Below are 144,179 nucleotides of genomic sequence, written 5' to 3'. Positions count from 1 at the left end.
GGCAAACATGTTGTTTCTGGGGTCCATGAGTGAAACACAAGCCCTTCCTGGAGTGACCAGACTGCGACCCCGCACTGGGTCGCATTACTCAGCAGCGGACATGTTTAGATTTTTCACTCCAGAAGGAAAACATCATTAGAGGCCGAGAGTGGATTTCACTTCTCCCTCGTGTCCACATCTAGGGGGTAATAGGCATGGCTAGCCCAGCCCCCCCCCCCAGCCAGGACCACGGCCTTAGACCTGACCTTCAACCTAGCGGCCCTCCACAGTAAACACACGCCACACACACGTATACACTCACACGTATATACACACACACACACACACACACACACACACACACACACAAGTGAATAAAAATACTTACATATAAACACATACACACATGCAGGCAGGCACACCACATGCAGGCATGCAAGCAAACACACACACACACACAAACATAACACAACGCATGCACAGACCGACATGTATAAACAAGCAAACACACACACAACCATAGGAACGTTCATAACACACACACACAAACACACACACACACACACACACACACACACACACACACACACACACATACAGAGACATGCAACAGCACAGACTTTCGGACAAGCACGCAAGCACAAACACATACACGCACGAGCACACATGCAATAATGCACACACCCACTAACACACATAAACAGTGTATAATGTTAACGATTCATTGTTAATTCCCAGTCGTCCTACAAGTGCAAACTGTCTTCGTGTAGTCCGCTGTGCTCCCTCTACATCTGGAGCGTCTCTGCATCGGCAGTTGTCTGATCTGACACTCAGGCTGATAATAGGGTCGGGCCCAAGTGAAACCAGAAACAATTTGTTTTGGTCCAGCTATCATTCCATTTCCCATAAGCCCATGCCTCTCCCTTCTCCCCTCTCATCCCCTCTTTGTATGTCTTGCCAAGTATTAAAAGGCATGACTTTAGACACAGTTACACAAAGCAGCTGGCCGGTTCCTTCTTGCCTCTTAGAAAACACACTAAAGGCCCCATTCCAGATTTACATATCGTCTTCCAGATACACAGCCTTGCATGCCTTTCAGAGGGCCCCAAGGCCTGAGTGCAGGGATCCACACTTCACAGCCGTCCTCTGGACCGAATAAGGGGTAACGCAGGAAGTGGTCAGGCTGCACTTGCACCCCCGGGCAGGAAGTGACATACACTCCATGACTAGGCTGGGCAGCAGTTGTTTCGAATCTAGGTGGATGAAAAAAACAGGGTCCTTAAGAAGAAAGACATATAAAGAAAGAGAGCAAAACAGAGAGAGAGAGAGAGAGAGAGAGAGAGAGAGAGAGGAAGGGGGAAAGAGTAATTTGATTAAAGCCATTGCCTTCAGCCCGGCATTTTCAATTCTAAACATGCCTGTCCTAAACCTACTGATGTAAACACAGTGTACCCTCTGACCTCTGTGGTAAACATCTGCTCAGGGCTAAGCTCTCGCCCTCATTCAAGCACAGCCTGACATGACATTGATGAACACGCTTTTAATCACCAAAAGCAACACATAAAATGAATCTTCATTATGTACTTAAGCAAAAACATAAACAGTGTTCTGTGAGTCCCGCAAGTTACTTCTGAAGTTTTCACAAGAAAGTTGTATTGGCCCCACATGAATGGCAGCTTCAATTTTGGGGGAGTTTTTGTCTCTTTGTTCAGAGACTCTTACAGGCATAATGTAGAGAAACACATCCACAAGTCGTAAAGCACAGCTTATATTTTAGCGATGTCTGAGCAATTCGTCTAAACATGTGGCTTAAAAAAGGGACACATGAATTTCAGATGCTACGTGTTTTTGTCCTGACTCATTTCCATCACAGATTCTTATACCTTTCCTGTCTCACCACATCAAGGCCCTCACGCTAACCCCCCTGTCTGGGGCGGGAGGTCCAGACAAGAACTGCATGGTGTCTACCACGTGCGTCCACCTCCGCCACCACTACTACCAGCACACCCCATAGTTACGTATCCTCCAGCAGCACAGTGCCAGATGAGGTTGGTCATCAGGAACCAGACATAGAACGGTCATCAGGAACCAACCAGAGGCAGCTGAGGACAGGGGCGCAGGTCTCTGTGCACAGCCATAGTAGAAGAAGAAGAAGAAGAAGAAGAAGAAGAAGAAGAAGAAGAAGAAGAAGAAGAAGAAGAAGAAGAAGATCCATAACATTAAGGAGAAGGAGACCAAGAAGGACTCCACAGTACAGGCCAGGAGCAAACAGCAAGTCTGGGGTCTTAAGTCCTAATGAAAGCAGGCCTCTGCCTTGCTGCCCCATGGAGGAGAGGAAGGAGACGATTAAGTGAGCCACTAGCGGTCCTATCAAGGTCTCTCTCTTCCAATCCCTCTCTCTCTCTCTCTCTCTCTCTCTCTCTCTCTCTCTCTCTCTGTCTCTCTCTCTCTCTCTCTCTGTCTCTCTCTCTCTCTCTCTCTCTCTCTCTCTCTCTCTCTCCCTCTCAATTGAGTCAAAGGAGATAAAAAGATCACAACGCAAGAGAGAAAATACAGAATCTCATCTGAAAAGATTTGGCTTCAGTTTGTTTTACGAAGTCATGGATCTATGGGTAGCTAGCCGTAGCCTTCCGAATATAGAAGAATGCTATGAGAGGAGTATAATTTCCACAATCTGAAAACCTCAAAACTGTACTCTTCAGACGTCCATCCCTGTGGAAGGCCAGAAGGCATCTGATAAGGGCTACAGTACAGACAGGACACTGAGCAGCTCCTTGGGGTCCATCCTCAGATCCATCAGGGTCAGCGGTGCACGCACACCTGTGGAACACATGCAAGCCAACCAAGTATGCATGCACACTCTCTCTCCTTCACTGTCCAACACTGAATATACACACAAAGACACAATAGCATTGACTATATTATAAAACCACAGTTACACCCATTAATGTGGTAATGAAAATGCTGGAAGAGGTCCTAAAATCCTCACACAGGGGGCGATCTCTTAATGAAATGCGGACGGATTGGTGGCTGTACTATTTGAATGAACTCACACTCTGAACTGCCGAGACAGATCAAGCATTAGAAAACCATTTGGTTCGGACCCGGATAGAGGTCTTTGTGCCCCACAAAGGGGCTCACTTCGGGGCGTTTAGCTCAAAGTGGGTGACAAGAGGTTGAAAAAAGCTTGCTTGAGGAATGCATGTGAAAGAAAACGAGACTAGGAGAGAGAGAGACAACCAGGAGAAGAGAAAGAAGAGTCATATAAGCTGTTGAGTCACAGAAGAATGAACATAGAATTATCCCTTTTTTGTCTTCCAAGCAAGATTGAGAGAGAGACAGCGAGAGAGGGAGAGAGAGAGAGAGAGAGCGAGAGAGAGAGAGAGAGAGAGAGAGAGAAAAGGCATAGTAACACAAAGCCTGATTCGGATCTCATGCGCTCAATAAGAAAGTTCCCATCCTGCAAATCACTTTGGTATTTGAATCCAGACCAATGTGACAACACCCCGATGAGAAGGGGATATTAGCAGCAAAAAATAGTATCCGACTCACAAATAGCAGCTTAAGAGTTTTTTCTTTTTACTTTGGCGAAAACCCAGGAGCACCTTAGAGCGAGAAATGTGGCTGTGTGTGTGTGTGTGTGTGTGTGTTCAAGTGTGTGTGTGTGTTCAAGTGTGTGTGTGTGTGTGTGTGTGTCCGTCCTCCCAGCACGCTGTAGGAGGCTTATTGGCAGGCAGGAGGAGGGGAGGCAGGAGAGGGGATGCTGAGCAGAGAATGCCAGGAATGTCCAGCCCTGTTTACAGCCTGGGCCGGTTCACACCTGCAGGTCAGGGTGCTATCACTCGCCCCGGCCCCTCCTCTCTCTCTCTCTCTCTCTCTCTCTCTCTCTCTGTCTCTCTCTCTCCCTTGCAGTTACTCTCCCCCCCCCACACACACACACAGTCCCCCCCTCATTACAAGAGGGTCAAGCTCGGAGGTGACCTAATTAGAAGTTCATTACATCACAGACAATCTCCATTAGCATGCCAAGCCGGCCAGTTAATCCATTAGCACCAGAGGCCCCCAGTGCAGCCTTTGCATTCCAGCCCCTGTGGCCCTCATCCGGGGGCCCCGCCACACACACATCACACATCAGACGTACCTTCGCCGCTTTGTGTTTACTTTGTTCAGCGACCTTCTCAGTGGTAGCTAAGAGCTACCAGTAGTGGTAGCAAGAACAGCAGCTTTTTTTTTTTATTTCTTTTTTTTACAAGGAAGGTCAACAACTATTTCACTCTAGGCGAAAATAAGTTTTCGACCAACTGAAGCAAAATGTCGGGCAGCTTAACAGTTAGCTTTGTGTTCGTATCTAGTCATTCTTCATAATGGATAAAACGTGCTTTGAGTGGCGATGCAAGGCGAGGAGCCTCAAACCTTCACTCATCTATTATACGTTGCATCCTGTGGGCCGTCCCCAGGTCCTTGATGTGCCTTATGTGGATATGAGCTTGAGAACATAGTGTATTTTAATGAAAAGAATGAGTCACATTTGAGGTTAACCAGAACCAGGTAATAGACATTAGGTTGAAGTTTATGTTCCGATGCTATCTATAAATCTCTGCAGTAATATTGCTTGTAGAGACGTGAACATTAATAACCAAATGGGTTTGTAGTCTGGCGGCGATGGTGGTGTTGGGGGCCCGGGCCAAATGAGCTGATCTGCCATGTTAAACAGACAGTGATTGGACTCTTTAGGGTCTTTATGCACACAGTGAGACAGAGGGAGGTGTGTGGGTGGGGGGGATGTCAGCTACTTCTGGGGCCCATACTCCATCGACTCCCGGCCGGCTTCACCTGGGACATTTGTCTTGGCAGGAGGACAACATTGTGGAGCAATGTGTACACCTGCATAGTAGCGATTCTGGGTCCAAAACAAATCCTGTCCTTCCTCTTAGATTATGAGACGGATATGAAAAAAATGCGAAGTTATATTTCTTCAAGCTGTGTTTTGAATACAATATTATAAAAAAAGAATAACCTTTTCACCTCGAGCGCTTTTCCCAGTTTGTCGTTTCCGAACGATCCCGAGTTTTTCTTTGCAACAGAAAGTCCCCCCATGGTCTCCCAGGAGATGATCTACTAGGAGAACTCTAGTATCTGTTGATTGAGTCTCTCCACTTGGTTCTGCTCCATCCCCCTTCCTAAATGAATGTACCTCCACCTGCCCCCACGACTCTCCCCTCCCTTTGTACTGGCTTGGCCTTTAAAGTGCAGGGGTGCAGCCGCCGGGGTTGTGGCCGCGTCACCGGGGGGTGGGGGGGGGGGGGGGGGGGGGGGGACTCAAAGAGAGTCAGTATCCATCGTCTCACTGGGGACCTGGAAGCCACAGAAACCCCCCCTGCCCCCTGCCTTCCCCTTTGAAACCTCTCCCCTCTGGTGACTGGCAGCCCATACAGCGCTCCATTGCTTTGTAAGTGACTCCATTGTCAGGGGCAGATTGGAGAGGAAAAAAAAGAGAACTGGAGGCTAGCCCCAGGGAGAGAAAAGGCAAGGTGAAGCAAAAAGGTCTGGCTCTGTGGTCTGAAGAGGGCAGGAGTGGATCAAAGGGCCGGGCGCTGACCTGCGCCCTTTGTCCCTCAGACAGCCCGGGCTTCATTTAACCTTTCTCCAGAGGCCGGCCGAGCCCGCTGGGATATCGAGCTACACGGACCCCATCGCCTGTGGGGACATCTCTGCGCTGGTGCAAAACGCTGCTCCACCCCTCCCTCCTCTTCCTCCTCCTCCTGCTCTTCCCTGTCCACCTGGGGACTAGACAATATCGCAGGTGAAAGTGGATGGGAGGGGCTGGCTTTTTTCTCCCCCTGCATCGCCCCATCCTGTGTGGGATCCACCACAATAGGGAGCTGAGCCCTCCCTCTGGATGCCCGGCGGCCAAGTCTTAGCTTACTTCATAGCATTCACAGGGCCCCAGCTGCCCTCCGTGCTCAGGCCCCGCTGGGAGATCCACAGCATGGGGAGAGACGCAGAACAGAGGCGAGCTCTCACTCACTCACCTGGGGATGGTAAACCTCAACTATGCGGTAAACAAAGGTGAACTTAGTGGATCTCTGTTGCATTGTTGCATTGTGGAAACTTAAATCTTCCAGCTTTAATGAGCCATTGAATGGGGAGGATTTTCTATGGTTCAAGGGGCCATGTGTGCCTTTTTAAACCTGTCCATCATCCCTCCTATAAAGGGTTGGCAAACAGGTAGTGCACAATACCGTCAAGGCCCCTCTGTGTCGCCCAAAATAAAGTCTGTTAAATGTGGTCTTCCCCATCAAGCTAGTGACAGGGCTGATAAATACAGACAATCTGTGTACTAATCACTTAACCGATCCAACACTGGATTGAAAATAAATACAAGCCATCGTGTGATAGTTGTAACATCCTTAATGGCCAGCGTTGTGTGTGCCACCAAACAAAGCGTTGGACGCAGCGCTGTGTCCAGCTTGAGGGAACCTTGGGAAGCGCTGCACAAAATGGGAATTATGTGAAGTTCGACAAGATTAACTTTTTGCGCGGCACTCTGACTTTGCGGGTTTTAATGCAAAAACGTGACACACAATGGCGGATCTATATTTACACAAGACTCCTCTAGACAAGTTTTTTGCAAGAACAATACAAAATCCATCAATACAAGAAACTAACGCTAGTCTTGTCGCCCAGCAACCAATGTGTATGTTTGCCGATGTTTGCCAATCTTGCTGTTCCTTTGCTTGTGTTAAGCAGTGCACACCATGTCCTATGTGGACGGGCCATGAAGCCGCTTCCCAAAGCTCCTCTGAACAAAGAACATTTTGGGGGGATCACTTGGAGGCTCTTGGGGCCCTCCTGTGCGGGAGGGAGGGAGGGAGCACTCAAGGTGGGGAGCCTTTCAAGGGGAGAAGTCAAGGGGAAAGGGCTTGGAGACTGGAAACAGAGGTACCTCCACGGAGGGATGGGGATGGGAGGTCTAAGTATGTTGGGAACGAAAGCGGCCAAATTGTCCTGCTTTCATTAGAGCGCTGAGTGAAGCCTCTGCCGAGGCCTCGATTCCCAAGACTCTCAGATAACAAGTGGCTTCCCACACTGAGGCTTTCTGTTTCCTCCCCAATAAAACGACATGGAGACACAGAGAGACGTAGCGAGAGAGAGACCAGGAGAGACAGACATAGAGAGGGACCTAGGATGAGAGACAGAGAGAGAGACCCAGAATGAGAGACATAGAGAGAGAGACCCAGAGAGAGACATAGAGAGACACTCACAGAGAGACATAGAGAGAGTCAAAGAATGAGAGACAAGGAGAGAGATAGAGATAGAGAGACCCAGAGAGAGAACAAGAGAGAGACCCACAAAGAGACATAGAGAGAGTCAAAGAATGAGAGACAAGGAGAGAGATAGAGATAGAGACACCCAGAGAGAGACAAAGAGAGAGACCCAGAATGGGAGACATAGGGAAAGAGACCAGGAGTGAGACATAGAGAGAGCGACCAGGAGAGAGATAGGGAGAGATAGAGAGTGACGGAGCAGGAGACCCAGGTAGGGAGACATAGGGAGAGAAATAGAGAGAGACCCAGAATGGGAGACATAGAGAGAGAGACCAGGAGAGAGATAGAGAGAGATGGAGAAGGTGACGGGAGAACCAGGTAGGGAGACATAGAGAGAGAGAGAGCGAAAGAGAAGGAGAGCGACATAGAGAGGTCCCGAGGCAGACACCCAGAGAGAGAGAGGTGACAGAGAGGTAGAGAGAGACAAGAAGAGATACCACGAGAGACCTCGGGAGACCAAAATGGAGGGAGTCCTAAATGGAAGGAGAAGGATAGAAATAAAGAAATGAGAACATAAGAATAGAAAGAAAGCAAGACATGGGGTTCTGCAGATGGATGGAGGTGCAGGGGGGGGGGGGGGGAGTGATAGACGAGTGGAGAAAGGGGTTAGGGGGGGGGGGGTGAGATCCCAGTGGCCTACAGTTATCTGCCCACCACTCAGTCATTGTGGGTGGGGGTTAGGTGGAAGTGGTGCTGGTGGGTGGGGGGGGCTGGTTTATTTTCACCCAGGCCGATGAATGGCTGCTGACAAGGCATTTCTGATGGCCATGATAACAATTCGCCCCCCCCCCCCTCCCCCCTTGTATCTCTAACCTCTCTATCCTCACCAAGACCTCAATCACCCCCCTCCCCCTCAAGCCTCCCTTTTAAGCAACCAGTTTAACCTTTCGTCTCCCAGAGAGCCAGCACTGAAAGACAAAGTAAATGGGTCCGCACACTCAGCAGGCCAGAGAGAAGGGCGGAAGGCCCAGAGACCGACAGACAGACAGACAGGAGGTCTGGTGGGTGTGTGGGTGGGTGAGGTGGGTGGTGGTAGAACGGTATGACCTCCCGTCCAAAGCGCAGTAATTCAGGCACTGTGAAGAGCGTGCATTCCCAGACCAACCGTGCCGGTAATGATAGGCTCTGGATCCTCCTAGAGTCCATGTAAAACCTCTCCTTAATGCAGCTGGCCCGGGCTGCGTCCAGACTGGGTTGTGTTCCAACACAAGCGAGCGTTTGGTATCTTAGCTGGACAGGGGCCATCCATGCAGACTTGTTTGACCAGCTGGCATCAAACTGTACAACCAGTGGAATACGCATGTGCTACAAAGATGCGAGGTAATGCAGAAATGGTACTGTGGATTTTAGTTCTTGGTATGCAAGATGTTGGCATTCATTTAACCTTATGGTACTCATGTAATAAGTAATTTATTCCATTTGTCCACGACAAAGAGCGGAAAATATTTTGAAAAGATTAACCGATGTTCAACGATCATAACCGACAGAGTTAATGTTATGCACCATCGCTTTTGTGAAGATGCCAGTTGAATTAGCTGCAAATCCGGGTATACATACGCGCCCTAGATCTTCCCAGAACCACTCCATAGGCTTCCGTTCACCCTCTTTACGTTTAAAGTCAATAAGGAGGTCGAGGATGTAAAAAAAAGTTAAAAGAGTAGCTTCCAAACATCTCAGGTTCGGTTAGCTGTAGGTCCAATCATTCGCCACAACATAGGAACATAGGAGCACAGCATCAACATGTGTACTGACGAAAACTGGAACGCATACTTGCTTGTGTGTGTGTGTGTGTGTGTGTGTGTGTTCGTGTGCAAATTTCGAGATACTGTGCACGTGTGTGTTCACTCTCAGACCATCTCGGACACACAATACCTATACCACAATGCCTACACACAAAAGCACATAAACAAACACACACACCGACACCACCACACACATACACACACTAAGACACAGACTCACATGCTATTTCGACTTAGGTATATGGTGAAGGGGAGGTATGACAGCATTAAACAGCTATGGAAGAGAGCATATGGGCTTAAGGTGAGAATTAGAGACAGTGGGATGAGAGACAACGCGTAGTCAAGGGCATTAGACCCCTGTGCACGCACACACACACACACACACACACAGACACACACTGACATGAGCACACACACATGCACGCATGCACGCACACACACCCACACCCACACACACACACACACACACACACACACACACACACAAACACAAATGCTTAAAACCAGCTCCAAAGCCACAGAAAGTAAACCTGAGTCAAGCTGTTTCTCATTTAAAGGTTCCATTACCAAGCGCTCACACACGCACACCACCAAATGGTCCTAATAGAGCTACCCTGCTCTGCCCTGGCTGCCCAACCCCCCCCCCCCCCCCCCCCCCCACCCCCCCCCCCCCCCCCCCCCACCTCCTTCCCTCCAAATCCCTCTCCCTCTCTGTCAGCTAGCTCCCACCAAGAGCAGCATGGAGGACTGCTGTTGGCAGTGTGCGTGTGTTTTTTTGCACGTGCATATGTGTGTGTGTGTGTGTGTGTGTGTGTGTGTGTGTGTGTGTGTGTGTTTGTGTATGTATGTATGTATGTATTTATACGAAGGCATGTGCGTGTGTCTGGGGTGTGCAGTGTGTGTGTGTGTGTGTGCGTGCGATGTGTGTGTGTTTGCGTACGTCTGTGCGTGTGTATCTCTGTGTGCGTGCTGGTGCGTGTGTGTGTGTGTGTTTTGGGGGCATGCACAGAGTGGTCGAGGGTGGATGGAGGTAGGGTGCATCGGGAGTGTGTGCGTGTGTGTTGGAGAGGTAGGGCGGTGGGGAGTGATAAACTGTGACCCTTTCTCCCTCTGCTGCGACGGGACTAATGGGTGCTCTGAGTGCCTGGGCACAAGGTGTCTGAGCCTCCAAATGGGCCGAGTATTTTTATCCGCAGATACACACAAACGCACAAGCATATACACACACACACACACACACACACACACACACACACACACACAAAGAGTTGGTGGACAGCCCTGCCTGGGGTCGCAGGTCTGCAGCTCATGTCCGGGAGCACGGCAAGGGAGAATGAGGGGCTTTGGGAGGGCTGGCACGCAGCACTGGCACTGCTCAAGTTCCTGATAGCTTTCAGGGTCCTTTGATCCCCCCCCCCCCGCCTCCCCCACACACACTCCCCTCCCGTGCCCCCTCCTTCGTAGGAAATTGCATTCTGTCCACCGCTGCCGCAGCAGATAAATGAGGCAGGAGAGGGGCTGCTCACTGTCACTGGTGGACCTGCTCTGTCTCACTGGGTACCTGCAGCGCGCTAGCCTTGTGCGGTGTAAGCTGTGCGGCGGGTTAGCCTCGCAGTGTGCCAGCCCATGCGGCATTCTAGCCCTGGATATGCTAGCCCTGCAGTGTGTGCTAGTCTATGTGGCTTGCTAGGCCTGCGGTGTGCTAGCCCAACACATACACACGAACATGCACACACTCACGCACGTTTTCGTACGGTATATCCACGCATACATGAGAACATGCACATGCACCCACCAGCACATTTGGAAAGACAGCCACATTCACATGTATTTGCGGAAACACACTCATGCAAAATGACATTACCACATACAGTTACAGGCATTATGAAACAAGCACTGTGCAAAATACAAAAAGAAAGAAGAAAAAGGCAAGCAAAAAGAATTAACCCTAATACTGTATGCTAGGATGGTAAAAACTCTGAAAACCAACATTTCTATTCTCTTCTTCCACTTGAAAGTCATAAACACAAATTCCATTTTACAGTATTCGGGGTGTAGAAGACGGATTGTTACAGCCAACATCTCACACATTAAATAATTACATCATAGCGGGATTCCTAACATCTGTCCACGGAGACTGTCTGGGAATTCTGGGAAGCAGCACATATACACAGACCTGCACACGCGATGGGGACCCCAGTGGCACTCACAGATCCACAGACAAATGGAAGGGACCAGAGTGTACCGGGAAGCGGTTCCAAATATGCACACAACATGTGTTGTAAGGGGGTTGCGTGTCTGTGTGCAATCATACCTTTGCAGTGTGATCATATTTTTATATGAGGTTACCGTTTTATATGAGGTTAATTTCAAGTGTGAAATTGTACATGTGTGTTATGAGGGTTTTGAAGTGGGTTGTGTGTGTGTGCGTGTGTGTGTGTGTGTGTGCGCGTGTGTGAGTGTGTGTTTGTGTGTGGGTGTTTGTGTATGTGTGTATATTGGTTTGTAGGTTTGTGTGTGTGTTTGTGTGTGTGCGTGAGCGTGCGTGTGTGTGTGTGTATATAAAAGTGTGTGACTATGTCTCAGCCTGAGACTTGTTTTGCACACATATGTGCTCATATGCATGTCTGAGATCATGTCTGATGATCAACACACACCCAATCTCAACATGTTTGATTAGTGCTATGCTACACGCAATAAGAGGCATGAGTTACGGAACTGAATTACAGCGAAAAAGGTGACATCAGCCTTATCAGAACCCAATGGACCAGCCCCACCCGTTCTAAGCTATGGACCTGGAAGCCCTGAGTTTGGGAACTAGAGTGTCACTGCCCTAAACAAAGCCAAACACAGTGTTCCCCAAATCCTGTAGATGTGGGAGGAATTCACTCATTTGAAATCCAGAGTATTAGTTATGATAATACTCTGAAAATACGTTGGACTGGTATATTATGAATATCAAGAACACACCACATTATTTAGGAATTTCCTATTCCTACCCGATTACGCTAATCGGGTAGGAAAACCACATTGGAACCCAATGAACCTGAAAAGTTAGCGTTAGGATTTCCTCTTTGTCTTTGTTTCCTCTGCCTCTCTCCTTCTGTTGCTAACGCTCAGTCCTGCATGTGGTGAGTGAGGAGAGCAAGGACACTGTGTTTCTGAACACCCCCCCTCCCCTTTCCCAGCATTACTACACACATAAACACACACACGTGCACATACATACACACACACACACATCCATGGACACACACATGGACACACACGCAGACACACACACACACGCAGGCACACACAGACACACACACGGACACACACGCAGACACACACACACACACACACACACACACGCAGACACACACACTCGTAAACATAAAAACAGCTCAACACACACAGCCACACATGCACATGCACTTGTACACACACAAACACACACACACACACACACACAGACACACACACACACACAGGCACATGCACTTGTACATACACACACACACACACACACACACATCTTGCCCATTAACACTCCTCAACACACACACACACACACACACCGGTGGCCCGCATGACCCCTCATCCCCTCTCCTCTGTGGAGCTGCGGCGGGGGTCTCCCTCCAGATCAGCCGGCCCTCTGATTGACAGCCCGTGAAGATAGGGCCAACGTGGTCTCCATTTAGCTCAAGTACCGCTCGCCATCACCCTCACAGCCTCCCCCCCCCCCTCGCCCCCCCCCCCCCCCCCCCCCCCATCCCCCCTCACATCCCAGGAGAAAACACACTTGAGCCAAAGTGTTTCAGAGCAGGATGTCTCCTGGGGAGGAAGAGCTTCGTCTCGGGTCACTGTGCAGCGCTGTGCCACGGAGGCTGGAGGAGGGGGGAGCCCAGGGTCAGCCCATGGTGAGAAGATGGAAAAAAGAGGGGGTGGGGGAAACTACTGGTATTATTGGTTTTTTTTGCGGAAAGGTTTGGATGGGTTTGGAGGACGAGTGTCCCATGCACTGAGCTGCAGTGGGGCACCGGGGTAGGGGGGTTGTTGGGGTTCTGGAGGTGGTGAGGGGGGGGGACAGGGCGTGTTCGGGATGAGAGGGACTTTGGAGGTAGGGGGTGGCGGTGGTAGGGGTGAGGGAGGGGAACGGTGGGTGGGGTGTGTGTGGGGTGTGGGCGCCAAGGGTGTTTAGTCCTAAGAGGAAACATTAGCAAAGCGAGGAGGAAAACCTGCCAAATTACCTTCTCACCCTTTCAATCACACCCCAGAGAGTTCCTGGCCCACTTTACTTCTGCCCATCTGGCTCCTCGCCGCAGACGAACGAAGGGGCTGCCTTTTCTTCCTCCTCATATTCCTCTTCCTATTTTATTTCAATCTTTCTTTCAGGGTTGTTGTTTTTTTTTTTCCTGTTTCTTTTTTTTCTTCCTTTTCATCTGAGGCTGTGGAGAGACATCACACCCTCAGACCAGACCAGGGCGGGGAACCCTGAACCCGCTGCCGGCCCAACACCCACACTGCCTCCGCCCCGCTCAATCCGCTCGGCTGTAACACACTACAAACGGCGGGCTCCGCAGCCAATGGGCTCTCAGGAATCGGGTCACATGCCTCCGACTCCCCTCGAGTTCCACAGCGGGTGGAGCTTCAGCCATGCCTGAATAAGGCAAAACCACGCGTAAACACTAACTAACAGAAAGAGTATAGGGCCCCCGGAGAACGGAAAGAAACACTCACGTGGACATTAAAGCGAAGCGACCATTTGTGCTTCCTTTAAGAGAACACCAGTGAAGTAGAGCAGATGGTTTGTTCAAGAGTTATTTTTGAGAAGCCACCTTTATACATTCTCCCCCAACATGGTTTAGCTTGTGCAGGGTTCAACCCGGTATGGAGTACAGTCAGATATCATAGAGCTCTCTCTCTCCTCTCTTGACTCTCTCCATCCTTCCCTCCCTCCCCTCCATGCTTACACACAACCTTATCAGACTAAACAGTTTGCTGTCACGCGTGCACGGTATGCGTGCATGCATGTCTGCGTGTTTCTGTGTTTGTGCATGCGTGCATGCGGGCGAGTGCGTGTTGTACATGTTGTACACGTTGTACGTGTTGTGCGTTGTATCATCCAAATTGTTATTTTTTCTCTCACTGTCTCTCTCGCTCTCTGTCTCTCTCTCACTCTCTCCAGAAATAGATGATTAGAGTCATTCTGCAAGACAAATGTAACTTCTCTGGACGCTCTAAATCTGTTTAGGCACATTTAATAGTGTCAATTATTGTGGGGCCAGACGAAAGGGGCTCGGGCCTTTCTCTGCTGTAGTCAAGGCCCTTAATAACATCGGCTGCAATGAGAAGCAGATGCTGACCCGCGTGGTCCCTTTGAAAAAATACATTTGAGTAGCTCTGCTTCTAATTTATGAGCCCCCCCGCCCCCCTCTGCTCCACATCTGGAATTCTTTATAATTAAAACGTAAACCCCAAAGTTGGACTTCCACCTGTCAAACGTTGAGAAGATGAACATAGTAATGGACATTGCCTGTATCTCGCTTGAGAGATGGAATCATTGTGTATTTGCCTTTGTGTTTATATGTTGAATGGGGGGGTGGGGGGGGGGGGGGGGGGGGGGGGGGGGGTGGGAGGGGCTAAAGTAAGGCAGAATCTCTTCTGCTTTATTTTCTGTCATCCTTGCAGCGTATAGGGTGTCTGTGCAGGTACCTTGGTTGGTGACGGGCACATGGTGTTTTTAGTGTGTGTAATTGTTGCATGTGTGCGTGTTACCAGAAGTATATTACACACATAAATTGCAAAATAAATGAAGCATTCATGTGTGTGTGTGTTTGTATGTGTGTGTGTGTGTGTGTGTGTATATGTGTGCATATATGTGTGTGTGTGTGTGTGCGTTATCAAAGTACATGATTTTAATCTTTGCACTAATGCCACTGTGGGGTCATTTGTAGGTAAGCGAGAGCAGAGCAGAACAACCGTGTTGACTTTTCTTTTGAAGTCGTTTTAAAATCAGAGCTTGGTTGAAAGACTTTGGCAGCATTACTGTCGAGTTTCCGATTCCAATCTCACACTCAGAGTGAACCGGAAACATCATGTTCCAGATTAACAGATCGCCTTTTCGCTGTATTAGGTAGTAATGAAAGCAAATGAATGGATTTGGAAAGGCTGGTGAATGGCATACTTGTCCTCCATCTCTCTTTTCTCTTCTCTTTTCATTCCTTTCAAGTGCAGATTGGAGACAAATAGCACCTGTGAGTGGGAAGGACGATGGAGTACGTGGGGGAGGTGGTGTGTGGCACGTGCACTTATTCCCGCTGCGACCGTGGCCATGTGCACGGAATACCAGTCTTTTTCTCCCGCTTAGATACCAGATCCTCATAATTAAGTGTTCTGTGTTAATGGTTCAAGCCAGGATCAAACAGGGGGGGGGGCATGAGGGGTGCTGATGTACAGCAGCTTTCTGGGGCTAGCCACAAAGGGGGTAACGGGATTGCAGGGCATTCAGATGCACGTTGACATTTGGTCGGTGATCTGCTCTCCAAAGATCTTTCACACAATCTCAGGACATCTTGCGTTTCAGATACCCTGCAGCTGTAATGGGGAGAGAAAACAATGCGTGCAGGTGTGAGGCAGTTAAAACCAGACCAAAGCAGTTCCCAGCAACAGCATAAAATACTGCTATGCTATGGTAAAGGAATTGGATATAATAGTACCAATAAACAAAAGTATTAGAGAGAGAGAGAGAGAGAGAGAGAGAGAGAGAGAGAGAGAGAGAGAGAGGGAGAGAGAGGAGAGAGGGAGAGAGAGAGAGAGTCAGAGAGAGAGAGAGTTTGGAAGAGAGACTGACAGATCTTCTTTACAGCGAGAGCAAGAGGGGAGCGTGGAGGAGGAGCTGGTCCTCTTTGTGGATCATTGGCAGATAATGGGCTCATTAGGCCAAGCAGAGCTCGAAAAGCCCCTGGCCCTCAAAACAAACAGAGCAGTCACTGAGGAGAGAGGGACTAAAGGGCCCGACATGGAGAGCGATCTAATGAGGGCCCCCGCACCTCCCTTCGTCTCTATCTCACAGCTCCCGCTCTCTCTCTCTCTCCCCTCTCTCTCTCTCTCTCTCTCTCTCTCGCCCGTCACACAGGGCAGAGCCAGAACTACCACTGGTCGACACACCGACTCATTCAAGTCTAACTTTAAAGGCCTTCGGACAGACATTCTGTCAACCCCAGTCACGCTGACTCACGTCCAAATGCATCCACTTACTCACATTATATCTTGTCTCTGTCAGTCTCTCTTTGTCTCTCACACACACACACACACACACACACACACACACACACACACACACACACACACACACACACACACACACACACACACACACGCACCGGCCCGTTTGTCGGTTGATACGCCCGGGCCAGCATTCCACTCTACCGCTATGAACAAAAAAGTAAAACTATCCCTTTTTGACTCATGTATTTCTTGCTTCACAAAACACCTGCAGTTATTTGTTTTCCCTTACCTTATAAAATGGGAGTCAACACGCGGCGACATGCTATATTAATCCCCTCCTCAGTCCTTAACAATCCAGCAACCTCGTCCCCCCCCCCCCTTCCACTCCCCTTAGGGAGTGATACTGCTACAAACCAAACTTCCAGCAAGCATATAAATAATATGGAGTAGGCACGAGAAACATAAGCTGCACTGTTTAATGCTCTGCGGACGAAAAAAGTTGCGCTATTGCAACAAAGGACTTTGTGGGAAAACTTGAATTCCGATTAACCAAACGGGATGTGAGCTACTCTGGCATCTGGGGGGGGGACGAGCTCTTCTTGGGTTTCACGCACCCATAAACCACTTACAGAAACATCTCGCTGCAACAATTGCTTTGGTGAGTAACAAATTCCGTTGGGAGTCCAAATTGATATTGTGTGACAGCGGGTGTGATTGAAGCCCTGTGTTGTGACATGCCTCGGCTTTAAGCAATGAGGTACCACGGCTCTGAGCAACAAGAGGCCAGCCTTGCCTTGAACTCCTTTTGTAACCAACCCAGTGAAACGTAACCACAGCGCATGGCCATCCAAGCCATTGAAGCTGCTGTGAGATTTATGGTGAGAAGTTGTGCACTTCCTGATTCTCCAGGAATCCCTAACATGCCTTCTTTCCGACACACTCTCTACTCTACTCTTGCCCATTACAGAAAGTTGGCCCTTTCTTTGCCTTTATTAATACCAATATATTACACTGGGGAATGCAGGGGAGCATTCAAGGAACGACTAGAGGCTTTGTTGCTGGAGCCAGGGCCCAGGTTCTCTGTTCATCTCCAGCTGCTTCCCCTGCTCGTTGTCAAAGAGGACTAACATGAAACACAACTCACGCTACAGTCTCCTCGAACTCTACTCAAACACACACACATCTGACTACCATTAGAGACACTGATGGAGGACCAGGCCTCAGAAGGGGACTTGTGGTTCCATCTCTCAGCTCCTCTCTCTCTGAGGAGAGACAGAGTGCGAGAGGGACAGAGAGAGAGAGAGAGAGAGAGAGAGAGAGAGAGAGAGAGAGAGAGAGAGAGAGAGAGAGAGAGAGAGAGAGACTGAGAGAGAGGGGCGGGAATGGGAGGGATTAGGAAGGAGAGTAAATGAGGAGGGCATGGCCGTGGAAGAACGAAGGCTGAGGACTTTGATCCAAACTCTTGTGGTAGCTTTAGCTTTTTCTGAACGGTGGCCCAACTGCACCATATTTTCTCGGGCCAATATTCAAAGTATACAGTATTTACGACAGCGGGTTTTCAATTTCCTATTGGAAATCAAACGGCACTACTCCATGGTAAGAATTAGCCCATAAAACCGGATCTGAGCAAAGTAACTTATTGCGGGGGGAGAAAAATAAACTTTACAGGCTGGTTGGCATGGCGATCAGAAAAGATCTTGCCACTTTGGATATTCCTAAAGACTTCCTAACGATTGTGTTGAGCGGGGGTGATCGTTGCAGATAAAACGTGACTATCTATAAGCCACAATGGCCTGCAGTGTGATCGCAAAAAGAAAAAAAGAAAAACGTGAAGAGTGCAGTTAGCACAGCTGCAGTTTAACAGTGTCTGCACTAGAGCCCTCTTTCAGGGTCCCCCGGCTATTCTGTAAAAACATTCCTTAGCTGTCTGTGGGATACGTCTATTCCCTGGGAACATTTTCCCACCCCGATAAGTCAGACCCTGACAGTGTGAACGAGCCTCTGAACTGCGATGGCCTCCCAGCATGCAAGCTGTTCTCCCCACGCCACGGCTGTAGAGGTTCCTGAGGGCAGGAAGCGTAATGGCTCTCAATGACAGACGGATCTGAAGGAAAACATTTATCCACGGCCATTTATTCAATCAGTTGGATTGGCCGTCGCTCTGGCGTTACGGTGTGCTAGTCCGGGCTGACCTTTTGCACGGAAGCTTTGAGAGAAGGTGTGAGGGCACTGGAGGCATGATGCGTGCACGTTCACACGAGTGTAAATACACGCTCGCACACACATACACATGCATATGCACACAAACGGGAACATATGTGTTAATATTGTCATTACTGACGACTATGATGATGCATGATGTTTTTGCTCCTTCTATTTTTTTGACACGATTTAGACATTCCCAAGGCGTGATTAACAACATGGGGGCAGATTGAAGAGGACTAGGGGGATCTGAGACGGAGAGAGAGGGTGTTTGTCAAAATTTGGACAACACCCGCTCCTCGTTTGAAGTCCACGAATCAAGGAGAGAGGGAACGTTGCCCTGCTGTCTTTTCCCCTTGTTTACAGCACCGATTGGAATGACACTCACACACACAGACACACACATAAACACACAGACACTGACCCAAACAATCTCCTATACACACACACAGAAACTGACCAATGCCTCCTCTGACACTCACCTGACACACACACACACACATGCACACGCAAACACACACACACACACACACACACACACACACACACACACAAACAAACACATTGGCCAATATTTCCACCTACACAGACACCCCACGATTAAACACACACAAAACCACAAACACACACACACACACACAAACACACACACACACACATACCTCCCCCTTTCCAAACACATACACACATACCCATATACATATATATATATATATATATATATATACACACACTGAATAATGCCTCCTCCCATACACACACACACACACACACACACACACACACACACACACACAAACACAAACACGTATATACACACACACACACACACACACACACACACCGCCACAACCACATAGGCAAACAGAGGGAAAGGATGGTGTGAAAGAGAGGAGAGACACACTTAATTTGTCTCTCTGGCACTTTCCGCTTCACTGTCATCTGTTTTGGCAGCACGTTTACTTTTGCGTGGAGGTGAAAGTGACTGATTATCCAAAATGGACACCTCGCAAAGGAAAAATGAATGTCCAAAGACATCCAAAGTCCAAGAAAACACCCCGCAAGTAATAGTTGTAATGGAAATGTAGTTTTCATGGAATCTTTTCTCTTGTCTACTATCCGCAAAGTTTTGACACATGCTCTCCCTCCTCTGAGATGACTTGTTTAAAGATGTATTTTGACATAGGCTGGAGAACCAGTCTAAACTTACATGTTAAGTTATTTGTTTTCCTTGGGAAGTACTATATTTTATGGTGAAGGCCACACAGGCTAATGGCTCACAAAGATCTTCTGTTATGTAACAATAGCAGGGATGCCATCTCCAGATATATACATGAAGAAGACGTCAGGGGTTTTATTCCGTAGAATTTAAAAAGACATTCAAAAAAGTTGCTTAATCCTATTTGAATGTAAGTACTTACGTACCATTGTATGATTGTTAAAGTCCCCGATTCCTTGTTAAGACTACATTGACAAGGAATGTCAATGTTTATAATACCCCCCGCAGGGTATCAGACCTGTGAGTCGTAGCAGTTGTAAGGCCACATTGAATCACAATAGAGTCGGCAGCCCTGGAGGTGATCGTTAGGGTTCAGCCGGTGGCGGCTGGCCCCTCAACAACAGACAGACGACAGCCAGTCCCCCCACACCCCGTTGGAACATAGAGCCCTCCAGACAGCAAGGGGGGGAAGAAGGTGGAGCCGCAGGTACCGGCCAGGGCCATAGTCTGCGCTGTCCCTCTGGTTCGCCGGCTCGTCTGCTTCTTTTATGAGTCCCCCTCCCTCCGTCGTGTCTGCCAAGGAAAACCCAAAATAAAGACAGGCTCACTTGGCTCTTGGTGTAGCCCCCCCCCCCGTATTAACAGAGGTAACAACACAACTACCTCCCGCCCCTAACCCAACACACCTCCCTGCCCTAACCTAACCAGTCCGTTCCAGTTTAATCACGCCTGGACATGGGTGGATATGCGATAGGTGGGGTGGGGGAGAAAACCACACATGGCATCATGTATTTACTTATGCAGGGTAACTAGCTGGTGCTACGGCGTTTGACTTGGAGAGTGAAGCCGGGGGTCAAAGGTGAAGGATTCGTAGGGTAAGTGAGTCATGGGTGAACCAAAAGGGTTTTGAATGAGGGCCGGGTTTCCTAAAGTCCTGGCTACACAGACAGCAGTGGAAAATGTAATCTTACCCTATACTTAAGTTGAAATGCACTTCATACCGCCCAAAGTCCTCCATTCAAACTTTTTACCCAACAAAAGCATTATAGCATTTTGAATCAAAAGTAAAAAGTAGTGTATGGATTTTCGGAAAAACTGTCAAACCCTCATATTCTGTTAACTGCCAACTAAGGATTTTCATTCTTTAAAATCCTTAGGTGGAAGTGTTTTGTAGCCCCGGTAAAACTAGATAATAACCTAAATAAACATCATTTGAACGTTTCAACTTCACGTAAAACTCATATGAATGCCAATACATACAATACCAGACAATACCCTGATCCCCAATCTTTTGGTCCAGATGTTCAAACCTCACATGCATCAACCAGAATATTCATTTTAATTTCTCAGTGCAAGCAGTTATTCCATACTCCGGCTATTGGCCATTAATGAAAACAATTAGGGCTAGGGGCTCTTGGGTGACTGCCAACTGCTTCTGTTTCAGCATCTTGCAAGTGGAATTTGAACTCCTCCAAATTGCTTCCTTTTGGTAACCAAGCAGTAAACACCCTCCATCCACCCTCACTCCAAACCCTCCCTCCTCCCAATGTTGGCCATCTGTCCATGGTCAATGTCACGGCGGTAACTACCAGTGACATGGAGATCAGCCTTGTAGTGTATCTAGCAAGACTGCTCCCCCCCCCCCCCAAGGTGGTGCAATGTGGCCAGGCCCCCGAGACTGACACCCTCTGCATTCCAGACGCAGACTGTTTCGACTGTACCATGAGCCAACGTGGATAGGTGGAAGGACGAAGGGTGGAAAGGACAGATGAAAAAATGAATGGGACGAACGGACAAATAGGTGGATGGATGGATGTATGGATCGCCTTTAGTGGAAGTGGTCCAGGCACAGACATCAAGCACATTCCAAGAGACAACCCAATTACGGACAGATGAGGGGCCGTCCTCTTTGTTCGAGAACAAAGCCTTGAGATTCACAAACTGGTGTTTAAAGGCAACTCTCCAAGCTGGGGTGGAGGAGAGGAGGAGAAGGAGGAGGTGGTGAAGCTGTGGGAGGAGAAGGAGGTGACCAGCTGGTTATAAATATCTATTTGGTCAGTTACTGGAAAGAAAATGTGCAGTTTGTTTGTCATCTACTCATCCAGGTGGTGGGCCGAGTGGTTGCAAAACTCCAGCAGAAGAGAGAGACAGAGACAAAGAGAGAGAGAGAGAGAGAGAGAGAGAGAGAGAGAGAGAGAGAGAGAGAGAGAGAGAGAGAGAGGCCAACCTGTTGCAGTATGGGTGCCTGACTGCCAAAAATGAGGAATTTTACTAATTCTTATATAAAAGCCACATGTCATCCGTAAGCCTGCAAAAAGAACGAGATCCTGAAGTCATCTCATTTTATTTCAGACCCCAGTCATTATTCTGGTCGGACTCAGTGCATCTAACTGTGTTGCGAATTGGCTGTACACTCGAATAATGGATTTCAGCATGATCTCTAAAGACTATAATCTTGAACGGAGGGACGGTCGATGTTTATGTGTGTGTGGTGGTGGTAGTGCAGCACACTCTAAAGGCCAACATCTGTAAGGGCTGTATGCCAACCAACGACCTCCAGACGCACAAAATCAAACTGTGCCTGGAAAATGCAACACAACGATCCGTAGTTGGTTGTGCATTCTGTTTGTAGGTGCAGAGCATGTGTCCCACTTTAATAACGATCATCGTCCGTTTGTTTTATAGCGATGTCCGTGCCCTTGGAAAAGTGGATTGAAAATGGGCTGGACTTTGTTTTACAGTTTTATTCCCACTCTGTGGTAAATTAGAGCACAGCAGGGTAATGTCTGTTTATTCCAAATACAGCTGCAATGGCCTCTCTTGCCCCCCCCCACCAACAACCCATAGGCCTCCTTACCCCGTCTCCCTCCGTCTTTTTCCCTCCACACAAACCACACCGGTGCCCCAGGATCACCTGGACCAGAAGTACGCACACAAATAGCACAACACAAAACACTCATTATGCAAACACACGCACCTGCAAACAGACAGCACGACACATCCACGCACACATGCAAATGTTCAAACACAAGCATACGTACGAACATTGACAAGGACTTAAACACGTAGATTGCGAATTTGAATAAAAAACAACATGATTTTAGAGTGTGATTACCAGTATTTACTCGGAAAACTTTTGATTGGCAAGTGGACCCAATTTGACCAAACAGACGGTCATGTGTAGTGAAATATAAAAACGATCAATCAATCAATGACAAATAGGCTACACAATATATAATGTATTTATTATGTTATTTACAGTATTATTCTCATGTTGAGATGTACAATATAGTGTATTCGAGAATAAAGCCTATCGTTTGAACAGTGTATAAATTGATTTTGTTCATTTGTTGTGTAATAGGGCCTTTGCTTGAACCTTAGTGCTTGATGATTTATCTAATGGAGTGGTGCGTCATCTTGTGGTACAATCCAAGTATAACCACAACCGTAGAGCATATACCCTAGCGATATACCCGTTTCCTTGCTTCCTTCTATAACATTGACATCGCCAAAGCAGTCTTAAAATTAAACGAATTAAAAATAATTATGAAGGATTGGTCAAATGTAGTTTAATTTAAAAAACGATAGTAAAATACCAAATATAAATAGATAAAATATTGAAATGTAGGTCGGGGTCGCCATCTATTGGCCAAAAGGACAAGTACAATTTGAAAGGCGGAACGTAAAAAAAAAAAAAAGGTTTCCATTGTGTTCGAGACATTTCTACGTGCGCGTCCCCGTAGGGATCTTGTGATCTCTGCGTCAGCTGTCAAGTGATGCTCGTTCCTGCGTTTCAATGGCAAGCCGGTGAGTTATTTACAAACTGGGAGGACCTGAGATTCCACCGACAGGAAGAAGAGAGGGACCATGATCACTACAGCTTTGCATACCAAGCTCCTGTAAAGCTAGTCTCTGTTCATCTCCTGACTTGGGACGAGTCTGGACCCTGGCATTTCAGATGAAAAGGCCCAAGAAGGACAGGGTTTCCTGGTTTCATTGTAATTCCTTAGCTAGCCTGCGGTTAACGAGTGCAGTCTCAACTCTAAACAAGACCCAGAAGCTAGGTAGCTAGCGGCTAACGACTCGTTCCGTTGACAGGAGATTGGAAACTAGTTTGAATTCGGTATCCGTATTACTGCTAACCAAGATCGACAATTCGTAATTATTACTTTCAGAATTGAGCAAGAATCCGTTTCACGGTCGCCGTAACCAAGAAGCATAGTTCCGTTTTTCTCGAATAGTTATGAATAGTTTTAATATTCCAAACAAGACGTCCTCGTTAAGCTCTGCCTTGAGCGCCGATAATAACAGAGTTAGATTAGCCGATGTCAACTGCAACCATAACGACGAATGGGATGATGTGTATATGTGTTTTTATGACAAGACAATGGGTGAAGCGACACAATCTGCAATGCCCTCTGTCCAATCGGGGCTGGATGGACACCTGCCCCGTCTACACGGCCGGCCTCTCTCCACTCCGGGTGGTTTGTTAGGCCTCAGTAGTGCTTTCCCTGCAGAATTCCCTAGTCGGGGTTCAGCTTCGTCTTATTTTCATACGAATTCGTTGGATTACAATGACACTGACGTCGCAAACGAGGGTCCAATGTATGGGAGTCGAAAAAGGACCCGGTCCAACAGTTCAAGACAGCGCTATAATGAGGTAGTGGATGAACTTGGACCCGAGGAGGTAAGGTGGTTTTATAAAGAAGACAAGAAAACGTGGAAACCTTTCGTCGGACACGACTCGCTCAAAATAGAACTTTCGTTTCGTAAATCCTGCGAGCTAAACACTGTAAACTCAAAACACAACGGAAACGAGACCTGTCCGTCGAGTGGAGGTGGGGGAGAGCAGCCGAATGGTTTGGAAGGAATGGGCCTGAGTGGGCCGGTTTCTGTTGATAATAGACCCAGCAGTGTGCAGGTGGACCGGGGATTGCTCGATTCACCTGCCGGGTCCTCAGAAGCGAGGGACCCTGACGACATCAAGTGTCAAGTGGAACATGTGTGTGTTCGGGGAGGGCTGTACGAGGTGGACGCCAAAGAACGAGAATGTTATCCTGTTTACTGGAATCGTACGTACAATATGATTTCTACATCTAATAAGCAGTTTGTTTTCAAACCTTTTTTATCACTCCATCTTTTCAGGGACTCATCTTCTTAGCTAGTTGGTAGTTGTGCTGTTAATTAATTAATCGTGGTGGAGTAACCAGCAGTGTGTTTGATTGGTTACCATAGAGGCCTTGAAAACCTGACCTCCCTGAGAAGGATACTTCATTGTTTAGTGGCGGATGTCTTGCCAATGTAACAACATGAGACATATTGGCCGATCTCAATCTTCAGGCGGATTTTGGAACTCTGTAGTAGTTGAGTCTTTTTGTCTAATTATACACTCAGCTTTTAAGCAGGCCAGTCTTCGGACAGTTGTAAGATTACATAATCCTTTCTTAAAATTAAATCTATTTAGTTTATATATATATGTCCTATATGGTTCTGCCTTTCAACTCTTTACTCAATACCCCTCATAAGCGTTGTTGTAACCTGGCCTTTATTTAAAACGAGAGTCCCTTAAGAATTCCTCTTTAATTAATCTATGGGCCACCGCCAAAGGATTAGTTAATTATGTCAGGCAAGATGATTGAATAAAAGGTGGCTTGTGTCAAGCGCCCTCGAGGTGTCCAGGTATCCCGTAATAATCCCCTGCACTCCTCGCTTTGTTTTCACGACATAAAGAGCAGGACCGCATCCCTGTGATGCGGGCCCAGTGGTTCATCGACGGTACCTGGCTCCCATTGGAGGAGGAGGAGAGTGACCTCATCGAGCAGGAGCACCTGACTCGTTTCCGAGGTCAACAAGTGCAGGACAACTTTGAGTCAGACGTAGTGGCAAGGACCGTCGACAGCAAAGATGGTGAGTTTCAGGGAACGCTGGGGTAGAGCTGTATGTACAGAACCAAGTGCACAATGATGACTGGACATAATATATAACTTGGAACTTGATGCAATTACATTTGTTGTCCGTGATGACCTGCACCTCAAACACATCTACAGCAAATCTTTAAAACAGACAAGCTTTAAGCTTGGTCTAACCAACTCAATATTAAGAAACTAATAATCAAAAAGTCAAATTGTTTGTTGTCAGGATTTTGGTGTAAACAATGCATCATTTAAATAGTTGGTTGTATCAGAGACAGAGCCGTACAGGTCAATTTAGAGTTGCTATTTTAGAAGTTTCTAGCCATTCCCCTTCAGGTCTATTGTACAGCTTGTCTTATGACGCAGCTGTGATTTAGGAACAATATGTGGCAGCCATGCCTGCTGCTCTTAGGAAGGGGAGTGAAGGGGGCCAGGTGTATGCATTCAGTGAGTGCGTGTGCGCCAACATTTTGTGACGCAAGCCTAATCTCAAATGCTGATGCAGCCATAACCACCTTACCCAGTGTTTTTGTTCTCTCCATCTCTGCTTTGTTGAATAAATGAAAAATGCAGGCAGGTATAAAGCTTTATTAAAAGATTAGGAAAATGTTTGTGTGGGTGATATATTAGAATATTCCGGATAGATCTTTATGTACTGTATACTGCAGTACACACATTGCAATTCACTCCTTCTTAAATAGCCACTTATGCATTAGCCACTTTTTCACTTAATTCACATACAATTTTGCCACTCAAATAAAAACTCCTGACCTTAGCCGATCTATGCTCCATTTATTAATAAACCATAAGTCCCTTTTTGGCATCGACCCGTCTCTGCTGCAAAGTACATTGCAGTACAGCAGCCCTGTGTGGACATTCTTCCACCCCTTCTCAGATGCTACTGGGCCTCATAAATAAAGCAATCAGCAGGCCAGTGCACTGGAGGTTTGATTGACTAGGTTAGCCATTCATGGCTTCTGTTGGCCTTTTGTCTTGTATGTACTCCATAGCTTTTTGCCCTGGGCAAAGAAACAACCCTCAATCTAGGCACATGATCTGGATGGACATGGAGGTCACTTATACATGACGCCCACACATGCATACACTTTTGATATATTGATATATTGGCATGAATTTAAGGTTGGGTATATTGTAAGACGCTGTCGGCCACATAAGACCCAGTGTTTACCAGTGGTAGAAATATAATAGTTAATAGTCTCTTTACAAAACGCCTCTCGCAGCCATTAGGAGACAATATCCAAATAACTAGATTCCGTCGGCCTGTACATTAATCCCCCGGATGACCCTAGCGCTCGATGGATACATTAGCGCACCCCCCCCTTTTAACAAAGCCATTATTCAGTGAGGGAATTTGCTCACCGTCAAGCTCAAGTCATGGCTCCTCCATTCACTTCTGTTTTTGACATGTTAAGTTCTCTTTGATTAACAGCTGAGCTCTATGTGGTCCCGAACATCTACCTTGACATTGCAAACTTTAATGGGGATGATGGAAGCTTAAGCTATGGGCTTTCCCTGCTGCCTTACCTCTGCAGCTGTTTGGTAGCATCAAGCCTTGTTCTTGGAGAGGAAGATTAATTATTCAGGCTTTCAAAACCAATATTCTGTTATGATTGCTGGGATGACGTGCTGTCATACTATGGGCTGCAAAGATGTGATATAATATTGGATCATTTCCGCAAATTACCTCTGCTGAATAATCAAAAAGAGATATACTTTTTAGAACTGCATACATTTTTATAACTATTTCTCTGTTGGGGATGAGATTATATTGTTGGTATGTCTCCAACAATGACACTCTCGGCTCTTCATGACTAGCTTGTGACACCAGCCTGTGAAATTTGAAGGCACTTTTTGGAGCAATAATCTTAATGCTCGTCCCAGATGGTAAACCACCAAAACATATCCCTGCAACTGAAGCTATGAAAACACCCACAGCGACATTAGTGTTTTTGTCCAGTGTTGAGAACTGATTGAGTGTCATGTTTTACATAGTCCGACCTGTTTAACGTAATCACAGATTCATAGAGATGGAATGGAGGAAGTGAGTTTTTCCCTTTTCAAATAACCTCATGATTACAAATGTTTTCTTTGGTTCGTCAGTGTTTGTGTGGTTCTGAAAAGGAATTGAAACTTGACGAGTGTTCAAGTCATTATTGGGTGGATACACTAGTTTCTCATGAATAACTGAGATATTCTAGGAAACAGGCTGTTTAATCTTTCCAAAAATTAAATCATTAATTAAGTATCTTTAGTTACCTTTAGTTTGTAAGGTTTCACAAGCTGTTATTTTTGGTAGGTTGAAGGACAAATTCAAATATGTTTTAGGAATATCTACATTCTCCTTTCAATTGCAGCAAGGATTTGCCTGTGTAGACCTGGAACTAGGCATGGTCCTTGGACCGCACCTGACTGAGATATGGGGCAGTTAAAAAAATATCGTGCCTTACCGAATGGGTACAGCATGTCATCCATCAACACATGGGACATAAAAGAGACAAATGAAAAATAAGTCAAACCAGTGACATGCGGATGTCCTTCCACAGTACTTTATTTTCTGACTGATGGCCACAGCAGGTAGCTGCAAACATAAGCTCAAGGTTAGGTTAATTTAGGTCATCATTCTTGTTATGTTGTTCTGCTAACCATTGGCTTTATGGCTGCTTGTTGGGGTTCAAAGAATTGTGAAGAGTGATACTTTGACAAGGCCATGGTTTACCTAATTTGAAAAGCAGTCGTACTAGTATTTTAAGTAGTCATTAGTAAAACAGATAATAGTACATTGATTTTATCCCTCTAATCCACCTACTTCAAGCTAATGTAGGGAATAGTTTGTGGATGGATTCCTCTGTTGTCCTGCACAGATGGACCTCATTGTTATCGAAGCTTTTAGTACGCCGCTAGTGACCTCAGCTCTCCTCTCCCTGAGCATTATTAATTTGCCTGACTAAGAAGCCGCTGGCATTTGCAAGTCGGAGCCAGAGGTTCCACCATGTCAAGCCTTGGATTTGCACTATCAATTTGCATTGCCTCTTTTAATTGTCATAAATTGTCTTTTGTATTTTCTACTGATTTACATTATACCTTATCCTAAATGCTTTGTTATTTTGCCTTTTCGTTTTACTGTGGCCTGTTTTAAAAGGTAATGGTACTAGTATTTTGTTCTAGCAAGATAATCAAACAATTATCTTGGCAACAGGCCTGTAGCCAAGGTTTTGGTGAACAAGTTGGTGTACAATTTGAACACCCAACAATGCCACCATACCAGAAAGTCTCAGAAAAGTGGTGGTGAAGGGAAAAGGGGTGATTTTATTTGTCATAGTTAAGTAGGGTATGGAGTGAAGGCAATTTCAAAGGTAATGTTGTTGTCTGATACATGTGCTTATACGCAGTATAAGTAACCAACTCGTCCACTAAAACTCTGAGGCAATCAAGTAGATCCCAATTTCTTTTAACGAGAAATATATACTATTAATATATTATACTATAATATATTAACTAAATATATATAACAAAGTGCTGACTTTACTTTAATAATAGTACATCCAACCACGTGAACCTCAATCATTTCCATTCACACAATTATTTGTATTAAGTTTTGTGCTCTTTTGTTTTAATGCCATTTTCCTCTCTGACTTACTAATATGTTTAGACTTTGGTGTTTCTGGTAAATAACTTGAGTGGCTAGTTCAACATAGTTGTAGTTAGTTTTTGTGAAAATATTAAAACCATTATAACACTGTTACACCACTAATTTTAGTTGTTGTATTCTGTTGATTTCATCATCTTTGGTATTTTTGCTATATAAATGCTTTTGACAATGCATGCTACTCTCCCATGTATCTGTTGATGAGGATACAGAGACTCCCAAAAACGTTATACCATGTCATTATTCTGTCCAATCATTGTCCGATAGTCATGTTTGTGATCATTTGCAGCCATGCAAAATCATGCCTTGCTGAGGATGTATACTTTATTGTACTTTGATTTAGAATATTTGATCACAAGTCTCAGTGTGTTACGGTAAGTAGAATCAAATCAAAATTCCTTCGGAAATCTTCACAATCTTAAGGCAACGGCATCTGTCATGTTATGCTGTGTAATGTTGACCCCATCAGCAGTCATCTCTGGCATCTTTCAAGTAAAGTCCCATATCGGGTTTCCCCTATATATTTGACCTCAGCCTTTTTTTGCTTATTCCTTGCCAAGTGGAATTGGATATAAAAGGCCATGATGTACTGCCCTAGCTGGCAGCATCTGCTACCATCCAGAGAGGTCCCCATCTGATAGCGTCCCTACTTGACTGATGCCTTTGTCCAAAAATGATGAGTAGTGGTAGTCTGTGTGATTACCCCAAGGCCGGGCATATTAATCACTTTCTCTTGGTTGTTAGTTCTTTCCCACCTGCCCCCCTTCTACCTCCCCTTTCTGTTCAAATGGAGTGGATATCAGACCTGTGCTAAAACCACATGTCACAAACGCAAACGCTGCCAAGGTACGGTAAAACCCCAATTTATTATTTTTCCTCTACATTAGTGCTCAAAGCCTATGCCCGCTCTCTCCCTTGTAGTTTCTAGCATCTCTTGACGTACCTTTCCCCTTCAATCTGAGGTGTATTTCTATGACCACAACACATTCAACACCTATCCCACCTCCCCTTGTGAGCCTGTACCTAGCCCTCATGCAAGTACCTCTGACTCTGCTGTGACCCAGAGTTAAGTGCTGCTACTGTCTTTTTGTTGAAACCAGCAGTGTTTTGTACTCAAGCTGAAGTCGAAGGATAGGGAAAGTGAAGATAAATACTCAGATTGTACAGTCATTCTATCATTTGAACTTTAAATGAACCCCATACCAAAGATGGATCAGATCTCAAGCAGCCTGTTTCCATGAGGCCACCATGTGCGGTGTCTGTTTAAGCTCTTCTGCCCTCTCTCGTCCCTGACTCGCTGTTTTCTCCTCACTCCTATCTCCTAACACACAGTCACAGTCATTAATGAACTACCCCCTCACTCTGGCTCTGAGGGCTCTGAACAAAGCTTTCTGTGGAGGATGGCTAGGCTCAGGTCACTAAACAGAGGAGCCATTGAGGGCCATAATGCACCGCTGTGTAGTGCTGGCTTCTTTGAGTTCCAGAACTGCCCTAGTTGTGGGTGCATTGAACCTCAACTAAACTGCTTGGTTTCACTAAGTTCTGGCCTAGCATTACTGTAGAAAATCTGAGCGCGGACATTGACCAAAAAGCTAGTTTCCATGCTGCTCATGCATCAACTTGGATAGACTTGCCACACCGTCACTAACATAGAGCCCCCTGTATTAAGTCTCAATGAAATGTGTATTTATAGTGTAGCTGCGACTTGCTATGGCTTGGCCAGATAAATGGAAGACAAATTAAATGCAGGCTGTTGCCACTGAAGCGGTTTCTTGAACTGTAAGCACTCAACTCATTATCATAACGGTAGTCAGAGTTACTCCCCTGATGCCAGATAGCAGCTTTGCTGCTCATTTGTTCTTATGCCACTCGAGTAGGAACAAATTAAGACACATTCTTTTCTTCTCTGCCTCTTTCTGTAGCTCAGAAACCAATTCCTTCTTTCCGTCTTATGCTGTTCGCTTTCCATCTCTTTCACATAGATGTTGTACCTAGCCTTCCATTGCTGTGAGGGATTAGTGGTAGAATCCTGTAACCCACCCCTAGTACTCTTTATAAGCTTTCCAAGGTGTGACTTTCGGAGAACCTTCACAAACATTTAAATCAGCCTTCCTACCACATCCTCTTTAGCATCTGTCACTCTTACCTGCTACATTACAGTCCACCTACCCCATCAGGTCCACATCTATAATTTAGATGGCTTGATTATTATTGGTGCTCTTGAACAAAGACATCCTGTTATCCTGTCAAAACACGACATGTAAAGCTCAACCCTTTGGCTCCATGACTCCCATGTCAATAGTTTTTCTCTCAGGTCCAAACAGGGAGGCACTGATTACGGCCTCCAACCTCTCATAGGCCCAAATAATCAAGTAACGGGGGAATGGATGCCACTTTTAACTGAGTGGGACTCATCCCCTTATGGGTGTTTAAAGGCCTCACGCTGACTCAATCTCTGACTTGTTTTGTCTTTTTTAAGCAACACTGCAATAAGAAGGCCCCCTCGTGGGCCACAAAAACATGTTGGATCTTCATTAATCTAATATTCAAACTGGTTAGTTATCCACAAGGTAATCTGGAATATTCCGTTTAATTCCAACAGGACTTATGATTGGACCTTGCCCCGATGTCAGTGTTGCACTCACCCTTCTCAGTGTTTCTTGGCTGAGCGGCACACCTAAAGGGGATTGTAAGGACATGCCACAAGGGGTCGTTCCTCAGTCTTTATTTTTTTAAATCAAACACTTTCATATTCCTTCCATTAAGATGAAAAACAATGGGTCTCCTCTTAGCCATATCTCTGCTCTTACTTGCTCTAGTCACCGTGTCTACAATTGAAATGAACCTGTCCAAGAGACAAGGAAACATGGCTACCGCTGTGCAGACAAAATGACACTGCACTATGAGCAAGAAAGAGCTGAAATAGGCAGAAATATGGTGTGCTGACGTGGTGTGCTTCCCCATGATGCTGCAAATCAATGACCTGCTAGACTATTTGATCGTGCTCTTGGACTTGATGTTGTTTTCCTCTACTTTTTTTTATTTTTAGGGTGGTGTTGTACTACTGTTAAGCTCTTAACTGTGGTTGTGTTTTCTATCCTCTTGTCTCTATTCTCTACCGTCCTTTCATGTGAAACCTCCGATCCTCCCTCTGAAAACTCCCGTTGTTTCTTTTTTTATAATCATTGTAATTGTACACCAATACCTTGCTCTCCCTTTTTATTTCCCCTTGTGTCGTCCCCGTTTGGCCGGAACATTGCAGCTGTCCACAGTCTGAAGCTGAGCCGCACCCACGTGGACTGGCACAGCGTGGATGAGGTCTACCTCTACAGTGATGCCACCACCTCCAAAATCGCACGCTCTGTCACACAGAAGCTGGGCTTCTCCAAAGGTCAGAATTCTGCCTACGCTTTTCCTCACCTACAGGGGAATTTCTTGGGTTTAAAAATGTTGATTTTCCTGTTTGTCAGGGAAGTAGCTGTATTGCTACATGGGTACAGTTCATCCTGAGGCTCTAATTGTTTTAGGGAGAAAGTGCTATCATTTTTTGTGATTGTTTTTTGTTGCAGTATAATCCCGTTTTTTTTATTAGATTAGCCTACTGAAACGCAAACCATTTATCTGTTGTTTTTTGATCAATCAGCCAGAAGCAATTTAATTCAGCACAATTTGTGTTAGAGCGCAGGTTGGATTCTATGATATGCATGGATCTGCATTAATGTTATCTCCAACCTTCCAGTCCTGTATCACATTCCTGTCCCCCTCCTTCTCAGATTTAGAGAGACAACCCCCCCCCCCCCCCCCCTCTGTGGAGGCAAATCTCCTTAGTGGTGTCCAGACAGCGATCCCATTGGCTCCAACCACTTTAGCACGTAGCACATGACTGGAATGAAGCGGAGAATCTAAATAAGACACACACACACACACACACACACACACACACACACACACACACACACACACACACACACACACACACACACACACACACACACACACACACACACACACACAACACACACACAGGCTTCTAGGTACAGTACAGCTGTTGCACAACACACTGCAACTGGCCACACTCGCAGCAGGAGGCTTTGTCCCAACCTACTGACCCGTTTGACCCCATTAGAGCATGTTGCTCAGACACTCATAATCTGTCTTCAATATGTTTAATGCTACAAGAAGCTCCAAAATGCGTGTTGTTTATCAGTCGCTGGTGAAACTACAATAATTCAATTGAAATAAATCACACACAGTGTGTGTCCTCAAAGTACCTCAGCTGACCTTGCAGTGCTTGTCCCCAGCCTCTAGCAGTGGGACGCGGCTGCATCGCGGCTACGTGGAAGAGGCCTCCCTTGAAGACCGGCCGCCCCAGACCACTCACGTGGTCTTTGTTGTCCACGGCATCGGGCAGAAGATGGACCAGGGCCGCATCATCAAGAACACTGGAATGTAAGTGGGAGAATCGGATGGTGTAGTGGCTCAGGGTGGTCTATTCCCCATCGAAGGTTTCTGGTTTCCGTCCAGAGTGTCTGTAGCCTAACCGGTGGACATCTTTTGAGCAACACGCCCTATTCCCCTACGTGGTCTGTCCGCTCATACTGAAGCCGTATCATATGAACAATGGCATCAGCACAGCCAATTTGACTGATAAACATAGCAGGAATTTTGTTATGGCAAAGCAACAGGATTGAGAAATGAGATAGTATCCCTCAGATTCAGATTCAATCGCAGATTCTAACCTGCGATTTACATGACGTCAATCAAGTCAACCGTCTCTCCTTCGACATTTTATCTGAACACCCTGTAGCTCTCTTACCCTTACTATCTACATAACTCGCTTTCTTCATCTTCTGTCTTTTTCACAACTGTGATCCCTGCTATAAACAATGCTAGACAAGTATAACTGAGTATTCTTTTGCCATTGGAAGTCCACCAAGCTACTGCTGTAGTAAGCAAGGGGTGAAACGCTTTCCGGAGAGATGCTCTACATGTCATGCCATGTAGAGCACTGCTTTTTGTGTAGACAAATCTTGCAGAGGAGGAGATGACGTGCACATCCCATCGCATGGGAGGTGTCTGAGCTCCTGTGCATCACAGACGCCAATTTGTTTTGCAAGAAGCTATACTCTCTATACTATGCTTAAATACAATCAAAGGCCCAGATGGGCGTGAAAGCTAACAAAATGGAAAATGGTACCTACATCTATAGCAAAGGTTTAGGACTATCTCAAACCATATGAGAACAGCAAAGACACATGACTCCTTCTGCATTAACAGTTGAGTGAATCAGTGTCTGACATCACGTGCACCACAGCTCTTAACATGGCGACATCAGGATCTGAATGTCCACAAGCTACAGCCGCACTATATCTGGCCGAGTAGAACTATATCTGTCTGTCTTTAGTTGCACAACTGTGCTGGTTTTGGTCCAGCAGAGGTAGTAGTGGGAGAACGCAGGGAGCCGAGGCATGTGTGTCTCCATGCTATGAGCCAAACGGCATTCCTCTGACCACAACATAGGTTGGCTAAGCAGGTAAAGTAGATCAAGGCAGGCTGACCTCACCTCTAAGCCTGGCTCCCACCCCCTGTGGATTACAGTCTCCGCGCCGTTCTCAGAGGCCTTAAGAGGAAAGATCAGACCTTTTATAATTCTAGCAAAATGTTTATCTTTGCTTTGAACCTTAATGGTCCGTATGCCATTGCTTGCTTACTAATGTCTTGAATAGGTTCCCTAATCGTATCCCAACATTGCTAGGTTACTCTCATAACAATTGCTTTTTACTAGCTGTGCATAGAGGCTTTGGATATTGTACTTCAGATTCATAGCATTTAAGCACATTGACTACGTGCCAGCATTCATTTAGGGCTATCAATCTAGCCTCCGGACAATGCTGTCCAACCAGTTTCACTTAAAAGGCATTCTTTCCATCCATTTTCACACGTCGTTATCTCTTTCACTCTCTCGCTCGAGCTGCAGATTCTTTAAGGCTACACTGCCCCATACTGGACCTACAGCAGCATAGCCATCACTTCTAATGCATTAATACAGAGCCCCCCTCCTCCCCCTCTAATCCATGACCGCTTATTTTCGCTGTAGACTGCCAATGTTGTTAGCACTGACTATTTATTCTCTAGCATGATTTCACCTTGCCTCAAAATGTAAAGTCTGCAGTAGGATCCCATTTCAATGAGCGCCTATGAGAACTTTGGACATAAATTGACATACATGTACATTTGGATTAACAGAGGGGTTTGACTCCAAAGTGTCCTCCAGGTAAAGCCGAGGGTAATGAAAGCATATTATCAATGTCGGAGGAGCTACAGAAATATCGGCACTTCATAATGAATGATAAGTGTTAATAATGATATGTAGTGACTCTTATTTACCTACTTGGTGTCTGTATGTATAGGCTGAGAGAGGCGGTAAGGAAGATGGAGGAGAAACATTTCTCAGAGAATCACAGAGAGCATGTGGAGTTCCTTCCTGTGGAGTGGCGCTCTAAACTGGCACTGGATGGCGGTGAGTGTGTGTGTGTGTGTGTGTGTGTGTGTGTGTGTGTGTGTGTGTGTGTGTGTGTGTGTGTGTGTGCGCACGCGAAAACCAAAGTGCTATCAATCGTGTCTCAATCTTTTTGATTAAGCATGAGGCACTATTTATTTTGTAATATATTTGTAACAATTACTTATTATATATATTATAAGTCATTGTTTATATATCATGTATGCTCATTATTTTAAGTTAAGCAATTGAATGTTAAACTATATCAACAAAGCAACTTAAAGACAACGTTACACGTTCGTGTTCTGTTTTTATCTCGACCCACTGACTCGGCGAGTACAGTCAGATAGTAGCATAGAGAACTGAGGGACTGCCTTGTGCTGTTTCTAGACACTGTGGACTCAATCACACCAGATAAAGTGAGAGGGCTCAGAGACCTCCTCAACAGCAGCGCCATGGACATCATGTACTACACCAGCCCACTGTACCGAGATGAGGTGACAGGAACGCGCACGCACACACACACACACACACACACACACACACACACACACACACACACACACACACACACACACACACACACACACACACACACACACACACACACACACACACACACACACACACACACGTGTGTGCGTGTGATCATAATTTCTGTTTATTTTTCATGTGCAGATCACCAAGGGCCTCACCCACGAGCTGAACAGACTCTACTCTCTCTTCTGCTCGCGGAACCCCGAGTTTGAGGAGAAGGGGGGCAAGGTGTCCATGGTGTCCCACTCGCTGGGCTGCGTCATCGCCTTCGACATCATGACGGGCTGGGACCCCGTGCGCTTCTGCCTGCAGGAGCACCAGGCCATGGAGGAGGAGCTGGCCCTGCGCTGGATCTCCTACGAGGAAAAGGACCTGATGGAACAGCTGCAGAGCACCAGGACCAGGTGAGACGCCAGCCTTGGAGGCCCTTTCTGTTTTTACTGGTTTGATGTGCGGGTGTGGTCACTGCTGCTTGACTTGCCAGGTGGCATGTGATATTTTGCATATTTTTTGTATTATGTGTTTTTAAGTTGTATGAAGCTTAGGTGGAAGTGGATACTATCATGTTACAAATGGTTCCCCATGACTGGCCGTACCAAGCTGAATTGAAACCACGTTGTTGTGGCACAGTCTCAAAAATCTAGAATATTGTTAATCTATTTATTCATTGTGTATTGTGTTGCGGGACGCAACTCAAGCAGTTTTCTAAACTTGGCAAGCGTCATCACCACAGCAGTCTAATACTATATTGTATATTGTTATGTTTAAGGAGGGTTTTTGAGCACTCTTTTTTTTCTTTCTCACCCCAGGTTACGAGAACTGGAAGATCGGCTTGGAGGCCTGGAAGCCTCGAAACCATCAGCAGCTCCAGCGCTCAAATTTAAGGTACAAGATGATGCACATGTAAAAAAGAACCACAAACGTCTTTATAAAAATGTTATAATACGTATCGTATTTGTACAGAACTGTACTGTACTGTCTGGGTTTGTGCTGATGAAGACAGGAGAATGGGCCACCTCATCATCACACCTTGAATCAAATCGATATTTTTGGTTTAACAGAAAGGGTTCCAAATGAAGTTTCCAACACTACTTAAATCTAATACTCTATAGGATATGAGCCATGGACTTGGAAGTATATCAGACGCTGTGACTTGCAATAACTGGCTCCACCAGAGATGGCGCTGTCCCCCTGGGCATATCATTTAATCAAGTCAAGTGAACTTTATTGTCAGACCAACCGTGCAACAGGTTACATAGAGGACCGAAATTGCGTTTCCCCATACTCCAAATGCGCTATTAATATATTTAACAAGCAACATATAACATGTTACATAGTAACATAACATAAAAGTGCAAAAAAAACACAACAAATAAACACGATATATACAGACAGAAATCACATACATTATACTAAATATAATATTCAGTGTTATGAGGTAGTAATTGAGGTGCAATACAGTAAAGTGCCGAATAGCAGCATGAAAATAAAGTTAACCGCTAATTGTGCTTCTAAGTTATTACTAAACATGGGGTTTGGCTGTGTGGTCGTCTCCTCCAGGTGGAGAACTTCTTCTGCATGGGCTCTCCGCTGGCCGTGTTCCTGGCCCTCAGGGGCATCCGGCCCGGCTCCAGCGTCCAGCAGGACCACATCCTGCCCACCTCCATCTGCCGCCGGCTCTTCAACATCTTCCACCCCACCGACCCCGTGGTCAGTCCCGCTGGCTCAGTCGCCCCCACCCCCCTCCTCCACCCTACAACCTTCACACTCATACAGACTAACTGTTATTTTCTATCCCCCATATCCCCACCACACACTAGCGACATACATTGAGTGGGTTATACTTATAAGGGTTTTTTAAACAAATGCCTGAAAAAAACACTCTATTCTATTTTTACTCATTTCTCTGCATATGTTTTCTTTTACTTATCTATTATTTTATTTTATTGTATGACAATGTTTATATGTGAAGCACTTTGAGTCTGCCTTGTGTATGAAAAGTGCTATATAAACAAAGTTGCCTTGCCTATAATATCCAGAGGATATAACATCAAAATGTGAGCCACATGTGCAGCACATGTTTGGAAGTTGAAGTGCTTGCTGTGGTGCGTTTTGGCCTGAAATTCTTCTTACATTCTTTTTCAGGCCTACAGACTGGAGCCTCTGATCCTCAAACATTACAGCAACATTGCACCCGTTCAAATTCATTGGTGAGACGTCAACTCCATTACCACCCTTTGTCTTCAACCTAACGCAACACCACGGTTTAACAGTCACGCTTGTTTTCGATTTCCCACATCAGGTGCAGCGCCAATCCCACGCCCTACGACGAGATCCGGCCGACGTTCCTCACACCGGTGAAAGACCCCACGTCGGACTCTGAGAGCCTTCCGAGCCCCAGCACCTCCCCCGTCCTCATCCGCAGGCACTACGGGGAGTCCATCACCAACCTGGGCAAGGCGGGCATCCTGGGTAAGGCCACCTCAGTCTCCCATTGGTCCACGTAAAGCCTGGGTCTTTGACAATTCACATGTGTACCGTGTTACACATTGACTTATTGGTCAGTGGCTAAGGAATACATTTGCTGTGTTTTTTTATTTTCTGTTCGTTTTTATCTCACATGCATCGCTCTCTTCCTCGCACTCTTTCTTCGTCTGCCTTATGTGTAGGTGCGGCCAGCATAGGCAAGGGCATCGGGGGCATCCTCTTCTCTCGGTTCTCTCGCTCCAGCAGCCAGCCCTCTGTATCTTTGGGATTGGAGGAAGGGGCAGCTACCGCAGAGGGGGAGGAGCCAAAGAAAGCCGACAGCCAATCGGCGTACAGCCTCTCCACGATGGCCCAGTCTGGCCCCGCCGTCGCCGACACATCACGTACGTTCACCTCCACAGACTTCAGCGTCAGTAGATCAATATTAATACGGGATCTATATAAACTACTATCTTCTATTCTATTCTAGAATCGACTATCTTCTATTCCATTCTTCTATTTTTTCGATTTATGGTATTTATATGTTAAAACAGCACCTGTTGATTTCATGATGAATCAGAATAGCGAAATATCAATATTGGCTTTTTGTAGCTTCGGTATCAATGTCTGTTGACCAATGAATGTCATGTCGGTTGTTGATGCGGAAGAAAGGATGTTAAGCATAAAGTGTGCATTGAGTGAGTGTACCAGGAGCTAGATCAGTGTTGTGTTGTGTTGCAGTGGAGCTGGAACGCCGTATCGACTTTGAGCTGCGTGAGGGTCTTGTAGAGAGTCGCTATTGGTCAGCGGTGACCTCACACACGGGCTACTGGATCTCCCACGATGTGGCTCTCTTCCTGTTGACCTTCATATACAAGCAGAAAGATACCCCAGCTGCAGCCGCTGCCAAAGACGACTTGGAGCAAGACTAACACACAGACAGACCTACACACACAAACACACAGGATTTCTCCGACCTGTTTATGTCTCTTTTCCTTTCTGTTCCTTCCTTAACCGGAGCTGGTTTAGAACGTCACTTAAACACACACACCAACCGTTGTTTGCTCTTTATTTAATAGCTACAGCATCGCTCTCACCCCAAGGGTGACACCATTGAACTGAGAACCCCTAAGGAGGTAAATCTTGTGCCACTATGACCAGTAGCCCCCTCTGTGTCCTGTATAGAGAACATGGCATATACATAATAGCAGCTTGGTAAGGTTGGTCCAACCACCTTAAAGTTTCAGTGTCTGTGTCCGTCTGTCTGTCTCTGTCTCACTTTCTCTCCCTCGCTCATCTCCTTGGAGAAAAAGACTGGTCGTGTTTTTTACTTTACATAAAGCGCACAATGGCAGCATTTCTTATAGTCAAACATTGATATTGTTTGACCGCATTCATAGAACAATTCTACTGTCTGTGTAAAGAAGTAATATATTTCACTGTTACAGGAAGTCTGCCATAAATGTCACATTTTATATATCTTATTTCTGAAGCAACAACATTGGCCTTGCTCATAGGTTTTGAAGCATTGAATGCAGAATAGCAAACCCACAAGTACAACATTTAATATTTTTTAAGCACCCTTGACTTGACGGACCATTGACTTGACTTGCAATATTTCATTCTGTATTTCAATTGTTTCTTTGTTGTCGATGTCGACAAGAGAAAGTAGTACACCTTGAAGTACAACCTTACCATTAATCTCTTTTTGACATGGAGATGGTTATGACAAATGAATGAGTCCCTTTTATTGTGGTCAATTTTTATTATGACTAACAGGCCTTACTGTGGCTTTAACAACTGCACACACACACAAAGTCTAAAGCGATGGAGACTCCTTGATTAGGGTTGCACATTTATATTTGTTTAAGATTAAATATTTAAGAGAATATGTATGAATCAAATGTAAATGTCAATTATTCAAAGTTGTTCAAATAGCTCTTGGTGAGCTATTCAACTAGGAAAATCATTATCTTTTCAGTTATTGGAAAAGGCGTTTATTATGTAGAGCTTGAGTCTAGAGTATTTATTGATGAGAATAAGATCACCAGGAGACCTTTTCTGCAAACGTGTGTTTACAGTTACCGGTATATGATTGACATGAGACCTCTGGAAAAACATGTATTTTTTCTAAATAGAAAGTTATTTTTTAAATCAACATTTTAATCGGCTGTGAATATTAACCTCTAAATATGCTACAAAAAATGTTTTGCATGTACGCAAAGCAGGTTTTTATTTTTCAGTTACATGCAAATATTTTGACTACTGCTTCATGAAAATGCAATCGTAACACTTGACTTTTAACATTAGGCATGATTTGAAGCTGTGCTACTCTGACCCCATTCTCATAGACTCATATGGGACCCAACCTTGAACTGTCAGCATTCCCTACATCATAAAAGAAAACCATTACTTGAGAATAACAAAATTAGAAAGCGTTAACTGACAAATCCATGTTCAATTTGTCCTGATAACTGTTGGAAACATGGAGTTCTATAAAGCTTGCCTTAAGATTGACGAGGGAATAATCCAAACTATTTCCATGCACCTCCTTTGTAATGCTTTATAGGGGTATAGAAATGGGTTGGATCTGTAATGGGCTTACCTCACATTGTTCTCTGATGGGGTCTATGAGGTCAGTCTTTGTGTTTACTGGAATGTATTCAGCTTCAGTATGAAGTTGCCTTCATGTCCCTGTCTCTCGATTGTCATAGTCAGACCTGATGGTGGCGTAAGCTACTGTGTGGAGGACCGTGGACCGGTCCTCCACTATAATACGTTCTCTTCAGCCGTGAAGCACTCAAATAGTGTTGGATAGTAGATGCATGCATGCCTGTGTGTGTATTTATGTATGAAAATAATTCATCTAAGGACTTGTATCTATGCTAATCTAGATCGGACTCGTCTTGTCATTGATGCGTTTTGTGAAAAACAAGATGTGATCTGAATGTTTATCAACTGGACAAAACCCATTACCTACTTAAGGAGTCTGAATAATTGCTTAAGTAGGCCTAATGGTAGACGGGTGTCTGTTGTTCACTTGCTCTTTTACTCGTATGTGGAACAAAGCACTGACAGAGGGCCAATGATTTTAATAACCTGCATTCGTAGATTGGAGACAATTTCCCCTTTATTCCTTCACAGAAGCAGTCCTTTTTGCTCAATACTCCACCATCCTCAAGTTTTTCTAGTGAAAACGCATGGATAAATAATTCCCCTGTCAACTTCTGCATGTTAAAGTTGCCTAGCTGAATACCACAAGCCCAACTCGACAGCTTTTTCTAAATGATCTGTTTTATTTTCATAAAGCACCACCAAATGTATCCGGCTTTTTGATATGCCATTCTGTCATGTCGTGACATTCTGCCAACTAGAACATTCTGAGGATTTATGTAGGAAGATTCTGCTCTTTTTTATTTTTTTTTATTTTTGCTTAAAAGGCATCTCATTGCATTGAAGGAGGGTTCTTTGTTTTGCTGTTCGTCTTATTTCCTACATCGTTTGGCATCGGGACATGGTCAGAACCTATTGGCCGTAGTTCCCCAGGACAGCTGCATTATGAGGCTATAGAAAAAGGAATTTAATCAGTTTATTGTTGAATATAAATATATAAATATGACTTATTGATTTGAAAGGATGAGACCCCCAACCCCACTGCCCAGAGCTGTGCACTAACCAATGCCTGTTTTATTTTAAACTGCCATCAGAAGCATTGTATTTATTTCTTTTATTAAAACTTTTTTTTCCATATCATGTCTACGTGTTACCTTCTTTCTATTTGAGCAGTAATGACCTAGTTTTCATTCATTGGTTTTTGTGTAACTTCTACAGAGATACATTTGTCTGGGACCAGACATTCTGGGATGGAAATCGAAGACAAAAGGGGACGATTTCTGGTTTCCCTGTTGGACAATAGACAATAGGGCTTTTATTTAATCTGAAAGGGTTGCATTCTTCCCAGTGCACTCCTCTCCATTGCAGATGAAGTGCATTGATACATCATGAATAGGCTCTATTGTAAATCACAAGCTGTTGTGGTTTCAACCGAAGCTATGAGTGCTTTAACGCAGTTAATAAACATCTGCAGAAGCCTTGGCCACAGATGGCGCCTGTTACAGCAGAAGTGACGCGCGTAAATAATAGATGGTGATTTTAGAGGTTCGCCAGCAGATGGTAGTCATGTTTAGATAATATTAAAACATCCACAATCTGCTGCAGTGTTGCTGTTACATTATGGTATATGTACATTTACTGGCAGCTCATGTCTTAATCGTTATAAAAAAGTTAGATAATTTTACTTTCACCAAAAAACGAACTCAAACGATTTTACCTTAGGAAAGCATTCCTTTCTTTTTAATATACCAATGTTGGTAGAGTCACATATTTTCGTTGAACTGACTTCCTCCTCCACTCTTCTTCGCTCGTTCTCCGTTCATCTGCAGTCCTCTGCTCCTCTATCCACATCAGCTAAATGCTCTCCCTATCTGTCTAGTGACCCTGCTCTGCGTCTCACTGACTCAGATGTTTACCCTGCAATTAAAACACAGCCTATAAAAGGCAATGCATCTGCCGCCAGACACTGACAAGAGGGTCAGAGCAGCAGTGTGAGAGAGGGAGGTTATAAATCGCTTTGATGCAGACTGTGGTCTGGTCTGAAGGCCTGAATTCCTCCGCTGGTGCTTGGAGCTCTTGAGATCCAGGCGTGTGGCTCCGATTGAGCGAGTTCAACGCGGGACGGAGCCAGAAACCTGGATTCATGATTGCTCCCGCTTGTTGCATTTTCTGCTGTTCCGTCAAAAATACGAAGCGGTGGATGCAGCGCAACCATAGGCCAGCTACATATAATTTATATATGAAGGATAACAAACCATTTTGATCCCGCTCCGAATTTAAAAGAGGACCACTGTGAAATTCAACACACTGCTGTCGATTGTTGATAGTTGACCGTGACAACATTGGATGTTGTCTGTACAAATACAGTGATTTACTTAAGACCTGCAGCTTGACTATGACAGTTAGACCTGCGGCAGTGCAATTGGAATATAAATAAAGTTGAGTCAGAAGTCCCGTAGTTATTTGGACCATTTATAAACCCAAAAGACCCCATAATGGTATACGGATGCAGGCTGCAAACTCATGCATGTCTTTACTATTTCCATAAAAGGTCGTTTAATGTCGCCTGGTCTCCTCATAGATGTGAATCGCTGAATTGTTATCTACTATTTATAAATATAATTTGTTGGGGGATGTATAAATATGAGTCTTAATTGCGGGGTTTAAATACTGCCTCTTTTGCCAAACTGGGCACTGGCAAATCAGCACATTACATGGATATAAAAGTGAATAAAAAATAAACCCACTGTTCAGGGTTTTGGTTAAAAAAAAATCTTGCGTGACATTTAGAGCTTCTTTGAATAAAGATAGACTACAGCAGAGCAGGGTATGTGTAGGAAACAGTGGGGACCGCTAGGGAAAGAAAGGTCCCAGTGTGAAAGGAAAGGTGGGATTGGAACAGTGACGTGATCCGCTGCTGTTGGAAAGAGGGAGGGAGGAACGGGACGGCTGGACTCCATTAGCCGAAGCCCGAGGAAACACTTTGGGATACTTCACTTCGGCGAGTTCTTGTTTTTTTCTTTTTAAAAAACATCTTTATTCATGGTGTGATAGGGACCTGGACTTGTTGAATATCGTACGGTCGACAGTTTTGCGCTTTTGGTCTCTGGGTTTGGTGTATTTCTGAAGGTGAGTGAGACTTGATTTGCGTTTTCCAACCCAGTAACGTTACTCCTATGGCGCTATGAAATATGAAAACACTGACCGGAATAGGTTGTTTTATATTCCCAAAACGACCAAATGAAATTCACTGTGTTGTCCCCTCTTAATTTATCCCCGAGTATGTTTTGCTTGCCGTTTCAAACCTAGGTTTTAACTGAGTTACTTTTGAATGAGGTGCGTAGTGTGCACCCAGGGGTCCTTGTCTTGGCTCTGCTTACGTAATTCACTTCTTGCTCTATTTGTACGAGTAGGTTTACCGTTACTTTTAACAGGTGAACAGGCCCGCTTTCACTACCAAGAGCCACGAAAACATTGTTGAACTCAGCACCAGGTCTAGCCTTTGTTCTGTTTCTAAGTATTGATCCAAAGCGGTTCAATAGCGGTCGTGTAGATCGCTAAACGCTCTTCACACCAACTTTCAAGAAGGCTATGCATTGTAACACCGGGGCGCTGTACGTGAGCTCGTCGGGGGGATATGTAGGTCGTTTTCAAAATATACAACTTAGATGGCAAAATTGGCTTCTCCGTGTTGATTTATCTATTTGAGCAGAGATATCAATTATAAATGATAGCCATCGCACTGGGTTGAGCCAGCGTGCTCCATACGCTACGTACAGAAGGTCAACAGGCTTGAGGCCACCTTGATGTCTGCAAACTCTGACGAGACTTCCTTGTCCCCTCTTCGTTCCCTTTTGACAGGATGGCGCTGGACGGGATCCGAATGCCCGATGGCTGCTATGCCGACGGGACATGGGAACTGAAGATGCATGTCACCGACCTCAAAAGGGACGTGTCTTTGAGGGTGACTGGGGAAATCCATATCGGTGGTGTCATGCTGAAACTAGTGGAGAAACTCGGTAAGCTGCGTATTTTTCTTAAATGTCTTTTTTAATAGGATGAATCAGACTGTTCATGGCCATTCATTGTGAGTATGGGTTTTTGTAACCGTTAGAGCTAGCACTATATGCTGTGTGCACAATTGTACCTTGTTTTCTACTTTAACCTGTAGGCCTACTTGCATCCTTTTTAAGAATTCAGTGTCTATCAGTCTTTGGATTTGATGGCTAATTTCCGGCAGGTAGATAGATGAAATAGGAAGGCAAAACTGATAATAGTACCATGTCTATGTGTAGGTCATTTATCCCACCATAAAGACCATGTTTTCAGATTAAACCTTGTCACCACTCATTAAGAGTTGAAGAATCAGAACCCTTGCAGTGTGAACAGAAAGAATGACTGGAACCCAGTCGTTTCTCCCCACCCACTGGCTCACATACGCCTTTGTAACTGCAACCATGCACTGGACAAGTGCAGAGTGTGAGCGGGCACAAGAGCCCTCTGTTCCAGACACTTGAGCGCTGCCTTGTTAGACAGAGGATAGTGAGAGAGGTCAGTGGCGGGCGTTTCTGGCAGGAGGCGACGCCGGGGCTCATTGGGTAAGGCCTGACGAGTGTGTAGCGCGGACGCCAACAGCTCATGAATGCTAAGTATTCCTTATGGCCCGCCATGGTCCCTGTTTTTAGCTCTCCTGTTAGCGCTCCACATAATTGAGGTCTTTGTTCTCTGGGGGCGTCTGCAACGGAGCTGCATCGAAACAGGATTCATGTGCTTTTGCTGTTACTGCTGTGTGGCTCACATTCATTGGGGCCGCAGTTGCACTCAAGGCCTGGCCTTATCCATTGTTTTGAGTCCAATATGTGTAGCTTCTGTTTAGAAAATGGAACTGTATTATTTGGGGTAGGGTCTGGCCTTCTTGGAATAGATTGGACCGCCTTGTGTTCTATACATTTGCTGAGACTGTAAGACAAATTAAACCAAGACTTGGTTTAATTCGAAGTGAAGTGCTCAGCTTCTCCTCTTTCACATTTAAATATACTTTCTTGGACCTCATTTCAGGTGTTTATGAATCATTGTTAGATTCACGAATGGAGAGTTCCTCACCCCTTTAGGGCTGATTATGGTCCCACGTTCCCGCAACACAATGTTCATGCAGACGCTTCGACGCAGTTGTGAACCTTAATGGTTCTGCGTCGGGTTTTAGCAAGTGGACCAATCACAGCCGTTGCTGCTGCGTCGCCTCAACGGAAGGTTACGATATTTGGGAGGCGCACGTCCGGCCCTTGCCGGGACGCAAGGAGGGTCTGCAAGGACGTAAGGGGTCTATAACCCCCTTGCGTTGCGTGAACGTGGAACCATAAAGAGCCCTTTAGAGTTAACATGTGATGTGTGCTTGTTGACCTTGGTCAGTCATTGGATGTTGTTGCAATGAGTGAGTGAATGGGGTGTGGGTGATTTCTCCGCACTTGTTGTCTTTTCAGAGACTATCCTTCAACCATCTGGTGTCATTTTCGATTTTTGCACAGCAAAGTAAGTTGAAGTTTAATTTAGCTACTTTTTCCCCCCACTATCTGGAGTCAACAGGTTCTTTTCCATTGTAATCATTAACCCATCCCTACCACAGACTTTACACATGGCTGCACACTGTTTGAGGCACTTTGAACTATCTATAGGAGTCCAGTATCGCAGCACAGTTTGGGTCATAGTAGCTAGCTAGCCTATATTTTAGTTGCCGATATTATTGGCCGATATTTGCGTTTTTTACGTGTTTCGGTATCGGTCGATATTTTTTTCAGTATCGGCCGATTTTTTTAAATATATATATTTTTTTTCGGCGTGATTTAAAAACAGTTCAATAAATGTTAATTTTTTTAAATTGAGACATTGTAACATTTGTTATCATCATTGTGTCATTTTTATGATGATGTCAATTGAGGGAGGCTTAGCCTGGAAATACAGACCTACATCTAGAAAGCTGTAGGGTCTGGCAACGAGTAATGAAAATGGCCCAACTCGAGGGGCGGCACCAAGCATGCATTTGAAAATATCACTGGATAACACACATTAGATAACACTATGACCAATCAGAAGAATACAAGGGGTGACGTATCCAGACCAGTGGAGCTAACCAATAGATAAGACTCTTGCCGTATCCGGTCAGTAAAACAGCAACGCTTTTGGCCCGCCTATATTGATACATCGATGGGATTGATTAATGTTCTGGGCCAGGGGAGGCCCAGAATATACTCTGGATTTCCAGGGTAATATCGGCTCCAAATATCTGCTCAAGAAAATCTCTATCGGCGTATCGGTTATCGGCTAAGGCTGAGGAAAAGAAAATCTGTATCGGCCCTAGAAAATCCATATCGGTCGATCCCTACTATATTTACTTGAAATTAAAATGTATTGAAGTAATACTACTTGACATTTAGGCACACACACACACACACACGCACGCACGCACGCACTTAGGGTATCTTGAAAAGGGCTACATTAACGCAGATAATAAATTATTATTATTGTGATTAATAAAATATGCTTGCTATTCCTCTTCATGGACATACACCTGTTTGATGTACATGGGTGCATGCCCTTGCACACAGAGAAACAGGATTAAATTGGTTGGCATGTCTCTCTCTCTCTCTCTCTCTCTCTCTCTCTCAGCATATATCTCTCTCAGCATATATCTCTTCCCTTCCTTCAATCCATCCTTCTGTGATCTCTTCCCTTAAAGCTGAACTCCCCTCTGCGTGGCCTTCTATAATGGATTAAATAGACAAATGCCAGGAAAGCACTCCGTTATTGATTCGAGCCTGCGACGGCAGTCTGCATTTTTCTCCATCTCTCCAGGAGAGCAGTATTTAAAGTAAACTGATTGACCCCCATTTCCCATCCCTTCCCTCCCCCTCCCGTTATCCTTTCATTGCTTGATCTACAACTGCCACTAGGCTTCCTTCTAAATTGCCCCGCTCTCTAAAAGCTCATGCCATTTAGACAAGAAAATAAACATCCTGTAAGCATTCATCAGTTTTTCAGAGTTTCTGTTTTATAACTCTATCTCTTACTCTAAAATTCCCTGAAGTTGCATGCATTGTAATATCTCTGAAGACTTTAAGAAGCTTCTTGAAGTTGAGAGCTGAGAAGTTTATTGTGGAGAGACAAAAGGATGTAAATTATAAATACACTTCCTCTTTGGTCAAGGTCGGTCCTTCCAGCATCTATCTCTTCCAGTGTTGTGATGTAGGAAGTTTCTTTCTTTCTTTCTTTCTTTCTTTCTTTCTTTCTTTGACATGTCATTTTCGGGTGTCTGCCATCATCAATGACTTGTGACTATTTCGACTGAAAATATCAGTAGTTAGTTGTTCAAAGATCCTTCAGGGATGGATGCAATGAAGAGATATGTAGGGCTTGAACAAGCCCAATTGGAGCTGTGAGACAACCAGGCTCCCCTAATGCAACACGGGCCACTGGTGGCCATCGGTAGCCGCAACATACATACTTTGATGGTACATAGTCTATTTTGCCTTGGGGTGACCTATGTTTAACATTGTAGTTGTATGACATGCTATGTGTTTTGGCATTATCAAACTATGTGGGAAACAAAATAACAATAGACACTTTTATACATCTGGCACATCATATCATAGCTTTTGTTAGCCATTCCCGCAATGGGGACTTTTTAAATATTTCCCTCAGAAGTGGTGTGACTTCACTTCTAATAAATGACGTATTTTAAATGAGTAACTTCTGCATGGTTGCTCTGAGCAACGTGAGCAGTGCATGTCTGATCTGGGAGGCGGGGGGCAAAAGAGGTAGGGGTGGTCAGGGAGAGTTGACCTCCCTTTGACAATGGAGCACAGGTTTCATTAGGAAACAGACGTGATCTAACACAGGATGCCTTACATCCCGCCAGTTTTTATTTTTTTGCGTGCCTTCGCCCTCCCATTCCCTTGCCCCTTGACTGTCCCCTGCTCTCTTTTGTGCAATCTTTCTTGCACTTTGTGTATTTCAGGACTTTTTAAGGCTGCAATACTTCTCTACTGGGACAAGGGGAAAGTGGGGCCATTATACCCTTCAGAGAGTTAGATGGAGTGGTGAGATAAAGCTGTATCCTGTTCTTGGGCAAATTGTGGAACTATACTGCAGTGCATTCACTCTTTTTCTCACATACGTTACATACAAAATCCCTCGATTTCCAGTCTTCTTGTTGACTGGATACATAGTTAATCTCAGATGTTGGACATTGCTTCGCCTTCTGAGACTCATTGATTTGTAACTGTACTGCACCACAGACTCAGAGATGACCGGGCTGACTACTGGAACATATCAGACCTGTGTTCTAATCTGGCCAGAAGGAAGTAGTTAGTTTAAGTAGGGGGTCCTGCCCAGGCTAACGCTTTCCTGTTACAACTGCAATGATTTTGTTTGTATTAAGCCCTTCGTACACACCCACACATGCATACATCATGTCATGCATGAATGACAAAAAATACGTTTTTGTATGACCTAAGGATGCACAGGAACATGATGTCCAAACCTCTCTCCTTTATCACTACTCTTTTGCTTATTCACTTTATTAAATATTATTTTAATACTGTGGTTTGCCTTTTCAAATTGACGCAGCAGTGAGTTATGTTTGGCATGCCAACCATACAGTGCAAAGTGTTTTCATGGCCCCCTTGTGAATCAGAAGGTTTATGTATTTTCCTTTGAGTCCCCTTCTCTTCCGGCCAGCCATGCAGGATAGTGGGGGAGCTGTCGGGGCGCTACATTATTTTCTTTAACACCACACACCTGTGGGTCGGTGATGTAAAACGATCTGATGTTTTGTTAAGCTACTTGGGCTTGATTCTATTCAACTGTCTCGTTCCCCCTCCCCTCCATCCAATCTGTCACCCTGGGCTGTAAGGTTTTGGACCCGACTGGAAGCTATCGAGTGGCAAAGGTTTACACGACCGTGTCACGCCATGTTTTTCCCCCTCTAAGATTAGGCTCCATGAAGAACTAATTGGACTCTTAAAGCAGCAGATGGGGACCGTATACATTCTTTTCACACTTCATTTCATAGGCTAATGGGATAATACCAGTTCAAACATCGGTCTTCAGTGTCGGCAGCATGTTCTTTCTTCTACACGCACATCTGTTGGGCCTGCTCCAACTGATTCTGTCCATTTTCTAACGCTGTGTAATGCGGTTCAAAAGAGACGGTGGTGTCTGACTTTCTCGAAATGTAAGGATTGCAGTTTGCCTCTGTGTTTACCCTAACAGTGGGCCCTCGTGGAGCCCACTCTCATCTCGGTGAAAGCTCCCCGGCCTGCTCCCTGAAGGCTCACTATCCAAGGAGAGATGCGTTTCGGAGGTTTGGATGTTAAGCGGGGCTCCCCGAGCTTCAGAGGCATTAGCGAGGTTGCTTGCCGTTCAAGCCGACGAAGCTACATATCCCATCCCGTCTCCCTCGTCCTCAGGGGGAAGGGGGGATGTCTGGCAGAATGGATAGATGGAATCCAAAGAGGCCGGATGGATACTCTATGTCTCTATGCCCCATTTGTCAAAGGCTGGGAGTCACTTTTGTAATGTCATTACGGCAGCGGGGCCAGGGACACCTAATTGCATGAGGCTGCGCCAGTGCGGAGGGTGTGCCACCCCCTTGTTTGGCTGTGTTTGGATTACGACACAAATTGATACAAACCATGGGTCTGTAGGGCTTGGCTATTAGTTTGCGATGCCTTTCCTACTACAGCTGGAACTTTGGTGAATGCTCCCTGTTTCTAACAACTTGGATAGGACATGGCGTGAGACTACCGTCGACACACATGTAGAAGGAATTCTCGTTCTTCTTGTGTTAGTCTCAGCTGTGTGTGTGTGTGTGTGTGTGTGTGTGTGTGTGTGTGTGTGTGTGTGTGTGAGATTTTAATTATAGAGCGCTTCTCTCTTTAATAATTCTCAAACTGCCGACTATGGCTAAAACAGTAAATTGAACACATACATATTTCAATGCGGCCATAAGAAAATGGTAAGAAATCCCCCGACCTCATGTGTACGTGTGTGTGAGCGTGGAGCAGCGCTCCCATAGGGAGAGATTACGGCTGTTCTTATGGGACTCTGCCAGCCCATTGATGTTCCTTCAGGCTGCCTTGACCATACAGCAGCAGGAACTTGTCCCAGGTCACGGCTCTTTTTATGCCTGTCAATGAGAGAGGTCACTGGTCCCGTATGACCTGCTGCCTTAAGCCTGAGCCTTGAGTGTCTGCTGTGTTGTTGAACATGCAGATTCAGGTAAAAGGGCAGTGCCTACCGTGGCGGGTTCCACTTGTATATCTCTCAAGGGGGTATGTGTCAAAGGGATGTGTTTCTAGTATAATGTAAAGTCTCAGTGTTTTTTTGCATTTATCAGACATGCCTATGTCTACCTCGATGTATCAACATGATGAAGGGAAAGCTCTGATTTAAAAGAACTCAACATGGCGAAGCATCTCACAAAGTAATCTTGTACTTGTTGTGCTTTCTTCTTATCACAATGATCACGTGTTGCTTTTAAGAATACCCTTGTGACCCTGTGTGTTATGTAACAGTCGATGGAATAAACTTCAGTACGTGGTAGTTGGCCACAAGGCTGTCTGCCGCGCTGCATTAACTTACTATCTGTCACTTAACTATTCAACTTAGCTATTACTTATCGTCAGTGCACAAACAGGTTTTTATCGCTCTTTTTTTTATGGCGGGTTACGTTCTGAAATTCGTGCTAGTGTCTCCACCCGTCACCTTTTCAACTCCAACACATGAACCGTGTCTGATCTCAATCTCACCTCTGTTACAATGGCAAGACTTTACACCTTTCACACCCCCGCCACCGCCCAGCCTAACTGATCTGGTTTTCAGTCATATGATGGAAATCTGCCGTGATTCTTGATGTTGTTGTGATACCATCTCTCTCTACAGATGGCTGTCACTGTGTGAAGCCAAATGCCCAGAAGCCATTTATACAGTAGATCTAATTTTAGGACAATGCAGTAGAGCAGTTGTCCCCTGTGTCATGGCTTGTCAATGCTAACCTTCACCCTATATTTGCGGATGTATGTGTGGGGAGATGAGATAGAGCGAGGTAGTAGAGGCTAGTATAGGGTAGTAGAGGCTTAACAGTATTAAAGAGAGAGAGAGGGAGGGAGATGTTGAGATGGGTCGAGAGAGAGGACAGAAAAGCCAGCTGAGATCCCTGCTTAAGCAATGTCTTTGTTGTGTGTCTAAACACGCTCCCCGCTGTTGTGCTGTCACTCTGCCGGCGACTAACATGAGTTGCCCTGGCAACAGCTTGACCAGCTCACCAGGACAGACAAAATTTCTTTGAAACATGTATAACCCCCAAGAGCATGGAACATTGCATTTCCCGGCCTTACATTGGTTTAGCGAAATACCTAAAGTGTGACGTGGGTTATGACAACGGCCCTCACACTTATGCCGCTTTTCCACCGACAGTACCAGCTCAACATGCCACGACTTAGCGCGGCATGAATTGGTTTGGCTCCAGGCACGTTGTGTTTCCATCTAAAAAAGCCTATAAAGTGTAAAATCGCTTTCTGTGATAAGTTGCTCATATTGAGCAGTCCAGTGGCGTCACTCTCTGGCCAATCAGTGGCCAGCAGCCTGTTTACGTCACACAAAGGTAGCGGTTCAGCTCTCATGGAACCTCGACGGAGGTGAGACAAAAGTAGTACCAGGTACCAGATTTTTGCAATGGAAACGCAAAAAAAAGGCGGGTCGAGGCGAGTTCAGCTGGTACTGTCGGTGGAAAAGCGGCATTACTCCTATTGAACCCAATGTGTCTATACTTTTTAAGGCCCTTTTTGAAGTCTTTCATGACTGCTCAGATTTCAATCCCATTTGTCTCCCTAACAATAACAAAATAAAAAGGTACACAGTGTTCAGTTATTCTCCTGGTCTGAAATCTTGAAATGTTGGCTATGCTATCGGTATCTCTGATCTTAGTGATAGACCTGAAACCTGCCCTACCGTTCACTTGACTTACAGTCAGCGGTTAACTAACAATGTCAAAGACAGGCAATGTCAATATGAACAATTGCTAAACATGGAAACTTTGGCTGTTTTTGTGGCCGTTGACCAAAAAGCCAGGCTAGTATTGACTCTTAGCTCAGTGTTTTAAACTCGGTGTGACTCTGGGGTCTGGTTCATAATCCCTCAGCGTTTTGCTGTTGAGGTTGATTTCTCTGTGTGGGTCCTATTGGTATTGTCAGACAGCCATGGAACCACACAGGGTCACACACATGGCTGTCACACTTCTCTCCTCGGCTCTTTCATCGCCATCTCCTCCGCTTCGCTTCTCTCAATTGAAGATCCAGCCCCCCTGTCCCATCCATCCGCCCCTCTCCTCCATAAACACCACGCTCTTCTAATGTAAACACCAGATACTCTGCTGACAACGAAAGGAGGGATGGAACAGAGCGATCTCTGGTGGTGAGGAGCTGGAGGGGGGAGGAGAGATAGAGAATGTGGAGGAGAGAGAGGGAGCGAAAGAGAGAATGTGCCAAAGAGGAAGCTACACCAGGAGGGTCCAAGAAGGAAGAAAAAAAGAAAAGTTTCTTCTTAATGCCAGATAAAGTCTTTCCAACTGTGTCCTCGGTTCTGATTATAGTGCAAGCACATTACCATTTCCTTTACAAAATACACTTTTTCACTTGACTCCTCTGTCATTGAAGGATAGTGTAGTGGTTCTTGTTGAGTTGTATTATGTGCATTCTTTTTCCGGTGTACACTGTCTTAGCCGTGGCACACGATGTAGAGCAGAGGGGAAACGGCTGGGAAGAAGGCCGGCTAGCCACCGGCCTGCTAATCATCGCGATGCCGGGAGTATGAAATTTTTTTTGACTACACTTGCAGATTAATCTAGCCTATTAGACCACACATAATTGCACACACACCCAAAGAAACATTCACACATTTGCATACAGGGAACCAAGCCAACTGATTAATAAATGGCTAACGCACCCACACACGCACAGAGAGAGAGATATAACCTACACAACACGTGCGTGGATAGCGCCAGCCGTATCCTCTTTCACGTGCCCAAAGAGGTCATAAAAACATACTTTCCCCTCCTGCCACATCCCTCCCTCCCTTCATAATCTCAGCTGCCCCCCCATCCTCTATGTTGCCTGACACAATCACTACCCCACCGTCCATATTTTATGCAGCCAATTACTTAGGCCCATGTTTCATGTTGCTGCGGCATTACGTCACGCCGGACCGGAGCTGTATTTTTAGCCCAGAGAGAGATGCCATTGGCCCCTTCCCTCCTTCCACTTGAGCCGATTAAATTACCAGCCTGTTATTGAAAGAACCCAAGGGAGGGCTACCAGATTTGCCCCCCAAGCCTTTCGTCCAATCATGTTGTCCGACCCTTGCCTGACGTCACAGTGATTTGGTAAGGGGGCGGCGGCGCCGGCGGCCAATGAGCTCTGCCGGAAGGAGGGTCTTGAGCGGTCCTCTATTTAGTGAGTGATCTAAGATTTTAAAGGGTATGTCCATCTATACTCCGGCCCTAACTACCAGTATCCGTACCTTGTGCACATAGCTCAGTGCATGTGTAGGGGTAACCAGTGGTAACATAACCTCTTGTAGAACAGGGACTGTGGTCAAGACCTCAACTGCCCAATATTGGCAGCTGGCTTGCCCTGGCTAGCCCAGCGCTCAGACACCTAAAATTACTACGTCCTACGAAGGGAAAAACTGAGAATACAGACCAGAATATTCTTGGATCTATTTCCATTTTTCCTCTCTCTCTCTTGTTCCCTCTCATTATTTTGGACTTCGGGTATGGCCTGGGATGTCTGGTGTCATTTGTAGAATGGCAGCAATGGAGTCATATAGAGCACAGCTGAGATATCGGAGCACAATGATGACAGCAACATCCCATGCTGCTTGCTAAAGGATTCCCACAACACACACTTGTCCTCCCCTTCTGGTGTTGAAGAAAATTGAAAGCTTGGAATGTTTGCTGTCAAGCGCCAAGTTTTTGCCACAAGACTAAAAGGTCTTAAAAGCAAACAGCTCAACAAACAACTGCCCTTCCCCATCCCATTCACACCGTCTTGGGAGGGGAGGGGAGGGCAGGGGACGGGGACGGGGACAACAGGGACCACAATGGCATTTGCATTAAAGATGCTGTTGGCACTCCAGTCTTTAACTTTCTACCTTCTCACTTGATCGCTGTGGCTATTCTCCCGACGGTCTCTCGTACCTCAGCGAGCTGGGGTTTGGTTTGCTAACATCCTGCTGTTGTTTGCTCGTCCCTATTCCCCAGCATCCGTCATCATCTGCTAAATACACCGTAGCTCCATTCACCCCCTGCCCTTTTTTCTTTAGAAGAGAACACCAAAGTGTTGTCAGTGATGCATATGGATGCCACCGTTGTGTGCCTAGCTCACAAACAAGAGCACAATGACAGGACATGCACAGAAGGCTGCCAAGCTTTTGTGTTTCTATGTCACCCTGCGGTTTGACTGACTGGCTAGAGGTTAGGACAAGGTAACCCACAAGCCACTCCGCCATCACATCATTACCACCACCGCCTCCTCCTCCTCCGTTACTCACACCCACTAGGTTCAAGCTTAATACAATTAGCTCTGTGTCAAAGCAAAGGACAAATAGAAAGCTAACGTTTATTGATGTGTTGTCCTGTATGGATAGCTCGCCTAAGCAGATGAAATACAGCTGTCCTTGATGGCTCTAATGGCTTCATAGACCCTTGGGTAATCTGTCAAAACCTCTGTAATAAATAGATGGAAATATTATGGGTGAGGAAACACTAAACTAATGAGAGATGGCCCTGGAATATTAAGCAGATGATTTTAAAATCAGGGTCATGAACCATGCTTTCTGACATTGGGAAGATATACCACTAATGTGTGACAATGAATCCAATCTGCTGATTTCTGACTAATGGGCATTAAGATAATGAGCTGCTGAGACTCAACAATATGGCCAACATTTTCATTGTATTTGCATGTGTTTAATTCATCCCAATGCAATGTATGACCACATTGATTATCTCATTATTAGACACCAGAATTCTGCATCAGAAAGATTTTCAGCAATGTTTATTCTTGTGTACATGTGTCCACGTGTTGTGTGTCAATGGGGTTAATCCAAAATAAACGTGGAAGTTAAAACCATTTGGATTAGAAGACACAATGAAATTACCCCCTGAGAAACTGTGAGTAAAAGCTCAGAGTCAGACAGACAGGGAGGGAGGGAGAGAGCTAGAGATTGGATTGAGGAGGGGTAACAAGAGGGGTGGACAGGCAGAGAGAGGAAACAGGATGCTGCCTGGAAAAGTGACTCCCCCCTTGGATGACATCACAGCTGTAGGACGACGTACAAGAGTAAAACGCATGCTCTTATATTAGTTTTCCCTCAAAGATTACCACCAGGCATTCATCTTGGAAATATAATTTAATATAGGTCAAACCTGTCATTATGGACGTTGCTTCATACATACTGTGTACTGTCTACTGCTTTGTACAAAATGTTCCGTCTAACTCTTTATCAGACCTAGACCATAAGCTGGAGGGCCCGATTTGCATTCAATCCTTTTAGCCAGGTGAATACATATTTCGAAATGCATTAGGATCGAGGATATTCAGATAATGGACCTAAGGGACACAATGGTTCCCTTACGAGAAGGGGAGTTTTACATTTTCTGCACTTCCCCCAGGCTTTGGGGGAATTCATCGATTTTATTCCAGCATTTAAAACCTTCACCTAACGCCGACTCAGGATTAAGATCAAGTTGATCCGTCAAACAGCTGCCTTGAGTTTCCTCAAATCTCTTTAGCTTTTTCTCCTTTAAATTCCAATGAATTTCTTTCCCATGAAATGTCGCACGTCATAAGCATCTCCATTGTGTGGATCCACCCCATGCAGCCAGGGGCCTGTGGACTGGGGTTTTGGGTGGCACGGTGGTGCTTTTTGAAGGGGTCCCCCGTAATAACCACAACAAAGAGGGGAGGGATGAACCTGATATCCGTGTCTCACAAACGGCAGTCCCATTGAAACTTCTCATCACTATCCACCTACACATAGACACACATAGCCCCCAACCGAGGCACCCCAGGATCGCTCTGCACCCCTGCGGTGTCCCCACCTCTTCCAGCTCACCCCAAACATGAACATCCGCCCGGGAGGGACATACTTGGTGATGTCAGGTCCCTATAGTGTGAGACACATAGAGGGGTCTTCTCATCTTACACGTACGCAATCTGACCCTTGGGCACTGCTCAGGCCTATCCCTTTGTCTGTAATCGTTAGCAGGGAATCGAAGGAATGTATCTGCACAAAGGGAAATATGATCAAAGAAAAGAAAATGATGAAACCCTTGTAGAGAATTCACCCTGACTATCTCCAGGTTGCAATTGAGCAGGGTGTGTTGTGGGGGTGGTTTAGTCTAGGGTTTTGGGTGTTTAAGGTTCTGGGGATGTAACGCAATGTCTTCTGGTTTAAAAAACGCACTCCACCTGGAAGCACCCATGATGAACATTTCCCAACCACTACACTATTGTATTGTTTATCTAACCTAAAAAAAGGTTAGATAAATCATCATACAAATCTGTTAAACGACTAAATGGTACTTAACTGCATGATGGCCTGGCAATCGACTAACCCTGTGATGTTTCCTTTGACGTACCTAGATGTGAAGAAGGACTGGTCGGACCACGCTCTCTGGTGGGAGAAGAAGAAGACCTGGCTGTTGAAAACCCACTGGACGTTGGACAAGTACGGCATCCAGGCGGACGCCAGGCTGCTCTTCACGCCGCAGCACAAGCTCCTGCGCCTGCAGCTGCCCAACATGAAGCACATGAAGGTCAAGGTCAACTTCTCCGACCGTGTCTTCAAGGCCGTCTCCGACATCTGCAAAACCTTCAGTAAGTGGTTACGCTTGTCTTTTTCCCCTAATAAGTTTCAGTGGACTGACAAGTGTTCACGAGGTGGTTTGAAATGGCCCCACACAAACCAAAATGTTGTTTTTTTTATATTCGGTAGCGTAAAATTGCCATTTTAGTTTTGATCTTGATTTCTCTGAGCTATTTACAGATAATCCCTGTCCATGTTTTGTATTCGTTCTCCACACGACCTACCTCACTCATCTTATTTTTATGTCTCAAGTATCGTCTGCTGTATTCACCTCCCTTTGACCACCAATCCAATATAAATCCTGGAGACATTGAGGTGTCCTTGGTTTGTAAGCCCATTTGTGTAGCTGCTCTGATATAGAGACGATCAATCCTGACTCACCACAACATAGCAAAGACACTCACACTTATGCAGAAGTGGATGCGGGCAGGTAATAACATAAGCAAGCGCTGAACTAAAGTGAAACCCCTTTCCGTCACCTGTCGTATCCCTTCTCACTCTTCTCCCGATGGCCTGTTTAGTACAGCGTATCTGTATCAAAGTATTTAACCAACCTTAAGCGGTACCACCAAGTGGTCATGGACTGTCTGCTATTGATACTTTTCATCACTGGTCCAAATGGGTCCTGTCAGAGAGGTGAGAAAGGTTACTCACTGGAGCCCAGTGACCCTGTGACCTGGGAAGACCGACTTTTCCTAAATCTGCTCCGGCTCCAGACCTCACGCATTGCCCTTACCCACTGAGTCATCACCGCCGGGGGAAGACGCTGGTGTCACCAATCACATTGTAATGAACCATTTGAACAGACAGCCTCCTGGACACCGATTGGTTATTTTGTCCAATGGTCTGAATTTAATCAAATCTCTGGATTCAGCCTGCTTTGACTCAGCTAAAGTGAGGGATGGTTTCAATGCGTTTTCTTGGAAGCCTTCTTTTCTTGGAATGGATGTTTTTCTGGAGAGGCTCAGAGAAGGCCTGCTATGCAGTTATATGGAATGAATTAGCCAATAACAAAAATATGATTTTTGTTTAAGCCACGGATGGAACCAACAGCTCCACTTTTGGCTAGTCCTTGTCAGGAATGTATCTCTCTGCTTCTTTGGACTAATACATTTATTTTAGTCCATGGCAGTGCAGGACAAATTGCTTTTGGCTGACTTTCTGCATGCCTTGATTGTTGCAATATGAATTACAGTAGCTGTGTAGACCCATTTGTTTTTACTAGTACTTTCTTCACAACACCTTGTTGACCTCATCCAGTAGGACATTAATTAATGACGAGGGAGTCCACTATAACTTTTATCCCTATCTGTTATGATGGGTGTCTCAAGTGACTTACATTGTCTGTGGTGGAAGCATTTGATTTGGCTTATTATCATCAGGGTTCAGTCTAGTGCCAGATTGGCCTGATTTTTTTTTTTGTACAATACGAGTACAATTAAACATCAACCATTTGCTACTTTTAGCCTGACAAATAAATATTGGGATATATCATCCATTAGTTTTTATTGCTTTCAGATCCGATAGAACTAGCAGAGATAAAGCATAATTTGGGCTCTGGAAACTATTCCGATATTTATGGCCAAAATGCCAAAATGATTCATCGACAATATAATGGATTAATGGAAAAAAATTGGTTGATCGTTAGTGGCAGCCCTAGTTCAGCCAGACAGTTTCCTTTGTGGTTTCCGCTGGCTGTCTAAGAGCAGCACAGTATAGGGAGAGTTGAGAGGGACGAGAAGACAAAAACAGGTCTGTCCAAATTGCCTTTTCTCCAGACAAAGGGGGCAGATGGGATGGGGGGATAAGCTAAAATATGGTTTATTAGGATACCATTTTTTCCCTTCGGTCTTCAGTGTAGCATCCAGCCCCTGCTCCTTTCCCAAGTTTAATTCCAGATGATGATTGATGTTGTGAGAATTCTTTGTCAATTGCAGACCATCTTTTTTTATTTTTGGAAAAACAGGGAATGGGTTTATGCAGCAAATGATAACCAATCTATCTCCGTTACACGTTGTCGACATTTCCCTAAATGGCAGGTACAGACCTTTTGGGGTAATGTTTACAAACCGCTTGATAGTGAAACGGAATGGTTCGAATGAATTATCATTGGTCAGTTCTCGTCACATCGACGACAGCTGTGGCTAATCCCTTTTTGAAAGAGGCACAGTCCATTTGGGGATGTTCGCAAAGAGAAGACTATATTCTCACAGCATAGCAACATTTTCTTTAATTTTTTGTATCACCCCTGTGTACACCAGATTTTACAAAAGCTTTTCATTTAATTGGCATGTCAAACACACAACGTATACATGCCAGACATAATTTTCTCACGGTTAAACATAAAGTGAAAGTCTTTTTATGTTTTGTTTCCACGTCCCAAGTATTTATCTACTACAGTTGGTGTGCTACTAGTCCTAGACAATGTTGTACTGTAACAATTCTCCCTGTGGGAGATACAATGATATTCACAGGCTGTGTTTGCACTCTGCTTGCCTTAAGTCAAACCACCGTCCCTTCACGATGGTGTGGTATCCCTAACTCCTCATGGGGAAAAAACACCCATACCCAATGACTAACGCATGACTGCAGTGCTGGAGGCCTACGGTAGTATAATCGAACGCCCCTTACCCTTCCTTCCCTCCTTGTCTTATACTAGCTCACCAACGAAGGACTCTGAGCTAAAAAGCAAGTCATCATCGATGATGACAGTCATGAACTTTCCCTTATCTGCCCTTACCCTATGTTGTATAATCATGCATTTGCCCTAGCATTCCCTCGTTCATGGTCTTATTCCCTCAAAGTTGGAGATGAAATGGACGTTGCAATGGAGGTCATTGTAATGTATGTTTAAGGTTTATGATGTACAAGGTTTAACACATCTAGCTAGCGCGAGCGATATTCTTGGGGAAGGGGGGCACTCTATCCATCCTCCTTAATACGACCTTAAATAAGAGGGTTTAAGGGTTTTCTAGGGGCAAGGTGGATGTGTCAATCTGATTCAAGGGCCCTCCACCTTCAATGCCTCACCGCCCAAAGGGTCCCAGCCACTGTTTTCATTACACTGAAGAAGTGTTCTACTGGCCTCAGCTGCACCTCCCTACATTTAAGAGGGTTAGCCTTTTGTGATTGGCCTTTTAACTGTATCGTCTGAAGCCTTTCACAGCTTGCCGGACAAGCAGTGCTTTTCCTTTGGCTCATTTTAAAGAGCTAAATAAACATCTCAGTATTTCAGTTTTTGAGCTGAGGGTACAGTCTGTCTTTAAACTTGATGGTAGATTAGTCTGTTTGGACCTCAACAACGTACCCTACTCTTTATCCACATCCTCCTGGGGCGAAGGTATAATTGACTCGTACTCAAAGGTCTAATTTGTATCCTGTAGTCTATTCAATCCACCAAGGAAACAAGGTATTGATTCATCCATCTCCCCAGGATATTAACTGATCGATCAGGTCGCAGCCCATAAAACAGCTCGTACAAAGCACGAGTTACCGAGTCCTCAAGGCGACAGTCGATTGAGGCAGACCTCTCCTATTCAACTCCTTTCTCCTTTCCCTCCATGTAGGGGTGTCTGCTCCTTCCCTCTTTTAGGCCACGTTTACTTTGCAGACCGTGGCACTGTAAAATTAGAATATGACGACGTGTGTGATTGTTCTGCGGCTAACCTCGCTCACTCTGGTGAATCATCGCTTCCAAGGAGTGGATGCTATCGTAGAAGTCTCTCTCTCTCTCTCTCTGGCTGCTTGTCTATTCCCCTCCTACCTGGCTGCAGGCCCATTCACCACCAGGGCTCACAGAAAGACGAGAGGAGACCGAGAAAGGCCCTGTTCTGACTGGGCGTCTGCTTATGTAAGTCATGCTAGCTCTAGTATTGAGGTCTTGAACTGTCTAGCACTGTCACTCCTGGCCACACCTGAACAGAGTCTGGTCAGTGTAGGAAAGCTGAGCGTACAGTAGCAGCCTGCCTGAACACTTGTTGGATTATCACCCTACATGTACAACAGACCCCCCCCCCCCCCATCCTCCTAAGTGTACATGTCAAATTGTGGCTTAGAGAAGGGGACAAATAGTAAAACTCGGGACAAATTGCTTTGACAGCAGTGATAATTCTTCTTGGCTGCCTTGGTTGAGGTCATATCTTGTGGAGATTGGGTACTAGACTAGAAGAGTCTTTCTCTCCTTCCGCTTGTGTGCTTCATCCGACCAGGGGTATTCCGATATGCAATTGTTATTCACCGAAAGCTTTCCGACTCTTAAAATCATTGCTGCAATAAAATATACCATATGCCAATATGATATTTGCTAGCCAGTTTCTCTTGTTGATCTAGATTGTTCATATTTTCTTTTGAGGTCTTTCATAATTAATAAAACCTCTTAAGATTGAGATAAAGAGACAATTGAATACAACACACATAGTCGTGCTACGTTTCAAACCCTTCTTAAATGTCCGATTTTTTTTGTCGTGTCACAATTTGTTCCTGCTCCGCAGACGCCCAGATAATTTTAATTCTCCTGGTGGTATTTGCTGTGAGATCATCAGGAATAAATCATACGAGTGACTTGGTTTGTTTGACATCGTAGTAAAATGCCACATACCTCTGCTATGTTTCACGGAGACACATGCGCCACACACACACGTCAGGCTGCACAGCTCAACCGGGCTAGAGCTAGGCAGCACGACTGCATGGCTGTATAAGGGCACAGGGATTGTGCCTTGCGGAACAGAAGAGAGCTGAGATGGAGGGAGAGCGTGGGGGAGAGAAAAAGAGGGAACGAGAGAGTGGGAGGAGGAAGGAGAGCCAGCTCCCATCTGGTAGTCCTTAAAACCAGTGGAATGCTTTTGCTTTAGTAACACAAACTAAACAAGTAATTCTCGCCAGGCCAATAGGTTCTCTCTCTCTCTCTCTTCTTCCTTTCTGTCCTTTTCTCTGTCCACATCTCTTTCTTTCTTTCCTTCTTTCTTCTCCCCCCATCACCCTATGGTCTCAACTCTTTATGTTACACAAGATGCGCTCCCATGACGATCGTAAATGAGCATGAGGCAACGCAACAACCAAAAAGTCCCGGGGCGGCTGCTGCTGCAATCTACCACAGATGAAGCAAACTGCATTGTAATGAGAGATATACTTTGGCCTCTTCTATCGCTCAGCCTTCCCTGGGTCCCTCCACCAGTCTGATCCCAGTGCAGACCATATGAGGCATACGATACGTGTGCTGCTCCTTCCAGGCCTCCTGGCTCGCAGCAGCCTCCCCTCCCTACGGAGCCCATCCTATGGCGTCATGGCCGCCACTGAGTGATGGTTCTCTGGCCTCCCTTGCCGACCCTGGGGGGGGGGTGGGGGGGGGAGAGGAGGGAAGGCGATGGGGAGGTCCAGGATAGGGGGGCCCGACTCTTACTCTGTTGAAGTCATCAGACCAAATCTGGAGTATGTATCTTAAACGTTTTGAGTTGCACGCACGGGTACATAGGAATGCACTCACACACGTCAACGTACATAAACATCAACATTTTTCTTTGCACGCGTACACAGTGTGAGTTGCAATCTGATTAGTTTACTTGGTTTTTAGCATCCTGGCTATCTGAATGTTAGCAGTGTTGAGATAATGGAACCCCTGATGTCACTAGCGTCATTAGTCATTAGCTGTGTGTGTGTGTGTGTGTGTGTGTGTGTGTGTGTGTGTGTGTGTGTGTGTGTGTGTGTGTGTGTGTGTGTGTGTGTGTGTGTGTGTGTGTTTGTGTCTGACATGGTGCGTGTGTAAGGCTGCAATGTGCTGACAGACAGGAAGAGCTAGAGACAGACGGATGGAGGAAGAGAGTAGACGAGAGAGGGATGGACTGACACTGAGGCCCTGTCCTCCCCGTCTAGGCTGGGGATTACAGCTCGATGAAGATTTGAAAGGGTCCTGAGAAAAAGAGATCTGCAATCTTTTTTCCACCCGTCTTCTGAATGCAGCTGTGTATTGTTACCCTTCATCTGCATCATCTCCTCTCTGTTCTTCTTCTTCCATGGTTCTGCCCAATCTCCCCCCCCCAGAGTAGTTTACGTAATTTGTCCCCTGTTGCACTCCCCGCCTGGCCTCCCAACCTGCGGGCCATTCCAGGCAGTCAGGTTGCAGCGTGCGTAAATCAGGTCTCCTGTGACAACGGGACACAGGATCTGTGCGTCCTCCTGGCCTATCATCTGAGCCCCCCCCACCCGCAGCTGGTTGCTGGGCAGGCTTGTGTTTTCATGTGACATCAACTCTGGCATCCACATATGATACTCAACCTCACCTCTTTTCTCCTCTCTCCCTCCCCCCTCCCCCTTCTCTTCCCCCCTAAAAGATATCCGGCACCCAGAGGAGTTGTCCCTTCTGCGTAAACCCCGCGATCCGAAGAAGAAGAAGAAAAAGCTGGAGGAGGCAGAGGAGGAGGCCCTAGAGCTGGAGGGTCCCATGTTGACGCCCGGATCAGGTGAGCCCACCATGGGGGGGTGGGATTACTCACGCGGATCATGCCTCCATGAGCCATGTCTCGCGGGGACTCTACAAATGTGGGCACGGGGAGGTTCGGTCAAGGACCTCTGGCGAATGTCGGGAATGACACAACCGGTATGTCTTTGTTTTTTAAAGATGCTCTTAACCGAACACAATTTAAAGTAAAAAGAGATGGTACACTGCAATCAGAGAGCGATGCATTCTGGTTGATAAACGGAGTTACCCTGAAATTCCTTACCAGAAGAAGCATTTTATATTAAATAGACATTTCAAAACAGTATCATTCAAATATTAAAACAGGGGATTTAAAAAACATAACAAGGTCTTCCATTATAGGTCAGTAATGTGGGGAGATGGGATGGAAGGGGGAAAAGCTTGCAAATTGTATACAAACAGACGGGACAAACCTTCAGAAATGCGTTGCACACACAGGCAGTAAAGACCCTGAAATTAGAATTGCGGCGCCGGTGTGAGTGCACTCATTGGAGACACAGCCCATTGACGTTCCCATTAAGGCCTGAGCGTGTGTACTTCAAAAGGATCAGAACATAAAAACAGTGTTTATACATTATGAAGACTTTCGATAAGATTGCACTGCAGTCATCTTCAAGAGTACTCTTCAAGAGTCACTTCAAGCTGTTATTAGTAGTAGGTAGAGCTTTTTGATATGTTTTGCCCCTTGACATATACATTGATTTACAACACAGCCTTGCTGGTTTTGATTGGTCGATAACAGCCTTCAGCAGTCTATTTCCAACGGTTATTTTAGTGGAAGAAAAACAAAAAATTTAAAGAAAAAGATAAAATAAAGTACAATGTATTGATGCATTAAGTACGTCAAAAATTTTGGAGACCGCTGATTTCGGTTGTGACATTCTCTCTCTGCTTTATTTCTGAAGCGTAAACATCCACTTTTAGGAGCAGGTTGAAATAGCAGGTTCCCTCGTATTGTTTTCCTCTGCGGTGAGGCAGCCAGCAGGATAAATACAGGTCGCAGCAGTGTGTTTGCAGTGACCAAATAAGAACGTGTGAGTTGGGGCCAGCGTGGGACCTTAAGCACCCAGCTCTCGGCTCCTTAGCGGTGCCGACCAGGAATGGTTTGAATTCCACACATAGTTGGTCACGCCGCCGTTTCCAAACCCAAAACTCAGGGCTGCCAAAGTGGCAGGATACTCTCTCAACCTCCCCCGTCCCTCCTTCCTTCCCACCCTCTCCCCTCCCTTGCCTCCTCTCCGTCCCCTGACCATGGGAACCATGGACATACAAGCGGGCGATGGCGAATGTTGCCAAATCGTGGTCTCGAGGTTAGTGCCAGCCGCTCGCACTCACGCCACAGAGCAGCAGTGAATGGCACCCATTGTGTCCGGGTTTGGGCACCTCTGCTCCCCCCCTCGATCGGCTCTGCCATGTCCTTTCCTGTAGCGGACCACTGTTGATTTCACCCTATACACATCGGAACCCCCCGGAAAAAGATTTTTTTCACATATATAATTACACGGAAGAAACGAGGGTCAGGAAGGAAGCTTGAATTATGTTTGTTTACGGACGCTTGACGCACAATCCCCACCTTACATTCTTTTCATTCTAATTCGAATCTATCGCTCCAGTCACTCACCAAAATCACTCCCTTCCTTTCAAAATAATACGCTCCGTCTGCTGACTGCACTGCTAGAAAAAGGATGGGAGGACACAAGCTATCAAAAGGAATGTGCAGAATCTGTTTACTGTACACTGCCGTTCCAGTTTCTTTCTTTTTTCACACACACACGGAAACACACACACACATACGTGACCCGCGCATACACTTCCTGCTCTGGCCCTATCATATCACATGCTACAGAAGCCGTGTGTATTTAACGGGCGGATTATGGGGAGTTATTTGGTGGTGTTTTGGGAAAGGCCCTGGCCTTCTTGCCCCCCGCGACTTATCGTAGCCCCCCCGGGACTTATCCTAGATCCCCGGGTCTTCTGATGGGAATCACAAGGGCAAGCGGGGCTCCGCAGGGATGCAGCAATGTCGTTCACACACAGGAAGTCCAGTAGAACCCTAGGCCTCTCCCTTTACACATCGAATCGTTTTCTTGTCATTATTAAATATAAATTTGGCATGTCCGAAGCCTTCCTTCACTTAGCGTTCCTACTTAAAATGCTTGCAGACACCAACTCTCCTTTTTGTAAAGTGTGTCATTACTTTGGGAAAGCCATGTTTCTAATCCACCCCCAGCTGTCCCTGTGAGTCAGAACAAGGGGCCCAGCTCATGGTCACGATAGAGGCTCATTGGGTCCCACTGGGGCCGATTGCGTCTCCACTTACCATTTTCACACACACGCAGACACACACACAAAGACACACGCACACGCGGGCACACACACAAAGTGATGACATTCCTTGGATGGCCAGCAACATATTTGACATCCGCGCGGCGGTATGTATGTATACATGGTGGACATCGAACCGACGCCCTCCTCACTGCTGCCTGGGATTCATCATCTGTCACATTGTGTTGGATGACCAGGGATGGGTGACTGAAAATGTCAGATGTGCCAATGGGTGTTTTGCCTGCATTTTGGGGCAAACTGAGTCATATGCCCCTTTAAAAATTAAAGCACCAAACATCTCTTTATCTTCGTATTCCTCTTTATATTTCCATGTATTCCTGTTCTTCCCTCCTCTCGCTCTCTTTTTCCTATGAGCGTTTCCAGTTAACTGTTAATTCTGTCCTTTGGTCTTGATTTGTTTTTGTTATTTTCTCTTACTTTCCTTCATTTGTCTCTTTTGTCCTTTTTTTTTCCTATCCCCTGTATTCTTTTCCTTTCTGTCCTAGCCTCTGAGATAATATACATCGGACCTGTCAAAGGTAAGCTTTCCCCTTTCACTGTCCTTGACTACTCTCTGCTGCTTTTCACCCTGTTTTTCCCCTCCTCCCCTCTCTCCCTCTCCCTCACTGACTACAACCCAGCAGCCAGGCCACCTGACTGGCTAAAACCGTAGCATAGCCCCGGTAGCAGCCGTCATCTGACCTCTTCCTGTGGGGATGTCAGCTGACTGATCACATTTTCACATGATGGCCGCATCGGCACCCTTTAGCGAGTTCAGTGGCTTTTGTTTATTTACTCCGTCAAGTCTCTCCACTGGTCCTGTTGACTGGTTTTACTGGACAGCAGATCATTTTTTTTTTGCACTGTTAAAAGGAAGATGCCATATTCATGGTTTTGTTTTTGCTATCTTAGATGTCATTAAGTTGATGTGGAAATAGTATACTATTAATTCAAATTGTCTATCAATCTACAAAATCTGATTCAGGAAAGCAAAGCACCAGACATTGGCAACAGAGTACAAATGAGTTGTTTATTTAATTTTAGATAGCGTAGCATTTTTCCTGATTGTTTTTCTTTAACGTCATCTAATCCATTTTCTGAAATTGGCATAAAACACCCCCTCAATAGACCACCAGTCGCTTCCGTATGTCGAAGGTGGTGTTTCGGGTTTACATTCAGGCCTTGTGTCAAAGGGTGGTCTCATCCCTCCCTAGCCATCTTCACTCTCCATGTCTCCTCAGTCTGCAGGGAGACGGGGAGTCGAGGTTATACAGGGCTTCCTTTCCTGCTCTCTCCCCCATCCTCTGGACTCCACTCTCCCTGTGGACGCTTGGGATTCCTCAGGAGTCCATAGGCGGACATGGGAGTACTCTCTCCCACTAGCGCTCACCCTGACCTCTTGAACCCTGCAGCGGGGACCCAGCCACTAAACAACAACCACCACCTCCTTTGCTGAGGATGAGTCTCCACAGCCTGCGACTCATTCACATGACCCCGGCCACCCGCCCACAAACACACAAGCACACCAACCCCCACTCATTTCCTGTTTTTGGGAGGGATTTGGTGTCATGCCGCTACATTATAGCTTCTCTCCCCGGGTCCCCGCCGAGAGTGGGAGAACGCGACTGTGACGGGAGAAGAGGCCGAACACAGGAAATGCAACCTTATTTTTCTTTCACCGAAGAACAAATATTATGAATCCCTGGTTATGTATACAAACAGGTCTAGTACAACAAAAAATATTAGGACTAATTAAAATTGTCCCTATTAGGCTTTATTTATTTTGATACCATTTTGATATCATATTTCATTTGACATGTTTTTTATATTCTGAACATTTAAATTAATTTCCGGCAACATCCTGTGGATCCCCCCCCCACCCACCCCCCCCCCCCCACGCCCCTTTACTGTCTGTGTGTGGCTGGATATGCTGTGTGTAGCAGTGCACCCATGCCCTCCTGCAGAGTTTGTTGGACTGTGTCTCAGTGGGTGGCCCTCATCATTGGGTTCATTTGACTGCATGCAAAAACCTTAGTCCAGCCAACAGCTGGAGGACCTAATTTAAACACCTTATCCGCATATGAGCTAGCTGGTCTTCGTGTTGTGTTGCTGATGGCTAGCTAGGTGTGTGTGTGTGTGTGTGTGTGTGTGTGTGTGTGTGTGTGTGTGTGTGTGGTAAAGATGGTTTTGTTTGCAGAAGCCTGTTTTGATATTATTTCAAATGTGCCTATGTGCATTGCTTTTGTATTGATACTTGTTTTGGAAGATATTTCACACTGAAGGACATGGATGTGAGGTGTGTACTTAACCAGGCCTGTATTTTACTACAAGGTGTGATTTTGATTAGCCAATACAAGCCAACCGGTCGACTCATCTAGCCACTATACATTTGGTTAAACATACACATGTGGATGTCACTATTGGGTCGGTAATAAAGGTTAATCAACATCGCACATGGTGATAAAATAAGTGCCCTTTAATGCAGTTAGTGCATTTGTGCGTGTGTGCAAACAGCAACAACTGAATGACGTGTATGTGCCTGTATGTGTGTGTGTGTGTTTGTTCTCAGGAAGCATCTACTCCAGCCCGGGTCTCTACAGCAAGACCATGACCCCCACTTATGACTCTCGGGATGGCAGTCCCCTGTCCCCAACCACCGCCTGGTTCGGCGACAGCCCCCTGTCCGAGGGGAACCCCAGCATCCTGGCGGTCAGCCAGCCCATCTCCTCCCCGGACATCCTGGTGAAGCTCTACAAGCCCCAATCCCTCCTAGACAAGGCCAAGATCAACCAGGGGTGAGCAGCTGTCCTCAGGACCTCTTCAGTAGCCGGGTGGCAGCGATCCTTATTTAGCTCTGTAGCTACTGTGTTGTGCAAACTAGTGTTGCAGGAGTGGAACGGCCAAGTATTTCCTATTGGCTGAAGAAGATGGTAACGGCCTGTGTTTCGTGTCCAGCTGGCTGGACTCCTCCAGGTCTCTGATGGAGCAGGACGTGAAGGAGAACGAGGTGCTGCTTCTCCGGTTTAAATACCACAGCTTCTTTGACCTAAACCCCAAGGTAACAATCCCCTAGGTGTGTGTGTGGGGGGGGGGGTGAAGGAGACGCAGCGCCTCTGCTAAATGGCAACAATGTTTGCGTACGTTCATGTCAGTGTCAGTGTACTGACATTACACAAAGTGGTTATCAAACAAACAATATGGACATGTATCGAAAGCAAAGCATAACACAGCAAATTGCACACAGAAGAATTACTCAATCCCTAACCCCCACAATAAAACATTGGATAACCTATAGACCTTTCTTTATAGAAGACGAGCAATGGGATTTCTATCAGAGATTTGAACAAATATTCAAGGTCACCCCTCTGGGTTGTGTTATACTTTAAGGTTGTGTCCTTGAACTACACACCTTCATGTTTCCCTCCCTGCAGTATGATGCCATCCGGGTCAACCAGCTCTATGAACAGGCTAAGTGGGCCATCCTGATAGAGGAAATTGAGTGCACCGAGGAGGAAATGATGATGTTTGCTGCCCTGCAGGTAAGGAAACCTGTGTTTTCTTTTTTTTGTCTTTTTTTCTGTTTGTGTGTATTTTGGGCTGTTTTCGTTGGGTGTACTTGTGGGTTGGGTCATGAATGTCTGCTGCTGGAGTCTGAGTTAGCCTGCTTCACTATTCCTTAATCAGGCGGCGCAGTTTGAAACGCTGCAGTCCTAGTTTTGTATTATATTATTTTCTGATTTGGGCTGCTTGCCTTCTGGACCGCATCATAATGAAGTGGTTGGGCTAGTAGCCCAGGCTTATAGCCTCCTGTTCTGCTGCATTAGCACTTGGCCATTGAACATGGTTACAAAAGGTGCTAATAGAGGTCAAGAAAATGCATTATAAAACTGCATTCATTGATGGAAGTGGATTTCTTTGAAAACTCTTTTCGGATGGTTCTCGTCCTAGTATCTGTTATCCTGAGTTCAACGCAGACCTAGCTCGCTAGCTCAGTAGCTGGATGACTCAGAGCACACTGCATATACTGCCATGTAGAGCTGGGCAATTCATCTAAAAGTGTTTTTTTGATTTTTTTAAGTGGTTCGGGAACACAAACGCCTTCTTTCTGTTTGCACTTTATTAATCCCAATAAGGATGCTATTTTATTTGTTAAAAAGACAGTTTATAGTTTGTTTTTAAGAGAAAAAATTCGATTAAGATCGATGATCTGTTTTGGTTTGAAAAAATCGGGGATTACATTTTTAGGTCAGATCGCCTAGCCCTACTGCGAATCGTTCTGTCGCTTCGTGGGGTCCTATAGAGTCATTCTATACGTTGATGGTATCCCCTGATAGCTCCACTACGCTGCCAAACCTAAGCCACTGGTCCCGCGGCATGTTGACTTGGCAACTTATACAGCCGCTAAAAAAATAAGTAGACTATGCTAAACTCATGCTTGACATTTGTTGCTAAGATACGGCCACAGCTTCGGTCAGCTTCAGTCAGACCGGCACTTTTCAACCTCCATGCTATGTGGAAGTTATGTGACGGAAGAGGAGAAGGAGGAAGGCGCTTCTGTTTTGATGTATTGGGAGCAAGGGGTTGGGGGGTCTGGTAGGCTGGAGTAAAGGGCCCCCCACCCCATCCCCCTCTGGCTTGCCCTCTTAGTCTGGGGGTTGCTGGCCCTGCTATTTCTAACCCTCGTAAAGCCCTAGGGCCAAGACCGGGGGACGCCACCTTGTCCTCACCCCTGGAGTAATTATAGAGCATCTTTAGTCCTCAGGAAGACACGCAGTGCCAGGCCCGGACCACCCATCCACCCAACCAACCACACCCCCCTTCAAGGTTGCAAGGGACCGGCTCACATTCATCGTCATTCCTATTTCCATGCAAAGTTTCACTTCATGTCTCGTCAGAGAGGCACGGCTAATATTACACTTGACTTGCTTCCTGTTATGTCCCGCGTGGACATTTTTTTAATTTCATGGCAACCTAGCCTAGATAACATTTCACGTGGTTCTGTTAGGGGTAGGCGGGGTTTGAGATTTGGGTGTCGCTGAGGAAGAATGGATACCCTGGTCTAAAATAAGACAGATTGTGCTCATCCAGTAGCCGACTAGCTAGGATTACCAGGCTGTCACCTGGACGTGTCAATTTAACAGTTTGGCACTTGGCTGGCCAACATGTCGCGAAGAGCAGTCTGTTGTGTATCCTGAGCCCTGCTCAAAAAGGTGTGTGTGTGTCTGTGTGTGTGTGTGTGTGTGTGTGTGTGTGTGGTAGGGACATTCATCTTAAAATCAGTTCACTGTCTTTGATTTCTGCTTTATGAGCACATACAAATGCTCACAAAAAGAAAGGTCCCTCCCTGTTGCTTTTAAACAGCAAGTATAACAGTTAGGGAAGAGTTTAGGAGTGAGACATGGAGAAACATTCATTGGAACCCCCTTTGTCCCTGATACTGTAACCTTAGATGGCTTTTGCAACACATTTCTCTCTCTCTTTCATTGTGGTGAGGTAATTCGAAGCACAGCGGGTTAGGTTGGAAGAGAGAAAGGGTTGGACAGAGGAAGCTTTTGGAACCTAAATTGTTCTCTTTTCTTTTTTTATTCTTCACTCTCTTTCTCAATCTCTTCCCCCCCCCCCCCCCCCCACAACAGCTGTTCATCCATATATTAACAGGGGGGACTAGGGTTGGCAGTACAGGATTTACATTATAAATACCATTTGTCAACAAGTTGTATTTAGTGTAAATTATGACTCATGGCCAGGGGGAAGCCACAGTTGTGCTTTCGATGCAATGTTCCCACCGGTGACTTTGTCCTTCCATTGTTACAAACAACAACACCGAGATTGTGCTGATTCCCCCCCGGTGTCACGCGTGTGAGGAGAAAAAGCTGATTTATCATGTGACAGTTTTAATATGGGCTGAAAATGCTCAATGAATCCCTCCTCTCCCCCTTGTACAACGCGGTCGGAAGTGTTGCCTAATGTGGTTTTACATTGCGTAATCATTTTGCCCAAATTAATTCCATTAAAACCACTTTAGTATTTATCACAGGCCTGTTGAGTACAAAAAAAGCTAAGGGCTATGCACAAGCAACTTGGCATGGCAGGAAGTTTATAAGAAATGTTGTTGTGTTGACCAAGGCAGGGCACAGCCAGCCAATGAAAGTAGAGTTTCTTTGCTTGGAGCTTTCTTTGACCCACTTTCTTTTCTTTCATTGGTAACCATCATTGGTTGTCTTTGGTTGCAGTTCAGACATGTTCAACAAGTTCCTCTGTTGTTCTCACAAAACCTCAATCTCTATGGTGATGCTGTCAATGCCCTGGAAGCCACATTGAGTTTGAGAATATCTTTGTCAACCGTCAAATGTCCCATAGTCAGAGTAGCCACTCTGGTTCCCTTTTGTGACTAAGTCGGTATAAATAATAACTTCCTCCGATGGAACCCTGTTTTTTTGGGCAGAGTAAGTCCTCATGTTAATAAAAGAATGGGTCCAAGTCAGAACGAAAGACGGGCAGGATAGTGCAGTGATTTATGTGGGGGGTTCGACTTCGAGCTGAAGAGGCAGTGGGTTCGATCCCAAATGTCCGCAGCCATCTGAAGGCTTTGATCGCTTGATCGGCTTGTCTTGGTTGCCTCACCACATCCGGATAAATGGTTCTTCTCCTCTCTCTCTCTCCCATGCAGTACCACATCAACAAGCTGTCCATCATGTCCTCGGACCACCACATGAACAACAGTGAGAAGGAGGTGGACGAGGTGGACGCCGCCCTGTCGGACCTGGAGATCACCCTGGAGGGAGGCAAGACCTCCAACACGCTGGTACGGGTCCCCCTCCACCATCTTGGCCTCCTCATGCATGTGCTTTTATTCTTCTTAAATGTGTGCTCACTGTGGGTCTATTGTTTGATTCTTTGGCCTTGTGTTAATTTTGGATCGTCTGGTTCTGATGTACCGAGTTAAGTGTACGTGTTACTTTGTTTGTATCAGATTTTGTCAGTGTGTGCATGTTGTTTGATCACGCACACCTTTGAATGGGTCAGCGTGTGTGTGTGTGTGTGTGTGTGTGTGTGTGTGTGTGTGTGTGTGTGGTGTGTTCATTTTGCGTTTAGGTCTGATGTGTCAAGTCGTGTGCGTGCATGTGCACACACTTATCAAGAGTTCTGACAGCACATATGCTGTGTGCTAGGCCTGGGAAAGGAAGCTATACAGTTACCCGTACCACTAGTGCAACATTTTTAACCATTATTTAGGTCGTCTGAGACTGACAAAAGAGTGAGCTTGTGAGATAGCGAACTGCTGAATCCCTGCCAAGAGGGATAGGTCCTAAAGGGGTAGCCCAATATCCAGGCTTCTATTGTTCAACCAGCCTGTTTTTCAGCTTCTCACAGGAAGTGGATCATTCTTTGTTTTTGTTTTTTACATCAGAAACACTTTCGTAAAGCATTCAACAGCATGTGAAACTCCAGGATGTGAAGACGCTTGGACAAATATGTTTAAAAATAATATATCCGCTTAACCTCTGGCCTGTCTTCCTTCTGCTTTCCAGGGTGATATCACATCCATCCCAGAGCTAGCCGACTATGTCAAGATCTTCAAGTAAGTCCAGATCTGTGAGCTCATCTAGCCCTGAACAACGGCGATGGTTATTCTCTGTTGCTAGCAACAACATGTGTGCAGAGATCACATCTGCCCAAAGCATGTTATGTTCAAAATCACATCTCTAGAGGAAAGGGACAGAGGCCAGGCCTGGTATGTGTCTGGGATAATTTAGATTCATCTCTTCTGCTGGTGAATGACATCATCACCTTGTGAGTTGGGGGGGGGGGGGGGTTGATTAGCTATTAGCTAATAGCTCTTATTAGTGAGACAGAGAGACTTCAGGTGGGACCAGTGCATATATTTGACCGTTTTTTCCATGCTCGTTTCGTAATTGATGCTATTCTCCTGATCCTCCTCCTCCTCCTCGTTTTCTACTCCTCAGTCTCATCTGCCTCCTCTTCCAGCTCTTCCTTACTAGATGAGAAAGGGATTGGCCATGGTCCTTTTTGTTTTGTGCGTCTTTTGAAGGCAGACATGGAAGGCTGCTCCTATATTGTGTGTGTTTGTGTTCCTCCAGGCCCAAGAAACTGACGCTGAAGAGTCACAAGCAGTACTGGTGCACGTTCAAGGACATCACCGTCTCCTGCTACAAGACCAAGGAAGAGGCGCACGGCACCCCGGCTCTCCAGATGAACCTCAGAGGTGTGGATGCACATGCACACCTACACACACACACACACACACACACACACACACACACACACACACACACACACACACACACACACACACACACACACACACACACACACACACACACACACACACACACACACACACACACACACACGCGCGCGCATACACACACGTGAAGCCCTTTGAGACTGTAACTGTGATCAAGGTCTACAGAAATAAAATAGATTTGACGCACGACCACACCTTCATGCATGCACCCATTCACACACCAACGCACGGCACACACACTTAAGAGGGCGCACACATACTCAGACCTGCGTTCACAGACACGGATACAAGAATGTGAGTAATCCTTTCCAATGTGTTGAGTGTGTGTATGTAAGAATTTGAGTGACCTATGGCCCTCGCCCCCCCCACCCTCTCTGAACTGTGGCTTCTGTGTGTGCAGGCTGTGAGGTAACTCCAGATGTCAACATCTCCGGTCAGAAATTCAACATCAAGCTGCTAATCCCCGTGGCGGACGGCATGAATGAGATCTGGCTACGGTGTGACATGGTAAAAAAAAAACCTTGGCCACACAAATTCAACACACATTGTTGGAGGGATTTCATTAAATGACCATGTTTAGGATTCCCCCCCTGCCCCTTTAAGAATTGGATGTTGACCGCTTTTATAAATGTACTTGTATAAGACCTTACAACTTGTATAACACCACACAAACCATTGCATCACACACACACACACACACACACACACACACACACACACACACACACACACACACACACACACACACACACACACACACACACACACACACCTACACACCTACCTGTAGGATCACCATCGTTTTGTTAACTTAATGACTTAAAAAAAGGTGTTTCTCCCTCCTGTATCATTACTTTGGCATATTGTCCTGACCCCACCCTCCCGCCCCCACACACACACAGGAGAAGCAGTACGCCCACTGGATGGCGGCGTGTCGCCTGGCCTCCAAGGGGAAGACGATGGCGGACAGCTCCTACAACCTGGAGGTGCAGAACATCCTGTCCTTCCTGAAGATGCAGCACATGAACCCCGACCCCCAGTACATCGCCGAGCCCATCACCACCGACATCAACCCAGAGTGCCTGGTCTCCCCCCGCTACCTGAAGAAGTACAAGAACAAGCAGGTAACGCTGGGAACAGACGGGGGTTCACTGGACTCACGGAGCGCCCGAGCGTTGGTTACGAGGGGGAATGGGAGGGAAAATGGCACTCGATGAGATTACACTTTATTCATGTCGTCACGGAAATCCAGGGACCACAGCAGCAAAAAAACACGCATGTCAAATGATGACATACAATCAAAATAAAAATGTAATATCCTAATATAGTGCAATATTGGCCATATATACTGTAAATTGCACTGTATAAAATAAACGATATACGTACTGCCGTGTACAAAACATGGCAACCAGGATAAAGTCAGCAGAAAGAAAAATGTTTTCCAATGTTTTTACGCATGAAATGATAAAAACTACCAATGGCTTCTCCCTCTGTTTAGAGATGGACATGATGTCATATCCTAGGATAGAGGGTTTGCAGTATGGGATCCTGCTCTGAAGGGTGGACTGGGTGAAGATAACCCCAGTGTGGCGAGACGTCCCTCAGGGAGTGTTACCCGGGACTATCCATACAGGAGATGTGTGTTGTTTTGGGGGAAGGGGTTGTTGATGTGTTCCCAGAAGGGGAGGCGGAGCAAGGTGGAGGAGTTACTGATGTTTCCCAGATGGGTGCCTCCTGGCACCGGTGCCGTGTTGTGTTGGAATGCAGCCTCTCGCACCCTCCTCCAGCCTCCACCCCAAACTCCAGCCACACACCCTCCCTCACCCAGCCAGCCTTGAGCTCTCAAACTCCCACTATATCTGCCCATTATTGTTTCTCCTTCTTTATCCCTCCCTCTCTGACACTATTGATTACCTCGCTCTTTCTTTTGCTTTCTCTCTCTCCCTCTGTCTTTTTCTCTCTCCCCTCTCTATTTCAGTGTCTCTCTCTCCCCTCTTTCTCTCTCCCTCCCCGCTCTCTCTTGCTCTGTCTCTCTCTCTCTCTCGCCCCTCTGTCTCTCTCTCTCTTTCGCCCCTCTGTCTCTCTCTCTCTCTCTCGCCCCTGTCTCTCTCTCTCTCTCTCTCGCCCCTCTGTCTCTCTCTCTCTCGCTCCTCTGTCTCTCTCTCTCTCTCGCCCCTCTGTCTCTGAGGAGAAGCCAGGACAGCAGACGGTTCACCTTATATACCTGATTATTACAGTAGACACACTGTTGTCCGGCTCAAGTCTCTCTTTCACCCTCTATTTCTCTCGCTATAATTCAGATGGAAGGTCACATTCTGTATAAAAAACAAAATACACTTTATGTATTAAGAACTACATGGATGTGTTTAGAACTACTGAGTGAACTGTCCCTGATATCTGTGTCAGTTACCGATGTGATAATTTCCAATTCTAATGTCTCATTTAATACTTGTTCCATTACTCATACCGATACCATTTATGTTATAATATGCAGAAGTAATTCTTGGCTCTTCTAACCAATAGGAAAACTGTGTGTGTGTGTGTGTGTGTGTGTGTGTGTGTGTGTGTGTGTGTGTGTGTGTGTGTGTGTGTGTGTGTGTGTGTGTGTGTGTGTGTGTGTGTGTGTGTGTGTGTGTGATCAAACGTATACATCTCTACCTGTACCGGTAGAGAGACTGCAGGGCCTGGTTTTCATTTAGCTCTACAGAAAGGACTGCAGTGGTCCTGGAGAGAGGGTTTTTTTAAGAGGGGGTGTGTGTGTGTGTGATGACTCAGTGGAAGTCTGGTTCTCTCTCTATCCATCACCCCAGCATGAAGTGGTTGTCTAGCCAGAAAGATGCCGCTGGATTCTGATGACTGTTGATTGGGAGTGACGCATCCTCAAGCAGGAAATGTCTCCAGATCGACGCGGCACCGATAGAATTCACAGCCGTGTGTGTGTCATCTGGGATTTATAATGTATTTAAAAGGAGTTTTATCTAATAATAAAAACACGTTTAACGTGCACCAGAGAAATTCAGGGCATGGTACAGTGCGTCAGCGTTTGAGGTCACGATCGTGTGTAAAGTATATCAGAATAATTGGCAGTCTGACGGTAGAGCGGCCTACAGGGGGCGCTGGTGTTGTCTATCTGGTCTGGCTCCACTCAACCAGACCACCCTCTTAGAGGGGGGTATGATCAGGGCCGTGTGTGTGGGCGTGGCGGGTCAGGAAACAAGCCGTCACTGGACACACGGGAAATATGTCCTCTCTTAGTCAGCTGTGAAAGAAAATGTGCATTCCCCCATCCCTATGCCAGATGCACACTACGTGTACACTCACCCCACCCCTACTAAGGGAGCTTCTTCTTGATGCTTTCCCTCGGAGACTACAGCACAGTTCCAAGAAAACACACTTTTTAATATTTGTGGTTATTTTCCTTTTCAACCATATTAACATTTGGAGCATACAGGGTTGTTCTTGTGTTGTTATTTTAAATAAACCAAAACGGTGGCTCTATGACATACTTTAGTATCGTTGAAGAGTTGCTCATTCTGCTCAATCTCATACCGTACTCGTCCTGCGCTGGTACTTGTCGCCATCTAGTGGTCATAGAAGGAGTTACAACTCAAGAGTCACATATAAGCCGCCAGATATACATTGTCAGACACAATTATTTCCTCATGATCTATTAACCAATTAAATAATTGTCCCTGTTCCCAAAATGTATTTAAAATCAGATTTTATTATAATGGAGGCCAGGGCACTCACCCTAATGACCTGACCTTACTCTTAGGTGTTTGACATGAAAGGCAGACACTGTAGCCTACTCTCCTACTATGACATGCTTCTCCCTCTCCTCTCTTGCCTCAAACATTGCACCCACTCCCTCTCCCAGCGCTCCGAGCCTCTCAGCAGCTCACATCTACGGGTTTTGTGTTTACATTTACAGCATGTTTGCTTTTTATTTTATTTTTTTAAGATATGCTAGCCTTCAGTGCCCTTCTTACCCCCTTGTTTTTTTCCCCTTGTCCCTTTTCTGTCCTTCTTTTTCTTCATGTTTGCCTCTCCCTGTGTATGCATCTCCTCTCTCTATTTCCACACCTCTGCCTCACCTCACCAGCCAGGCTTTATCAGGGACTTGGTAAGTGCGTTATTCCGTGTGTGTTAGTCACTCGTGTGTTAGCCAGTCTGTCCTAGTTTGTCTTGTTTGGGGAAGGGTAGCTTTCTAACATTAACCTGTGTGTGTACGCCTGTTAATAGTAGTGTTTCACTAGCGTGTAGTTCCATCCTTAATGAGGATACACACACGCACACGCATGCACAGCATATTAACCCTAGTTTGCTTCCTTAGGTTGACCCTGTAGTCCATGTGTTGTGTAACTCTGTGTGTATAAAGTAGATGTTTGTTATTATGATGACATCACTGTGGTTATTGTCAGATCCAGGGTTGCTCCCATGCCTTTCTTCACCTGAACTAATTTAAAGTTAAGCTTTTTGTTTGGTGTGTTTGCAGAGACTAACTTTTCTGTGTGTGTGTGTGTGTGTGTGTGTGTGTGTGTGTGTGTGTCAGATCTCGACCAGGATCCTGGAGGCCCACCAGAACGTTGCCCAGATGAGTCTGATCGAAGCCAAGATGCGCTTCATCCAGGCCTGGCAGTCGCTGCCCGAGTTTGGCATCACACACTTCCTCGCCAAGTACGTCTGCTCAAATCCCCCAGAGGCACCTCCTCTGCTTAAATAATAAAGGGGTGGTAATAGTTCTGATTTCAAACCTTTAACTCTCCTTTATTTCTCAGCCAAAGGCCATTCAATACAGTTTATTATGATTGTTTTTTAGCTATCGTTTCGGTTGATTTCTTCTTAAACACGTCCCTGGTTGGAGTCTTATTAGTTAGTTAAAAGTTTTGCTACAGCCGAAAGCTCTAGATTTTACCAGCTTATATAAATATTTGTACTTTTTGGTTTTATGTACTTGGGGAAGAGTTGTTTTTTAAGTTTGTATTTTGGTCTTAATTAATTTCTATTTATTTTTCGCTTGTAGGTTCCAGGGCGGGAAGAGGGAGGAGCTTATCGGCATCACGTACAACCGTCTGATCCGCATGGACGCCAGCACCGGCGACGCCATCAAGACGTGGCGCTTCAGCAACATGAAGCAGTGGAACGTCAACTGGGAGATCAAGATGGTACGAGCACTTTCCCACTGCCCATTGTGTCCACAAGTCTCTACTTTTTTCTCTTAAACATGCATATTTTCCATTTCAAACCCATGCTTCTCATTTTCAACGGCAACAGTTGAGAGGTTATCTCTGCCACCGATGAAACCGATTGTCATTGGTTGACAACGGATTTCAAAGTCAGCTTTATTGCCAATCCCAAATTTGTTCAACAAATAAATGACTCAAAATTTAATTTGTCTGTGACCCACAGAGCAATAAGTACAAAAGGATACAATTTGGTAAAATAAGTAATATTTACAATAAATAAATTCTAAATATTGTAAAATAATTCTAAATAGTGCAAATGTAGGCAAAACTATACGGTAAAACAAAAAGGTATATGTACAATAAAGTAAAAAAAAAGTAAAGGGTTCTTGGGGGCAAATGGCAGGGGGTTTCAGAGTCCAGAGTTAATGTGGACTCATATTAAATACATATCGAACAAATCGAGGGGCAGGATAGTGACCGTGGCTATGGTTTCGAGTTTACTCGAAACCATAGCCACGAATTCGATACCCAATGCCTGGCGATCAAGGCCTGCTCCTTAGAGACCTAATGACACCATTTCAATATCTCATTGATACCACATTGAACAACCACACGTTTAGTTGGTGAACATCCAAAGCCCTTAAAGATGACATTATACCACCAGGTCTGAGTGTGACTAGCCGTTCATCCGTTCGCCAAGATGTATGACGGATAGATGAGCAACGTTTGCTACAGTCCACTGGGTAGGCTGGTAGACTGATCTATCCAGCGTTCATCTAGGTGGACACGCTCACTTGTGATGTCAGAAGAGGCAGATTTTCCAAACGGCTTGTAAGGGCTAATCACACTCACACCTGGCGGTATAATATGTCACCTTTAACATCCGCACTGTGCTCCCTCTGCCCCTCCTCCACCACCAGGTGACGGTGGAGTTTGCGGACGAGCCCAGCCTGGCCTTCATCTGTGCCGAGGTAGACTGCAAGGTGGTGCACGAGTTCATCGGGGGATACATCTTCCTGTCCACGCGCGCCAAGGACCAGAACGAGTCCCTGGACGAGGAGATGTTCTACAAGCTCACCAGCGGCTGGGTCTGAGGGGTCAGAGGTCAAGATGCTAGCGGTCGGGGGGGTGTTAAGAAATATCTATTCTATTGTATTCTTATTTCCTGGCGTGTGTGATTTTTGTTTATTATGACGCTTGCAGAGTCTGACAAAAAGCTTTGCCACTCTTTTTTTTGTTGGTTCATTTCCGATCCCTAACATCCTCCTAAAACACTAAAGGTGTCCGCCTATCACAGTCCGGAGGAACTCTATCACCACCAAACCAACCATCACAACCTCCACTTTGCTAGGACCTGCCTTAACAACCTCTGGACGATACGATGTTTGTTGTTTCCAAACCCTCCAACGTATTCACCTGCCGTTCTCCTGTGCCTCCTATTGGTGGAATGGTTGCCCTGACAACCAGTAGAATCCAGTCCCATGGCCGGAATCCTTTTCGATGCCAAAGACTTCCTTACCCCTCTTTCTAATTCCTATATTTTCTCTCTCTCTTACTCTATCCACTCTGTCCCACCTTCTCTTTTGGTCTTTTCAACTGGACCAAAGGGAGCAGATGTCCACCTTCTATAACTACACACACACACACACACACACACACACACACACACACACACACCTCTGACCCTCCGCTCTATGAAGGATGATTTTCACGTTATTATCTCGAGTTCATATAAAGGCGCATGTAAGCACTTCTATCGTTTAGACCAGAACCCCGAATGAATAAGCTGTAGTCGGTATTTGAAGTTAGTTTTTTGAGATGTGTTTGTGTGCTTTGGTCTCGACCGAACGTGTCCATGTTATTATCGAAGCGGTGGATTTTCTCTGGGTCGAGTCGTTGCTCTGCAGCCCGTCTCAACGCAAAAGAAGATACTTGAAGAGTTTAAACCGAGCCCTCCCCTCCTACTTTCAGTCCCAACAGACGTGACGATAGTTAGACGTTATTAAAAACACTAAAAGATCCGTGACACTAGCGTGCAACCTCACATATCCATATGCCACTGTTTTTGTGGTTTCTGGTTTAATTAGTCAACAGTCAGTTTTCACGTGTCAAGCAATCAAAATAACAGCATTTATTTCCTGAAAGAGTTGAAAGAGTTTTTTTATGCTTTTTTATTTTATCTTTTTTTTTCAAAATCTGAAATGTTGGCCATAGGAATCTGTGGTGTGAAATATAGGGAGGGATATTTAGAACCTGTGCTCGATCCTTTCGCCATTTTGGAGATGTCCGTTACCAATAGCATGTGGTGCATTGCCTTGTTCAAGCACTGTGATGTCTGTGCTCCTCAGTGCATGTAAACTAGCCCACAGTCTGTATAACATTACGCCGCCTCACCTTTTAACTGCCATTGTTTGGTCCTTACACCGTATAGTATTATTAGTATTATTATTGTTATTATTATTATTTTATCTTATCACGCACCAGCAAAAAGGTCACCCAAGGTTTTTTGAAGAAGGAATATATACAAGTATTTTTTTTGTTCATTTCTCGCTCATCCTCAGTGTGAAAGAACAGTAAAATGAAGTGTTAGTTTTTTGTAACTAATGTAAAAACAGGTTTTATAGAATTGTACAGATGTTTCATTTGTTGCTGCTTCTTTTTTCTTTCTCTGGGTTTTTTCGGAAGTGTACTGTTGCAGGAAGAAAAAAAAGATGGGTAGGGGGGTTAGTTTGTGGCCATTGTGTAGTACCTCTGTGCCTGAAAATGTTGTTGCCTTGTTTTTGAGTTTTCAGATGAAGAAATATATAAATCTATATGAAGATGACAGGTCTCAAACTCCAGGTTTCTAGGATTTTACGAAGATTGTTCGTCCTCACTACATTCGTTGATCGTTTTATTTAGCAATGTCGATATTTCTCACGCCTTTTTAATTGTGCTCAGTGTCGTCGTCTCTACTTACAAACATAATTCGTCATTCTGTTTTGTACTTAAACGTCTGTGGCAGTCAGTTGCCCCTTCGCTCTCACTATATGAACTATCAATGTTTAGACGCATTCGCTTTTCAAATATTCTTCGCTAAATTTGTAAACGTATCACGTTAAGTTTCAGGTTTTTGTCACGGTTGATAAACACGCCATTGGTTTCTACCCTGGAGTTTGAGACGAAGCGGTTGATACAAACAGAAGAGAAACACGAGCCTAGCCTATGGTGTTTATGCTCTCTCTGGTCGTGTATTCGTTGGCCTTCCTGTGTTCACCGCAGCAGTGCATGGCCTGTTGTGCTGACTGTAAAAATGCATTTATTTTAAAAAATAAAAATAATTTTTATTTAACTTCTCATGGTCTGTTTTTATTTCTTCTGGTTATTGTTGTGTCATAGATAGACAAAGACATGTGTTTTTCTTTATGTTAACGCATCTCATTGAGTTGTGATGTAGCTTCATATCCACCAGAGGCCATACTTCCCCACAGTCCATTCTTCGCTGTTTCGCAGAAATGTGTCATAGCGCTGGCCAGAGCGGACAACTGAAATTCCTTGGGTGGCACACCAAAACCAAAAGCCATAACTGAATTTGAGGAACTCTATTGGTGTGTTGTAGGCTCTAATCCTAAAACTGTCAATTGAGAGCTAAGAATCACATGCTGATAAAGTTCATTATTTTACAGTTAATGCTACTAATTATCTGTCGTCCACAACAATCTTCTTTAAATTTGTTATTTTCTATGGATACAGGTGTTAGGCTATTAATTGTCCTTCAAATAGGCTAGTTGTCCTTTTCCTTAAAAGAAAAAATAATATAACTTTCAATTTGAAGGGATTTTAAGGAAGAAAAGATTTGATGGGGCTGGTTTGCTATTCATTTGTTATTTTCTTTCACTTAACTGTTATGGAAAATAAACATTGATTTTGACGGGGGGGAGGGCAGCTATGGTATCATGGTGACCATGGCCTGCCCTTTGGGGCGACAGTGGTGCCAAGGACCTCCAAAAGTGTCTTAAACTACAATTTATATAAACATAGGCTAGTACATAGCCAAATAGGCTAGTACATAGCCTATTTGTGGACGCTGCTGCATGGATTTATTCTAAAAAGTGAACACAAACTTCACTTCTGCTGGCCCCTTTTGGAAAACAACTGACCTAAATCAATGCTTACTTCCTCCAAGACGTCTGGAACAAGCTCAGTCTCCAGAGTGTGTACATTAAATTTGACGTGTCTGGTGGACTTGGCTGTACAGTGTGATACAGGCCACATGTTAGTTAATCCCATAAACCATAAAAAGGTGTTCATAAATCTGGTTCCATGTAGGTTTAGTCGTTATAGACTTTGTCTCTGTAGGGTGTTTGTTGTTGGGTTTAATCCCCCATATTCACATTCAATACCTGTAAGGCCTCCTTGAGCAAGATGACTAACCCTACCTTCTCATTAATGGCATCTCAAGTAAAATCACTAAATCACTTTGGGTTAAAGCATTTGCCTGATAATAAACAAGTACACAGCAGACATTCCCTAAGTGGGAATGTATTTGCCATCAGGTTAGGGTCATTGCAAGGATTGGAATACAAGACACGTCAACAACAGGTCAGTAACTGCCTTGGTGGAACGGCTTGACGATGGTGCAGAAACTGAGCCTGCAAATTTATTTTTCCAGTTTTGGATTTTGTTCTCATTGTGTATGATGTAACTTCCTCAGTGCTCCTCCTCGTCTGCACGCTACTCTAGCCTTCACACCAATGTCGTTTCAGACCCATCATGTGGGGCCTCAGCAACAGCCAGTACCCCCACTCCCTATCTGTGTTAATTTAGAAGGGGCTTAGATAACGTGTGTTGCTAGGATGAACAAATAGTCAAAACTATGGCAGAAAATCACCCAGATCTTTACAGATGTGTTTTATCCAACTCGATTTCACAGCCAAAGACAGATGTGTGTCATTTTGTGTGTCCACCCAACAAAAACAGTATGAGAGAAGGAATTTGTGCTTGTGTGTGTTTGTGTGTGTTTGTGTGTGTGTGTGTGTGTGTGTGTGTGTGTGTCTGCATGTTTTATTGTGTCTCCCACTACGATCGAGAGTTCACTGCATTGTTGTTTAGCACCTTTAAGACGCTTTAGCCAGTGTCTGCTTCTTGGAAGCCAGTTATGACATCACTGCAGCTGCGGGGTGGATCTGCCCAGAACATGAGAGGTGGGGTATCGATCTTAAAGGTGACATATTATACCACCAGGTGTGTGTGATTACAAGCCTTTACAAGCCGTTTTGAACATCTGCCTCTTCTGACATCACAAGTGGGCATGTCCACCTAGATGTATGATGGATAGATGAGCAACGTTTGCTACAGTCAACTGTATAGGCTGGTAGTCTGATCTATCCAGCATACATCTAGGTGGACACGCCCACTTGTGATGTCAGAAGAGGCAGATTTTCAAAATGGCTTGTTTTAACATGGTGGTATAATAAGTCCCCTTTAAGGTACCGTCATTGGATGAGAGGCAACGTTGGCGTTGACTTTGAGGACTGTGAGTTCTTGATGACCGCAACCCTGAAATGACTGCATGCATACCCTCTTCATGGAGAATCAATCAAATTTTGGATGGAAGGATAAAATCTTTGAGAAGGTTAACCTTTGGGGAAGTTAAGTGAGAAAGTACACTGACTGAAGTGTAATAAGCTACGCAGCATCTGTTGGCATTAACACAGCTGTGACTTCCAAGAAGTTTGACCCTCGCACTAACTTCCCATCAAGAGGAGATTTGAGCCCCTTTCGCTGCCTCCAATTTTTTCTCAAGACAGTTGATGAAAGTACATGAAATAAGGAGTAAATATAAATCATTCAAAAGAGAAAGTAACCAATTGATTGACATTGACATGTTTACACATAATTTGTGATTATTTGGATAATTTGTAAAATATTGGGTGGCCAAGTTTTTTATAGCCAACAAAAGGCTGCAAACTTTAGCGGCTCACTTGTCTTGTGTATTTCCAAATCGTGCGTGTTTGAATTTCCTCCTGGTCAATCTCCAATAAGCCAAGTACTTCTTGGCAGGCTGTTCAGCGCAGGCTTTATTTTAAAGTCTACTGGAGAAATACATGGAGGGCTTTGGAAAATGGACAATAGGGGCCGAGTGTGTAAATAAAAACAATTGTAACAATTGAACTTTTTTGGCCGGGGAGTTATTTACTTTTCACAAACTCGGGTTGGAGGAACGACGCAACCAATCATGATAGGCATAAAAAACTGTTGTGCGTTTGTTTTCCTCGAAATAGTAACAGGACGATATTGGAACATAAAACAACATGAAAGCACAATCTTTCACAACACTGGAAAGGGAGGACACTATATGCTGATGTCATCTTTTTTTAATTTATGAGGTTTGAGACAGTCTGTGTACTTGTAAGGTTTGATACTTGTGCTTACACGAAGCACATGTGTTTGCAATATGCAAGCAGGCTTTCCTTTTCTCTCCTGTTGTTTTTTGGGATAGTGAGACGTTCCAATATGGCTGAAATGTATACTGTTGAAATGTGTACTATAATGTATAATGCATATAATTCGTTACGGATATTCTGGTATTGTTTTCAAGCATGGGTTGTTATACATGAAAATGCTTTTGAAATAAAAATTCCTAAAGGAAATGTCTCTTCCTAGTCCTAGCAGATGACTTCCAACCTCTGATGTGTTCAGATAAATTAGCCCATCTTAATTTGCCTTTAGTGTGGTTGTTGAACAGGTGAAGGCATTGTTGAACAAACCTGCACACTGTGTTGGTCTTTGCCCAAGGGTTAAGAGATGAATTCCCAATGTACAGGAGGGGAGGTTAGAATATGGCTCAGGAAGTCTCTGGGTCTATCCCACCCTAGGAATGGGCCTTCTTGGTCCTATCAGAGGACTCAAATTGAAATGTGACCATGATGACCATTTTCTTAATCGCTATGCCTGTTAGCATAGTAATTACGATATATTCAGGAGTCCATGAAAGAAACAAATAAGTAGAAATGTGTGAGGCACACACACATGCTCTGCTGCACAGCACACTTATAGTGAACAGGGTGCCCTATCTTGACCCCTCTTCCATCAGCCTTTGTCCTTGACAAAATAAACACAATCTACAAACTGTTTTTGTGTAGCTACGAGAGCGAAAGAGAAAGAGAGTCATATTAGTAGCTACTCTTTTTCTTGTTTGAAGGCTTCAATTGTTCTAAGCCTCACTTGTAAGTGGCTCGTTTGGATAAAAAAGTGTCCACCCAGTGACACACGATAGGTCTATACACGCTCTGTACACTGAGCGTGGATTAGTATGCATCACTTCCGCACACTTTTGAGTCCTTTTTATTGAAGGGGATCCACTTGTCCCCTGGCACCTCTCAGTCTCCCACATCACTGCACCTAATGGGATAATTCAACCCGACTCGCCCACGGAATCCTGTTCCTCTTAAAAAAACATTGCATTCGCCCAAGCCAGTTCCGGCCAGCAATTCACAGAGGTCAACAAACTGGATTTACAAGGACGAATGCTTTTGTTGATGTTTGTTGTGTCAGATGCGCTCTAGCCTTTCTCTGTCCCTGAGGCATTATGGTAAATGGAGTCTATGAGGCAGTTGTTAATGGTGGCCTGGTATATCATGTGGACCTGTGCTGCTTTGTTGTACAAGAACAATAAAAACAAGGGAACAATCATGCACAAGGCTACTGTGAGAGGTGTGTTGTTGGGACGCAGGCTGAATGAAGATGAAGAGGGTCTGTTTTTCACGGTCCAAAGAGGACACATTCATTTAATAGATGCATTTTCTTTTATCAGATTACTTTTTTTTTATTTGTCTTTAAAGATTTCCCCAGTTTTATACATCCCAGGGTTACTATACAAGGGTTTATATTCTGTATTACCCTCTTTGTTGCCTGGTGGTGTCTTCTGTGTCGTGGCTGAATGCCGAATCGAAGAAAATGTTCTTATAGGGGACTCTTGACGGATCAATGAGGAATCAATTGACCCATTCTGACCCATTGAACCTGTCTTTACACTGCGCACTCGTTATATCATACAAAACCTTGTGGATCTTTAGTGACATAAAGATTCTGGGTTTAATACGAACCGTTATCCTTTGTAGTTTCTCAAAATAGCTATGTTCAAAAGTCCAGAACAGCGTGTGACTGAACAGCGCATGCCATGCCTTCCCTGCAATAAAGAAGAAAGAGACGATAAAGGGAAGAAAGAGAAATCGAAATTGGGAAGTAAAATTGAGCATTGGTTGGATTGCGAAACCTGCAAGGATGTGAGCTTATTGATCGGCTTAATGAGCATCCGCTGATGGCTATCTGGGAGAGAGACCTTTAATTCCAGAGAGAGAGAGAGAGAGAGAGAGAGAGAGAGAGAGAGAATGAGAAACCGTAGACAGGGTAGAGAGTCCCACTCCCAGCTTGGTTGTCAACTGAGAGATAGACTGAAGACAAGGGTCCTACAGCTCAATCTAATCTATGAATATCTCCACCCGGCATAGCAGTCACTCAATGTACATTGAGTACAGTTAAGGCCTACTTATTCTTCGTATTTACTTGTTATAGAAAGGTACCATTTTGGCATGCACTTGTAGAAACATTGCAATGCAAAGTCTAATTTAAATGATATAGTAGGTGTTGAATTGTATTAAGTCTAATGAAGCTAAATAAGCCTTTTTGAAAAGGGCTGTCGTATTTTTTTATTTTCTATATCAAATTACTTATTTTGGTGATATTTTGTTGATGACCTGAGCAGGTGAAAGCCAACACATACACAAAGAAACACATACACAAAGAAACACACACACACACACACACACACACACGCACACACACACACACACACACACACACACACAAACACACACACACACAGCCTATCAGTAAACTGAGTAGCAGACTTTCGAGATGGCTTCTGTTTGTTCTGTCTAATGATGCATGGCTTCATTATGAATGCCTGCCATGCAGATACAGTCACTCCAAATTCCACCAAATCAGCACACATCCGGGTATTAACTTTTCCCCAGACTGGAGGGATTCAATCCCTTGTTTCATTTGTTAACACAATCCTGCTTTCAGGGAGTAAGGCAGCTCCCTGTTAATAGAGGAAGAGGAAACACTTAATTTTCCTTCTCGGGCTAGAAACAAATTATGCTAATTGAGAAGAAGTTGTCATTCCATTTTTTATTTTATTTTGTAATGCCTCTATTTATTTTATAGTGCTTTCAAGATTGTTATAATTGTCAGTGAGATAACAACTTCTATTTTCTTGACCATGCCTATTTGGGGACATTGTATTGATTCTGTGGGGATATTTACAACAGGAACTCAGCCTACCTTCCACGCATATTTCTAGAGTTTGTTCCTCCTCTCGTTCCTTTGGTTTTCGACTGTATTCCACTTCTTCAACTGAAATTAGGTCCAGAGAATGAGGACTAACCAGGTTATCTGTCCAACGATGGCTAAGCAAACAAGGGACTAAAAGGGGCAAAAAAGGGAATACATTTTTTTCAAAATTTTATGAAGTGATGGAATGAAGCCCAAGGAAGTATTTTTATTTTGACTGAATTGAGAGCGGAGACACTCTTGTAGAAATGCCTTATCTCGCCAGCTGTGGTGTAGAGAGCACAAGAAGAGCACAGGTGCACTGAGATAAAATCTCTCTCTCTCTATCTCTTGCCATTGGACACATTAACTCCATTCTTTGTAAGTAGAGGGAAGAGAGGACTTTCTTAGAATTTATATTAAGATGAATAATTCGCAGTGTCTGCTTCAAACCCAATTTAACGGTGCCCATATGGGAGAGAAGAACAATAAATAAAAAATCCTTAAATGTGCCGTGACTATCAAGGTTTGAAGAGGAGAGCGAAGCTGAGACCTTTTAGCATTTAATCATGCTGCACAATTTGGGAGAAATCTGATCACAAAAGTACTTGATTACTTACAGGAGTATGAGAAAAAACTCAGATCTCTATGAAATGCATTTGCTTTCACATCGCCAACTGAAGCAAAAATGTAATTGTACAAATGGCATGGTTAAAGAAATACATTTAGAAAAATGCTATGTGTTTTATGACAAATCTCATATATTTTCTATCAGACACCTGCAGCCTGATTTATCAGGCTCTGTTAATAAGCATGAATCACGATTCTAATCCTCAAACTGAACCACTAAACAAGTTTATTCTGACACCATACCTACTTTTATGGTATGTGTGCTTAATATAAAGGCATGTGATACACATAAAGGCAATGGCGTAAAAGCTGACATATCCAACATATACAGAGATTGGGGAAATGAAAGTGTGTGTGTGTGTGTGTGTGTGTGTGTGTGTGTGTGTGTGTGTGTGTGTGTGTGTGTGTGTGGCGTGCGGCAGCATGTATACATGATTTTATATTATGAGGTAAGCATTAAAACAATGATTATTTATTGAATTAGCTAATCTTTTAAATGTACCTATTAGTGCTGTCAAGCGATTAAAATATTTAATCGCGATTAATCGCATCAATGTCATAGTTAACTCGCGATTAATCGCGATTAATTGCACATTTCTTTATATACTAAATATCCCTTGATTTCGTGCTGCTAGCCTTTTAATGAGATCAGAGTGTTGAGAAGGACAGTAATAAAATATATTTGGTAAGATGGATATAAGAAGAGACCCGCAGTGAATTCAACCCGGTCCACTTGACATCAGGGAGGTGCATGACAGTGGTAGGCCTACCGTAAAACTTCAATAGCCCAGGCTTTTATTTGTTTCAATCACTGAACTTTCGAACAAAACTCTTGCTCATTAAAGGTGGGAAATACTATAACATTTATTATTTAAACCAGCATGAATATTCCTACCGTACGAAGGCCTATACACATTACCAGGCTATCGAATAACACCTACACACACACACGGCGGCGGAGTGGTAATCGGGAGAGCTGGGGTGGGCCGTTAACGTTTCGGGGCTATGGGGCTGATTACTGCGGGATAACAATATTGCGTTTATAAAAGTTTCTTGCAGCGCCGTCCGACAGCCTGAGCTGTGCGCCCACAACCTCTCACTCACTCAACAGCCGTAACACTCAAAAACTGTCAACGTCGCAACCAAGTCAATTTTGTCTAGAGGGGAGTAACTGAGCGGCCCCTTCCGAAGTGGTACAGCCCAGGTGGTCCTTGAACTGCGATTGGTCGGAAAGAGGTAACAGCTAATGACAACATTGAACTCTAGTACCAGGCTCAAACAGAGTGACACACAAACACACACACACTTTTAAGGAGTTTTTGTGCGGCGTGCTTGTTGTTTTGTTTCCGGTGTAGCTAGATCCGGTATGGTTTTGGAGTTTTTCTTAAGTGACTAGTTGTTGCTAGACAGCAGGTGAAAAAACGACAATGTTTGCCAAACCAAAAGAGCGTTAATCGCGCGATAAAAAAATGAACTCCGTTAAAATTGGTTTGCGTTAACGCCGTTAATAACGCGTTAAACTGACAGCACTAGTACCTATATAACTAGCTTCTCACAACTCTCAACTTATTTGGGTAAAGTTAGTGAAAGCAAGGCTAGAGATATAACAAGATATATAAGGACAGTTCCAAACTTCCTTTGGAGAGAGAGAGAGAGAGAGAGAGACATCTGTAACCACAGATTCTGGCTGCAGTGTCTAGTGCCTGAGCTGTATGAGTCACATATACAATGTACCGGTTAGTGTTGAGCAACGACGGCTTGTGGTGGGGTGAGTTGAGGCAACCGGCTGCAGATACAGTAGGAGTTGGGACTGTTAGTGTCCTACAGCCCCTCTGCGTAGCCTGGCTCCTGATGTTCCGCTTTCTACGCAGAGCGAGAAAGCAGAGTGGCCAGAGACCGAGTAGTTTAAATTCCCAGACTCATCGACACACAGTCCTGATAGTGTGTGTGTGTCTGTGTGTACTTCTTGCGTGTATTTCTGTTGGGTTGCATGTGTGCATTTTTGTAGGGGTGTGTGTGTGTGTGTGTGTGTGTGTGTGTGTGTGTGTATTAGTGTTCCTCTGTCTGTGTGTGCATTTTCAGTGCGTGTGTGTCTGTGTGTTCCCTTTCACCCCAGGGCTTTTCCATGATTCCTCGAAACGCGGGGAAAGTGACTCATAACCTCAGAAGTGCATTTAGTAGCAAGTTGTGGCTTGAGGAGAAACGTCCATACATGGTCTTCCTCCAGGTTTCAGAGCACACAGAGTCCTGTGTGTGCCTGAGAGTGTACCGCCTGTCACCCTCCCCCCAGCAGAACTCAACCGCTAAGGTGACGCTAAAGCCAACTACAGAGCCAAAACACTAACCTCATGTCTAAAAGTTTGGCTCTTCACTGAATAATTGAAGCCTTACGGTAAATCTGCCTATGGATAAGGTGTAGCATGGGCGTTGCAATGCTAGGCTGATTAGTGCTGCAGAATGTTCTCCAGAAGATGACCTGAGCATCCACATCTATTGATATAAGTTGGAGTCATGTGTGGTAACCACCAGCTCTTCAAACACATGACAACAAATGAATAACACCTTCATACTATTGGCCCAATAGTATGAGGGTTTATACTTCATGTTGACCGGAAATATTACACAAGTTCTATGGAGTTACACTCAAGCTAAACTGCACAACAAATAAATTGCTCAGAAGATTATCGTCCACATTGGAGGACTGGAGTCACTGTCACTTCAACACAAACACATGGAATCTGACGCACACACACACACACACACACACACACACACACACACACACACACACACACACACATTCCTCTGGAACTACTTGGGGTTGGCATGGTCATGGGAACACATTCTTTACGGCCACAAAGTCTGACCTGAGTGCTTAAACACAATCACCCACCGACACATAAAGGACTTTCCTACTACTTACTACCTACTCACTACGATATAGTTGGCAAGAAATAAAACGATTCATTAAAAGATAATAATGGTCTATATTGCTGGTTTGATATAAATCCTGCTGTTTAATTGGAAATTGTGTGGAAGAAAATGTGAGAAGGCTTTGACGCTAAACCCAGTCACAAAAAAACAAAGGAGTTAAAGTACTTTCAACAGCATAGACTTTGAAAAGTGGTTCTGCAGATCTCTGAGCAAGTGAGTGAGTGATAGAGGGAGACCAAGAGAGAGAGAGAGAGAGAGAGAGAGAGAGAGAGAGAGAGAGAGAGAGAGAGAGAGAGAGAGAGAGAGAGAGAGAGAGAGAGAGAGAGAGAGAGAGAGAGAGAGAGAGAGAGAGAGAGAGCAAGCTACGTAGTAAATGAACGTGATTGGTCCGTCTGTCTGGGAACCTGCTACTGCTTTTCCTCCGAGACAGCGATCGTGCTGCGAGAGCCCCTCAGCATAAGGATCAAAGTACAACAAACTCCCGCTGGTCAGATACAAAAGGCCGTTCAGGAACCGAAACCAGTCGCGATGTTAATTGCGAAGTCACTCTGTTTGAAAAGATAACAGACCGGACAGCAGCTGTTTGAAAAAAGTTGGCTTACTGGCTGCTTGGAGGCTGCCAAACGCATAACGCACACGTGGATCAAGTCGCTGAAACGGAGGTGAGTAAAACGACACAGTCGCTCCTTTTATCAAGGGTCTTATTTATCTACTTTAAATTGGAAGCCTACTGTGTTGTACCGACGCTTGTTGTTTTTCATGAATAACTTTTAAAGTTGAGTGATTACCTGTCTCATTTTTGATACGTAGAATATTGACAATGTATGTCAATAGTTGTTGAAAGAAGTGGCGGGTATTTGTTCCTGCGTTGCGTGTGGGTGTGTTGCGCGGTCACGCGTGTGTGCACTGGCGTTCCCGGATTTGTCCACGGTTATTTTAACAGTGAAAGGTGCAACAGTTGAACAATGATACACGCTGTTTGGAGTAAATGCATCGTTTGTGATTATTATATGATATCGCCGATTTCTTGTCGGGTATCTAGGCATACATCATAATGCAACATTGACTGTATGCGAGCATACTTGTAATTGGTTTGGTTGTTATGGTCCCAGATAGCACACAGTAACAGTGCGCAACATCGTGTGTGTGTGTGTGTGCGCGCGCGTGCGCGCTTGTGGAGTGCAATACAATACGTCACCCATAGTGTAGAAGACAATACAACATGGGTAAACACGATAAGGTCTTCCCTCTCCCATACAACGCACTCCAAATCGTTGTACTCTGATCTCTCTGCCTGATGACAAATAGTTGGGCAGTTGTCCAGCTCTTTATGGTGTAACAAAGCTGCAAGGTTTGACCATTTTAGCCCTCTGTGCTTTAGCTGTATCTATTCATTACTAAATGCACAGAAGTTGTAACAATCAAATATATAAATTACAAAGACATTAAAAGCCCATATTTGTTGATCCTTCTAGTCTGTCATTTATGTATTTTTAACCAAAAATAATGTGGTTCGATGTTTTAATCTGTGAAATTTGAATCAATGTGAATGCATGTAGTTTTATTTTAAGATGAGGTGGATTTGAATACAAGTCTTTATGTAGGGCTGGCATATGTATGATCGATATACACTACTATGTTTTCTGCCTAAGAAGATTGATACAGGTGACCACTGAAATGGGGGTTTGTGTTATTGTCAGTGAACACCTCCCTGTGGAACCTCACTGCGTGTCACTGTGTTACATTGCGTTATGGTTCAATTAAACTAATATGGATGCTTCAACAAATGAGGGAAACCCTGTATTTGGTGCAAATTAACGATCCTCTCCCAGCCCCTTGAAAACACACAGATAGAATATTCTATAAGTTCCCCACATCAGTGCTTTTTCACCATGAAGGGAGTATTGTTTCACCATGAAGGAAAAGACAACAACCATGGCTTGGTAACAAGTGCCATTGCAACGGTTGAACAGTGCAGCCAGAAACCCTGTGTGCATCCTCTAGATATTACACACACTTTGTACTGAAACCTACAACCAGGCTTCCTTCTTCTTCTTTGCTTTTGTTGGCTATCTCTGCAAAACTGGGTCTTTTGTCAGCCATGAGAGATGCTTGTCTTCGCCGTTGCCCTTCCCACTGCTGAACTCTACATTTTGAACTCCAGCATTCTTGTGTTGTATATAGAAAAGTAAAATAAAAATTCCCTAAAGGCTGTGGTCATGAGGTATCAAGGCCAACATATAAACACAAACATATCACAGATCTGGGTACCCTTTTGTTTCATTGCATTACAGTGTGTCTGTTATAAACTGCTTTATTTAATATAATGCTCACTTTATCGGCCATCTCCACTTGGTCATTTACGACACTCCCTTCCAAACAAACCACTGGAGAACAATAAACCATTGAAATTTCAATGAGCCCAAAAATGTCCTCCTTATTCCAACTTTGTTATCTTAATAGTCATCCCTTGGAATGCTAAATAGACCACGGATACATAAATACTAATAAACCACATATGCAATAAAAAACAATAATACTTTACTTCCTATTAAATTAATAAAACCAAAAATAAATCAAAACCTACTAAAAGGATTTGGACGGTTTAAGACCCCAGGTTAACGTCGAAATGTTCAATGTTCAGAAGTAAGTGAGCCATGTATTTTGTCCAACTCGCCTCCTCTCGCGATGAAACTGAGCAGTTGGTTATTGACATCAATTATATTCCAAACGAGTGTTTAGCAGTTCCTAACTTTTGACATTGATTTGTCCAATACAAGTAAGCCCATATGAACGGCCCTGGCTTGGTTGTTTTTGCCAACAGTGCCCACAAACTTACAAATTGATTTGGTTTGGATTCAGAGTTGCCATGCCACTGGGCATGCTAACTGACCAAGAGACTAAAATGACTGGTTAGAATTCGGATCAAAGATAGAGGCTGCGCAATAGGCAGTTCACAAAACTTATATACAGCAATGGGACCTGCTAAACCCTTGTTCAGAATATTAAAGATGCCAATAGATAGCCACCTGCCCCATTTCGGATTCCCCCTATAACGCAAAATGGGGTGGGTTGGACAAAAATCATGGTCCATTTACATCTGGACACAGACAATGTCCACAGTCGACCTGGGGTCTTGACGAACTGGCCTAGTCTAGCTATACCTAGACTAGGCCTTATTGCTATAGAAGTAAACCGTTAACTCTCTGGTCTTTGTCAATATACTGGGGTATTCAGTTGGTAATTTATTTTGTGATTTAGCTACCATGCTAGCGATATCTATTGACGGCTGTTTGATAACCTTATTACCATTCAGGGCTTATTGGACTGCAGCTCATTCAAATTTTTATTGTTCTAAGAACCCGGGCAGTTAAAGAATGACATAATGTATGGGCTTGACACACACTATTAGTGGCTGGTCCATGGCTTGCTATTGCAGTATATATCCCAGGAAATAAATGAGACCGGCTAGTGTTTATCCTCTGGGGTAAGGGGTCATTCACTAGATTGCTACTGTGTGCAATAGACCAGTTCCCTTTAATCATAGCGTTGTTTGAATAGTAAGTCTACTGACAGTTTGATGTTCTTAACAGTAGACAAATGGCTTTGTCTTCTGTCTTGAGAAAAAGAAGAACACATGTGATCTGTATAAAAGTAGTGATCTGTATAAAACATTAATAGTTAAAATTGTTCCCAAATAAAATGCCTTAATGGTGTATTCAGAAAAATATGTGAAATACTATGCACGTTTTGGCATCTGAATAATTTATGTTATTGTGTGTTGCTATGTAATGGTGTGGCCAGTTTAATGGCTGCCCGAGACATTGATCAGCGAACAGCAGGCACAAATGCAGACCGAGCGGACAGTCCGGCCTCCATTATTTTAGGAACATTAACAGCCACCATCTGTGTTTGTGTTGATGTGGGATCACCACTCGCTCCCGAGCGTTATTTTAGCTCTGCAGAAACAGTCTGTTGTTTGTCTAAAATTGTGATGCGTGAAGCTGTGTGCTCTAGCTGGTTTGATGTCATCAGTTACTCCTTAATGTTGGTAACAGAAGTTAACCAAGATTACGCAAGTGGACGTAGTTGAGGTGAAACTTTCTGTTTGTTTTGATATGTCCCCTAGTTCGCCTGCAAAGGGAGATTGAAAAGAGGACCTGTTCACAAATGATATTAACATTCGTCTTGGGTGATCCGAACACGAGTGGACAGCTCTCAGTACAGATGTGAATGCAAGTGGGAGACACATTGAGGACGCTTTGAGATCAGATCGGTCAGACAACGAAGAGAGAGGCCATAGGGCCTTATTCTTATAGCAGTGCCTACGTGTACAAGAATGTGTCAGGGACCACATAGAAGAACCGCTCTCACATCTGATGTCCCCCTAGTGAGTATGTACTCATTGAACCCCTGCCGGGCAGAATCATTAATAATCTGTGATTATTATAGTCTTTTTGTTTTGTTTCAACAGTTTCAGTTTCACTGCTGGTTAAACAGTTTCAATGGGGCCGCTCGGTTGGCAACATAGATGGTCAGAAAGTTTGCAAACGAAATCTGTTGTTAAAGTGAACGTACATTAGGAAAACAGCAGGTTGTAGATCTGAACCAGGGGGTGTTGTGGTGGTAATTTTTGCACAACGCAAATCATTTCTGCATGTTTAAGACTAAAGATGGAGATTTCTCAGTTGGGCCCTTGGACCCCTGACCACCCCAAGGGTGTCAGCGAATAGGATATTGGTCTGATGCCACGTGGAAACATGTTCAAGGAATCAGTTTCTATTCAAGATGTAAATTTATACAGCAAAAAGTACAGATGGAAACTTGTAGTGAAACAGAAACATTTAGCCTTCAAATGAGGGGGGCGTGTGCAGTCTTCTGTCTGCCTCATTGTTGGTAATTAAGGTCTTAGCCACCGTTCCTCTGTATCCTTAAAGCGATAATAGGAGGTAAAATCAGAGTGCCTCTGCCGTGCACTTACTATCCAAATAATAACAGCCTTGTGCCCATGGCCTTGCACAAACAATCACATAAGTATCCATAGTGGAGTTTGGGATAAGCTATAGTTCCCTGGTCGGGTGCTCTCTAATTCATGTGGATGAGGCACTTGAATGTTGGTTTCCCATGGAGCAAACACAGTCAGTCTCTCTCACTCACTCACTCACTCACTCACTCACTCACTCACTCACTCACTCACTCACTCACTCACTCACTCACTCACTCACTCACTCACTCACTCAGAAGTTACTAGAATCAAGGCGACTGCAAACAATGTGAGGAAGAGCGAGCTGAGCCTCTTTAGGCATTTGTTTGACAAGGTTCTGTGCAAAAACACTTCTTCTAAAGCACTGTCTACAAAAACTCTCCAAACTGTGCCAGCAATGCAATTATCAAAGCGACAGACTAATTTATACCAGTAGTTCCTCCTGAAATGGCTCTTTTCAAGCTCCTTCAGCCACCAATTTGGTTCTTCCCTGCACTTTGGAAAGAGATCAAGGGATATAAAATAGGCCGCCTGGACCTCCAGTTTCCTCTGGGTCCTTCTGCGTGTGACTATTGTGGCTAACAGACTCCACACCGAGTCCCTGGAAATCCCTCCCAGCCTTCAGGCCCTGGCTACTGCCAGGGGTCTCTAAGCATCTGTTGCCCCACGAGGAGAGCCTGGATTGGCTGTGCTTGTTGCCGCGGCGCCGGCTGAAGTAGCGGCGCAGGCGACTTGGAAGTTTTCCCCTCTTCAAAGATGTCTCCGGAGGCACCGTGAACAACGGAAACAGATTCCATATTAACACCCTGGGCAAGAGCGTAGCCAGGGAGCACTAACTCCTGTTCCCCTCTCAGTCAGCTGGGGCGGAGGCACATCCCTGATAAGGTGCTAGTGGAGGTTGTTTTGCAGGGAAATAGAATGAAACCAGTGATATATTGGTGTAGGTCTACCCCTCGCTTCCCCCTAACACAGCTCCATCTGTTCCCTCCTCTCTCCAGCCATGCTTGGTGAGCATTGCATCAGTCAACCCAGAAGCCAGGCAGCATGGTGGCTTGCCGGATTCTGTTCACTGCCTGGCGGCTCCTTTTTATGCTTCCTTCTCCTACAGCTCCTTGTTCACCTCCCACTCATTCTTTCCATCGTTTCTCCCTTCAATCTTCAACACCCCCTGCTTCCACGATCACCCACGATGCTTTGCTTGGCCACCTCAGGGGGATTTGGGCTACCCTCTGCCTGGTGACAGACCAGTGGGGGCTGGGGGCCTCTCTCTCTCACTCACTCTCCCTCTCGAGTGCACATTGGATGATGGAGACAAGGAGAAGGAGGGGGAATGGGTGGTGGGGGTGGGCTCTCTGAACGGATTAGTGATGACAGAGAGAGCCTCAGCTGGTTTACACTGTGAAGTCTCCCCTCCTCTGCTGGTACTGCTGCTGACGATGGAATAGCACAGTCATAGACTGACCATATGTATGCATGCACACATGATTACCACTGTCCCTTGGCAGACATGGTAGTCATGTGAGCCACATTCAGTGCTTAATGCTCCTTGACACCGTTTGGAACCGTATTCGAGCCATATATGAGCAAAAGACAATTCGTCATCTTTTTTATATGCGTGAGGCTTAAATCACTGTCCTAAATACAGCCATTTCCTGATGAGTTCCAAAATCCCCAACAGCTGTCTGCTTGTATTGCAGTTTTTTGTGGTGTCTTATAGTTTACCTTCAAGACTTTCTTTGAAGTTCATGGATGTTATGCAGCATGTTATTTTCATTAGCTTTACACGTGGTTGTTTGGCAACTTTGTGTGGAAACACATTTTGCAGTGCAAGCGTCTTTAAATGTGTGGTCTTTTCTTTATGCGTGCCCAAACAGTATTTGTAGTTGGTAAACTGAGCTGTAGATTGCTTTGGAGCAACAGTCATTTGCAGTTGGAGAACAGAATATTGCTCAATAGGGAGTCATGGTTTTCTGTGATGTAGGTTTGATTTGCTTATAGGTCAATGCTCCAAGATATTTGGAAATAAAAGGGGTCAGCCATACATAATTTTTAGAAATAAAATATTCTCCACTACTCCACACAACACAGTCAGTTACCAATTTGCAATTTTCTACCTATTATTGACCATAAAAATTCTTTCACAATCACTCCTCAATCTCAAGAGTCCAGTTTGTGTTTTGCCAGATATTTTAGTTTTTTATAATTGTCATGGATATTGGCCAAGTCTGCTTTAAGAAACTCTCTCAGACTAACAGGCTCTCTCTCTGCTACTGAACTCTACTTATATTTGTTATGCAAAAAGTTTAAAGCAGGGGAATGCAAAGTACATTTTCATTTTGACGGAATTCGACTAGGGTTACAAACCGGAAGAATAACTCCTTGTACGTTCTTCATGGAAATATGTGATTCTCTCTCCCTCTATCTCCCTGAACACCATGTTGATGATATTATCAATTAGTACTATTCAGCTACTATGTTGTCAGAGTACATCACATCATTCATAGGGCCATCCATTACTTTATTTTGTATCTGCACTGTATATGTGCCTTTTAGTCAATTGTCATGCTTGGTCTCGGTCATGTAGTTGTACCGTCTCCTGAGCTCACAACAAACTACAGCATGCCACCCTTTCCTGAACAGACAATGTATTTTCCTCCTGCCCAAATGGATGGGAGGTTCTGATCCTCCTCTGGTTTCACTTGTTTCCCACCCAGACCTGCTCCTGGCTGCCCTGAGAGATGAGTTCCAAGTCAACTATTAACAAGGAGGTGTTTACGCCCAACGATGAGAAGATGCTTGCAGCTGTGCAAGTCAAGCGTCGCACCAAGAAGAAAATCCCCTTCTTGGCCACTGGTGGCCAGGGAGACTACATGACCTTCATCTGCCTCTCAGGTAAGAAGCTAAACAAGGCATACTTGTTTTGGGTCAACATATTTAATAGGTATTTTATGAAACAACACAGTACAGTAATATAGAGTGTTTTCATAATAATCCCTCGCCACCACCTCCCTTGACAAAGAGCAATAACATTAATGAATTGGGTACATTGATGTAAAATAAAGATAAATTAATTAAAAACTAATAACACAATGACATTGGAAAAACGTTAACCAAATTATTTAGTGCTCCTGGGTCATGGGGGTGCAAAATAAGTTGTTGGGAGACCTTCACTGTGATGTGATAAAATTGTAGTCGATCTGAACTTAAAAGTATCTGAAGAGGTCAAGTTGTTTTTGGTTGAATGTTGCTTGAAGTCTGTTGGTGTGGCATACCAAAGCTTTTAGGGAGGAAGAGTAAGATGAATGTGGTTTCATCTGGCACCACTGATTTTCAGGGTACAAGGCCAAGGGTAAATTGTTTTGCATATTGCCTGGCCATTAGTCAAGTTACAAATGTGCTAACCCCAACCCTCCCTCTGATCTGTTCCTCTTTGATAAAGATTTATGAAGCCTTGGTGCTTTATTACCCCATATTAAAGAGAGTAATCTATAAAAGAGAGAGTAATGCACCAAAAGAAGGGGGGGAGGAGAGGCAAACATTGAAATAGGTAGTGAGATGTAAGCTGCACCTTTTGAAGGTCTTCTTTGACGTTTGTTGTTGGTGCAGGGAAATTGTTTTAAGTAGTTATGGTACATTTTGGGAAACGTTGATTTCCAAGTATTTAAATGTAGTTTGGGAAAGAGTGAAGTGAAAATCATACTGCATGATATCCAGTTCAGGTGGATTGATGGGAAAAAAAACGCCTTTTCCTATATTTAGTTCATAGCTAGAGAACGAACCAAAACTTCACCAGGTACCTTAACAAGGCAGACTGCGGTCATCGGGGATCAAATCCAACCCAGTACTCTTTTGCTGAGAGGGGACCCTGACCGCTACACTCTCCTGCCCAAACTCCTTCTTCAAAACTTTGGGTTTTATCTCCTCTTTCTCTTTCATTTTGGTTATCAGGATAACTTTATCTCCAGCTTTGCCATCAGTATTTGCTTTCTGTTTTGTCTTATAATCAGTTGTTTTATTTATTATTACAAACTGCCTGTATACTGCCTCTACAAAAAAATCTCATTGAGTCTGAAATATTGCTTGATATTTCAGATTTCTATCCTGAAATAGCTGAAGAGAATAATTTTAGCTAACAACACAAGTGCTTATGAAGATCCATGACATTTCTGTTAACTCAAACTTGTATTCAGCAGTTCTTGGCAGCGGTACATTATATTGCTTCAAGGTTTGTCACAACTTAAATATTGACTAGTGGGAATTCATGTCCGGCATAATTGACTCCATGTTTGCTATAGCACTCCCTGTACTCGTTTTTAAAAGGTACACCATCTTTCTTTCAAACACTGAAGGCTTTTCTTTAGGGATAAACATGTTTTATAAGCACAAAAATCCGTAGGCATGCTTTTTTTTTCCATATTCCATCTTAACTTGCTTGCTGTAGTTATTAGTTCTAATGCTTCTTCTTTATAAAAACTATTTTTTTATCTGTGCAGAAATGTGCTCTTTTTGTGCTCTGTAAATTCCTAGTTTTAAGAGGTTAAGTAGAAGGGTCGGCTAATTCAACCATAGCCTTACTGAATCCATCAAATGAGGATTAAGACTTTGGTACCAGATGTAATCTGGATTAAACAAAATAATATTGCTGTAAATCCATGTTGCGTTGCTGGCTTTTATATGCAGCCTCTTAAGGAAGCAAGGCATACTAATGACAAAGACTTACTTAAGTGTCCTCTTGCTCAGAAGAACAGAACAATTATAAAGAAAAGGACAACAACAGTCCTCTTCCTTTTTTTTATTCATCCTGTTCCTAGTCCTTCCATTTATGTCCATTCCATATTTGTAGGACTCTGCATCTCATGTTGGGAAGTTCAAGCCTTCTGTTGTTATGATGTCGTCCGTCTGTTCTGACATAATCTTCAATGAATGCACTATTTTAAAATGCTTCCTTACCTACTGATGTATTCTATTCATGGTCCATGCTATAGTCTACATAATGATGGACGTTACATAATTTGCCATGTAGTACTGCATTCAAGTGCAGTTAATGTCCCTATCATAACCACCACCACCAAATCTCTTGTGTTTCTTTTGTTGGGCCCCAACAACAACAACAACGGCTGTTATGGTTGATTCTTAATGATGTGACATGTTCGCTTCTTTCCATTGCTGAGGCGAGTCGTGAAGGAATTTACTGTTGTACTGTTAGTCATGTGGACTCACTTTACACTATCCAAGCATTGTTCTGTCACTGTGTGTGTGTGTTTGCGTGTGTCTCTGTGTGGGGTTTGATGTGTATGTGTGCTATCAGCCTGAGGATGACTATTAAACCAGCTAGAGCTGCTCTACTTATTTAAAATGCATGGTGTGTGTGTGTGTGTGTGTGTGTGTGTGTGTGTGCTTAAACAGTATGTGTGTGTGTGTTTGTCACATGGCTCAAGGGACAGATAGTGGAGGCCTTGAGCCAGGCAGTGACATCGTTATGCAATCCACAGTATGTGTGAACAAAGAGACATCCATAGAAGGAATAGACACAGTGCACTGCTGTTTCCCAGTCACAGGCTGACCGCCACCAAGCAGTCACAAGAACGTTACCATGGTGTGACAGTGATGCCCATGCATCCCATTATTTTGCCTAAATTACAGTGGATATATGTTTGAAAATGACTGTCAGAAATTCCAGAAATTCCTCCAATACCATAAGTGTACTGCAGCCTGCTCGAGCTAGTAAATTGAGAACAAGGGAATGCAAACTTCATTGGTCTGTTGATCCTCAACATAGTAATCTTTTATCTTGTGACAACCATTTTATCACTGCTTCCCCAACCTTGAGACAAAAGGGGTAAAATCCTACGTTTTTGCCATCCTCCCCTAAACACTATGTGAACGTTCCACTCTGCTGCGAACCAAGGTTGCGTTCTTTCGTGACGTATGGGTGTGTTTGTCGAGGCACTCGAAAGGGGAACCTTCAACCGGTGGCACCGGTAAACGTGTGGAGCTCTGACTGGGCAGCAGTTGACTGTGGCGTCCAAGAGAAAGTTGAGCTTTTTGAACGATTATATTATATAAGTGAATATTATAACATTATAGTATAACGACGCAGTGTGCATGGATGGTGAAGCTCTGTTTGAGAAGCAATGTAATTAATGTCCTGTCTGAGTGAGGGTTAGGCTTCCTGGACACCTGAAGTATAACGCTACGGTGTTTGGTGCATTTCATATACAACATTACTTGTTATAATGCTCATACACAACGACTGTACTAAAAGAGTATCATAAAGTTGGCGTGGGTCGTTACCATGGGGATAACACGCCCACCTCTTTCCTAAAACTCTCAACCCAAAACACATTTTTTTTTAAATATCATGGTGTTCGAATTCCATCTGATATAGTGGGTTCACTGACTTTTTAACACAATCAAATTCATAAACTAATATGAGCTATAATCACTAATATGTTAGTTAAAAACAGACAATAGGGGTGACGCGAGTGGATATAATCGACACAAAAATGTACATTATGTTATTTAAATGACAACAAGTAATTAACAACAAACAATGTAACACATGGCCAATTTAAAGAGATATATGCATGGAGAAATCCTACATGTTGTCCGTAAAATTAAAAAAATACCTTTTTATGTATTTTGTTCATTCTGGTAGTTTGTATATTGCCAATGAAATCCATAGTTGACCATGTGACTGCAGCCTTAGAAGCATTAGAACAGCGCTGCAGGTCGTTGGGTGGGATCGAGGGATCGATGGCTCTGTGAATTGGCTGTTTGGTTGCACATGTTGCTGTGTTTGTTTAAGAGTACTACATCTATCATTGACCTCCAAGAAAGCTGACAGCCGCCCCACATTTGCCGTGGTTTGTTCTTGTTTTTGTGTTGCAAGTGTTGTTGCTATAGGAGAACCGAAAGGTTGAATGATCATTGATCACTTCATGGTTTTAACCCTCAAGGCAGAAAAACCTTAAAGTTCACTTAGTTACCAGCAAAGCATAACAATAATAATTTAATCTGATGTGCTGCTAAATGGACAGCAGAGCAGCTAACTCCCTTCCTTTCAGAAAAGAAGTCTGGTCTCAGAGGGACTATTGTGTTAAAAGGTCACTGTCTTGTTGTTGTTTGATTTAGACAGATCGCTAATGAGAACAAAGGTTTTGTGTGAGAAATGTAAAAAAAAGTTGTTTTAGTTCCTGTTGAAGTTCATTGGGCTGTAAGAACCAGAGCTGACTAAAATCAGAAATGCACTACCTTCCTGTCCTAACTTCACCTTTACACAGTGCTGGGTGTTTGTGCGTGTGTGTGTGTGTGTGTGTGTGTGAGATGTTTTGAAAGTTGGAGCTGTAGTGTAGAAAGCCAGTAGCAGAACTTGGTATTTCGGTTACAGAAGTGAGAAAACGACCCTAAGGATATATCTGATGACATTAAGTCGTTGCTCGGGAATATAACATTTGTAAAGAATCGATGTATGGTGTGGAGTTGTTAGTTTTTGTGAAATGGTCATTTTATACATCAGTGTTTAAAACGAATGATTGTTTTATTGTAAAGTATATTGTATAGTATTCTAAGGGACTAAACCAAACACTTTTTTCCCTACAAAAGTTGAGGTTGTTGCGACATGACTGTTCCTGGCATCCTTAGCAACTCACAAGTTTAACAAGTGTGAAAGAAAGACAAGGAACCCAAGTACATTGCAACACTTCCATAAAAACCATGTCCGTTCAAGTGTAACTGTTCTCCTCACCCTCTTTGTGTCTCAAACAGAGTGAGGAGGGATAAAGGGTAAGATGGGAATATTAATATTTTCAACACTTCACAATCACAACACTCATGCCTGGATATGCAGCAAGAATGCATGCCTGATGCGTTTCCAAATCCTAGAATGGGGAAAACTCAACAACAAGATGAACACGTTTTCTCATAAGAAATCAAACAGCAGCGGGTTAAGATTGAGTCTTGAATATAAGTGGAATAGCCCCCTAGTGAGGGTTACCTGTGGGAGAATGTATAGTGGTACAGAAGCTAGTAGATCTGAGCTCACCCACAGGGAGCAGCAGCAGCAGGAGGTGGGGTTGAGGGTGGGGGTGGGCCTGTTGCTCTCTGAGGCCTCAGTGTTTGCTTGGGATTTGGGATTTCTAGAATGCCTTTGATCTCCTTCCAACACGCATGTACACACTTACACATGTGCATAGATAGAAAAACGCACACACACACACACACACACACACACACACACACACACACACACACACACACACACACACACACACACACACACACACACACACACACACACACACACACACACACACACACACACACACACAGAGACAGACCGTGGCTGGACGCAGGCCAGTAAAGACATAGACACTTACTGACTTGATGTGTCTTTAGTCTTTGATCAGGGGAGTCCATGCTGTGGCTCCATGGAACACCCCCAGGTGTATAACCCATAACCCAGCCCTGCTCATGCAGTGTTTGGCAGAGGAGCAGTGGGACGCCAGAATCTGTGTGCTGCAAATAACACACAGGGGAGTTGATGTTCGTGGACGTGGGGGTGGGTTGTATTTGTTTATGTTGAGGAGAGAGACAGTTCTTCTCCCATTCTCCTGTATGTGCCTTCACACATTCTCCCTTTTATTTCTGTTTTCCTGTTTTGTGATGTTTTTATTCTTGAGTGTGTGTCGGTGTGTGTCTGTGTGTGTGCCTGTGTGTGAGTGAGATAGAGGAAACCAGACCTTTGGGGCTTGAGAAGCTTTCTGCTCAGGAAAACAGAAGCAGACAGTCTGGTGGATAGATGCAGAGAGGAGGATTCGGCTATTTTTATTAAACAAGTTTGTGTGTGTGTGTGTGTGTGTGTGTGTGTGTGTGTGTGTGTGTGTGTGTGTGTGTGAATGAGAGGAAGGTTAGACTAAGTGCCTTCAAATGTAGGCAGGCTTTCGAAATCCTTGGTGGGTGTATTTGTGAATGTTTATGAATACATTAAAGTGTGTGGGTTGGTTTGCATTTCTAATGAATTGAATGTATAGATGTATTCTCTGACAGCCGTCTTCCCATTCGTGTTGGTGTGTTTTATGTGGCTTGTGTAAGTTGTGTGTGTGTGTGTGCCTACTCCAGGGATGATACGTTTCATTGTTTGTCCATTCCCTCAATCCACCATATCAAACCTTTGTCAACAAAATCATTCTACGGCCATATCTTCATGACAATGACCGTATTTTGATTTGCTTTAAATATTCCTAATTAACAGCAATGACACATTATTTCTGACAAAAAAGCCAATTCCCAACTGTCCACAGAAAAGCATGTTAATTGACTTTATTCCTACGACTCTTTCACTCTATGTCTCACTCCCTCATTCAACACTAATGAACATGTTCATTGATGCCGACCATTGACGGCGGGTTCCATTCCGATTTACAGTACAAGACTGAATGGAGCACTGGATCATTTACACCGCATTGCCTTCTTTACTTGATGGCAATGCTTCAACCCCATTCATCAACAGAACGCGTCACATCTTATCCATCACCCAGGGTTGTGCAGACGGACGGGCGGGCGGCCTGTGGGATTCACACAGCTGGGTTAAGGTGCCCCGGCTTATCACAAAGTCAAATGAGCTCTGTGAGCTCTGACCTGCGTTCGGTGGTACAAACACACTGTTGTGAATCTCTCTGTGTTCATATTTGACCATTTACTGTATATGCATTTGTGTGACATACACGTGGTTGTCTGGGTCCTTGTGACTTTGCAGGTTACAGGAGCTCAACAGATATATGATGGTTTGATACATATAGATAAAATATGAATGGGTTTCAATGGAGAGAAAGTAATTATTTTCTGGTCCCAGTCTTTATATGCCCTGGATTACACATGTGTTGTTTTTGGATATAAAATATAATTTTCATGCAAAGAAAACAAAAAAAATGCGAAGAAGTTTGATAATGTTAGGTCTTGTGTGAGGCCGCTTTGTGAACTACAGCTCTTCGCTGCTCTTGACGCGAATGATATACGTCACCACCACTCTGGTCTCTGTCCACTCCTCCACTCTCTCTACTCTGCTTTTTTCGTGTACGTCATGTGTAGATTTTGAGTTATGCCGATGGGGAGATTGTCTGTCTTGTCCACGCCAGTCGCAGGGAGTGTGACGTCACATACGAGACATGTAGTCTTTCTCATTGTGTTTTCTCTACAGCCATTAACTGAACAATTGCACAATAAACGGTCAAACTGTTGACATGAAAAATGATCATTTAAATCCACAAACAACATATGTGTAAAAATCCAGGGCATATAAAGACTGGGAACAGAAAATAATTAATTTCTCTCCATTGAAACCCATTCATATTTTACGATCTCATTGGTCCCATGGGGTTCTACTGGAAGGGGCGGACTTACGAGCTCTATTGATTAGGAAGAGACACCGTTCCGTGGCAAGGATTCATATCTTGAAAGCACAAAACTGTTTTTTTCACTAATGTTGACTGAATGTTGTTCATCTTTTTCATAATCGTAACTGTATCTCATAGCTGTGTGTGTGTGTGTGTGTGTGTGTGTGTGTGTGTGTGTGTGTGTGTGTGTGTTTGCACATTTTTGTGTTTTCCAATATGTGTGTTTGTATGTGTGTGGTTCGGGTGTCTTTGTTGGGCTGTGCAGAATGGTGCCTTCTGTGGGACTGTCATGGGCTAACATAACAGCAGTCTTGGAAGATGAATGCATGCCTACATGTATAGAGGCTGGAGAGTTGTCAAGCCAAGCTCCCCTCGGAAGCAGATACTACAGCTGGAAACCAACGGGCCAAACTGCCATAGTATGTGGCCGTGCATCACAAGTAAAAATGCCCATCATAGGAGAGTAGAGCCGACAAGTATAGATTAGGTAACATACCTTATTCATGTGCATTTGTAATTATCACTTAAACTATTAATTGATCAAATTACAATCGGTGTAAATATAATTGTTTTGGCACAAGATATGACATTTCCTTAATGGGAGCCTAACCCAAAGGTTTTGAAAGTTTTGAAAAGTGAGATGAGAGCTGAGGGCAGGAGGAGGGAGGCCTCATGTCATGCACTGAAAGCCAACTTCAATCATGCACATACCGACTGCACCTGAAGATGGATGTGCCTGTAACCAGCTGTTTGAAAGGAAAATAAACACACGCATTGGATGATGCGTGCGTTTATTGAGAAAATGAGAAAGCCCTCGTTTTCATCCGTTTCTTTCCAACTGTGCCTTGGTGTGTGTGTGTGTGTGTGTGTGTGTGTGTGTGTGTGTGTGTGTGTGTGTGTGTGTGTGTGTGTGTGTGTGTGTGTGTGTGTGTGTGTGTGTGTGTGTGTGTGTGTGTGTGTGTGTGTGTGTGTGGACGCGCGTTGAAGCATCAAGACCCGCCTCATTGATGCTGACTTCCCCCTTTACAAGTCCATTGGCCAAACCTTCCCTCAGTGTCCTCTTCCTCTAGCCTTCTGTTCGGCCTGGATCTCCCCTTCCATTCTGGGAAATTCAATGGAAACCATTTTATTGTTTTTATTTCTGAGCAGTTATCCAGTGAAAGTGGTGGGGTGATGGTTCCCTTCAACACAGGATTAAGATTGTACATCTTTGGAGGATGCAGATAAGTTGCAGTGTCGAAATGCCCGGCCATTGTTGCTTTAGCCCAAACCCTGACTTTAAAAGAATGAGAAATGAGAAATGAATAGGAACATGGGATTTTGAATTGGATTGGGTTGGTCCTGTCCTTGCTTAGTGGCACCCCAGTGATGAGTTATTGTTGTACACTTAAGCTCAAGGGTTTCAGCGATGCAACTAAACTGTTTTTCCTGACCAAATATGCAATCCTTGTAGAGTATATCCTTGTTTTCGTTTTTTGCATTCCTCTTCACAACCCAGCTAATTGTTTTCATCTGCTCCGGAAAGAGGCCTCAGTGGAATGTAAGGAAGAACAGGACATAAACAATTCGTGAATTCTAGGAAAAAGTATCGCCCGGACTTTCAGTGTGATCCAATAAGGCTCTCTTCCATTACCTGCATTTGAAGTCACAGCTGGTCGCTGTGACATCACGGTTGGCTAGCCAACACATGAGGTGGGGTTGGTCTTTGGCATTCTTTCTTGGGCAGTTTGCAATATCACCACTACGGATTCCGGCCTCAGTTGGATTTCCTTTCCTCGTTGATGTTTGATTAAGCGTTGCACAAGATGGAAACTTTGAGGAGACGTTTAGGAAGCAGCCGCCAGGAAGAGGAGTGTGTTGTTCCGAACCGGATGCCACCACACGTGTTTCTGATCATCTGTTCCTCTGACCCGTGAATTACCTCACTCGTACAGGAGGGACTGACATCGCCACCTTGGTGGTGTTTCAGCAGTTGTTTTGCAGTGACAAAAAAACATAGCTGTGTCAGCGGCAGCCATGCCTATAATAAGATTTCTTGTTCTTGTCAAACTATCTTACTAAAAATGTAATAGTCAACTTTATTTAAGCATTCCCCAGCAAATTGGATTAATCCATATACAATCTGTGTCCGAGGGAAAAGAAGATTAGTTAGTCTTTATGAATGCAATTTTTGACACGTGTAAATGCTTGTCTTGAAAACCCTCTATTTTAATGCACAATTGTCAACAGAATGATGATTTCCACATAATCAGTGTGATTCATTGTATCATGTTTCATTATTTATATTCCTTTTATAAAAATCATACTTATACTTGCAAGTTTTTAACCAGAACTGCAAACTTATACAATTTGTTATCTCAATGAAGACAATATAATACATTTTCACTTTCCAACAGATATTTATCATGGAATGGCAAAAATATCATAAGTCTGAAAAATCAGGCTGCATTTTTCTCCTGATAATTGAAATCCCAGACATTTCATATGAGACCCCCTCTTTGACCATGTGTATGTCATGGAACATCTAGCCTCTATGTATTTAGGAACCGTCTGACATAGAGGGATCCAATTATTTCAGGTAAATATCGGAGAGATGTCTAGCCATCTTATTGCGGAATTATCATTTTTTTTGCTCTAGTCCAACTGGAAGCAGGAGGGTTAGCAATGGATATGTTTAAATACCTAAAATGAGACGGTCCAGTCGGTAAATGGGAGTACTCACCTCCTAATCTCTGCATCTAGAATTACATGTAGTATGACACATGTTATGATTAAGATTGTGTTATACATGATTTGTAGTTTTTGGCTTTGGTTCTCTTTAACCTGGCAAAAACTGAAATAATTTATCTAAAAGATAGTCAGATATACGGGCCCATTTCATTTTTTTTAATTTATTTTTTTGTCCACACTTGAGACATGATAACTCATGGGCACGTTGAGGAGCACGTTTAGCACCAGAGAGGTGTCCAATATTCCCTGAAGAACACAGATAAAAACATCTGCAGGAGCTGAGGAAAGATCTCAACATTCCCCTCTTGCTCCCTTTTCTCCATCACTATCAATCACACCATCAGACACACACACACACACACACACACACACACACACACACACACACACACACACACACACACACACACACACACAAAAATCTGCACCACATCAGTTTTTTTCCTCTGCTTAAAACGTTCAAGTAATGGATAGATGAAAGCAGGAGAGAGAGGGCAGGAGGCAGTCAGGGACGAACAAGGTGACACAATGGCAAGAAGAGGGGATAGGAAGGAGAAGGATTATGAAGGTTATGAATAGCTTTTATCCACACGTCATGCCCACATCACATCATATTACATCTCAGTCCATCCTGGCATCTTTCTATTTTGACTCATTATTTGAATCCCCCAGCTCCTGGCTCACTGCCTTACCTTCATAGTCACCTGCCACTTACCCCTGAGCTCCACTGAAAAGGCTTTGTCAGGCCGCCATCAGCCTCACGTCAATTTGCCTTTATACGTGTGACAAACCTTTTGTCCATTTTAAAGAATCTCTATGAGGATTGTTAATTTATGAGTGAAAATGGCGAGTTCACCCTGGCGTGTTCACAGAGAATTGAAACTTTGCAATTTTCTTTTCACTCGAACAGAGCCTATTCCATTGATAATTATGGCAGCCAAATGACAAAGTAGACGGAACACCCACTAAACGCGACCCTGATGGCTCCAGTGAAGCTAAGGGGTTAGGTGGACCATCAAGTAGGCTCAGTGACCTCCTGTCAGCTCAATTCAAACTCATTAAGGAGCCTGCAAAGCACCTACTCAAAATTAGTTAATATTCACCTTGTCTTTCATTAGTCCACCCTACCTGAGTAGTGATATTCCTCAGATGCACTTCTGGCTTTAATATACTTCAAACGGAGCAACTATTTACACTACATCATGTTCAGGGTTCACAGTCAACCTTAAGTGTATGGAGATTGGTTCAAATTTAATTTACAGGGAAAGGGAAGACACTTTTAGGTGGGCCTATTTCATCGAAGCAAACTCAATGAAAAAACTCCCAGAGCAGTATCGACCCCACCTTTTCTTTAGTAAATCCCCTGAAATTCATGGCAAATATTAGTTTTGCTGTCGTCGCCAGCTCCAAAGTTAGCAAAGTTGACCTTGCTGTAATCATTGATCCATCCATGTTTTGTGTGATTTATGACTGTACACTGCAGCGCTTCAGATGTAGATATACATCGATTTCAGCACACATCATGAACCAATAACTCATCAATGGAACATCCCATTGCATACAACACGCTACTGTCATAGGTGACATTTAATCTATTTGCCAACAAACCTTTGACTTGACTTATGTTTAAGGATGTAAACTGCAAGGACACACGCACAAGCACATTTTTGAATGCTACTACCATGACCTGTACATACAAATTGGGTTGTGCTGTCCATTTAGTAGTATACATCCATCACCCGGACAAGGAGAATATTTTATGTACATTCAAGCTTCTGGCGTTTTCTTACATCCAGGTGTGTCTCATAAAGAAAGGTCGGGATAGCACACAATTCATATTGCATTCATTTTATTGTTTTGTGAATGGAGGAAACTGAATAATCTGAACAATCCACACTTGCACGTTTGTGCAAAAGGCCCTGCTGGCAATAACATCAGAATGTCACTCCTTAAATTTAGGGTGACTAACAGACAGACTGCTAGCTTTAGTGTCTCATACATGTTTCATGGTTGGCCTCAATACATTTATTGTAATGTGGTCATCTTAAAGATTTCCTTTTGATTACATTTGGCGACATATTTTCCCAGTGATGCTAACAGTCTCGCCACCGACACCCAATTCATAACGCTCATAATACTGCAACTGCAGGGTCTTTCAGCAGTGGAACATGTTGCTCACTCACTATAGTGGCAGAGTGGCAAAGTCACGCCCCTTCCGGTAGAGCCCATGGGACCTATGAGATCGAAGAATATGAATGGGTTTCAATGGAGAGAAAGTAATTATCTTCTGGTCCCAGTCTTTATATGCCCTGGATTACACATATGTTGTTTGTGGATTTAAATGATAATTTTTCATGTCAAGGCTGTAGAGAAAACACAATGAGAAAGACTACATGTCTCGTATGTGACGTCACGCTCCGTGCGACTTGCGTGGACAATCTCCCCATCGGCATAACTGAAACTCTCCACATGCCCCGACTTATAATGGTTTTCACCTCTTTCGATGCTTTATCCTCCCCTTGGAAAAAAGCGGTGAAGTGGAGCAGAGAGATCGCCATGTCTGTACCGGTGTTCCAAGTGCGGGTGGTGATGTATATCATTCGCGTGAGGAGCTGTGGTTCACAAAGCGGCCTCAGACAAAACCTAACTTTATCAAACTTCTTCGTGAATTTTTTAGTTTTCTTTGTATGAAAAATTATAATTTAAATCCACAAACAACATATGTGTAATCCAGGGCATATAAAGACTGGGACCTGAAAATAATTACTTTCTCTCCATTGAAACCCATTCATATTTTTCGATCTCATAGGTCCCATGGGCTCTACCGGAAGAGGCGTGACTTTGCCACTCTATTGTGTTGCCTCATTCGGCGATAGATAGTGACTTAACAGACATTTTTTGACACGAAAGCTTTCGAGATAGGCCCTTGAACAAATAACGTGCTACGGTCGTGACTCGTGAGGTTCATGGTGGACATGACGGGTAGAGTCACGATTGCCCTAGCGTCATTTCCTGCAGTCACGTGATTTCATCCACGCCGAAATTTCATTTTTCCCCTTATTTTTACCTTCAAGGACGCCTCTTCTCATGCCTTCATTCAGACCTGAGGGCTGTCATGCTACGGCGGTCTAGTAGTAAAAGTAGGAGGAAAGAGTCCCAGCTCTAGTGCGATTTGGAGTATGAAAACCCACGCTCAGATCGTGTTTGCGCGGTAATGGACGATTGACACCTTCAGATGCAATAAATTCCGGGCCGTATTTGATTCCACAGTGGTGCGCTATCCGGGAGCCGATAACTCTTACATCATTTAAAAGCTGCCCGTATTGATTTTGAAGTGTTCCGCATGGGGATTTGCTGAGCCAGTGTATCTGGAGTTAACTCTATCAGTCTCTTAAAAAAGAGAGGGATTGGATTTATGTTATCTACAATCCAGAGTGCAGGGGAAGGGGAAAGTGTGTGTGTGTGTGTGTGTGTGTTGGGGGGGGGGGGGGAATTTAATGATTTAATCCTGTGCAAAATTATATTTGGCATTGGGTATATTTGATGGTATTCTTCAATAATCATCTTTCTCAACAATTGCTTGTGTAAAAGACACAGTGAGGGCCGAGGGACCGTAACAAGTGATGCTCATATCCTAGAGGAGTGCTTAACATGGCAAAAGATTTCTGCCGACGGAACAAAAGTTCTTTGGTGCTGTACTGGTCAAATTGGCTGCTAGCTATAAGGGTTCGGCCCTTGGTCCAAAACAGGTTTATCTATCACTTGACTTCTTAATCCCATCTACTCAAATCAAAGTGAATGGGGAAGGGGCATGGAGGAAAGCAGGGGAGGAATAAAATGAGGCTATGAGAAAGAGCCAGAGAGATTGAAAAATATATTTCACGGTTTAAAATGGGCAGAGGGAGAGATGGCTGACAGCAATCGGTGATGGATGCCCTGCCTTGCTAAAGAGTTTAAGGGTGGAGTACGTAGGAGATCTGCAGGGTTCTGAAGCAAAAAGCCCAGAATATTCCCACTTCAATTAGTTGAAATTTGAATGAGCAAATAATGATTGCAATGACTAGTTTCTAATTTCTTTCAATCCACACGGCTTGCCTTGTGGCTCAGAATATAAGATTGCAATCAGCTCTGATTCAAACAGACATCTATTGGGATCTATGGTTTCAGTTATTTGACCACACACACACGCACGCACGCACGCGCACAGACACACACAGAGGATATAATATCACCCATTATAACATAAGAAATAACTTTTTTTTGAGGCTTAATCTTAAGGCTTAATCTCATCAACCACTTTCTTATTGTTGTTGGTCATGGACTTAATTTTTTAAGAGTCTTTTTTTTTTTAAGAGACTATTTTTTAACAGAGGAATGCCGACGTCTAATCACATTGATAGCTAGGATAAGCTCACAGTGTTTATATTGTCACAGGTGTTCAGAGAAATTTCTGGCCAAGAGTATTCCAGTAAAATATCAGCTAAATATTTGTCTGAAATGTGTTATCGGCTCCAAAATCAGGAATACAATCTCAAAGTAATCCTACTCAGGCGGGCTGCATTTTGAACAGCTTTTTATTGCCTTCGAGGGAACGAGAAGGGGTTCTGCATGCCTATTTATGATGCATGCTTCGACTCTGTTGAAGCTTAATATTTATATTCAGTTATACATCATTTAAACACTGTGTACACTTTGTTTGAATTAAACTTCAAAGGAAAAGTTAGGTTCTGCTGAAGTAAAACAGAAAAACGGTGCACACTTCAATGTTTACTATATGCACATGGTGGTGACTGACCTCCATGACTCGCCTCCATCCATCAGCCCTCCCCCTGCTCTATGTTGGGTCCGATACTGTTCTGTTTATTTCTCAGGATCTCAGGGTCAAGCTTTTCTCCATCAACACCTTTAATACTTCACCATTGCCATGAATATGTGCCTCAGTCGGACGCTAGCCGATTGATTTGTATTTCTATGGTCCACGTTGCTGCAAGTCAACATCTTCACTCTTTTGCCATTCCTTTTCGCTTGGATTATCATCCAAGTTTGAAGTAGTCTCAGAGGTTTTCCCCAGACACTGATCATTTATTCTAGGTATCTTCCCTATCATAATTTTCCCTGCCTCCTAACCCCTGACCAACATGAGGATGGCTCATATAAAGTTATATTCTCTGTTATTTTACCACTCCCTCCATCTTTCCTGTTACTTGATTGACCAGCTGTAACGTAGGAGCAACACTCCCTTTCTACAACGCCCCTTCTTAGTTCTATCCTTCCTTGCATTTATTCCTTCTATTTGTGGGATTTATTATGATTTTCGTCATTCTTCATGCTTTGCCTTATTGTTTCTCTACTTTTGTCCCTTTGTCATATTTATCATAACCTAATTATCTTCAATTTTGTTATCTTCAAATATGATATACTGTATCTAGTTAAATGTATTCTCGCTCTTCTTCTGTTCTTTGAGGACTTCTCCTCTGTCTGACAAACAGCTGGAGCAATTGGTAGTTTAAAGCCAACAAAGATAGATAAATGCTACCTTTCAAAGACTGTGTGTGTGTGTGTGTGTGTGTGTGTGTGATATTGTGATATTGAAAAAATGCAATGACACAGAGTGGAAGGATCGAAATGGAATGACACCTTTTCTGCGGAAAGTGGAATGTAAAGCAATTTTCATTGTGGGAAGATTATTATGGCCTGCGTCGTGAATCATTTATACCTGTACCGGTAGTTAGTATCTTTGTGGTTTACACATGATGCCTCCTCATAGTATTTGAAATCACAATTACTCCAACAATGTAAATATCAGTTGAGGTCATTTTCCCAGTGTTATATGAACTGAGCAGTGTGTTAAAAGAGGAATGCATTAGAATACCTTTATTTGAACTAGAACAATGTACTCTGACAGGAAATCTATTTGAATTCCATGTAGAGCATTTATCTTATCAAATATTTTTTACGTTTTCAGTTTAAAGTCTAGATTCCACATTCCCTGCATGCTTTCATGTAATGAGACTGACATTTTGCTTCAAGTGAAACATATCATTTTCTTTGAAAGAGAAAAGAGTAATAGAATAAAAAAATTTGACTGTCGAGAAATAAACACCGTAAGTATTGCCATAAGCATACCCACAGAGCAACCTTTTCTGCTACATCTGCTTACTTTTTTTCAATCAATGTTGGCTTTTTACTTCTAGAGTATGAAGTTACCTTCCTATATCTGCTTTGTAACGTGTGTCTACATTTTCTTTCTAACTCACCACGGATCAATGAATTCCGTGGGCGGGCATGTCTTCTACCCAAACATCAGCGGGATATTTCTTTCTTTGTTTAGGTCATTTAATCAGACACACCATCTACCGATCAATTAGGCAAGCCTTTGTTTATGTTCTCCCCGTCCCCGACCTAGAGACCTGTTAAGGGTCGAAATGAAGGGTTTTACTGGGGAGGCCACAGGCGATATAGCAGCTAATGGCGTATGCTTTCTTCACCTAGCCTGACCTCAGTGTTATCCGAGTGTTCTTTATCAGCGCATGAAATAAGGCCTGAGGAACTTGCCCATTAGTAGTAATTGCATCCCATTTTTTTTAAGCCAATTAGCCTTTATTTAGGTTATCCGGTTGTCTGCCTTCATTAACGAATGATTTATGTGTGTTGCCATTAGTTGTGTCTTTTCTCAATGTCCATCGAGGGCATGTCGATGGGTGCTGTCAGATTTGTGACTAGACTTGTTACCGTCACGTCTAGTCTCCTTCCACATTCTCCTCAAGACATGTCTCTCATGGCTGAGAAGTTCCATGAATATGCTTTCATAGCTTCGTGGATGGGCCTCATTTTGTGGATTGAACAGGTTATGTTAAATACATGCAGCAAATATACATGACCACTTTGTTTTCAATGGTACATGATAATAAGAGGGATGTCTACTAGACGAGTAGACATTGGAGAGACCCTATAAGTTACACAGGCATTCATCATGTGTCTGATGATCTTCTTGCTCATGATGTTTCGAGGTCATGGATTTTCCCCTTACGGTTTCCAATTATGCAATTACTGCTAAACTTAGAGCTGAGATCAATAATGAATAACCCATGACAAAGGTCAGGGATTTGAAACACTTTAATTATAACTAAGGTTTTGGATTCCCTCTACCCACCACCATTGGGCCGCTGTTCCCCAGTGCTGTGCACAAACCTCTGCTCTGCCTGGGCAGCAGGCAGCATGCTCCATCGTAGTAAGCCCCCTGACTGGCATGCCTGCTAATTGCGGTAATGAAGGTCATCCTAAGGGGAGCAGCAGGAGTCACTCTCTGCTTCCCCAACACTTCCTGTCCGCAGGCAGGGGTCTGCAGAAAGACACGCCGGGATGCAGAGGAATGCCATATGCTGCTCAGCCACCAGCCTCACACCTTTCCTAGGACAGCCAGTCACTGATGAGAATCAAACACAGAGCACATGAGCCCTGCTTTGGGTTAACCATCTCTGTCAATTCTTCAGTGCTGTGATTACTAGGTTACATGTAGTGCACCACTGGCACAATGGTGCCAGAGGCAGATGCTTCAGGCTAGGTAGGCTACGTGGAGGCCAACCTTTCAGAGGCACATCACAGGTAGCTGTGTCTTTGTAGACAAACTACAAACTTCTCGTGTTGTTACCGGCACTCGCTTTGAAAGAAAAGGGGCTATTCTGAACCCATTGGAAATCTTTGGAAAGCAATGAATTGTATTTCCCTTACATGGACAGGAACTTGTTTATTGTAACTCTGCAAGGCAAGAGAAGCAAGATATAACCCAGCGAACTCCCCCTCTGGATTCACAATTATGAATTTGGAATTAAACAACCTGTTTGAATCTCGGTAAGACAGGCAAACGCCAAGTTTCAGATACAAGTGCATCCCTTTAATTCTCCACCATAGATGGTAATGTATGCTTTCATTCAACTATCCACTATAAGTTTAAAGCTTTGATAGGGTATCTTTTTATTATGAATATGCCAACTGCTGTGAATAACTTGGCATTGCACTTCAATTCAATTTCAGGAAGGCTCTGGCTGGAACACAATGCTGGGATCTCTCAGGTCTTTATACCACGGTCTTTGTAGTACAATTCAACCTATGACGCAACTTCCTTTTTTGTTTATTTAAGGTCTCGAAAATCTGATAAAGGCCTCCAATTAGATGGCGGGTTGTATGAAGTTTAAATCCCTGTTGGGCCTAGGGTTATCGCCCCCAAATGAAATAAAAAAAATACCTCATAAGTGTATGGCTACATAACCATTCCTCATTGAAATCTACAAACAATTGGACTAAAACAGCACCAAAGGACCAATTTCCTCAAGGCAAGGTTGGATCGCACACAAGGGAAAGCAAAACAGCTGTCTGTCTGTCTGTATGTCTGTCTGTCTGTCTGTCTGTCTGTCTGTCTGTCTGTCTGTCTGTCTGTCTGTCTCTGCCGCTCTCCTCTGCCTCTCTCTCTCTGCCTCTCTCTCTCTCTCTGCCTCCCTCTCTCTCTCTCTGCCTCTCTCTCTCTCTATCTCTGCCTCTCTCTCTCTATTTTATATATACATATATATTTCAGACCAATCTTGCTAAACTTTATTGTATTGACTGCCCCCTTCAAATAAGCCATAGAGATAAACAAACGGTTTCAACACCTGTTTAAGAATTGATTACATTCTCTCATTGCATATTATCGTTTTATTGCCTTTTGTGTCAAATGTTACAAATCCGATTTCGAACATAAAATTCAAGAAAAGAGCACAAGATAGCAACATTTTGAAACAACATCATAAAATGCCCCGGCCCTCTCTGCACCCACTCTCCCTGTGTTTGTCTGGCACTGAGGTGTGCTGCATTTCACGCAGCTGTGATCTATAGGCGAGATAGATTCCCCAAAGCCCTGATTGGTCACAAATGAGCCTGGAGTGGTCTGCAATCTAAATTTGCTCACACTGAGGCAGGCACAGTCAAGTTGAAGCAGATATTCTCACTCCAAATTTCACTCGCTAATGAAACGGAAGCACTCAAACAAAAAGTACTAATTTCAAATAAATTGCACTCAAAATAATAATCATTTACCCCCTCCCCGATAGTAGGCGGGAGAATTAAAGAAACAAAATAAGTGTTCTGTCCAATCTTAATGACACTGCTGTGTGATGCGAGCAAGCGTAACTCGGCTGGCTGGATGGCGTGCTTAGGGGTTTGGGAGGGTCAAAGCGCAATTCTGATACATTATTGATATCAATGTTGATCAGCATTGACTACACATTTACACATTTACACACATTTACATTTAGGGCATTACGGTACTATCTAGTTAAAGTGTTACACATTGCAACTTGAACCTACATCATCATTAGCAATCTTTAATTTAACTCAATTTAAGATTGCATTTTTTGATTTATTCAAATTTAGCGAAGTGCAATTCCAAAGAAATCAGTTAGCATCAAACCACTCTATCCCATCCAAAATGTGTCAATAAGTGGACGATGGTCCTAATGTTGTCATGATAAACTCCATGCTGGCTCTTGCAGTACCTGGATTCTTTAGCAGGGGAATCGACCAGTGCCAGTAACACGTGCCTCATGGAGCTAAGCGCTAGGCGCGATCTAAAGGTTAGACAGGATGTAGACTGGCACCTTGGCATCTCCATCAAGGTGTCTGTTCAGCCCAACAGGCTCTCGTGGCAGCAGGCTTCTGGGGACCTCCACTGTCATCTCTGGATGGGTCCGGGGCTGGTATTTCACTTTTAAGGGCATCGCTAGGCACCCTATCAGGCTGCTTGACAGCTATGCATTGCAATACTTCCCGCAGTTCTATGATCTCTCTGTCTATGTCATTCCTTCGCTCCATTCCACTCTCTCCTGCTGTTTTTTCCCACCTCTGTTTCAAAAGCCAGACACATAGAGATTAAAATAGAGTTATCTGGCAATTAAGTGTGTATGAAGTTGTTGATGTTACCTTTTAACCAGTGAGTTGGCAGATTTGAAGGACTGCAAAAAGTATGTTCTCTTTTCTGAAAGTATTGGAGAAAAACTAAGTTTGGATTGATTGCTTCATGTTGCTCAAACAATTCCCCTGCTGTGCAGTGGAACCTCAGTCCAGATGGAGGCTGCTCGACTGGGGGTAGAAGCAGCACAAACCTCAGCTCTCCCATATCTGATGGGTCACAGAAGCTCTTTGTGTGTGTGTGTGTGTGTGTGTGTGTGTGTGTGTGTGTGTGTGTGTGTGTGTGTGTGTGTGTGTGTGTGTGTGTGTGTGTGTGTGTGTGTGTGTGTGTGTGTGATCCAGATTTCAGATGAGTGCTAGAGTTGTTCTTTTCTTCTTGGCCCATATGTTACACATATTTGATAATTCAGTGTAGTAGTGAATAGATAAAATATGCAGATATAATGTATGGATTGTATGTTTGAAAGTTTTGCTTGCTGCATGTCATGCGACATCAACCAGTGTAGGTGTGTAGGCTAGTCACACTGATAAACCCGGAAAGAAGAGGTTAAACAAAGTTGTGTTTAGTGCTTGGCTAAGAGCTTCGAGGCACCATTGCTTCAGTAAGGTCCATGCTATTTACTTCGGCTTCCTCTAAATACATGCAGATACTTTGTATTTGAACAACAGCTTTGCAGGTTTACCCTCTATAAAGAAAATCCACAGAAAAATACAGTTTGAATAAAATAAGATTTTTTTAGGTGGAACGCTGGCATTATAGGTTACTTGAATGGAATGGTGATTGTGCTGACTGCTGATGTCCTTGTTCACGTGTACGTATTTCATCGCTAAGTTTGTGCAGAGATCTGACAAGGGACGGAAGAATGACGCGTCATATGTGACTTTGAGAGGTCACGTTCAGCGCTTTTACAAGGGCAACTAGATGGACTTTTCTGGTTTCAAGTCCCAATATTTCGCCTCAATATTCACTTTGACAATAATCACACTTAACCTTTGCGAACATTTACTATCCCAACGGTTTATACCTCAACTTCACTACACTTTAGAAGTGTATGCATACTTTACAGCACCTCGATAGGGAAAGGTCAAAGGTTTAGATGTGACTGACAGACTTTATGGAAACTGTAGCAAACATTTCTATGGTCTATGGTGTTAAGCAGAGCTGTAAGACTGTCACAATGAGTGTGTCTGATCTGTAAATCAGCTTCTCTTTATTGAAGCATCCACTCAAAGCTGACCTTGATGGGATATTGACTTTAGCACAAGATCCCATGAATATCTTTTGATATCTTGCTGTGTGAAGCTTTTAATTTCCTAGTTTTATGTTTTATTTTGTCCTCCATTCTATTATCTTGTAAAAAAAAAAGTGGTTTGGGTACTGGTGAGCTGTAAATGTGATATAATTCATGAACTAATTCCTGACTAATGCAAGTGCACTCAAGCATGCCGATGCCAATAAGAAGGGGTGTTTTCTATGAAGACACAAAGAGACACTTATAGACATAATACTCAAGGCTCTGAAAAAGCATTGACAATGATTGCTGATGCCGTTAAAGCCTCTGGCCATTATAACCCAAGGCTTTGTGAAACACAAAACAAATGTGCGTCACAATTTACCAAATAAATTGAAAAGTTAGCAGAATTTTTTCCCATGTTTTAGTCCCTTGGTAGTTTCTCGTGTTCATGGCTGTCATGTTTAAATGCCTGGCAGCTAACCTATGTTCTGTTATTCTTTATACATATTTGATCTTTCATGAGTCGCCTTATATGTAAGCTATTTTGACTGAGTTGTTTCTGCAACAATGGATACAGAGGGTGGTCCATTTATTGCGCTAAGACCTATTTAACTTTACCTAACAGGACACAGATGGTACACAGGATGAGCTCAGCAATGAGCCCTGTTGAGATGTCCAAGTTCGAAGAAATCGACCCACTATATTGACAGTTTTGATATTTTTTTTCTTCAAGCAGAATCATTCCTTTTTGGCAATGATTATAAGTAATCTGCTCTCTAGCTTAATATTTGGGTTATCTTTAATTGGGCGAGGACTTTTGCTTAAACTGTCTTCTGTAAGGCTCTCCTGTAGACTTTTTTTTTCTGCACAGTTGAAGGGAAATTGAAATATTGAGTATTAGCTTAAGCCGCTCTGGAATTCTTTCCTTCCGATTTGTGGGATATAACTTTCAATATTTTCAATATTTAATAAGGCGGGATATTTTACGTTCTTTTCCAGCTTTGGTGGTTATTAAATGACTTCATTTTTGCACCTTAGCCAAATGTTGAGCTGTCTCAACCTTTTTCGTATTATCATTCCTCAATACGGATTTTGTTTTGCTGGCCGATAGATGGTTTTCGGTGTGAAGCTGGGGTGCACCGGCTAAGAAGTGCACATTGCCAAGCATAGACAGTAATGTGGGCACGGCGTTGTACGGACCTGGGCAGCCTGGTCCGGGTCTCAGCTTGTATTTTATACTTCTTACATTGGGGATAAGGAAACAAATCCATCCTTTCCCCATCATTATTATTATTAAGTCTAAAGAAATCCATTGCCAAACACAGTAGCTTTTTATAAAGCTCCTGTTATGCTGTTCATTTCATGTTTTAATGCTTGTTAGAACGTCAGATTTTACCATGGCACAGCAGATTATCCCTGGGGCACCTGCCCAGGTGAATTGATCATATGCTTCAAACCATTTTATGGCTTTGCACTTTCCAGTTTGTATTTGTATGCATGCTGTCTCCTCCTTTTCACCTCCTCCTCTTCTTCTCCCTTGTTAGTGGCTCCCTCAGGGTACTCGACTTTATTCATTCATCCAACTACTTTAATATTTGAAGATGAAGCAACGAGCTGATGTACACAAATTGGCCAATTTGCCATGGATAAATAAATGTTACAAATAAAAAACGTATTCACTTTATTCATTCTAGGAATGGGCCTGTAGCTCTGCAATCCTTCTGCCCATTAAAATTCTTCCCCACAATCCCCAAATCCGCCCCCCCCCCAAAAAAAAAAACCGCTATTACAAATAAATAAACAATTTAACCCATGAAATTCCATGTTTGTTGGAGCCGATAGTTTCAGTGGAGAGTAGAGCAGTAGCTCTGTTTCAACAAGACACGCAAGCCATTAGAGACATTAGAGATATTAGAGATATTTCAGTGCAGCCGATGTTATCAAACTGTGACAGCCAAACCCCTGGGTTAGTGGCCCAGGGTAATTAACTGTTCCCCTGTGCAACTATGGATCCTGGCTGTGGAGGAATCTCTTATCGTGATCAGGCTATTAAGGGCTCTGAAGCACTGCAGGATACAGGAGATCAAGTGAGGCTGCATTGTTGATTCCAGGTCCCACTTTGTCCCCCCCCCCCCTTACGTATATAGCCTGGGGTGGAGTGAGAAAGATGGTAAGGTTGATGAATGACCTGCCTTGAGGGAAGTAGGATCCCCTGCTTTTGGGCTCCATGTTCAGAGATGAGTGTGCTGCTTAGTTTGTCTTTATGGGGTTGCGTGACCTATTAGAACTGCAGCATTTTGAATATCACTCTGTGTGTGTGTGTGTGTGTGTGTGTGTGTGTGTGTGTGTGTGTGTGTGTGTGTGTGTGTGTGTGTGTGTGTGTGTGTGTGTGTGTGTGTGTGTGTGTGTGTGTGTGTGTGTGTGTGTTGATTTCTAATTTGGACTTGAATACAAACAATGCCCTTGTTTTAACCTGTGAAATTTCCCCGTCGCTACCCCCTGCCAAGATGGCCAAGTTAGCCAAGTTCAACCATCATTAATCTAATCTATGATATTTGCCAGTTAACTTCAAGCCTTCTAGCCATCTTCTTCCAAATGTTTATTTTAATCATTCTCCCAACACTTCCCAATGAAAATGTTCTCCAGTGAGACGTTGTTAGTCTTCCTCTGCCTCAGGTTGTTCATCATTCAATCCGCTGACTGAATCCTTTCCATTGATCAGTGTACTGTCCCAGACTGACACTACCACAGGCTGTGAATGAATGCATCATGGAGCCATTAGCTAGGATTTAATAATGGGCTGTACTCACTTGCCACCAATATCAATGAAATATTTATTTTAGTTTGTCTTCAATGAGCATATCAAATCAACCCTGTACGTTAACATCTGTTCTTCTGAAATGCACTATAATGGTATTTGGTATTTTTGGTACATAGTAGGCTTCATATTTAAATACAAATTGTTAAGAAATATCGTCCAATTGTAAGGTATTGCTTCACCTCTGAGACTTTAATCTATTGGCTTTGCATAGCTGATTAACAATTTGTCAAACTGCCTTTCTTTAATGTGCTCTTCCTTAGTACGATTATAATTGGATTGAAAAGGGAATTGGCTGGATGTAAATCAAGACTTAATCAAGCCAAAATCAAGAATCATTAAAAAAGCCCTTTCAGGTTGGAATAACACTTATTTATGTTCCTCAAGGTAACCGGAGAGAAGGAAAGATTTTCATAAGGTCAGACCAGCTGAATAGTGGCCTGTTCACTCTGGGCCAACTACTCTCCTGCCCGACATCACTTTCATCGACTGAATTTCTCGAGTTGGGTGACAATTCCATTTAGCCTACCATCATAAAAATATTTAATCTGATATCATAACATGGCAATTGATGAAAAAACGTGACATACGAGATGTAGAGATGTGTTATTTGAAGTCGACTATAAAATAGCGTAGGATCACTCAATTGTATTTTTCCATACCGTAGCTTCTTCTGTGCACGTGGTCGAGGCGTTGACTGCATAAAATAACGTTAAAGACAATACAAGCAGGGATGAAAGTAATAATACAGTTGTATTCATGAATAGAATACACAGTATTCCTCTTGCTTATTAACGACAAAACCCTGCCAATTTGATGTGCAATTAGCATAGTAGCCGGTATGAAATAAAAAAATATATAATGTCCCTACAGAACATTTTTACCTAAATAAGTGGATCGGATGCTAGTCAACATTTATATTTAACAAATGATCATATGGGGTTGTAAAAATTCAAATAGAAAAATTGGTGTTATAATAATTATTGGGAATCCAACCCAGAACCTCTTCGCTGCGAATCAAGTGCACACTTGGGACACTGATTTCCACAATGAATCAGTTTCCCTTTGTTTCCATTATAATCATCATTAGCAGAAACACTGTGCATTCTCTTTCAACTGATTTTCATAACCATTAGCATTAATTATTCTCACTTCATATTCTTGTGAGAAATAAGTCATTAAAGTCAAAATACAGCAGTTAAAATCAGTGGGTTGTTAACCAAAACCCTCCAGTCACAATTGTTCTACTCAGTTAGTTCTATAGTTACTATAATTTGATCACTTCAAACTTGAGTTACATCTTTCTGGCCATACAGTTTGTGTGCAAAATTAGGTAAACATCGCCGCCATAGAAATAAGATTTAAATGAATGAGTCACAAGTTGAACACAATAGTCTTACTGTGGCTAACTGTTGTGGAGTGCATTGTTGCTACTCAATTGAGAGTGTGTCGAATGCTGCCAGTCTCTTTTGTGCGTGTTTTCTGAGACATATTTGTCTTCTCTATGACATAGTGTGTGGTATCTCTCACTGTGCGCCACCACCGCTCTCTCAACAGCCCCTGCTTGGTTCCCATCGATGCAGATCCAGGGCTCATCGGGAGAGGCCTCCTTGTTGGCAGCCTGTGGAGGCGATTGTCCTTGGGTGTAGTGGATGGGCTCCTACTAGCAGCTTGCCTCATCCCGCTTGACAGGCTCTTTCCGAAGATAACAGTGTGTCTCAGCTCTGGCAGGCTGGCAGCGCGGGGGTTTGCTTTAAAATAGACCTGTAATCATGGGACCTAGACAGTGAGAAAAAGGACTCTGAGACTTTCTAATAACGTGCCAGCAGATCCAGAATTCAACCTGTAGGGAAAGTTATTTTATTGCTGTTTGGTTACTTATTTGGTCATATAGTTTCCTAAGTGATGGTAGTACAACATTGATTGCACCTTCAGTGTTGTAATGGTGGGTCATTCTGTGTTGATGTTATGCTTAAGACCCAAAGGCCATTGGCCATATGTCTGGCTTGGATCCGCAAACACTGACATCACAAAGCTTTGGGAGGCCTCTCCTAGTAAAGCTACACACAGCGAGTTCTTGCTTCAGTTGTTTAACGACATGGCTTGCAGATGTCTAGTCTGAACAACAAAATCCATTTTTATTTTTGTTCAACTGGTTATTACATGAAAACACTGAACCAATATTTGCACAATATATATTGACCTCACCTGTAGTGTATGAATGGTTATTGTGGTTTTACACTGACTGGCGGATGAACCCGGCCTGTTGAAGTGAATTGTTCTCCCAAGTAGGAACCTTAGCTCACTACAGTGTGGAACCAAGTCACTTTTCAGTGTGTGCAAAACTGAACCATGCTGACTTTCTAGAGGACTCTTCGTGCTGAGTTCCAAGCGAAGGTCATCTTCAGCTAAAAGGCTTACATTTTTATGGCATCCAAATGGAGGTACCAATATTGGACTAACTGGAAGATAAAGCAGGAATGAATGTAGATATAATGTTGCCGGTGGATGTGTCTTAAGCATTTGTGTGTTGTCCCTAGTCAGGTGCAGCTGCCACTAACTCAACAGGTGCCTTTTTTGGGATGCAAATTAGATTACCATGGTTACGTAACTGATGATTTCTCAAGAGATCCATAGCCCACCTGGTGGATATGGGAACTTTGAAATGCTTCTGAGGATGGAAAGACTGTGTTATTTATGCAAATTCTAACTGATAAATAACCTTTTTGCTATTGTTGCGTTCTCTTGTGTATAATATTTAGTTGATGCCTATCAGATTTTGGTCATGGTTGTGGAGGATTTTCCTTGGATTGAATGTTGTATTAGAATACCACATTGTGTGATTCTTTTAAGTTGGGCCTTCCTGGGCGGTCTTCATAATTCTGTTTTGATTGTGCTGAACGCTGGCCCGAATCTAGCTGTGTGCATTGCACTGCCAAAACACTTATTTTGGCACGAGTTGCACTGTATCACATTTCGTAAGCAAAGCACTGTTAAACATGAAACACAAATGCTCGGGCCCATTTTCAAAGTATAAAGTGCACACACTTCGCACATGATCATTAAATTCATGTAAACAGCATTGCAAGGAACCACAACTGTGATACAATTTTTTGGCTGGTATGTGGATTTTCTTCAGGCAAAAGCTCATGCCCTTGGCAATGAGCACATTGAGGCCCCTGTGATTCAAAGGACATTAAAGCAAGGCACAATGACAGCGAGTGGCTGTGAACCATACTTTAATCTTCCTCTGGCAGCCATCTTCAGGCAACGCTTTGGTAGATTCTCTATAGTAGTCACCCATTTTACATTTTGTCTTTTCTAGATTCATAATAAGTCATGTGTTCTTTTTAGATAAGGGTGTTGAATCCCAGCCAAAAAGGGTTGAACACCAATGTCCACAGTGTAACTTTTAGTCTACCTGGTTATTACTGGACGTGTGCTTTCTGCTGATAAATTCATTCATATTTATTTTGTTATCCGTGCCTTTTCTCATTAAAGAAAAACATGTTCAGAGAATTGATTAATAAATCAGCAGGGATCACAGATGATGGACCCCTTCAGTATTCACTTTTTTCCTTTACTCTGGTGACTTTTAGTAATTGCTTCGTAAGGCAGGGAGCGACTTGCCCTAAGTGTGAGGCAGGGTCTGAATATGAAATTGGCTCTTTGATTAAGACCTCAGTATAGCGAGTGGGTTGACTGTGCAGCAGTACTGCAGCCTGAGACAACAGATATGTTTTTAGAGGTTTACCGATGCATAATAGGGTCTACCTCTCAACATTATGTCTGTAAGTATATAAACCTATCGAATTCAACCCTGTCTTTTGTGCAAAGTGATTCATTATTCATATCCCCTTCCTGCAAATAACCCTTTGCATTTATATTTTCTTTATATCTGAAATATATTTGGAAAAGAAGTTCAAAGATTACAAGATCATCCGATATATAGGTAGACTAGCACCTTTATTGAGTTTGCATATTAAATAATGAACAAGAAAGGTACGCTTTACTCCATTATGTTTTACTTTACAGTACAGCTCCCTTTCAACTACTGTGCTCTGCTAGGGATTTTTTTCCTCATCTGCAGTCAGGTCACACTCATGACAGATCTCCAGACACATGAAGCAGGGCGGGATTACAGAGAGTCTGGCCAGTAGATGATGGCAATAACACCACACTTTAAAAAAAACCTGGCTTTCTCTCCATCATTTGTCTATTGCTCGCACTCTCACTGTCTCTGTCTCTCACTTTCTCTGTCCAGTAATCTCTCTCACTCGCTCTCCTGCTCTCCATCCCCATCTCTCGCTCTCTGGCTGAATCCATATTTGGAACTCCTTCACTGTACATCCTCCCTTCCCTCCCTCCCTCCCCTTTTCCCCTCGGATCCCCAAGTTAATCATGTTAGGGTTGTAAGCGACACTGTGCTCTATACAGTACTGCAGTTCACATGGTATTGAATGACCTTTATTTTTACGGTTTTACCCTTTCACATAGTGGTGGATTATAACCCCCCACCCCTGACAGGACATTGCTTATTCAGTATTTCAGTGATTTCTCGAGAAGGCCAACTTGTGACCCAAGATGTATTAATTTAACATGGTGGTGGTCTGTGCGGTTTGGGATTGAATCAACGTGATGAAGAACAAAATGGTATGAAACGGTGGCGCACCTTCCCCATAGCCTGTCTGTCTTCATCATCCGGTCTCTCCATCTACTGTAGTCCACCCCAGAGTCAGGCCACCCTCACACAATGAGCTACAGCTGTCCAAATTGACCTAGCAGACCTTTGCAAACATTTCTTCTGACGCAACACCCATCCCTACTTTTATTATGAAAATCCACTCTGAATGGAGAATAAAGGGTGAGGCTCCTGAAACATATTTCAGGAAAACAAAGCACTGATGAACAGCAATGCATGGAACCATTATGATGACAACAATGACCAAGATGTTAGCATTTTAATTTGAAAAGTACCAACACTCCACTGATCAGTACCAGATATACAGTAAGGCAGCACCTGGGGCCAATCTGGATGTCTGACATGACACGTGTGCAGAGCTAACATATACCAGGGTACCTGCATAAAGCAACACACAAGTATGTTATGGCCTTCCAGGAGGTACACAGAAGGTTCAGCAATCCAACCAATCAGAGGAAGCCCTCGGGTCGCATGACGAAAATGTAGCCCCTGGATGATCCATTCACAGTGAGCTTTGATCTCGCCATGGAAAGCCTCAAGTGTAGAATTCCTGAGTGGGAATGACATGGAAGTGTATGGGAACGCTTGGAGAAACAAGGTCATGGCAGGTCAGTGTGATGTCATGGAGCAGGACGTGGATTGTGGTGTTTTGCTTGACGACATCCTCTGATTAAAATGAGGAATTCAAGCTGTTTTGTATATTGTCCCAAATACGGTTAGTATAAAAAAAGAAAATTTACCATCAGCAATTCATTAAGAGAGTTTCATCATTATTGATGAAGTAAAACAACCTGTTTGGCACAGTTTGGAAGGTCTTCTAAGTGCATTCTACACATTGTGGTACTGACGATATATATATTTTTATTATCTCTGTACAGATGCACAGTATAGACACATCAAGTTCTAATACATGTTTAGAAGGGATAATTACTGTACTTGGATCACCCTTTGCTTTTTTACAGGAGTCTGCTGTACTTGATCAGGCTGTGGCTTCCTTTAGGAAATGTATCATCAGATTCTTGTTGTTATTGGAAACAACAGTGGAATGTCTATTGTTAACGTTCTCTGTTGATTCTGCCATCCACAGCTGTTACAGAGGAAGCATGGGACTTTTGGTAGTCTGGTTGACACTGATATACGCAGGTTTTGGATCCCAACTGCTCCAGTGGTCATAATGTAGCCAAGAGGTGGTGATGGACTAATCAGCCACCAATCATTAATGGCCGACATGCGCCCAAAAAATATGATCTGTGACTTGCCAATCAACTTGAAATCAGCTAATTGCAGGAGCCGATAACATGACTCAAAAACTGTTGGTGTTCAGTCAGGGAGACAACAATTAATGTTAAGCCTGCTTTGATATAATTCCTCTTTAAAATACACGCACGCACGCACACACGCACGCAAGCACGCAAACACGCACACCTGGAGACCCAACACACACACACAACTCACATTCAAGGTAGGCTTCACTTTACTGTTGACATAGCCCAATTTGTTGATCTCGGTTATAGGATGTTATCAGCCTGCATCTCACTGGAGAACAGGCTTCACTCAGCTCGAGTTAAGAAAACTAAATTATGCAGGTTTGTGCTAAAAAATATTGTTAGTCGAAACTATTGAAGTATCTATAACCTCAAAGGACAAGGCTGCTCCCCAGTTATTCCTTCTGATTTATGTTAAACTCACTGGCTACTCCACTGCTTTAATGGATATGGCTTTCTTGAAGCATACACTTTATAACCACGCTGTCTGCTGTAGCTCAACCCTGGTCTAAGTTTGCGAGTGTAGCCTCCTTTCGTGGGCACAGAGTTCAGAAAACGATGGGAAACTTTATACACTTCCTTTGCATACTGCTTATTTATGTTTTTTCTTATATTTGAATTGTTGTTTTGAAACAGTTTACTTGTCCCAGACATTTTTCCATAAAAATGTTCACCATAGGCTAAGGCCGACCCCAACAATAAACATTATCCTACTCTATATGTTTTTTAAGAGGGTATTTCTTTTTGTATTCCCAGTTACGAATAGGAAGCCATCCCAGTTGTCCATTACCAAAGTCAAGCAGTTTGAGGGCTCCTCTGCCTTCACCAAGAGGTCAATGTGGACCATAGACCAGCTACAGCAAATCAACGGCATCGACCCCAACAGAGTGAGTATGTCCTTTCTGCACTGATCTACATTGTTAAAAACCCTCCCTCTGCAGTTCATGGGAGAAGAGACTTGCTTCTAGAGTTTGTTTCTTCTACAGAAGGCAGCAAAGTCTAGTGTGTTTGACTCAGAGCCCATGGGTTCTGGGTTCGAACCCCAATGTCCACAGTCCACATCCTTGAGCAAGATGCCCTAACCTGCTCATTAATGACATGTGTCCAAAACAATTGATTCTCTCTGTTGATTTTGACATAAGCGTCAAATGACTCAATGACGAATAGTTTACTTGTCCCCACCCATCACACCATTGCTGAAGCTTGACTCATGTCCTTCTTGCGTGCACGGGTTTTCCCAGGACTGTCCTGAGTTTGACTTGACGTTCGACAACGCCTTCGACCAGTGGGCCGCCAGCTCGGCGGGGGAGAAGTGCACCTTCGTCCAGATCCTCCATCACACCTGTCAGCGCTACACGCCCAACAAGAAACCCGAGTTCGTCAACTGTCAGGCCAAACTGATGGGAGGTAAATATCGTCTGCGGCCGCAAGCAGTACTGTCCCTCCTTAATCCTCATACGCACACGAGTGCTATTCGCAACGGTGAGGTCTTCTGTGTGGAATAACCACCATTGGTACGCCATATGTCTCTACGTCACAGGCGTAGCCTAAAGGCTTAGTTATGGTTGCGCGTCGACGCAATGCACTGGGGTTTACGGACCCATTGCGTCCTTCCAAACCTCACTTGCATCCACCACAAGGGCCTGATGTGCGCCTCCTAAAATTTGGGAGTAGAAAACTTTAAAAAGACTTTTAACCAAAACTTTTAACAGACTACGATCAGAATCGGGGAGCTCAGATAAGTACATATTTTGCATTTACGTAGAGACCCACGGTTATCCACGGTTGTTTGTCTTCGAGGCATGATTCTATGTGGATGAATCATACTTAATTGACGACCAAACCAGTAGCTCCGACCATCCAACTAACTGTTATAGTGAGTGTGCTGTGTGTAATTACATTCTTCACTTACTGTGTGGTCAGAACAGGCAGACCACTGTTCTGTTTTTGATGTGGTGTTTTTTGGATTTAATCAACATTACCATTACTCATATGTTTCTGGGGAAAATTCCTGCCACTCCCACATGTAAACATTAACATCATCCACTACAAACACACATTTTCAAATATCCTAACGTTTGATTTTTAAATGAATGGTATGTGCATGTGGTTACTGTAGATGATCCGTCTGAAGATTGTGTAGAGATAGAGATGGTTTTCACAAGGGTTTGGCGATATACTCTCTCCCGTGGCCATGGCGCCTGTCGGGGCTGTGGAATTCTGAATGGCATAATCAACTATCGATCTGTTTACCATCATGTCTTCAAACAGCACTGGGCCTACTGGTTTATTAATGGGGTTATTTATGGAATTACATACTCAACCCCCCCCCCCCCCCCCCAACCTCAACCAAAACCCTTCCCAAGCTACAACCGAAGTTTAGGTGTGTGTGTTGGTTACACAGTGTTTGTGTGTGCAATTGAGGCCATCATTCTATCCATGCATTGGATATGGAGGGTTGTTGTACTCTGTCTGTGTGTCTGTGTGTGTGTGTGTGTCTGTGTGTGTGTCTCCTTATCTGTCTCTGTCTGCACGTAATGTGTCTTGTTTGTTGTGATACTTTTTTTCATACTGTGTGTTTGTGTGTGCGTGTGGGTAGTGCGGTCATGGTGTGAGGTGAAGCAGTGTGTCTGCACTGCAGGAATTCATGTGGGGAGCAGATGTAGCATCACACCCGCACGCCTACAGTCCTTGGTTCTACACACTATTATCCCATTGTAGTGCTCAGCCTGGCTGACATCACAGGCATCACATAAGTTAGGGGATTACATAAAACGACAATGCTTTCAATGAAGGAAATATGCCCCTTGTAGCTAGCTTTCATAGACACACGTTATTACATAGCACTTTTCAAGCGTAAGCAATACGTCTCAATAAAACGTTCCAAAGTAGTTAAGAACAAATGGAGTGTTAGGAGCGAAGAGGAGGCCAACGCCGGTTCTGTCCACGTCGGTTTAAGTCTCACACCAGTGCAAAACAAAACACATCAAGCTGCTCGGGTGTGGGACCATGACTGCGGTGGACTCTTCTCTTCAGAGACCGTTAAGGAGTGGACCTTCTGAGAAACACAAAGAAGGATATCGATTTTACCCATGGGATGTCGCTTTATGCAAATTCGTTGGATGTCAACATAGGGTAGAAGAGGAAAAAGATTGGTCATACATCATAAGGTACTTAGTAGCTCACCCCCTGGGAATGAAGTTGAATGTCCAGAGATTGTTTATTTTGCCAGAGACTATTAGGTGATTTTTATTCCAGGGAGAGTCAACCTAATAAGTTGTGTGAAGTGGTCACTAAGGGTTATACAGTATGAACTGGAAGGACCCCATCTCCGACAACAGGAATGAAAGGCAACATGATCAACCAGCCATGCAGTTAGATCCTCTAGAGGAGACAGCCAATCATCTCATCCTTCAAACTCATGTTTTATTGGTTGCGCCGTCAACACAATACAACCAATAGCCTGACACTTTTCCCTGCATTTTAGGAGCATCAAGAATTGTAAAAACATACAGGGAATAATATGTCAATTTATGTGGGGGATTTTCGATGCCTTAGTCTTTTTAGTGCTGGGGCCATCACAACGTTTGGAGGCATTTATCACTGGTGATAAATGCTTAGCTTTACCCTTTTGTTTTTTGACAGCACACTGAGAAAGTGTGGAGCTGAATTTAGTGGCACTTACCCTGTCAATTTTCTGGATGCAAAACCAAAGGGGTTCTGTGTGTGGTGGACATAATTTGGTCTATTGCGCTTCTTTAGCACATATGGCCGATAAGTGTAACGTGTAAAAGGTTTGTGCATGTATGTGTGTTTTGTGTGTGTGTATATGTGTCTGTATCTATGTCTGTGTACATGTGTCTGTTTTACACAGAATTACCACACTATTATCTATGTTGTTTTTTTTACAGCCATTCTTTGTGAGACATATTTATTGGAACTGCCTTAGGTTCTTGTCCAGTGACACCAAGCCAATGGCATATGACCCGTTTCAAGTGCATAAATAGGGCGTGCACGGTGAAGTGTTTTAGATGTTCGTGAGGTGTGTAACTGGTTGCTAATTAAAAGATGTAATGCCTTGTGTTTGCCTTGTGATCAGGGCACTCCCCCACGCCCTGTTTCCTAATTGCTCTCCAGAACCTTAAAACGTTTTCAGTTCTTTCAGGTCAAAGAGTCTGTTTTGTTTTTTAAATGATGCATTGAAAAACTTTTTTTGCTCTGTTTCATCAGGTTAGAGCCTCTGCATTGAGATAAACATATGACTGTTTATTAGAGTGAAGTGCTGTTAAATAAATAGGTGAAATATCATTTGTCTTGTTGCAAGTTTAATATTGGTTGAGCTTTTACTCCTTGGGTCAGGTTACTGGAAGGGAAGTCATCTTATTCATGCAAAAAAAGCAGTCACTTGTGAAGCTTCCCATTAGCAGATGCATGGATAAAGAAATAACACACCATTTTGATCTAACGATAATCGGAATTGGATTGGCCTAACCTTTAACACAACTTTTGGATTGAAGTGCTTTAACATCATCGTGTTCTCATTTTGACAGTGTATTCTTCAACAAAAAAGTAACAGTTTGGGACTAATTTCAAAAAATACATAAAGTTTGTAAATATAAGTTAAAACATTTTGACTTTGATTATTTTCTCATGACAGAGGACCAGGATGTAGTTGTTCGTTGCAGGGTCTTTTTGAGCAAGATGAGGAAAGAGTTGGTTGTCCAACATGGGCATCTACGCAGACAAGGTAAGACAGGGGTGTCTCATAAAGTCATGAAATCACATTTCAATTAACCCAGCTTGTTGAATCACTCCCAGTACTACCCAAGAACTTTTCCCAAAAAGGCCAGCTTTCCTGATTATCTGTGTTGACCAATAAAACATCAACTTCGACTTTGTCCCGTGTTAACATATACAGTTCATGTTTTGTTTACATTCCTGGCATAAGTAATAATAAGTAATTAGTAATAAGTAATTCATCATGTATCAGAGAGAGGGATGATAACCCAGGATAAGGGGTTTAGTTGTTATCAAAAGGTCATGTTTTAATCCATTACTCTAAGGACAAACAGGCTATTCTGGTGGAGAGGGAGGGTGTGTCAACTTAAGGAGAATTACAATAGCGTCCCTGTTTAGAGGGACCCGACGGGGCTCTGTATAACTGAGTATATTTCCTTGTTCCTTCACACATCCCTCGGTCCAGACGGTTATGCTGAAAAAGAGAGTATCATGACATCTATCATCTGATTAAATTCCTCATGGTAACCTAGTACCTGTTTGTCTGTCAGATGTGCCGTGGCTCTCGTACAGTAAGGACACAATGTTCCAGGGTATCCCCCATATTATTGTTTGATAGTGATGCAGTTATTGTTGAGAAAATAGGGTCTATTCTCTTAAAACATCTGCCCTAACACCAAAAAAAATAAGTCCTGTTTGCATTTGTGTATTTTTTTCTTAGCTGTAAGCTGGTTACAGAGTTCAAACAATACGCTTGAGCAGCATTCAACGTTAACAAAACCAAAGCACACATTTGTCTCTCTCTATCTGTCCTTCTCCCTTTTGTGCTTTATTTCTTTGTCTTTGCCTCCAGTAGATAATCTGACAAGTAGTTGGCCTGCATGGCAGTCCATTTGGGGTTTCACTTGTGTTCTGTTACCAAATAGCAATTCAAGAGAGAGAGTGAGATAGAGAGATAATTTTGTGCAACTAAATCGTATGGTTCTACGTTCAATTCTCCGGCAGCAACTTTGTAAAGTAAGTTGGGCTGTAGTAAGCCAAAGAATTTCTTGTTAGACTGACATAAGAACTGTTATTAGGAAGTCATTGGATTTCGGATCAGCTCTTGGTCCGAGTTCGACTTATCTAGGGCAGAGTTTCAGTATATACGGGTCACACTTCAGACAAGTTATTGCTATAAATAATCAATGTTATTTCTAACACAATAAAGCCTATCACTCAAAAATACAGTCTGCATATGTCCATCCCTCCCCTGAAAATAATGGGTAAGAAGCGCTTTCGTCTTTATGAAAGTAACTACAGCGATTGTCCTATCAATGGGAATAGAGTCGGACAAGAGCATATCAACCAAACCAACTGCCCCAGAGGCTGTCATCCCTAGTAAACAGATGGACGACTTGATTAAGATGGTTATTTTCAATAAGTGTGTATGTTATCGAAATAAGAGCAGACTTTCTTTTCAATGGGCATTTTCAGGCCGGTCTTAATCTGCAGTTCTGTCCACCTACACATGACAGTGCAGGTAATTACATGCACCAACCAGGAGAATATGATTACACTCTGTCTCACTGCCAAGAAACAGCCAGGCAGAAGAGTGGATGGGAATGGTGGATGGAAAAAGGTGGACATGTTTCGTTATTGGTAAGCTCCCAAATGCCCGGAGGCCGTCCAGGGCTGGGTTTGTGGGGGCTGAGGGGCCATGGAGGGCTGGGTTTCTGTGGGTTGGGGGAATGGTATTGCCGGTATTATGCTTGCGGGCGGCTCTGAACCGTAGAGGATTAAGAGAAAAGTGTCTGGAGGTGAAGAGGTCTTCCTTCCTACATGGACGCTGCATCCTTCATTGCAAGCCCTTACATTCCAAGTCGGAAACGTGGTGGAGCATATTGGGTAATAATGATAACAGTGATCTTTATTTATATGCTGCTTTGCACAACAGATGTTTCACGGTGGTATTAAACCACTAAGGTGTTTAATAACAAGAACTCTACATGCGTGGATATACACCATCATAAGTTACTGTAAAAATATTGAGTCCTGTTAGATGGACAGACGCCTCCTCCCATCCAATGTTTTCTTGCCGATTGGAAAAATGTTGATTAAATACCAGCAATTTAACTTTCCCCAAGCGGTGGTTGAGTAGAACCCACAGAGACAGAGAGCCTAGAGCCTGTGGTTTGTACCGTCACCCCTAGAGAATCTCAGTTCAGGGGAAAAAACTCCTAGCTGTGTGTGTGCATTTGCATTCACACGGTGTGCTTCTGTGCGTCTCGCGTTGTTTCAGTGTGTGAGCTTTGATGCCGTGCAGCGCCTATAGTGTTTGCCTATGTGTTTGTGTATGTGTGTGTGTTTGCTGAACACTTAACGCATCGAATGAACTTCTTTCTGAATGAACAGAAGCTGTCCTCTCTGTCTGCACGGGGGCGGTAATGTGGAGGACACTGTGCCAGTGCCCTCTCCTCCTATCTGTCCATCCGCCTACCTCCCTGAATGCCACAGGACAGAGGAATGTACTCTATATTGCACAGCTCCTGTCAGGGAAACACAGAGTCTTAATAACACCCTCGGCCCCTTCTAGCCTTGCACTCTCTGTCCTCAACATTTCCCTCACACTCATTTATCGCCACAGTTTTACGGTCCAGGAAGGAATAAACTCTTGGTATTGTCCCCAATGGGCATGTCTGAATTTGTTTCTCTATTTTCGCTGAGACAGTTTGAAGTTAAGACATAGAACTTAGGTTTGCTCTTTATTTGGCCTACATGGGTGAGGTGGGTAGGGGAGTGCTCGGTTGGGGCCAGGTTATTTTTGTATTAATATAAATATTTTCTGAATATAATCAGCATACTCACAACTTAGGCTGTGGCCTACAGTGTTTTGCAGTCCTCTCTTGCACAGAGCCCTAGTTGTGGCGTTTTTTTTGTTTCACTAAAGAATAACTACACGTCATAAGTGGCACTGCAAAGCAAAAAAACCCATTGTCTTGTCAGGCATTTCAAGGGAGGCAATTCACAAGCAACAATGGACTAAATAAGTTCCAAATCAATGCCATTGTCTCCCCCTCCCAAAGTGTTTTTCTGCCCATATCTGCCTAGTGTTTCCCGAGGTGATGGATTATACCCCCCTGGGTGAGTGCCAGTGCAGTGGCAACAATGAGAAAGTGGAATTTTTTTTTGTTTAGTTCATTGTGTACACAATTTGGGCACAACCACTTTAGGGCTTCAGATGAATTGCTTTTTAACCGGCTTGTCCACATGACAAACCGGCGCTTCCCGAAGTTGCATTGTGCATTGCGACCTAAGGTTTATTCACATTCAGTCATTAAAGAGCAGGTACCGGGGTGGACATTTTCACGTCAGAGAGCAGAGCACGTTTTGGAGCGATCGGGTTTCACAGGTTTTTCGATTATTTGAAAAGTGTCCACTTCATGACATTGAGAGCACCTCGGTGATGCTGGAAAACGAAACATTGAATTACTCTATATCTGTTAAGAGAAAGGTAGCAGCACACACGGGTGACGGGTTAGTTTCAGTTCCTCTCTTCTCACAGAAAAGACTGTTCTTTGGGAGGAAACCGCATTCGCTTGTTTGACGCGTTCTTGCATGACTCCACTTTGATGTGCTTTCAAGTATTAACGACAATGCTTTGGGTCACAGATTGAACCACTTACAGAAACTACAATTGAACAGCTTAAGTTCAAGGTCTCTATCATACTTCCTGATCCCCACCAATTGGAATCGTTCTGTCCTGTATTTCTCCTTTTCTCTCCCGCCTGCCATTCACTCATACACAGGCATAAGTTCCCTGTTTTTCTGCTCCCCTCAGGTAACAGCATACTGCACACTGCGGCTGACAGCGTGACCAGTGCGGTTCAGAAGGCCAGCCAGGCCCTGAATGAGCGCGGCGAGCGTCTGGGCCGCGCCGAAGACAAGACCGCCGACATGATGAACAGCTCCGAGCAGTTCGCTGTCACGGCTCACAAAGTAAGACTCTGGCGATGGGGGAAGTCAGGGCGACAGATGTGATGGGAGGGACATGTAACATGTACAATCCAGGATGTAACCCTTACTGTGTTACTGTGCGAACTTAACTGTGATACACAGAGGATCTTTCCTACACAACTCTCTGAGTATTAAGGTTACGTTCTGTCCTTTAGCAAAATCTTTTAGCCAATGCGACTTCATTCAAATGATTTCAGAATTGTATTGATTACAGCCAATTTCAAATCAAATGGTATTATCAGGGAATGGTGTAAGACTAAATGAAAGGCCATTAGAAGACAACGTTGTTTTTATAGTTTTCTATGGACTTGTGGCTGGCATTAGGGGCTTTTTTTCTCCTCTATTCACATCATTATTCTCTATCTAAACTTATTCTCTTATTCTCTCTGGGGTTTTCTCCATTTGCCCACTCCTATTGTCATGCTGCTTAACGAGGCTGTAGCATAATTGACCGTACTCTTGTGCTTCCTGTTTTCATAACAAAAAATATCAATAAGACAGGGAAAATCCAGGGCTCTAGCAAACCCAAACCCTTGATCAGTCATCGAATATGCAGTCAACCACGTCATGTCATTCACCATCACTGGTTGAATATTGATACCCACTAAATCTTTACATTTATGCAATTATAGTTCTCCATCAATTTCAGCTTATTTATGTAGATCTGAATTAGTCTCATTGGTAACCCGCAAATCTGGTGTATTATCATTATCATACGCCATCCTTTAGGTCACAGATCTTTGGGTCAAACATGGGCCCAGGTCCAAGTAGCCTCAAGACGCTCAGGGTCAGACACTAGGGCGCTAGCTTAATAAGAGTTTGAGAAAGGTGGATCTTACATTCTCAGACCATCTGTCTGTAACCCTGCTGTTCAGTCTTCAGCTTATATAAATCACGGTGGATAGCAGGAGCCATCTCACACACGGTATCAAATGTAGACGTTGGTTCAAATTCAGGTGCAAGTTTCCAAGTCCAGGAGCTTCCAGAAAAGGCTGCGGAATCAATACTTGTGTTCAAAACTTTATTCTTGGGCTCAAGCAAGATACCCCAAAACAACCACCAGGGTCCTTTCGTGGTTCACCAACTTCTCAGCTTAATCTTCCCATGCTTGTTCCCAGGATTCTTCCCATGATTCTGCTCCCATTCTTCGACGGCCCCTCCCCCTACGGACTAAGTGCTGCTCCGACTGTCACTGGCCGGCCAGCGAGATAGCCAGCCAGCCAGTGACAAGGGCGGAGCTCTCAGTTACCTCCAATCATACTTGTTATCTAACAAAAAGGTGTAACCCACTGGTTACAATTGGGTTATAGTTATTCGAATCTGGACAATCATGAACCGCCTGCACAATAGTACAATCGTCAACAGATACCAAAGACTGCATTCACAAGGCTGTCTTTGGGCTCCTTGTAGTGGCTTGGTTTTTAATGGTGCAATTAGGGCATGTGGATGATGGTCGGCACACACATCACTCATCATTCACCCTTCATTATTAATTAATCACACACTGTTGTCCAAAGAGACTGACAGTGATTTCCAATAAAGGGCTTTAAAGAGCAGGTAGGGCTATTGGTTTTTTCCTAATGCTTTGCTGCTTTCCATCTCAACTCAATGAATGATCATCAAAATTATGATCAGTAGCTGGTTCCAGGGTGAGACAGTGAGGCAATAGCGCACACGTTCTCACCTTCCCACCTTCCATTGGTTTGTCTATCTAAATGCCAAACACACTTTAGTGCTGCTCTGCTTCCCCCACCTGATCAATCTCTGAACTGCAGTGTGTGTGTGTGTGTGTGTGTGTGTGTGTGTGTGTGTGTGTGTGTGTGTGTGTGTGTGTGTGTGTGTGTGTGTGTGTGTGTGTGTGTGTGTGTGTGTGTGTGTGTGGCCAAAACTATACTGGGTGCTGAGCTTTTTTGTTATTATTTGCGAGAATAACAAGGCAAGCGCCCCTAAAAATTATAATCTATCGCAGGACAAAATAATAAAAAGGATTTGCTAAGCACATTTGTTTTGTGCTGACTTGCCTTTTTCTTTATGAGAATGTTTAAATATACATTACTCCTACTGTAGGAAGCTGTTCTAACCCAATTTAACCGTCTCTCCTCTCCCAATCTTTCTCGCCCACCAATCTCTCTCTCGCTCTCTCTCGCTCTCTCTCTCTCTCTCTCTCTCTCGCTCTCTCTGCAGCTTGCCATGAAGCACAAGTGTTAGACCACTGCCAACACCCAGCTCGCAGGATGCTTGGAGAACAGCCACTAGACTGTCAACACAGAACGGATGGAACTCAGATTGTATTGTTTTTAATCTTCTTTTTATATATATATATATATATATATATATATATATATATGCGGATTTGTTAACAGGTAACACATAATTATTTAATACCAGCACATCTTGACAAGGATGGACACAGCGAACTGGATGGAGCGAAACAGAGAGAAAGAATATATATATATATATATATATATATTTCTTGCGATTTCTTACTTTAAAAAAGACGTGACAAGCCGAGACAACTATGTTGCGACGAGCCGAAACAAAAGTTGTCTTTGTGTCGTCGTGTGACGCGGCCGACCTACTCCTCACCATCACAGGCCATCATTAGTGTCCTCCCTTAATAAATTACTCATATGATTCCTGACACTGGTTGTTCATGTCTTCTGCTGTTCATTTTTATTTTTGGGAATTCATTACATATGTTTAGAGCCCTCTTTGCTGTGGCTCTTTGACCAATGTGTTTGCGTGTGTGAGTGAGTGTGTGTGTGTGTGTATGTGTGTGTGTAAGAGGGATCGAGAAGCAAGGCATCTACTGGAGAGGACTCTAGTGTACAACTAGCCACACAAGCCAACAAAAAATGGAGAAACGGGCACATTGATGAACAGAAAACACAACATCGCCTGCTTCAAACGTACGCTTGAGACGACGGATGAAATCCCTTGCAAACTAAACGCTGCTTTGACAGTTGAGTGGTGTCTGCTGTGGTTTTCCGATGTACAGTTTTCAAAGGGCCCACGTTGGCGGCCCTTACTTTAGTGTCTACACATGTTTCAAGCACTTGAGTATTAGCCAAAAACGCAATGAACACTTCACTTGTATTCGCTTCTGTGATTCAAGCATGCAAGAACGGCGGAGATTCAGTGCTCTTATTTTGCAAATAATACAGAAAAATACCTTTGTTAAAACCATGTTGTACTCACTTCATCTGAATAAGCTTTGGAAGGTCTTATAATTCACAGGTCAAAAGGGAGAAAAAGAACATACAGTAGCAATGTACACCAGCTTCAGTATTGTATAAAAGCATATACATGTAATTCCTGCACACTGTGTTCAGTGTTACTCGAGCAGATTTGTCCTATGAACTTGTGATACTCCCTGGCTGTGTTTAAACTATGATCATAGGCTTATCTTGTATCATATTTGTTTTATTTTGTTGACATGCCCGGGTTACTTGTGAAGATATGTATATGTATATACTGAAGAAATTACTCACACATTGACGGTGTCCCCAATAACAGCAGTAACAGCATCAATGTGTACTAGTGAGTTTGAACCTCGTAACTGTGGCTTAGGGGCAACATATTTGACTTTTTGTATTTAGGATTGTTATTATGAATGTTTCGCTCTCACGATGCACACTGGCATTGTCCTCCTTGCTGATCATTTGTTGACAAGTTCAAGGTGCAAAACAAATACTGTGGACTCTTAGTCTGCTGGCTTAATGAAACTATTTTTTGGCTTACTTACTGGTCTGCTCATATTTCAACCTAACACTTTGGATGTTTGTTGTTTTAATAAAACAAAGGAGACATTAAACTGGATTGTGTTTAGTGTGACTTGCTTTGTCAAGTGAGAACTTATATTATTTGGAATGGAAATATACCCATCTATATGAAATAAAATATGTCTGTAATATTAATATGCATTGATTCATGCATAGGTTTTGTT

The 144,179-nt window shown here is 43.9% G+C and overlaps 3 protein-coding genes across 5 annotated transcripts; all 3 read left to right on the top strand.

The window, feature by feature from the left end:
- The first annotated feature begins 23,519 nt into the window (after positions 1-23,519).
- On the top strand, positions 23,520-42,513 carry ddhd1a (DDHD domain containing 1a). 3 transcript variants are annotated; one of them, XM_079752179.1, is made up of 14 exons: positions 23,520-24,754; positions 25,413-25,589; positions 31,864-31,950; positions 32,524-32,652; positions 33,563-33,710; positions 35,672-35,781; positions 36,151-36,257; positions 36,439-36,701; positions 37,107-37,182; positions 37,858-38,007; positions 38,443-38,507; positions 38,600-38,769; positions 38,967-39,167; positions 39,505-42,513. In XM_079752179.1, exons 1-14 carry the CDS (start codon positions 23,926-23,928, stop codon positions 39,693-39,695), a joined length of 2,703 nt encoding a protein of 900 aa, XP_079608305.1. In that variant the 5' UTR covers positions 23,520-23,925; the 3' UTR covers positions 39,696-42,513. The 3 variants fall into 3 exon arrangements, with proteins under 3 accessions (XP_079608305.1, XP_079608306.1, XP_079608304.1); XM_079752178.1 differs by lacking the exon at positions 31,864-31,950 and adding an exon at positions 30,006-30,107 and having other exon boundaries at positions 23,521-24,754; XM_079752180.1 differs by lacking the exon at positions 31,864-31,950.
- Positions 42,514-44,319: 1,806 nt separating this feature from the next.
- Positions 44,320-83,882, top strand: fermt2 (FERM domain containing kindlin 2). The gene is made up of 15 exons (XM_079752698.1): positions 44,320-44,505; positions 45,238-45,395; positions 58,077-58,310; positions 64,626-64,754; positions 69,666-69,891; positions 70,052-70,154; positions 70,528-70,635; positions 73,767-73,901; positions 74,629-74,678; positions 75,199-75,323; positions 75,766-75,872; positions 76,268-76,489; positions 79,918-80,042; positions 80,389-80,530; positions 81,472-83,882. The coding sequence occupies exons 2-15, from the start codon at positions 45,239-45,241 to the stop codon at positions 81,643-81,645; spliced, it is 2,037 nt and encodes a 678-aa protein (XP_079608824.1). The 5' UTR covers positions 44,320-44,505; position 45,238; the 3' UTR covers positions 81,646-83,882.
- Positions 83,883-93,875: 9,993 nt separating this feature from the next.
- stxbp6 (syntaxin binding protein 6 (amisyn)) lies at positions 93,876-143,919 on the top strand. Its single transcript, XM_079752592.1, has 6 exons — positions 93,876-94,092; positions 101,129-101,306; positions 132,257-132,387; positions 132,742-132,907; positions 140,058-140,215; positions 142,418-143,919. The coding sequence occupies exons 2-6, from the start codon at positions 101,153-101,155 to the stop codon at positions 142,439-142,441; spliced, it is 633 nt and encodes a 210-aa protein (XP_079608718.1). The 5' UTR covers positions 93,876-94,092; positions 101,129-101,152; the 3' UTR covers positions 142,442-143,919.
- Positions 143,920-144,179: the final 260 nt, after the last annotated feature.

This window comes from Pollachius pollachius (genome assembly GCF_949987615.1).
Source record: "Pollachius pollachius genome assembly, chromosome: 15".
Classification (NCBI taxonomy): Eukaryota; Metazoa; Chordata; class Actinopteri; order Gadiformes; family Gadidae; genus Pollachius; species Pollachius pollachius.
The sequence above is the reverse complement of the archived record's forward strand: the minus strand, read 5'-3'. Positions and strand labels throughout refer to the sequence as shown.

Coding starts and splice junctions, on each gene's coding strand:
- fermt2 (XM_079752698.1), top strand. CDS start 45,239: ATGGCGCTGGACGGGATCCGAATGCCCGATGGCTGCTATGCCGACGGG. Junction 74,679..75,198: donor GACTATGTCAAGATCTTCAA/GTAAGTCCAGAT, acceptor GTGTTCCTCCAG/GCCCAAGAAACTGACGCTGA. Junction 75,873..76,267: donor TCTGGCTACGGTGTGACATG/GTAAAAAAAAAA, acceptor ACACACACACAG/GAGAAGCAGTACGCCCACTG.
- stxbp6 (XM_079752592.1), top strand. CDS start 101,153: ATGAGTTCCAAGTCAACTATTAACAAGGAGGTGTTTACGCCCAACGAT. Junction 132,388..132,741: donor ACGGCATCGACCCCAACAGA/GTGAGTATGTCC, acceptor GGGTTTTCCCAG/GACTGTCCTGAGTTTGACTT. Junction 132,908..140,057: donor TCAGGCCAAACTGATGGGAG/GTAAATATCGTC, acceptor TGCTCCCCTCAG/GTAACAGCATACTGCACACT.
- ddhd1a (XM_079752178.1), top strand. CDS start 23,926: ATGAATAGTTTTAATATTCCAAACAAGACGTCCTCGTTAAGCTCTGCC. Junction 32,653..33,562: donor GAAGCTGGGCTTCTCCAAAG/GTCAGAATTCTG, acceptor GCTTGTCCCCAG/CCTCTAGCAGTGGGACGCGG. Junction 38,770..38,966: donor GGGCAAGGCGGGCATCCTGG/GTAAGGCCACCT, acceptor CCTTATGTGTAG/GTGCGGCCAGCATAGGCAAG.